This window comes from Protopterus annectens, chromosome 3.part0 (genome assembly GCF_019279795.1).
Source record: "Protopterus annectens isolate FY-2018-M chromosome 3.part0, PAN1.0, whole genome shotgun sequence".
NCBI classification, from domain to species: Eukaryota; Metazoa; Chordata; order Ceratodontiformes; family Protopteridae; genus Protopterus; species Protopterus annectens.
The window spans coordinates 155,925,515-156,069,693 of NC_056731.1; positions in this window are offsets into that span (position 1 = coordinate 155,925,515).

Below are 144,179 nucleotides of genomic sequence, written 5' to 3' on the forward strand. Positions count from 1 at the left end.
CTCCCCTTACCCCTCCTTTAGCACTGCTGCCATTAGTGACATTCAAATATACCTTGGCAGAGATCTCCAACGTGTAAGCTCTATGGTGCATGCCATAAATGCAGAACAATTTAGTAGCAGTAACTACACAGGTATGGATTTGAATCTCATCCATGGCAAGTGTTTGTGTGTGTACATATGTGTGTCTGTATCTTAAATATTCTGGCCCAATTTACAACCAGTACACATTTCAGAGCCTGACTTTAGCAGTCATGCAGATATCATCCACCTTAAAAGTACCTGTTGCCAACCCTAAACCATGTAAGGTCAGTGGTGCCTATGGTAAATACGTAACATAATGGTTTGTCAAGATTGTTAGATAGAGATTTGAACCTCACCCCTGGCAAATGTAAATGTGTATAGGGTAAAATTATTTTGGGGATCTCTCATCCAATGCCAGTATTTACAAGGGCTGGTGATGTTCCTCAGCTTAGAAGTACCTTGGGACAACATCCATCCTATAAGCTCCGTGGTATGTGCGATAAATGCGGTACACTATAGTAGCAATACATAGCTAGGTAGGGGTTTGAAGCTCAGTACTGGCAAGTGTGTGTGTGTGTGTGTGTGTGTGTGTGCGCATCTGTCATAAGTATCCTGTGTTGAGGTTGCTGTGATTGTGTAATAACAGGATCCACTGTGGGGCAGGTTTTGCTAAATTATTATATTGTGGACCTAATAGGTTCATAGGTTCATAGGTTGGTACTAGGCTATTGGACCTAGGGCCTATACAAGCCTAGCCATAACAATTCCCTGGCTATTTCTTCCCACACTATTTACTTCCCTGGACCCTTGTCTAGCAGGATGACTGACATGATCCCAGGGGTGAATTTCCTTTCTCCCATCCAATCATCAAGGTTCCTTTTGAAGAGGGCCAAAGAGGCACTCTGCTTGACATATATGAGCAGTCTATTCCAGAGTCTGGGGAGTCTCTGGGTCAGGAACCTATCCTTCCAGCATGTTTTGTTTATTGTGATGACAAGGTTTAGATCCCTGGAGTGTGTGGCTCTGAGGGATTGGGAGTTCTTTAATTGTAGCATGTCCAACAGCTCTGGGTTTGACATGGCCTTGTATGTTAGGCAGAGATCGCCTCAAAGTAAACGATATGCAACAGAGTATGGCTGGAGTTTTTTAAGGCAGTCAGCATAGGGCATCTGCTTTAGGCCTGTGATTTTTTTTTTTTTGTGAGGTATTTCTGCAGCCTTTCCAGTTGTTGCAGATGTCTTGAGAGGTACATACCAAATGGGGCATTGTATTCTATAATGGGTCTAATGAGGGATGAGTACAGTGGGACAATGACCTCCTTTTTTACTGGATGAAAAGCCCTTAGTGATGAGGTGGCCACATAGAAGGATTTCCTGACTGTTATGGCCATGTGGTTATTGAAGGTGAGACCACTGTTCACCTGTGTCCCTACGTCTCTTATCACACTTTCTTTGTTTAGTGTACTGCCACCTATGTGGTAATTCATGGGTACATGTTTTTTCCCAAAGGGGATAACTATACATTTCTTGGCATTGAGCTTAAGCCTGTGGCTTTGGCACTGAGCATCTGTTTCTGTAAGGCCCTTTTGTGGAGTATCCACATCATTTGGGGATTCAATAATGGCTCCCAGTTTGCAGTCATCTGTGAACTTTGTTAGCCAGAGTCCCTTAGTGTTGACCTGTACTTCAGAGAAGTAGATGTCATACAAGAGAGGTCCCAGGATTGAACCCTAAGATACTCCACTTGTCACTTGTCTGGAGCTGGATTTAGAGTCAGCTACTTTTACAGTATGGGTTCTGTCAGTAAGCCAGTTGGCACCCCATCAAGTGACGTAGGGATTAATGCCAATCTTAGTAAGTTTATCTTTGATTCTAGAGTGGGGAATGGGGTCAAAGGCCTTGGCGAGGTCCAGGTAGGCTGTGTGGACTGCCTTACCCTCATCCACAGCTCTGGAGACTGATTCGAAGAAGTCAATCAGGTTCAGGAGACAAGATCGGCCCTTTATGTACCCAAACTGGGTGGGGTCCAGTGTTTGAAGGTTGCCAATGTCTTTGTTTATAAGTTCCATGATAATACGTTCCATGGCCTTGCAGATCAGGCTCATCAGACTGATGGGGTGGTAGTCCCAGGATCCAAGGTGGATCCCGCCTTGTGGAGTGGGATAACTGCAGCTGTGCACCACTCAGAGGGCACAAAGCCTGAGGTGAGGGTATGATTAAACATGACACTTAGGTGAGGTGCCAGTTCATTTTGTAGTTAATGTAGTACACAGCCCAGGATGTCATCTGGTCTCATGGATGCTGTATTCTTAGCTTTGGAGAGTGCGTTTTTTACCTGTGTGGCCGTTATTACCCGAATTTGGTAATCTTCCGGTATTGAGATGGGCCATTTAGGGGGTGAGAGGGGGGTGAAGTTGGCACTGAATCGATCTGCCAGAATATTGGCAATATCCTTGGGATCAGTATATTTAATGCCATTCTGTTGTAGCTCAGAGTAGATCTAAGCATTGCCATTTAGATTCCTGACATAGTTATAGAATGCACAGACAGCGGCAGAAGGAGACCACCACGATGAAATGAAAACTTATATTTATTGTACTAAAACAAGCGCTTTCACGTGTATCCACACACTTCCTCAAGTTTTTAATAGAAGTGTCCATCAAAGAACTTAAATACACATTTCAAATCTCATTACATAAGCTGATAGGTTAGTCACTTAATCAATTAGCCAAATCAATTACATTAAATAAGACAATTAAAACAATTAAATGGCATTTCAGTTTATACTAGCAAACCAAAGCAAGCAAGAGCAAGCAGAAAGCAAGCAAAAAAGCTCAGCCCACCATTATTATATTCAATCAGAATCAAACAGATTTAAATTCAAGTTCAAAACAGTATATAAATATGTAAATATTTTCATGCCATTTATATATGATGAATGTTATCTAAAAATACTAACTAAAAATACTAACTAAAAAACCCAGTGACTGAAAAATAAATATCGAATAAATAAATAAATATCTACTAAATCTAAATTAACTTATAAAATGCTGTATACAATACATAAAGATAATGACTAAATAAAATAAAATGAAAATGTAGTGATATAATTAATAAATATATATAACTACATTAAATATCATGATAATAATAATAATAATCATTTATGTGCTGCTAAAACTGATTTAATACTAATATATTGATTAAGTCCAGGCTCAAAATGAGCTCTCATTCTTAAAATCCAGTTCAGTTCAACTGTTTCCAAATAATTCATTTTATCACCCCCTCGTTTATCATTATTTATAATCTGTAATACTCTGAACTTAAACATATGATCAGGATGTATGGCTATATGTTTAACTAGGGCATTGGTCGGATTCATTTTTCTTATATCATAGGAATGGTTGTATATCCTATCTCTTAGCCTTCTTGAGGTCATGCCTACATGAAAAGCCATACATTCTGTACATGTATCTAAATATATCAAGTTTATACTTTCACAAGAAGCATAAAAATTGGGTATAAACCTATAATCTTTGGAAGGATGAATAAATGATTGCTCACTTGTGATATATTTACACGTTACACTTATTACATGGAAAAGTACCATGTCTAAAAACTTGCCTATTCACATTACCAACCTGAGGGTTGGTTTTTTCACGACACAATAATCTTTTTAATTTTTTTCTATTTCTGTATCTAAAACTAGGGGTTTCTCCTGCTAGTTTAGAAGTCTTTGAATCTATGAGTAATATGCTCCAGTTTTTTCTAATAATATTTGTGATGTTCCTATTGTCGTTAGTATATCTAGTTGTAAAGACAATTTTGGTTTTATTATAGCCAGTCTTGGGAACATATACCATCCTGTGATGTCTATTATTCGAACTTTGAACACTATTATGGTGAACCCCTATTGAGTTCAATGCTGAAAATTTCATATCATTTACTAAAGATTTACTATAGCCCCTATCTTGGAGCAATTTATCTATATGATCTAATTGTGAATACCTGTCATCATAATTTCTACATAAATTCAAAATTCTCAAAAATTGACTTTTATCAACATTCAGAAACACAAAACGTGGATGCATACTATTAAAATGTAGCAGTGCATTCCTCCAGCAGGGCTTCCTATATAGTGTAGTAGAAATCAAGCCTTCTAAATTTTTTAAATTAGTAACATCTAAGAAATCTACCTTGGAAGATGAAATTTCCAATGTGAATCTAAGAAAATCAGTTGTTGATTCTAAGTAGGTGACTAAACCTTTCAATGTGTCCATGTCACCATCCCAAATAATAAGTACATCATCTACAAAATGCCTATATAGCAAAATACACTGGAAGAGTGCACTCTGAAATAAATAAGTATATTCCCACTGATACATAACCAAATTTGCATAAGAATTTGCACAAGGGGTGCCCATAGCGACACCCCATATTTGTGCATATACTGTATTCTAATACATAAAAATATTATTATTAAGTACTATGTCTAATAAAGTGCAAATAAGTATTTCTAGGTTATTATCAAACTTTCCCATTCTATGTAATAGCTCTCTGATGGCTTCTATTCCATATTCGTCAGGGATGGCCGTAAATAAATTTTTAACATCAAGAGATGCTAATATAAAGTGGGAAGGAAGTGTGTCTCCTTTGTTCAATTCATCCAAATCATTTAACAACTGATGAGTGTCCTTCAAAATAGTAGGAATGCTTCTGGCAAGGGGTCCCAAAATCGATTCCCAAATAATGGGAAATGTTTTCAGTAACCCATCCTTCTCCTGCTACTATGGCAGATTGATATTTTTATGAACTTTGGGAAGACACTTGATAAGAGGTGTTAAGGGAAATTCAATCAGTAAATAGTCATAAAGTTCTTTTGTAATTTGTCTACACATTAAAAGATCATATAAGTCATCATGAACTTTCCTTATGATATTAATAAGGGTACTCTGTTCAATCAACGTATATGTGTTAATATCACTTAACATATTAAGCATCATTTCATTGTATCTAATGGTGTCTAATAATACTATCCCTCCCCCTTTATCTGCTGGTTTGATGGTTAAATTGGTAGTTTTTAATAAAACAGATAAGGCATATTGTTCATTAATATCTAAGTTGTAATAAAGACATTTATGTGTAACGTTTGAAAAATATTCATAAAAATCATGTTCACAGGTTTGAACAAAACATTCCACATTGAGAGGAAAAACAGGTGTAAATAAACTTTTACGTTTATAGCAGTCTTTCGTATTAGAGTTAGTCTCAATGGTATCATTAAACAACAATTTTAATGATACAGCTCTTCCAAAAAGGCGTAAATCAGTTAGTGTCTCAGCAAGATTGCTACTTTGTGAAGGAATAAAGGAAAGACCTTTATTCAACAATGATATTTCGCTTGAATTCAAATCATGACACGATAGGTTAAATATGAGTTCATTTAGTTCCTGTTCCTTCTCCTTACCTCTGTTATCTCGCCTGAGAATTTTCTCTTTCGTCTTCCTCGACTGCCGGATCTTGCTTGTGATTTGGCACGATATTGTACTGGAAGAGGTAAAAAAACATTTTCATTTGCCCCAGGGACTGTTTTAGGTCTAGCTCCTGTTTTATTTGAGAAAACTTGATCCACTAGGGCTTGCTGTTTCGGAGGTGGAGTATCCATTACAGGGCATAGCATCTATCATCCTGCTTCCCCTGTTAACGTCATATCCGTGTTGATTTGACTCACATTTCCTTTTGTAAATGTTCTCGTGGAATTTAAAGGGATAGCATCAGATGTTGTGTGTTCATTACGAGCATTGTTGGATGGATTAGATATACGTATATGATCATTTTGCAAGCGATTGGTCTTTGGCCACATAAAAATCTGGCCGGATAAAAAATCTTGATAGTCTCTTTGAAGTTTTTTATATTTTATCTGCTGCAACTTATCACTGTAAGCTGAAATCTGCATATACATAGTATCTATTTTTTTCTCAAAAATTTCACCCTTATAACGACAGCGTAGATCTTCATGCAAAGCCTCTACCTTAGTCATCAGTTCATTTTCTATGGGTGTAAAGTAATCAATTAAGAGTTTCATGTATTGATTACTTAAATCTAAATTTAGCTGTTGCCATTTTTTTAATAGTTCGGGATGACTATCCCTGTAAGTTGGCATGCAGTGAACTCGCATACCTCAGGGTACGATATAAAAATGAAGACTAGCTTCCATGTGTATTCTCTGCCAAATGAGTCTATTTAGTTTATACAGGTAATTTTTGAGTTCTCTGAGACTATTATTGAACTCATTAAAGTGCTCTACAGTACCTGTGGTAACGGCTACAGCAGGATAATGCAGTTCCAAACTTAACAATGGATTAGCTCGTTGTTGTAAAATGTTATTCCACTTATAATTAGGACTCCGTGTTTCAGGATTGTAGTCAAGCTCTATTGCAGGTGTTTCCACCATGTGAGGGTAGTTGAAATCCAGAAAAAGCAGGAAGACAATTAATGCAAAAATAAGGATTGCTACCATCCAAAGGTCTCAACCAAAAAGATGAAACAAAGTCCACAGACAGCGACAGAAGGAGACCACCACGAAGAAATGAAAACTTATATTTATTGTACTAAAACAAGCGCTTTCATGTGTATCCACACACTTCCTCAAGTTTTTAATAGAAGTGTCCATCAAAGAACTTAAATACACATTTCAAATCTCATTACATAAGCTGATAGGTTAGTCACTTAATCAATTAGCCAAATCAATTACATTAGTTATAGAATGCCTTATGGTTGTCTTTGGAGTCTTTGACAATTTTATTTTTGTAACTAGCTTTGGAGGATTTTATGAGGGATCTCAGCTTCTTACTGAGGTTGGTAAGTGAGTTTTTTGCATCCTGGGATCTTCCTCTTTTCTGCAACAGTTTCTTCCTTTTGTTGTAAAGTTTGTTTATAGCAGGGGACCGCCAGATTTGGCTTCCTTTTTTTGGAGGAGAGCATCTTGGTTCTATTTGGGATGGCATGATTCATGCATGAGTGGATGCGCTTGTACAGTGCCTTAGTGTAGGACTCAGCAGTCAAACTTTCAGTTCCCATCTGCATGGGTGTCATGAAGTTTGTAACTTCTGACTTGAGTAGCATGAAGTTGGCTTTGGAGAAGTTTTTTATGTTGGTTTCCTTACAGGGGGGGTGGGGGTGGGATGTGGATGTTAAGGGTGATTAGCTTATGGTCTGACCTGACCAACGAGGGGGTGACCATAGGTGTGGAGCATCGATTTCTCATGTTGGTAATGACCAGGTCTAGGATATTGGAGCCCCTGGTGGGACTATGGATTAGTTGATCCAGGGCATTGGAATTTATGAATTCCAAGGACCATTGGGCAAAGGTGTTGGTACACAAGTAGTTTTCCCAGTTAATGGCAGGGTAGTTGAAATCACCCAGTATTAGGGTGTTTGGTTATATATTAATATTTTCCAGTATGTTTAGAAAGGTGTAGTGAGAATCTTGGGGCATGTTGGGGGATCTGTAGCAAGCTACAGTTTGGATTGCAGTCTTACCTAGTGTTAGTTGCACCTGGAGAATTTTAGATGCATTGTGTTGGGCAACTAACCTGGTGGTGTGAATATGGACACTCCTCCACCTTTAGTGTTTTGATCCTGGTTTGGTGGCCGAAAAGTGTGGTAAGAGTTGTAGCCTGGTATTGCAGGGGTGCTCTCTGGAACCTTGAACCAGGTCTCAGTTACTGCACAGATATCAAAGTTCTCCATTTTTAGGAGTGCCTCAAGAGAGTGCATTTTTAAGTTTAGACTTCTAGCATTGAGTAGCATTACCTTCACATTTTGCATGCTTGTACCTGTTACGGTGGTGGTTTTGTCCTTTAAATTTTGCCTAAAAAGGCACTTTAGGGGTGGCAAGAGCCTTAGCCAGTATCCTGAATCCCAGGGGCGACAGGTGCAGACCATCTCTGGCAAAACTTCATAGTCTGTCGATCATGTCGTCTCAGGCAGACAGATACTGGATCTCCTTTGAATGACACCAGAAGCTTAGCCAATTGTTGAAGTCAATCATTTTGTCCTTATATTGTGGTATAATTCTGGGCTAAGGCAGGATGCTACTCAGGGCTAGGGTCATACCTGCCTGGGCCACATGATCTGAGAGCTCTTCCATGTCTCTTTTCATGTAGTCCAGGGAGGTACGTCTCAAGTCATTCAATCCAATATGGACAATGACAGAGTCATATTTGTACTTGTTTTGGAGTGACTTGAGTGCATGAGTTATGTGGCGGATCCTGGCACCCAACAGGCAGCTCACTGTAATTTTCTCCTTGCTCAGCCTGGTGAGTGGGACATCAATGTCCTTGACTATAGAGTCACCTATGACTAAAGTGTTAGGTACGTTGTCTTGCCTTAGGGGCTGTTGCTGGGTGGCACACTAGTGTTGTGAGCTATGTGACAGTTTGGTTGTGACTGGTGTTTGCATTTCAGCTTCAGAGGTCCTTGTTGCTTGGGCAGGTTACAGTTAAGGGCCTCCACATATGTAAATTTAGTGTTTATATGTGTGGGAGTTGGTGGTGTGAGTTTAGAAGGGCTATGTGTTGCTTGAGGTGTAGTGCAGGTGTTATCCTTCTCCTCTTGACTGTCTAGCACAATCTTGGGTGGAGAGAGCTTTGCTTCCAGTTTTGCTATGTAAGTGCATCTCTCATAGGTTGTAGTGTTGGGTGGTAGGAGGAGAGGGTTGTCTGTGTACATGAGGCAATTGCTGCATTGCCCCAGTATGCCCAGATTCACCAGGTGGACAGGAGAAATCAGCAGAAGCTGACCCTTGGACATGCCTGGTTTGGTGCTTTTTTTTTGAAAAGTACAGGAGCTGTTTTCCCTTACCTTAGCAAGGTACTTTGCAATTATAGGCTGTTTAGCGCCTATGATATATCATGTATATGTCACAATGTCCACCTTACAAGGACAACAGATGTCAAACACCGGAGAGGTTCGTGTCGACAATCCATAGCCCTCCATGTGACATTATGGATTGGTGAACATATAGGCAACTTTTCTATTACTCAGAGAACACTCTCCACCAATGTCTCATACACAAACACACTTGGCTAGGCAACAACCACTATATTGGTAGTTTCCTGCATATTGCCTCACAGATAGTAACCACAGTGTGATTGCAGTGGACTACATGCCTGTTGACCACAACAGTGACACTGACATCAGAAAGTATTTTGATGTGTTACATCTCCTGACTGTGTGTTATCCAGCAAATAAAAGGACATGGCACCCTGTTCCATTCCCTCAGTAGACAAATAAATGTGTACAGTGGCCCTTTTGCTATGTTCCCAAATGGACACCTGCAACAACCGTAGAGTCTGCAAATGTAACCCACAAAGGGAATACCATGCCTTATACACATGCCCTGTGTAAACAGATGCCACTAACTCCGCTGAATTCCCGTATCATGCTGTCAATGTAGGTGCAAGCATGACCTCAGTTACATAGCCAGGTCTCACCAAATGAGGTCAGGAATGCTACATCAGAAGATAACAATCTGTCCACACAACATGCCCCAGAGATGTCAAGTACACTTCCACATGTCAAAGAACATGCGTGTGGGACATGTGCGCAACCCAGACACTGTCCATGTTATGGAATATAGATCACATACATGAGAAGCAATGCACATCACTGGCCAACCTCAATAGAAACCCAGATGAGTGGATGGTGAATACAATACCCACCCCTGGGGACCACTCCAGGGGCTACACCCCTGAATCACACTGGGGACTATTGTCATGTGGCCTGATGCCAAGGTATTCCCTTGGCCTAGCCTTGTAGAGCCTTCAGGCCCATTCACCTACTACACACCTGTAAAGCAATGCACCTATGGATCTCAGTACTGGCAAATATGTGTGTTTGTGTGTGTGTATGTGTGTGTGTGTGTGTGTGTGTGTGTGTGTGTGTGTGTGTGTGTGTATGAACAATTTTGAGGCCATTCACACTCACTACACCTCCCATTACCCTGCTTTAGCATGCCTGCTGATGTCAGTCACCTTGAAATAACCCTTTGGCCATGTTTCAGTCCAGTGTAGCAAATTAGTTAGGTAGGAGTTCTAATCCTGATCCTGCCACTTGTGATAATGTGTGTGTTTTTGTGAGAGAGTGTGCGTTTGGCTTTGTTGACACCTGATTTTGTGGACATTCATATTTACTACACTTCCCTTACCCTCCTTTAGCACTGCTGCTGATGTCACTCACCTTCACATATACCTTTGGACAGTTCTCCTATGTGTAAGCTCTGTGGCATGTGCAATAACTGTGTAACACTGTAATAGCAATACATAGTCAGCTAGAGGTTTGAAACTCAGTACTGGTAAGTGTGTGTTTGTGTGTGTGTGTCATCAGTATTCTGTCTGGGTGTTAGGGTGATTGTGTAATGACAGGATCCATTGCAGTGTGGGTTTTGCTACATCATTATATTGAGGACCTATATGTCCCAATGTCCACATTACAAGGCCAACAGTTTTCAAACACTGTAAAGATTGTTGTAGAAAATCCACAGCCATAAATGCGTACTGCCATGTGCAATTACTATGTGACAGTATAGATTAGTAAACAATATAGGCAACCGTTATAATACCCAGATACCACTCTCCACCCACGGATCAAACACAAGCATGCTTGGCTCTTACTCCCTTGCTTTCTTACTTTCTCTCTGTCTCTCTCTCTCTCTCTCTCTCTCTCTTTCCCTCTCTGGTGGATGTGGAAAAGTACATTTGTTTTGCACAGGCAGCAGCTTGACATTTGTAGGTAATGCTCATGATCAACTGATGGCCTGTGCATGAAATGGAGTCCCCCACTTGCTAATTGCATGTGGAACAGCTGTGGTATCATTCCTATAGCCAGTCACATGGAAACACTCCTATAACTAAGCACTTCATGTGGGTGTTGGCCCTTTTCCTTCACTGTAAGCAGAACTTCATGTGGGTGTCTGACAAACAACATCACAGAGGGTAGTTGGGAAATACCTCTTACAACATAAACTGTGGAGACTGGCCAACAAACAGGAGGGGATGTTCCAGACATGAGGACAGAATATAAGTATTGCTGTTCTACATTTGAAGTAATGTTGGTTTAACAGGGTTTGTGTGGATATGGCTGTTCTACATGATTTAAGGTCTGGCATAACAGTGTTATGTGGTTGAGGAAACTCTCACATGTAGGGCTATCTGCAGACTGGCCAGAGTTTTGAGTCTTAGATGTGGTGTCTTACTCACACATTTCCTATCTTTAGAAATGCAGTAGCATACTCTGATGATTGCAGTCAGTACATGGTGACAGCCATGTGAGTTACTGACTTTATATCCCTCAGAAGAAGATATGTCACAATAAACCCTGTTACACCAGGAATTTTCTCAGTTTATCACAACAATATGTCAATATTGGCCCTGTGTTTGTGCCTCTGTCCCCAAGTCTGTCACCCTTTGTCCATATGTCATACAGTAAGAGGTGCATATGTACAGCATATCATTATTTACTGACATAATTTCTGATAACAAGCCACTGATATATCAGACTGGTAGACATTTTATGTATAGTAGGTCTTTTATTTAAGGACAAAACCTGGACATTCTGTTGTAGTCTGTACATTAGTGAGGTATGTGTACTTATGATGATTGTTGACAGAGTGTCAGTATTGTGTAGCAGTGTATTGTGAATATGTTACTTGGCCTGTGTACAGACTGTGGTAGATGTCAGTGTTCTTGGTCCTGTTCTATCTGACATTGCATGCTGCTCCAGTTTCTGGTACACTATCAGCATATATGTTTGTAGGGCCAGAATGAAACATGTCCCATACCACAGTCAGGCATCAGACTACCCTGTGAATTGGGCCAGTATATGTAGGGTTAGTGTGTGAGTGACAAATATGAGGATGGTTTGGTTCACACAGTCCATATACTGTACTATTAATTAGGCTTACCATAATGTAACTGTGACTGTGTTGAGATCGGTTGTGGGTATGCACTTTCACACTGGTGTCTGTTAGTCTGTGCTGTTACATGCCTGTAGTGCCTGCTATATTTGCAAGTACATGTGTATTCCCCCATAGGAAACTTTTGTCAGTGTTGTGGCAGTCTGCCTGTAGTTTACACAGTGCTTTGTGACATGCCTAGCAGCTCAATGTATTTACCTAGTGTGATTTTATGTCCAGATATTTGTCAGATGTACTGTTGCCTGGCCACCATACATGTTGTGTATTTCTGAAAAAGCAGTGGGATGATGCGAAGATGTATGTCACTAACTAGTGGGAAGTATGTGGGCTTGGGACCTCTGCTCCTCCAGTTAATATGTGTTAGGACAGACAGGAGGGTGTGAATGCATCAACTGTGTGAGCTTATCTATCCCAGTATTTGTGTGATATCCCCATTTTCATGGCTGTAAACATCTCCTTTGTCAGGCTTGGTCCACACGTCTTGCACTAAGGAGTTCTGTGCATACCTCTGGACTGACCAGATTGTTTCAGACTGTCTACGTTTATTGGTCATATTTCTGCTGTATTCCACAGGATCATTACTGTGATTTGTGTGGTACATCACTATGATGATTTTATGGTGTCTGTCAGTAACAGATGGCGTACATGTCAGTATCAGAAGTGACTTCCTACACAACATATCTGTTGACATAACCCCTGTTACCATAGCAACATTCTACATTTATAACTGCAGTACTTACATTACATTCCCTTGCACTAAGAGGTTGTGACTTATGGTGCTGAGGTATGACTCCACTACATGCTATGGGCATATGTTATATTTATTTATTTATTTGTTTTATTTTACATTTGTTAACTGGGTTAGTCCAGCTGAGCGTTAGCTCATTTTCAGTGGAGACCCGAGGAGAAAAGCTCTGCAATCAGTATTAACATTTTACATACAGTCAGCAAGAAAATTACATTGGCAGCTAAACAATTAGAGAAATAACATTTTACAGAAAAAAGTTGGGTATAAATGTTAGAGATCAAACTGCAAAAAGCATTTACAATAAATCATACAGAAAAGCAGTAGAGTACAATGTCAGAAGTTTTACAACAAAACTTAGGTACAACGTCAATGTAGGGAAAACAGTGTTCATTATTTCAAAATAGTTAAATACAGTATAGGAATAGATGGAGTAGTAAGGTAATGTAGAGGTTAAGCAATGAGACAGAGGTAGATGAATATTAAGACAGACAGTGGAAAATAGAAGTGATGAGGGACAGAAGCTAGGGTTAGGTAGTTTCAGGGAGGATGACTACAATGGCAGGACCATTTATTTATTAGGTATTCCTGGGTGGCTAGTTTGAAATGTTTTGTTTGGTCAAGGGACCTAATTACTAGGGGTAGTTGGTTCTAAGTTGTAGTAGGGTTATAGTTATAGAGTAAACACCCTGATTTGGTTTTGGGTTTATAGATCTGTAGGAAGTCTTGGTCTGAGCTACGTAGTGTCCTGGTTAGGGAATATTTAGTTATAATTGATTGAAGGCTAGGGTAGAAAGATGGTAGATAGAGGATGGAGTGGATAATTTACAGTTGCTGTAGTAGCAGCAAATGAGGGAATTCGAGCCACTGCAATTGTATAAGAGATAGGCAATGGTGTGACTTGTAGATTTGGTTTGCAGCAAATCTGGCAACTTTATTATACGTAGTTTCTAGTCTGGTTATGAGTGTGGTGTTAAGATTTGTGTATAATTGAGAGCTATAAAGGAGGGTGGGAAGAAGAAATGCATGGGAGAGAGTTATTCTGGCTGAGTTGGTTAAGTGTCTTTTGTTTTGGTAAAGGAGTCCGAGTTTCTGGTGAGTCTTTTTGATAGAAGTAGTGATTTGGAGATCAAATTTAAGCTGATCATCTATTATGACTCCTAGCAGTTTAGTGCTAGGGTCAGCGGTAATGACGGTGCTATTGCCAGATAGGATGGAGAATGTGGTTTTGAGATTGATGAGTTTTTTTGGGAGGAAGAGTAGGAGCTTAGTATTCTTAGGGTTGAGAATTAATTTGTTGTCACAAAGCCATGTCTCTATGGTGTTGAATGATGCTTGGGCAGTAGAGTGGAGGTCAGATGGATTGTCAGCAATGGTGATGACTGTAGAATCATCAGCATATTGTACAAGTGTGGAGTTGGAACAAGAAGTGTAAAGTAGGTTGGTGAAAATATTGAAGAGCAGTGGCCCCAGTATGGATCCTTGGGGGACACCCATTGGGACACTTAGGGGGGGAGAAAGAGCAGAGTGCCATTTAACAGCTTGCTGGCAGTTAGAGAGATAGCTGGAAAACCAGGATATGGTGGGAGGAAAGAATCTTAGGTGAGAGAGTTTGTCTAGGAGGAGGGGATGGGAGACAGTGTCAAAGGCTTTGGACAGGTCGAGGAACAGACATGAGACTAGTTTTTTATTGTCATGGGCCAGTGATACAGTATTAATGAAGGATATTAGTGCAGTTGTAGTGCTGTGTTTGGGACAAAATCTATGTTGTGTGTGTGTTAGAAGGTTCTGTTGGAGAAGGTATTGCATTATTTGCTTGTGAATTAATTTCTCAAGAATCTTGAAGGGGGGACACAGTATAGCAATTGGTCTGAAGTTTGATATATCAGAAGAATTACCTCCTTTATGTATGGGTAATGTGTAGAAAGTTTTCCATATTGATGGAACATATGATTCAGAGATAGATTGGTTGATCAGGATAGATACGGGATAGGCTAGGGGTTCAGCGGCTATATGTAGGAAGTAAGAGGGTAGGTTATCAGCTGAGGGGGAGCAGGGTTTAAGTTTAGAGAGTAGAGATTTAATATATTTAGTTGAGATAGATGTAAGAGAGAAAGAGTTAGAAGTAGAAGGAGGGGGAGATGAGAAAGCAGGGTTTTTAGTATTTTTACTAGTGGGGAGGTCATTAATTAAGGTAGTTATTGAATTAATAAAATGATTGTTAAATTTGGTGGCAGTTTCTTCAAAACTTTTATTTGGGCATGGGTTGGGAGGGGAAGGGTTTCCTGGATGCAGTATATAATTGATTGAGTTCCAGAATTTTTTTAGATCAGATTTTAGGGTAGTGGGAGGGTTTGCATAGAAGTTGATCCTGCCTTTGTTGATAATTTTTTAATTTGAATTCTAAGTTCTTTGTAAGTCTGTAGGAGAGAAGGGGTCTTAGGTTTGGTCCATAATTTCCATATCTTGTCACATCTTTTCATCAAGGATCTAGCATGTTTGGTCAGCCAAGGAGCAGTGTTTGATTTGATTCTGATAGTACGGAGGGGAGTTTGGGGGATGAGGATGTTTAGAAAGGTAGAGTTGAAAGAGTGGACAGCCTCATCTAAGGGGAGTGCAGTGAGACAGGACCAGTTAATATTAGAGAGTTGGTCTATGAAAGAGTCTGGCCTAAAAGATGAGGTTTTGCGGGAGGTGATAAACCTGAAAGGACTGGTGAAATGGTGAGTGTGTCTATTTACTATGATAGGGCAGTGGTCACTAAGGGAGTTTGGTAGAGTGTGAGGGTTGTGGTAATTTTGGGGATGAGACACCAAAACCCAATCCAGGAGAGACTGTGTCAGGTGTGACTTGCTAATATGGGTAGGGGAAGTGATTAGTTGCTCAAATCCATGTAGGTTGATACAAGAGGTAGTATGGGGAGTTTGAATTGTAAGCCAATCTATGTTTACGTCTCCTAGAATGATGATTTCATTATGGATGGTCTGTGAGAGGTGGTATAGGAATGTTTTTGAGTATACTAAGATTATCACCAGGGGGGATGTCGATTGCTACAACAGTTATGGTGGTAAAGTTGTTAAGTTTAATATTGGTAAGTAGGAATTCAGCTGTAGAAAAAGTGGGTAGATGGAGGTTTGTGGTAGTTATTGAGAGGTGGTCATGGAAGAGTATGGCTACCCCTTCTCCTCTTTTCTTTTGTCTATCAAGTCATAGGAGGTTATAGCCAGGTGGAGTAATTTCACTATCTTTATTATATGGTTTCAGCCAAGTTTCAGTTAGAGTGACTATGTCAGGGGTATAGTTAGCTAATCAGGCATGGAAGTCCTGTACTTTATTTACTACACTCCTGAGGTTGATACAGCAGAAAGATACTTGTTTTTTTAAGAGGGTGAGGTTAGTAGATGTTTGTACAAGAGGATTATTATTTATGGTAGGTTGGGAGGGGCCTGAGTTAGGATGGATGTCTACTGATAGAAGTAGTGGTTTGAAGTAGAGTAAGTGTTTAAATGGGGGGACATTCTTTTTCTGCTTTGATGGTGTTGGGAAGGAGGGAGATAATTTTATTTTAGGAAGGAGAGTGACATAGTTTGGGATAGAAGGACTGGTTTGCAGAGAAGTCTAGGGTTTGGTATTAGGATGTAGAGTACTGTTTGTTGAGTAGAAGTAGGGTAGGGGTAGAAGTGTGTGATAGGATGTGAGGTGTTATAAGAACTAAAGTATAGGTATCAGGAGTAAGGATTGAGGTTTGAAAGGCATGGTTTGAAGGTAGAGTATGTGTAGAAAGTGGGAAAGTTGAGGTGTATGAAGGTACTATAAGGGAAGATGTGTGTCAGTAAGGAAGTAGTTGGGAGGAGCAGAGGAGGAGTTGGAAGGGGTCTGGTTAAGGTGGATAAGTATAAAGGAAATTATATGAGGGTGGGTGGGAATGGGGGTGGTAGAGGAGCAAAGTGAGCCCGAGCATAGTGAGGGTGAATGGAATGGGTCCTATTGAGCAGCTGCTGAATGTGAAAAGAAACTATCAGTCAGCCCTTTGCCAGATTAGCTCAGGATTTTTAAACAATACTGGAAATTATTCTGTTTAATTGCAGAAAGTTTGTTATATAGTGTTTTACTGGGGTAGTGAAACCTCAAAGTGTAGTTTGGGGAGCAGGGTCAGTATAGGACTTCAGGGTCTCAATGGTACTGTGCTCACACTGGTGACAGAGAACCTCTATTTCAGTGAGGAAATAGGGTAAATGAATTTAGATAGGCCTTAAGCTATATTTGCACTTAAAACAATGGAGTAGTTAGTCATACTTTCCTTTCAGTCTCCAGAGGTATGCTTAGCAGGAATAGGAAGGTCAGATTCCCATAGAATAACCAATAATTTGTTGAGCCTTGGTCTGGGAGTCAGAGAAAGAGTGCAGGAACAGGGGAGAGAGCTAGGGGAAACAAAAATACAGATCATTTAGTAGGGTGGTTTAGGTAGAAGGGACAGAAATTGCATTGATTCATTCACTTAGAAACCCAAATGTTAGACAGTAATTAGTATCATTTTACACCAAATAGCACGTTACATTGATAAGCAACAGGCACTAGGTTTAGCTAAGATGATAACAGTTGTCAATCAGCAAGCATTGGAGAAATAACAGCAGAAATTAATTACAAGCTGCACTGAAACATTTCACACAGAAACATGCTCCTGAGTGCTAAGCTAGCACTTTACAGACCCAGCTCTGTATCTACGTGTCAAAGGTTCAATAGGCCATTTACACTGCTGCTAAGTCAGAGGGGGAGCCCAAATTTAATATTAATCAGACCTGGCTCTGTATCTCCGTGTGTTATGCGGTAAAGAACATTAATGCAGTGTCTAAAGCAGAGCTACAACCAACACAGCATCTAACACAGAGCGTGAGCTGTTATTTAATGTTATAAAGACACTAGCTCTATATCTCTGTGATTATACAATCTAAGGAGCATTTATACTGTTTCTAGGACAGAGCGGGAGCTCTAATTGCAAGTAGGGGCTGTTTATTTTTAACTAGTGTACAGTCACTAGCTCAATTAACTCTGTGTTTTAGGCACAAATAAGCATTAACACAGCTACTAGGACAGAGCGGGAGCTCTAATTGCAAGTAGGGGCTGTTTATTTTTAACTAGTGTACAGTCACTAGCTCAATTAACTCTGTGTTTTAGGCACAAATAAGCATTAACACAGCTACTAGGACAGAGCGGGAGCTCTAATGTAACATGAGAAAGGACCTAGCTCTGTATCATCGGGTTTTATGCAATACAGACAATTGACACAGCATCTAAAACAGAGTGGGAGCTATATTTTACAGCCTAACAACCCTGTATGCACAAATAGTTCTACAGTATGACTTTAAGCAGATAAGTCACCTTATTGTAACCACAAGAGTCGGAGGAATTAATATCAAAGGACAAACAAGCTCATATAACAATAGACAGATGCAGTAGGTCTTCAGGGCTAACTAGGGAAACATGGCATAATTGTTCCGCTAACTCAATTAAGAGCTACAATGCCTCAATAATTCCTTAGTAACACTTTGCAATATACATACATACATACATACATACATACATACATACATACATAGATGTTATCAAGAGTACTACAAGTACATCAGACTCAGCTGCAATTCACGTACACTGAGCCAAGAATTGCAATCACAGTAGTTTTAACACTAAAATACTACAGAATTCACTGGATTATAAATAATAGGAAAAGCATTACAATTTTAATAGACATTGATTTGCAATATACCTGGTGAGCACAATCTCCATGTGGATGCTGTCAACGTACTGTGAGTCGAAGGGATACATAGGTGAATATTCAAAGATGGTGCCACTAGTTGCAGGAAGCCAATAATACCTAGGGCCGGATGTTATAGGTGTAGAGAGGAGAAGTTCTACACCTATTGAGCAGCTGCTAAATGTGAAAAGAAACTATCAGTCAGCCCTTTGCCAGATTAGCTCAGGATTTCTAAAAGATATTTGAAATTATTCTGTTTAATTGCAGGAAGTTAGTTATATAGTGTTTTATTGGGGTAGTGAGATCTCAGAGTGTAGTTTGAGGAGCAGGGTCAGTATAGGACGTCAGGGTCTCAATGGTACTGTTCTCACACTGGTGACAAAGAATCTCTACTTCAGTGAGGAAATAGGGTAAATTAATTTAGATAGGCCTTAAGCTATATTTGCACTTAAAACAGTGGAGTAGTTAGTCATACTTTCTTTTCAGTCTACAGAGGTACACTTAGCAGGAATAGGAAGGTCAGATTCCCATAGAATAGCCAATAATTTTTTAAGCCTTGGTCTGGGAGTCAGAGAAAGAGTGCAGAAACATATATATATATATATATATATATATATATATATATATATATATATATATATATAAACCACAAAAGGGTTCTGCTCGAGAAAAAAGGAGGTCATCATTCCTCTCCTCATCCCTCATCAGACCCATTATAGAGTACAATGCCCCATTTGGCATGTATCTCACAAGACACCTACAACAATTGGAAAGGCCACAGAAATACCTCACTAAGAGGAGTACTGCCCTCAAACAGATGCCATACGCAGACTGTCTAAAAGAACTCCAACTGTACTCTGTTGCATACCACCTACTCAGAGGCGATTACTGCTTAACATACAAAGGTATGTCAAACCCAGAGCTGTTGGACATGCTACACTTAAAGAAATCCAAATCTCTCCATACCAAATGCTCCAGTGACATAAACCTTGTCACCACAATAAACAGAACATGCTGGAGGGATAGATTCCTGTCCCAGAGACTTCCCATATTCTAGAACAAACTACCCATTCATGTCAAGCAAAGCTCCTCATTGGCCCTCTTTAAGGAGAATGTTGACGACTGGATGGGAAAGAGAAAATTCACCCCTGGGATCACTTCTGCAGCACTGCTCAACAGGGGCACAGTAAAATAATTTTCTTGGGTGGCGAAAGCCAGGGAATCTTTTTGGCTAGGCTTATATAGGCACCAGGGCTGATAGCCTAGTACCTACCTATGAACCTATGAACCTATAAGTGTGTTTGTACATGTATACATATACCTAAATATGTGTGTGTATATATATATATATATCTATATATATATATATATATATATATATATATCTATCTATCTATCTATATATATATATATATATATATATATATATATATATATATATTTATACCTATATCTATATCTATATATATAATCTATATCTATATATATATATATATATATATATATATATATATATATATATATATATATATACTTATATGTAAACATGAGTGTTGTATAGACCTTCTCAGATGTATCCCACCATATTTATCTGCTATGTGTATATTTAGATATAAAAACATGACTGATTCAACACTATTTTCAATAACAAGTAGTAAACAATTGTAACAGTCAAAGCTATTGTTCACTAATATTCAATACGTGTACTGAATGATATATGTGAACAAGCAACAGACATTTATACAACTCAGATGGCTTAGTGGTTAAGTGCTGTGACCGTAGTCTAGAGGGTCCTGGGTTTAAGACCTGCAAGGGCTGTTTATTTTATTACTAGGCAGAACAAGGACTGTTGGATACAGAGTGTTTAAGGCAGTTTTGAGCAGCTTTAAGTGGGTTTGCGTGGATTTGTGCGATGGTTAGTGGTGCTAACATATGGTTAAACGAAAAGGCACTTACACTGTGTAGGCTTTGCTTACCAGTGCGCATATGTGCTTAGCATTTACATTTAAGCAATGCTTATACCTGCTAAGCATAGCTCAGCCCTGGTAACCAGTGATCACACTCCAGTCTGATAAAATAGCAGGGCAATGACATCTTTAATAAGTGTATTTAATTCCATGTACATAGCATGCTTCTATGTGCTGTCATTACAGTAGCAAGGGGTGTGAGTATACTGTATGGGACACGTGAATATACATGGCTAGTACCACAATCTTTTCTCTTTGTATGTGTTTCATACATGGGTAGTATTCCAGGTTATATGCAGTCACACTTGCATGTATTGTATCAATACATTACTACTTTTAACAGTGCTTTTCGAAGTAAGAGTAGATTGCAGATTGTAGTACTGGAATGATACACCCCTGCATGCAGAGCTGGTCTCTGAGTACTGACTATCGTGTTCTTGGTGTGTGAGCTGTATGTTATTAAGTATTTCCTATTGGATATTGTTCTGATATGTGGATACTAACTGTAGACTACTATGTGTTTAGGACATGCCATTGAGGGCTGTTGTAATGTAATAATGGCATACCTATCAGTGTCAGATGTCTGTCTGTCAAAACATTCATCCTAATGCATAACCTGTTGGCTAGCTAATTTCTGTCTGTCTTCTGTACAGACATGCAGATGTCAGGTATCCATCTTGGCTGCTTACAGGAAATCTATGATTGACTGACACTGATATATCTGCCCAGCTTTGTTATGAATGCCACAGCTAGGAAACCCCACCCTGTATGCACCACATGCCATGGATACCTCAACCAGACTACCACAGTCAACAGAACATGCTTGGGTACAGGTCTCTAACCCAGACACTGGCCATGTTATGTAATGTATGTTGCATACATGTCAATAGGAGCACCTCACTGGCCCTATGCAAGAGAAAACCAGAGGACTGGATGTTGAACTTAACTATCACCCTGGGGATCAGTCAAGTGACTTTGGTTGATAGATGGCCTGCTGACAAATGTCAGGTGGCATGATACCAGTGTACCCACATGCCCTACTCTTCTCATCTCTCCACAGACATTAGCCTGGTACACACCTAGGAACACCTGCACCTATGGACTCCAGTACTGACAAATGTGTCAGTATGCATTACTGAGAATAGCAGTGTCTGTGTGTTTGTAAACTTGTAGTTGACAATACTCTGAGGACCTTCTCACCCATTACACCCCGCATTGCCATACTTAGAAATGGCTGCTGCTGTAATTGATGTTAAATGTACCTTGTTACACTCTTCACTGTATGGGCTACATGGAGCTTGCAGTACCAGCATAGCACTGTTCTACAAATGGTTAGATAGGTGTGGGCAAGCCTCTGAGTCCTGGCAAGTGTGTGTATGTGTGTGAGTGTGCATATTTGTAGGTGACATAATTCTGAGGCCACATTCTCCAAATACAATAAACCTTGCCATACATTATAAGGGATAGTGATGTTGCTGACATTAGAAGAGCCATGACAAACCCTCACCCTACTATCCCTGTGGCATGTGCAATAAATGCATATCCCTATAGTAGCACTGATTAGATAGACAGGGGGTTGTATTGCAGTCCTGGTCAATGTGTGATTGTGCTATGTCAGAGCATTATCATGGGTTTCAGTGAGTACCATATCCAGTGTGGGGTGTGGGTGCTTGGTATACTGTCTTTACACCATGGTACCCCCAGTACATGTCCCAAGGTCCACTGTATGAGGACCGCTATCACCATCAACCATACAGGTAACTGATTATATTATCCAGCCCAATGATGCATGTGCTGTGTGCAAAAACTCTGTAACAGAATGGACTCACTGACAAGGTAGTTAGCACTGCTAAATGTGTTTGGCAATGTGTTTATGACAGTATGTCATGCTATGTGTTGTTCATTAACACCCAGTACATCCCCCATTACCATACTGTACAAGGCCTGGAAATGTTCTTCACTTAACAGGAAACTCGGAACACACCTCACCCTAAAAGCTCTGTGGTGTGTGCAATTAAAGGCAAACACATTAGTAACAATAAGTACCTAGGTAAGGGTTCTACTCTCAGTGTTGCCAAGTAAGTGTGTGTGCATGTGAAGAGATCTACTTCAGTTTGCAGAAAATATATGCCCCAGGAGATCATTTGTCCAAGAACTAACTGGCTATAGGTAACATATCAAAGCAATCATCTTGTGAAAATACAGTCAAGCAAAACTAGTGGTGGATGTGTAAATGCCCTCTTCCTCACTGTACAGCTGTACCGTGATGCAGGAGTTGGTATATATACATTGGGTGTGGTTGTTGTTGTGGTCACAGCCACCCACATTGGGATTATTGTTGTGGGTATCCCCCCACTTACTGTGATGTTATACTGTACAGTTTATGTTAACAGGTTAAGTAGTTGTTAATCACACTGTGTGTGGTTGTACACCACCCCACACCCTCCAAAGTGAGGGGCTGTGTCACCCATACCATCACACCTATATTTACCAACTCCAGGATTGCACTACATTGGGGAAGAGGACATATACCCTGCCAGTACCATCGTAAATAACATTAAACTGGCAAATTATTATTTCCGGATGTGTTGTTTTGGCAATTTAGTCTGGGTGGAATTACATAGGCCAAAATGAGTTCACTGCAAAATGAAGTACATTCATGTGAACAGTATTCTCTGTGTATTGCATCAACACCAAAGCCTCTGTGTATGTGTGTTATTCATGGACATTTAGAGTGTGCTACCCAGTACACTTACAATTGTCCACTGTAGAAGAACTGCTGACATCAGCCACCATGCACTCACCCCTCAGACCTATCAGCCATTTGGTACATGCAGTAACTGTTATACAGGCCTGTTACCTGTGTTCAGATGTACCCGGGATATGACACAGTCAATGTGTCACCACAGTGCTACACCTCTTGTAGGACAGGACAGCAGACCAACATCCTGCTGACACATAGAAACCTAGAACACAAACAGAATACATTATGGAAACCACAATCAGTCAGTGTTAATAACAGCTATAATGCATCATGCCTGTACGGCTACACACCCTGACGTGTAAGCATCGATCATTATAGCTGAAAGCAAGTTAAACAGCATTACATTGCTAAACCTTAGGACATTCACTCTGTGCATCAGAACCATATCAGCATGTCCCTGCATTGATGGTATGGATGACAGGGATGTGGCACAGGTATCATCATATGCACAGAGTGTGTTGCGGGTTTGCATGAGGCCTAGGCTGAGCCATTTGCTTGACATCATGTGTGTGGGTTAGGGGGTTCTTTATTAAATGGTCTCTACAGATGTGGTGTGTGTAGGTATGGAGGTGCCCTAGCTGTGTTGGGGAAGTGTGCGCGTATGTATGCACACAAGTGCCATGTGGCTGCCCTATACAGGGGTTTGTTGGACACCTGATGACTGTACATGGCAGGGTGTACAGTTCACTGTCTCTGGCCATGGACATGGGAACTGTGCTTGCCAGGGGTTTCATGGCCACTACCAGGCAGAAGCCCAGATATGGAACTCTTCCCTGATGATGACAATTGTCCTCTGGATCCATGTCCCTGTTGGGACTGGCCAGGACCATGTGCATGGGGCCTGCTGTGTTGTGGTATGGACAACACCCCCTCTGCAGTGCTGGTTCTGGTACTGCCACTATGGAGAGTGGCAGTGAGTTGTTGCACATCCACATAGACCTCCACCTGTTGGTGTTGCTGACCTATGTCCACGTGGCCACCCTACTCACACCACATGCTCTACAACAGACACTACACGGTCAAGGATTCCACCATCTCACCCAACCTTCTTTCCAGAACTTCTGCAAAATCACAGTGGGTACCTGCAAGATCACGGATGTTGTCAAGTACAACAGAATAAGAAGCCCTCTGAAGCCCCAGACTCTGTCTGGTGTAATGTTCCATAAATGCCTGTGCCTCCATGACAGCCCAAAACATACATCTGGTGACACCTGCTGTGGCACTTCTACCAGGGGCATGATGGCCAGCAGCCCTCCTACGAACACCCCTGTACTTCTGCCTGTGTATGGCATCTCACCGGTCATCCGGCTATGGCTGCTGTGTACAGTCACACTTGCCATAGTCCCCACACTGTCCTGTCCCATGCCACCACCTGCCAACTGTCCCTCATCTATGGCCACTGGTGATGGGGTATGTATGGGCACTGAGTCTCTGTGTGGGGGATGGGGTTGATAAAAGTGGGATGTCAACCAATGGCACAGCTTCAGCCCCTGACAACCCTGCCTGTGCCTCACCATGCCTATCATCATTGTCAGAGTCTGTATGAACACTAACATCAGTTTGTCTGCAGGCGGGACACTGACCCACCTCACCACCTGTGAGGAGCAAACAAAAAATGTAATTTAAGACCTGTATGTTATGGTTTACCTCTACACACAAACACTTACAGGTGAGGTGGCACAAAGATATTACACAGACCTTTCATTACCCAACAGTCAACATGCATGACATATGGCACTCAATAGCATGTACTGCAGCCATACTCAATTATTGTTACCAACATTATACATCTCTTTGATGCATGAGCTGTGTTAGTAGGTGATGCCCCTTCCCCTGGAACAACTGCAACCATTTACACAGTATTGCTGCGTACCTGTAGAGCACACTGGCATGTACTGGGCGCCATACCTCACGAGTATACACACCATTGCTGAATGTGTATATGTGTGGCAGTTATGTTTGCTCTGATGCTCACAGCCCCTATGTGTTTGTCTGACACATATCGTGGATGATATGAGGACTGATGTCAATAGTTAATGCCTGACCTCTGATTTGCAAATCTCATCATCAGCAGTGCATGTATGAGCAATAAAATCAGAATACACTGACAACCTTCAAAGCTTAATGTGGATATGAGGAGTGTACACACCCTTGTTGACATGCCAACCTCTTCCATGATATGCAATGGTGCCACAATACTGCATATGTTAACATTACACACACCTGATATGTGACATATGACCTGTGCAATCCAATGCAGTATCAAGCAAATGTGTTAGTCGTGCAGATGCTGACTGAGATACATACACTATGTGGGTTGCATAAGTGTGCACACCATTAACAGAATGGTTTGTTGCAGCACCTGTTAAGTAAACTACAGCAGTCACTATTCCTAGAAGGGGTATACTATCATGGCCCATCTTCACTAGCCATTATTTGATCACTCCGCCCTAGAAATCTCCCCCACCTCTGCCGGATTGCAAGGTCAGCTCATGTGCACAGCCCTTGGAGGTCACACAATGGCTTCACTTTTGCTGTTGAGTCAGGGTTATGTCTGGGACAATTCATGACCTTGACTGCGTTCAGATACAGCTATTCTTAGTGAGCTTTGGATGTATGCTTCAGTTCACTGTTGTGTTTCAAGATGACACCCCTCCCCATCCTCAGCCTTATTGCAGTTGCTTGACAACTATGGGCCACACATGAATGTTATTTTGCAGTGTTCCAAATTCTGAATGCCATGTCTACCAGCCTAGTTCCTGCTAATGAACAGCAGACCTAAAGGTGTACACTGGCACCAGCAAGGTAAAAATGGGGATGGTGACCCTGAGGTGGAATGAGGTGTTGCATGTGTACCACATGTATCGTTATGAATACTGTCTGTACGTTTCAGCCTTGGTCTCAGTACACCATTACACATTGCAACACTTGCCTTTGGGAGACTTGATGCTATGCATATGCTACCTGTGGAGAGCCCTGGATGATGTTTCCTGTGGAACAACTCTTCTGTCTGATTACCCTAACCCATAAGCCACACCTATGCAGATTCCAGGCGATTGTCGACACAGGTACTGCACAGACAATATCTGCTCAACATTCCTGCAAGTCCCTCAGTGTTGCTGCATGTTTCTGGGTAGCCTCCATGACCAGTTTGCAACATGTGCTGTCATCTGTTTTGGATGGGCATCTGTTTGTTTTCTACATTAATGTTGTCCCATACTTCATACACACATACATAACTGTTTGCACTGTTTGCCATGGTATATGCAATGGTTTGGTAAGGCTACTTTTCCCACTCCTGAGTGCTACCTTTCAGATATGGGATCCATTTCATGGTTTGTAAGATGTGTGCAAGCCGCGGTTGCCTCTGTTGCAGGTGAGTGGGCAAATGTCATGGACATACTTCTTGTACAGCAGACCATTACTTAGTGTGACATTGAGGCCCTGTACTTGATGGAAGGTTGGTACTCAAGAAGAGTGAATGCTGTCAGTACCTCACAAGCTGCTTCCACAATATGTTATTTGGAGTGTGTGAACGCATATGCTTCCAGTTTTTGTTAAGGTATGTATTCCCCATATTTGTTTTCCTAACTTAGGATTCCATATTATACATTCATTGATCATGTTAGGATCACATTACAGGTTGTAAAAGGTGTGGAATGTGGTATTGTGATTTGCCGGTATTTAGATCAGGAACAGTTGCCATTGTAATAGTGGTGTATACACTGTTGTAGCCACTGTATAAGGGTAATGTTTCAGACATGTCCCTACTGTAGGCCATTTGTCCCACCATTATGTTCATCTCTGTCCACACATCTTGCACTGACAGGTTGTTAGGTATACTGCAAAACTCTTACATACCCTTCAGATACGCCACCATGGTGACCACTGTGATGCAGTGCGGTTAACAGCAAAAATAAGTGAACATGTACAGCATACATTATGGGTAGGTGTGTTAAATGTGTGCATGGCAAATAGCATGGCCATAACATGGCCGGTGTATTGGCAAACCTGAACAAAACAACTCCATACTCACCAGCTACAGGCTGCTTCCCCAGTTGTATACCAGAGGGACCTAAATTGTTGTGTGACAGATGTAATGTCATTAGTCACACCTGTGGCATTGGTACAGGGTGGGAGCAGCATTTCAGCACATCAACAGTACAAACCCACAATACTAGAGATTATGCACATCTGTTCATTACTACACTGCAGCAACAGACTATCTTATCTGACATATGTGTGCAGATACTTTACAGATGAAAATGGATAAGCAACAGTGGTCTACTAATGTGCCCTGGGGCCTTACCTGTATGCTCCTTGTCCATTGTGTGGGTGGCACCTAACTCTACAATGCTGTCTACGGCTTGCTGGCTTGGCTGGTGGGCGGGTGCCCCAAGGCTGGTGAGAAGCTCATCTGCATATGTCAGTGGGGGGTGGATGGTATGACCCCCACCTATGGCTAGCTGGTCCCTCTTAACTGCAGCGGCATGCTGATGGGCTTGGTGGATTAGATCTGTGCGACCTCAGAGTGAGAATATTAAAGTAGGGGGTGTGTGGGGGGCACAGCCTCCCCACATCGGGGGTGCAGGGGGGGGCTTTCCCCCCTGCATTCAAGTAGATTTTGTGGGGTTTTTTTCACACACTTTAACTAAGGTGCTTTTTCAATGCAAACGCTTTTGTTAAAGTGTGTTCGGTGGTATTGGATTCAGGCCTTTGATCTTTCGATCAAAAGTCCTAGATCCATATATATATATATATATATATATATATATATATATATATATATATATATATATATATATATGTTTACTATTGTTTATTCAAATGGAAAAACATTTTCTGTTCAAATAAATGAATGGTAATACCAAAAGTAAAAAAAAATAACTTAGACAATGTCGAACTAAATGCTTGACGCATTTGACTCGACGTTGTTGTCGAAACCACCACGTGATAGCTGTATAGGAGCTGCACTCCCCCACACCCCCAACTTATATATTCTAACTCCGAGATCGCACTACAGTGGGGATGTGGATGAATTTCCACTCCCTACTGTGCCGCGACCTCCATGCAGATAGTCGATTTCCACTTACGCAAATGCAGTTGTGCATTCTCATAAGTGGAGTCGACTATCTGGTGCAAAAGTGCTTGTGCGTACATTCTGTTTTTCGGCACATTGCAGCTGATAGAATGTTGTTCACACAAACAATAGTAAGCCATATATATATATGTGTGTGTGTGTGTGTGTGTGTGTGTGTGTGTGTGTGTGTGTGTGTGTGTGTGTGTGTATGTGTCATTATTTATTTTATTTTTATTTATTTGCATTTGTTGACTGGGATAGTCCACTGGGCTGAGTCGGCCCATTTTCAGTGGAGGCCTGGGGAGAAAAGCTCCACAGGGAATACATTACATTACATTACATTTACATATTTGTAAGGTTACATTACATTACATTACTTGTTATTATATAATATTCAGTTAAATGTATTAGGTAACATTAGTAGAATTGGAAATCATATTATTCATGCTTAAACCAGACTGACAGAGAAAAAGCCCAATTAGGTATTCATGTAAGGGACAAAAAAGGAGGGTAGGAAACATAGGTTAAGGAGGTAATTTAGGTAGGAGCATGAGAGGGACATTCCCATTTGGAGGATTGATGTATGAAGAGCTGGGTTTTGAAATTATTATGGTTTGGTATGTTGAGTAGGTGAGAGGGGAGACAGTTCCAAAGTTTGGCTATTGTGCAGGATAGTAGTAGTTGGCCTTGGGGATGGAGGGTTTGTGTACTTGTAGCAGGTTTTGGTTATCTGATCTTAGGGAGTGGGAGGGAGTGTAGGGTGTTAGTGCTGTGGCTAGGGATGGACAGTCAGAAGGTTTGAAGATGAGCTTGTGAGTAGTGGTGAGTTGCAAATATCTAAGGTAGCTGGGGAGTTCTAGCCATTTGAGGTTGAGTAGTGAGTGGCAGTGATGAGATGAACTTTTGGAGTTGGTAGCAAATTTGTTAATTTTGTGGTAGCAGGCTTCTAGTTTGGAGAGTAGGCCTTGTTGGAGATTGGTAAATAGTGGAGCACCATACATAAGAGATGGGAGGAGGAAGGTAGTTGCAAGCATTTGTCGGGTGGAGGGGCTGAGATAGCGATTGTGTCTGTAGAGGAGACCAATCTTCTGATGAGTTTTTCTGATAGGAGAGTATATGTGGGAGTCAAACTTTAGGTTTTCATCAATAATAATGCCTAGCAGTTTGGTTGAGGGAACTATTTCTATTGGAGTTTTATTGTGGTTTGTAATGCAGAACAGGTTTCTGTCTAAAGTGGAGTCTCTAGTAGGGGTAAAGATCATTAGTTTTGTTTTGGAGGCATTTAGGGCAAGGTGATTGGCTTTCATCTAAGATTCGGTTTTGGAAAAGGCAAGTTGCGTTTTTATTAGTAATTCAGAGGGGGCGGAGGCTGAGGAGATGATGGTGGAGTCGTCTGCATATTGGATGATGGAGGCTTCAGGGATGGAGAGGTGGAAGTTGTTGATAAATATGTTAAAGAGCAGAGGGCCTAGAACTGAACCTTGGGGAACCCCGGTGGGTGTGTGTAGGAAAGGAAAGGTAGATTCTTTCCACTGGATGGCTTGTTGGTGGTTGGATAGGTATCTAGTGAACCAAGCAAGGGTGGAGGGAGAGAGATGTAAGGATGGGAGCTGGGATAGAAGTAAGGAATGGGAGACGATGTTGAATGCTTTTGAAAGGTCTAAGAATAGTGATGATACATATTTGCCATTATCATGTGCTAGGTTGATAGTCTCTAGAAAGGAAAGGAGGGCAGCGATGGTACTGTGGCCGGAGCAGAAGCCATGTTGGGTGTAGAAGAGAAGTTTTTTTAGGTTTAGTTGTTGCATGATTTGTGCATGGATAGTTTTTTCTAGTATTTTTGAGAGGGGGGAGAGTATGGCTATAGGTCTGAAGTTGGTTGTGTCTATGTTTTTACCGCCTTTGTGAAGTAGAATGATGTATGCTTGGCACAAGATGGTTGGGATGTATGATTCCTGTATAGATCTGTTTATGAGAATAGATACAGGATAGGCGATGGTTTCAGCAGATTGTTTGAGGAAGGTGGGAGGTAGATTATCTGGTGCATCACCACAGGTTTTAGCTTGAGGAGGTCTTTTTATTATGTTTGTGGGGATGGGTTTGAGGGTAATTTGGGAGGAAGGAGAAGGCTTGCTGGTGGGGGAGGGGGCAGGAGGGGTGGTCAGGGAAGGAGGAGGATAGTTTTGCTATGCAATCTATGAAAAAATGGTTAAAATTAGTGGCAGTTTGTAGATCTGTGAGAATAGGGTCTGGGCATGGATTGCTTTTATTGCATGGGTGAAGGATGGTGGAAACAAAGCTCCAACATTTCTTTGGATTGGACAAGGGCATGGATTGGAGTTTATTGTAGTAGTTTTTGTGGTCTTTGGCTATTAATTTTTTTGTTTAAGTTCCATAGTTGTTTAAATTATAGGAGGGAGTTGGTTGTGTTTTATTTTTGGTATTGTTTCCATTTTTTTTGTCACGCTGATGCATGATGTTTCTAGTTTCATGGGATAGCCAGGGGTAGGGATTTGATTTGATTCTTTTGAATCTTAAGGGGGGCGGCTGTTGATTTAGGATGGTTAGGAATGTATTGTTAAAATAGGATAATGCATCATCAAGTGGGAGAGTTTTTAGGGGTGATCAGTCATTGTGCTTCAGGCATTCTGAGAATGTCTGAGGGTTGAAGGAGGATAAGTTGCGAGTTAGGATATATTGGTGATGTTTTAGTGGGGTGGAGGATATGCGGTCAATGAAAGCAGGTAGGTGGTCACTGAGAGGATCGGGTAGAAGACTGGCTTGTGAGGCAAGGTTGTGGTGGGTAGTGAGTATCCAGTCTATGATGATACCGGAGGTTCCATCTTTGTTGGGCCTGGTTGGAAGGTTTATGAGTTGGGTGAAGTTGTACAGATTGATTGAATGGGATGGGGTGTAAGTTGAGGGAAGCCCAGTTGATGTTTACACCACCAAGGATATAGGTTTCGAGTTTTATATTGGAGCTAAACCAGGATAGTATGTCTTCTGTTTTGGTATTATTGCCTGGGGGATATAGATGGAGCAGATGCATAAAGATTTACAGTTGTTAATTTTTAAATAGCCTATTAATATTTCAGTATTGGAGAAGGTAGGGATGGGGTTGGTGTATGGAGTTAGAGTATGGGTGGGTGGGTAGATAATAGCCACTCCACCACCTTTTCTCTGGGTTCTATCATTGTGAAGAATTTTGTAGCCAGGAGAAAGGATTTCATTGTCAGTGATGGAAGGTTTAAACCATGTCTCAGAGATACCTGTAATATCGGGTTGGTTGTGAGCAAGCCAGGCATGTAGGTTGGGGGTTTTATTTCTGAGGCTTTGCACATTGAAGGGGGTCAGCCAGACAGTTTTGGGTTTGAGGGGTTTGTTGGGGCTGTTTCTTAGATGTCTGGCTGAGTTAGATCCAGGGTTTGGGTGGATATAGCCTGATAGAGAGAGGGAGTTGAGGAAGAGGTGTTGGAGGTGATGTATGGGACATAGGGAAGAAGGATTGTTAAGGGGGACCCTTTTCTTTGAGGTGATGGGATGAAGGAGGAGCTGTAAAGAGAGAGAGAGGTATGTTAGCATTTATAAGGCAGGGGGGAATATGTAGAAATAGCAGGGGGCTCAGAAAGAAGCTGGATAGAGAGTGAGTGTAAGTAGGGGGGGTACAGTTAGGAAAATACAAATGTAGAAGCAATAAGCATACATACAGGTAGAAGCAGGGTAGAAAGTGAGCGTAAGTGTGGGGTACAGCTAGGAAATACAGATGCAGAGAATGCAATCAAACATTTCAGTAGTTCCCAGTCATAAATAGACCACATGCACATGATAATCATTAGGCGATTCATAAACAACTCTTTTAGTACATGTAGATGCTGCAGCAGTTAGCATTCAGCCCCAGTAGCTTGATGGGTTTGGCACTATGCGAGCTAAATATAACATTTGAAACCCAACAGTTTTACACCAGGCTACAACAAGTGCTGAAACAACATTAGTAACGGTCACTTTATTCCAAGCAGATAAGTACTTTGCGGTCTGAACCTACGTAGTAAACTAGCACTTAATTCCAAGCAAAAAGTACATAGCGTGCTTAGCCACATGCTTTCACAGGAAAATGATTCAGCCCAGATAATATTTACACTAGCTGCTGCTGCCTTTTAGTATATATGCATATCGCTAACCCGGCTATAAGGCTACACAGCTTTCCTGCACATGGCTGTTCGGTGACACAGCATAACAAGTCAGATAGATGTAGTTTAGTTTTTAAGGCTGATAATGCATTACATTCAAGCAATGGCAGCAATTTCATTCAACACATGAGCATATAACAACATAATAGGTTCATAGGTTAGTACTAGGCTGACTGCTCTTGCAAGCCATTTTAAGCCTAGCCAATTATCCCTTGCGAGACTCAAACCCTGCACCTCGTGTTTGTAAGGCAAACACCTTAACCATTAGGCCACCCTCCCAAAAACAGTTGATTTAGACATACCGGGTGCGAGACAAACAGCTTAACTGCAGGAATGGCTCAGTGGTGGTGAACACGCTAACCCCATTCACTTCCCACTTTCTAAAAGATGGCATTGCTGAGGCACCTCAGGAAAATAGGTATAGGGGAGGAAGTGCACCTGTGGGGAGGGGATAAGGAGGTGAGAGAGGGGTAGTACTGGATAAGTGGGGGGTAGAGCCAGGAAGGAGTAAGAGGTCCACACAGAGCAGCAAGAAACTCGCAGTTAGTAGGGCTCTGTAGTGGGACTGTTTTAAGCTAGAGAGAGGTAAAGTGGTGTGGGAGTTAGTCTGATTTTGACATACAGGGCAGAGTTGGGCTTTCTCCTTTTTTCAGGGTGTAATGTTTAAAGGTAACTTAGGTTTGGAAGTGAGAACAGCAAGCATGAAAGTAAGTGTTTCATTGTAGTGGGAGTCTGCTGCCACCTAGTGGTGAAATGGGGGCGGGAGACAGGGAAAATAGTTGATTTTCAGGAAAAGACTAAGAAACAAAGCAATCGGGGGGGGGTAAAGGGCTACAGTAGGCTGCTAATGTGCTCACTAAGGGCAGGGTACAATTAGTATTTAATACATTCCAAGAGCTTGGGCCAGATACATACACGCTAGATAATGCAACACTTTTGTAGGCAGTCCGAGGTAGTTGTCCTGTGCAGGGGATATTCCCATTTAATTTATGTCTGTAGAGGGGGGGAGCACCTGAGGAGTGAGACGCTAGATAATGCAATACTTTTGTAGGCAGTCCAAGATAGTTGTCCTGTGTAGGGGATATTCCCATTTAATTTATGTCTGTAGAGGGGGGGAGCACCTGAGGAGTGAGACGCTAGATAATGCAACACTTTTGTAGGCAGTCCAAGGTAGTTGTCCTGTGCAGGGGATATTCCCATTTAATTTATGCCTGTAGAGGGGGGAGCACCTGAGGAGTGAGTGGGTGCGAGACAAGCAGCCTAACTGCAGGAATGGCTCAGTGGTGGCAGACACGCTAACTCCATTCACTTCCCACTTTCTAAAAACATTAGACTGTTTAGTGCTTCCACATTGTACATTCCCTATGGTAGTCTGACTGTTCTGCATTATATGTTAGAGAAATCATCCCAACATCTTACAGTTGAGATAGCTTACTGGTAACTTTTTGTGGCTATGTTGTGCAGGGTCATGGGTTCAAAAATTGCAAGTGCTGGTTATTTTGTTGCAAGGCAGAACAGTTCAGCTGTGGGGGAAGGGATAATGGCAATAATTACAAGAGATCCCTATTTTGGGTCCCTTCACCCCCATTTACAGTGCCTTTGGTCAGATGTTTTGCAGTGAGAGGTTCAGAGTGTGGAGCCGATGTCCGAATGCACTATATATATATATATATATATATATATATATATATATGTGTGTGTGTGTGTGTGTGTGTGTGTGTATACACATACATACACATATATACAGACATAAATATAGACATGTATGTTGCATGTCTACACACACACACACACACACACACACACACACACACACACACACACACACACACACACATATCTATATACATATATATATATACTAAGTATAGTATACTAAGCAGTTCTGTAAGGAATACCTAGTCCCTTCTATCTGGTTGCCTGTAACTATATAAGCTTGAGCTATGATAGACTACAATTATTTTAATATTTTAATATTTTTCTGTATGTACCATTGGAGCTTTTCTCCCTGGGCCTCCGCTGAAAATGGACATGTATCCAGTCAGACTATCACGGTCAATAAATGTAAAATAAAATAAATAAGTAAAAATAAATAAATACATTTTCCCTATTGTTGAATGACTGTGCTGCGTGACATATTTGAGAAAACATCACACATGTCTGCAGCTCGAATGCCTTAGTGGTAACTTGCTGTGGCTATGATGTGCAGGGTCCTGGGCTCGAGACTTTCAAGGGCTGATTATTTTGTTGCTGGGCAGTACAACGGCTGTTGGATACAGAGTGATTAAGGCACTTTTAATCAGTTGTAAGCAGGTTTTCGCTGCAGTAAATAATGCTAACTTCTGGTTAAATATGCTTACAGTTAGCCTGAAAAGTGCTTAATCTGTGTAGGCATTGCTTAGCACCATGCAAACAGGCTTAATCCCACTTAGTAGTGCTTAAAAGTGCTTACTCCTGTGCTAATTTCTTTAAAAGAAAAGAAAAAAGGGGCAATAGGGAAGTGATGTAAAAGGGGGCACAAAGAGGGAAAGACAATAGGGAAAGTAGCTATGGATGTACAGGTCGGGTGTAGGGAAGGGCCATAGCTGTCTATTTCTTCTACAGCAACAGCTGTGCATATATACTGAATTTGGAGATATATTTGGACACTCAAACCCCTGAGAGAGGGGTGAGGACAACAATAATGTGTTGTGAAGCCAGTTAGACCAGATTACATGTGTCCAGTGGACATGTGTGCAAAATGGACAGCTATGTATGGGACAAACTTTTTTTGGGAACAGATTGCCCTTATTTGTTTTTATGGTGGGAGTGGGATGTTGGGGAAGGATAGTAGGTATATTTGTGGAGGTAAGTTGGGTAGGAAGACAGACAAGACAGACAAGAAAGCATACAGGAGTGGTATATGACACATATGGCGGTAAACACCTTGGACAGGGAGGGGTGTTTGGAAATTGGAAGCCCATGAGCTCCCAAATGGAAACAGTGGGACTGAGGTCCCCACCCATGGGCAGTCACCATTGCGCCTATGCGTCCGTGAAGGTGGTTGTGCTGGAGGTTGAGCAGGAGGGCCAGCCTGACCCTCTAATGGCACCACATGGCCCTCAAGCTGACATAGCAGATCTCCAAACTCCCTTCAGAGCTCGCTATGTACCAAACCCAGGACGTGACTTTGGGTGACAGTATCCTGTCAGCGCCTGCTCCCAGGGGAGGGATGAGCCCCATCCCCTGAGGTGGTTCCATCCAAAGGTGTTGCAGGATCAGTGGACGAGGAGGTCCCTAGGCAGTGCCATGACCAGATGAGGTGGGTCCGCTGGGGCAGGCCTTCCCAAACATCCTATGGTGTTGCAGTTTTAGAACATATGTAGGTTAGTAATAGTCGCCACAATCCAGGATTAGTTATAACAGCATGCATAGATATTCCCATTAACCATACCTCTCAACCTGGAAACATCAAAAATCTGGACAAAGTCCATGAAAAATAGGTACAAATCTGTACACTGATTAACATACAATTTGCATACATAATTATGCAACCCCACCCACTCCAATGGAATTGTGGGATACCACCTTTCAAACTCAAACTGAAGAACAGACAACCAAAATATGGCCACATCAGTAATTGTAACATCATATATATACTATAGCTGTGCACTATTAATCTTACAACAGTGACAATCATCTTTAGACAATGTTCACAGTGAACTTTGACTAAAGATGATTGTCACTGTTGATGTGACAACCTGACCCTATCTGCAAAAATGGGAAAAAGAGTTGTAGATGAATTGATAAATATACTAGCTGAGTTACTTCACAAATGTTGACAACAGCAAGAAAATTATCAAAATGCAGCACTCATTTTCTCACTTTATTTTATTTATTTAACATTTGTTGACTGGGCAAGTCCACTGGGTCAGAGACCCATTTTCAGTGGAGCCCCGGGGAGAAAAGCTCCACAAGTATTACAAAAGAAAGACAATATTTAAAATACAATTAAAGTTTTATAGATAAAACTGGGAGAAAAACATATTACCCTTTTTAGGAGTCTGACATTGCAACATGCCTTTCACCTTCCAGTGAAGACATTGTGGTACTGAGAAATATTGTTGTGTGTCTGTGAAATATAAACACAAAAACAGATATAAACATGATATCAAGGTATTTAGTGAGAATCTAAGAGAGAAGCGTTAGGAAACATAAATCTTTTGCAGTTTGTCTTTACCATTCTTTAGCTGTACCTGTAGATTAGATAATAAACACAACCCTTGCTTTTGACTGCTTTAACTAAAATATTAGCAAGACACCCCTGTAATGTAACTGAATATTAACAATACATTTTTATGTCACCCACAACTGGTTTTCATACCATGCCCTCAATAAACTGCAGCTCTCCCAGACCAGTTTTTCAAATATGAATGTAAATGGCAAACTATGAACAAGTGAAAAAAATTAACATTTCTACTGTAGGGTGTTGTAGATTTAACAGCAGTAGTATATATACATAATATATATATATATATATATATATATATATATATATATAGGTTTACTATCAAAATGTCGATCCTTACTCCGGCGAATGTCGTGTAATCGAAACCGGAAGTTCGAAAACGATAACATCGATCTCAAAAACAATCTGACGGTTTTAACATGGGTCGAGGTAGGTGTTCAGTGTTATTCCAAACTGCAAACATCTCCCCTACCTCGACCCATGTTAAAACCCGTTCTTAGATTGTTTTTTGTGACTCCGATGGTACTGCTTTCGACCTTCATTTTTCGATTATACGTAATTCGCCAGAGTAAGGATCGACATTTTGATAGTAAACCATATATATATATATGTATACTAGTAAAAAACAAACAGGAAACAAGTAACAAACCACGGTAACACCTCCCAAGCCAAGGAACCAAATGCTGCTTTTAACGTTCTTTATTTAAGACAACACGTTTTCGCCCCTGCTATGCAGTAAGCTTCATCAGAAAAACCGTATGGTTCTACCTCACATAAACGAAACACCAAAACACCGACAACGCAATCACCGAAACCACATAACCGACAGTACAAAAACACGAAATTCCACATGCCCGACAACGAAATAACCGACGGTACACAAACACGAAACCTCATACACTTCACACACCACAATCAACAAACAAAACACATTCCCCGTCCAAAACCACATCGCAACACAAGCACACCAAAATCCCTACAAACCCACACTAAACCTCACATACACAACTACCTACAACCCTAACCCAAACCCTAACCCTAAGGTCCGTCACTACCGACACTTACCTGGCCCGCTCCTAACCCTAACTCACTTATCCGCCCCTAACCCAAACACAATCACTACGCACACTTACCTGACCCGCTCCTAACCCTAACTCACTTATCCCCTAACCCAAACACAATCACTACCGCACACTTACCTGACCTGCTCCCTAACCCTAACTCACTTAACCCACCCCTATCCCCACAGACTGTCAATATCCACACTTACCTTACTCGCACCCTAACGTCCGTCACTACCGCATACTTACACAGCCTTTTCCCATGTCGGCATCCTCGGCGTCGGTGCTTTCATCCGTCGGGTCGGTCTTCTCCACTGTCGATCTTCTGGGTCCCGTCGCGTCGGTCTTCTCAGCTTTCGATCTTCTGGGGCTCGCGATTTCCATGTCGATGTTCCGGCATGTCGTTGAAGTGAGGTAGAACCATATATATATATATATATATATATATATATATATATATATATATATATATATATATATATATATATATATTTATATATGTATATATCTATATATATACATATATATATATATATATATATATATATATATATTATATATCTTTCTGTTTCTCCTGCTTCCTAATAATTGGCAAGTCAACTGTTTAAGGAAACCAGTCTGAAAAGTGTTTGGATGCTGTATTGAGCTATGGGTGTTAAATGTAAGTAAAAAAAAAGACTTTGTCAGTTCTAAACTGCCTTTATGCAGAAAGAGAGGAAAAAACAACAAAAAGTATCGAAAATACTTAATTTCCCTAGCTACACAACCTGCAAGAAAACAAACACAAAAGCAGCTGGCAGAGCAACAAAAGCAACGTATAAACACATCAAACTTTACAGCCCAGCATTAATAAGTTATCAACATTACTAGGTTTTGATTCGGCTGTAATATGAGCGATCGCGATAGAACTGGAACCAGCAAATCGGCACTTAAACAATTTATTCATAAGCTCAAACAGTAAGGCTGTACCTGTACTTAAATTAAACAGCCCACCAATACATTACAAATGTAATTTGCAGACACTAAGTTCTAAACTATCGGTTTCATCATGACTCCTCCAACCACATGCATTCAGTATCGGTAGCCCCCTGCAGTTAGGAAATATCTGAAGACTTTTTGCCTGCTGCAATCTTTCAATCAAAAATAAGTTATTCACCTTTCTTTACTTGAGCCTCTGCCTGTCCAGGAAGCAAATAATAATTGCAAAAAAAACTCCACCTGATGGGGCTTATTACATTTTTTTTTCTTCTTCAGGCAAACAAAAGTAGTGTTAAGTTCTGGTGCGTTGTGAGTTAGCTTTAGCATTAGCACTTAATGAACGTGTGGGTATGGGATGATTGAAAAAAAACACTTTATTAATTTTTTTTGTTTACTGTATTTGCATTTGCTAACAATCTCCATAGCAGAGTTCACATACGCTGTAGTGTACAGTATGCCTGCTAGCATCCATGCTTGGAAATGAAAAGCAGATGTGCTGAATGATGGGAAAAGTTATCAATGGTAAGTCAAGCGCACTCTTTTTTCTTGGCAAATATGCTTATGTTTTGAAACATGTTACGGAACGCAACAGCTAATAAAAGCAAAACCGACCATGCTGGATGTAAAAGATCCAAGTGCAAGTAAGATCCAGCTATGTATATAAAACAGTAGGGAAAGTTCCCTGGTGTCCCCTGACCAAATTTCTCCCAGCAGAGCCCTTAATCTTGCAAAGGAACTAACAGTTTCATAATAACCTTCAAATGACAGCCTTTAACTATACTTGCAGAGCCCTTAATGCAAAGGAACTAGCATTCAAATCAGTCTCGAGGAACTAGCATTCAGTGAGAGTCTCATAATAATCAAATGAGAGTCCTAGGAGTCTTGTAATAACAGTCTCACAGTAATATTCAAATGAGAGCCCTGAACTACACTTGCAAAGCAACAAAACTAGCTTTCTCGATACATACACATTCAAATGAGAGCCAGAGTCTCGTAGTAACAGTCTCATAGTCAGCCCTAAACATGAAGGAACTAGCAGTCTCGAATCTCGATAGATACACGCACTTGCAGAGCAAAGAAACTAGCAGTTTCAATAGATACGCTTGCACATTGCCCTTATAAGAAAAAAATCAATGCAGCGAAACTAATCTCTGTGCAGCAATAAAAGGTAAACAGTCTTTTTTTTTGCCTTACCAGGGGAAGAAAGAAGTGCTTTGCCTGTACGCACTACCACTGCCTGAATACCGGTAAAGTTAAATTAAGTAGTAATGACATTGGTTGAATACTGGTAAAGTTAAATTAAGTAGTAATGACATTGGTTGAATACCGGTAAAGTTAAATTAAGTAGTAATGACATTGGTTGAATACCGGTAAAGTTAAATTAAGTAGTAATGACATTGGTTGAATACCGGTAAAGTTAAATTAAGTGCCAGTAATGGTATTGGCTTGGCAGCCGAATTCTGGATGCTTCGTGCTGAAGTCATCGTGCATGCCCTACACGTGATCACTTCAGGAACAGTAAAAAAAAAAAACTTCAAAAGACCCTGGGAAATTTGGAAATTAAAGGGGCCACTCAGGAATTCGTGGCACCCCAATATTTTGCCCTCAAAACCGGCATTTACCGAGGAACTCGGTACAGTTGAGAGGTCTGCCATTAACCCAAAACACCAGATTTGGAACAGCTGCATAGCAAACAGAACACATGCATATATGGAATCACAGTGGCCATTTCAACAGCATGCAGGTTACATTGATAGCAACTGGCCAGCAATACTAATATTTCAACATGGAACATTAATAGAAACACATTTCAATAGTTATTGAACAATAGGACATGTGTCCCAACAGTAGGTTTGGTGTAAACATACCCATTGATTTGTGTGTTTAGATTATTGTTGCAGATATGGTGGGGGGGTGAGATGTCAATTAACAACTTATATATCCTTCCAGTACTTACAACTTTAATGATCATTGCTCTAATCATTACTCCATAAGTATTATTACAATACCCTATGATCTTGGTTTGGGCAATGGTATGTTTGTACACAGTGTATACTTCAACTGTCTTATAGCTAAATTCTTCATCTCTTACCAGGTAGACTGTGGAGGGAATGCTTGTTAACACTACCTGACTGTTTCTACACATATTCCCAGATTCCTAACTGTAATTATGCACATACCTCTCAATCTCTTAATGCAATACATCTGGACAAAACTTGACAGCATGGGGGTACAAACAGGGACATATTTTGATTATTGCTCTTTTAAACTTTTAGACAGTTGCTAGAGTAACAGGATTTGTTTTAATATACATTTTTTGAAGGATTTGAAGTATGACAGTCAAATGTATGTCATTATTTGGTGACTACAATCCTATGATCATCCCACTGATTTGCTAGGAAAAAAGAGGAGCAGGCCAAAAATATGATCCATATATCTGGACATTCTGCAAAAATCTGTACAGTTGAGAAGTATGATTTTGCATACATCTTACTAACACTCCCAGGATCCGAACCATGGCTGTGTCTGCTAAAAATACAACAAGTTCTGTTTCATCAGAGTGAGCTGTTTAGACACCAGTGTCTGTTCCTTCAATGTTTTCTTCTTAAGTCTCTCTTGGATGTACAATCTGACCTTGCAATTACAACAGTCGTATACAGACATTCCTAGAAATATTTTTATGTAGCACAGTGTGAGAAACAGTTGTTGACACAACAGTACTATTCTGATATCAGATGCTGGTGAATGCTACATGTCAGGCCATACAATACCAGAGAAAACACTACCAGTCCAGGATTTAAAACTTTATTGCCAGGCAGTTACAGTTTTCTTATCTGAAAGACCTTTGGGGGGAATGTTTGTTGACACTATCTGAGTGCTTCTACACATATTCTCAGATTCCTAGTTAATATTATGCACATACCTCTCAATATCTTAATGCACACACTCTGGACAAAGCTTGATAACATGGGGGTACAAATAGGGATATATTTTGAATATTGCTCTTATAAACGTAGAGAGTTGCTAGAGTAACAGGATTTGTTTTAATATACATTTTTCTGAAGGATTTGAGCTCTGAAAATCAAATGTATGTCACTATTTAGTGACTACAATTCTGAGATCATCCTAATGATTTGCCAGGGAGACAGAGGAACAAGCCAAAAATATGAACCAATTATCTGGACATTCTGCGAAAATCTGTACAGTTGAGAGGTATGCGATACAGCTTACTACCACTCCCGGAATTCGATGGCTGTGTGTGCTAAGAATACAACAAGTTGAGTTTCTTCAGAGTGAGCTATTTAGAAACTGCTATCAGTTTCTTTGGTGTTTTCTGTCTAAGTATCTCTTGGTTGTACAATCAGACCTTGTACTAACAGTCTTATACAGACATTCCTAGACATATTTTTTTATGTAGCACAGTGTTGGTAACAGTGGTTAACACAACATTACTATTCAGAGACTGCAAATCTAAATGCCATACAATACAAGAGTAAATACAACCAGTCCAGGATTTAGAACTTTATTGCCAGGCAGTTACAGTTTTATTAAAATATCACCTATATGGGACTATTACTGTCATATTGTCTGGTTTATTCAGTACAACCCATACACAGTTTTTCTACTGCCAGGTGACTTTCTACTACTTTATATTTATTTGGTATGACTACTACAAGCAGGATTGTTACTCACCAGCCTTGCGACACAGCCTTTTCAGCCCACTGGCATGGGCTTCCTGATTCACAGCCCGTTCAACTGCAGCTGTAGAGGGAATAGAGAAATATTTAGGCATACCTATCCATCACATACACAGGCTGGACATTAGTAAACAGTTATTGGTATGACTACTTACACACTGCTGGGACATGACCCCTCTGCCTTGCTTCTTGGACCCACTCATCCAAGAGCTCCCTCTTCCTCCTCTTCAAGTTGGCATAGTGGTGCCGGACCTGCTCACCAGTCCAAGGGATACCAGTGGCACTGGTGAAATCATGGGTGAGATGGTCCCAGGCTTCAGCTTTATATTGGGAGCCCTGGTACTGGCCCTGCAGCAGTCTCTCATCATGGTTATTTACCAGAAGTCCTACCATGACCTTGTACTCCTGTATGCTCCAGCACTGCGCCTGGAAGTGCATGCCCTTGCCAACACCTGCCATACTGCCTGCAGTGGAAAGCTGCTATCAGTTATGAGCTGTATTCCCACCTGTGGGGTTAAAATACGGCTGATTTCCCACCCTTTGCTGTGATTGGATGGTTTTGAATGTGCTGAGCTAAGCTAAGCTACGGACAAACCTGCTTAGCTAAGGTTGGCAGTGCTTAAAGGGACAGGTTCAGCACTGCTTACCAAAAGGCAAATCCACTTAGCTGGGCTATTCATTGCTTAGCAGTCATATTTGCACAATGCTTACACCTGGTAAGCAGAGCTGTGCTTTTAATTTTATAGACTATCTGCTGTATGGGATTGATTCATCATTCATTACATATTAGGAATTTGTTTACTGCCCCTGACATCCCCCAATGTGCTTTTATTACATTTGTTCATGTGTGACTATACTGTATGGGGCACTTGTGTTTATTTGGGGGTTTCACAACTGTATTAAACTGACACCTCACATCTGGACCTACTACAGTACTCTGGTTAACAAATATGTTATTTAGTAGCTAATTATAAACCAAAATGTTTATGTACTGCTTTACAAAAGTGTACGCTCTAACCACAACACTATTGCAGTACTGCTTACATTGGATGTCTCTTGATTTTTAACTTCTTGTGCTGTTTAAGCTGGATTAAGCATAACTAAACAATGGGCACACCCATGCAGCTATGCTTAAACTTTATTCCATGTCTAAAAAAAATTATTTGTTGTGTTTTTTTTTATTTGTACCTTTCAGAATATCCCTGCTAATGCTGAACTTGTTTGTTATATTAACTTTCTGCTTTGTGGGACGATTGCCCCTTTTGGCTTTGTCCACATTTCTTACTCTGATGGGTTGGGAGGTGTGTGCTATGTGCTTATGCTAAATGTGTTATTCTATCAACTTTTGTCTTGGTAGGGATGATTGTCCCTTATGGCTTTGACCAGATTTCTTATCCTGATGGATTGGGGGTGTTACGAGCATTCTCACTCATTTTAAATTGCTGAAAGGCAATTCTGGAGTGCAAGGGGCATGTGTATTGTGAGAGCTCTGCTCTCAGGCAACCCCCCCCCCTATGCATGTGCATAGAACCATGTCTATTTTGGAGCATGGTACCGCGCCTTCATACATATGCATGGCTCGCTGCCATGCTGAACAGGAATGGTCCCTGCTATCACGCTTCCTTTTTAAAACTCATTTGTCTTACTGATTGTCACTATTGAAGTAGCACCCTGACCCCATGTGCAGAAAGGTGAAAAAGAGGTTAATAATAGATGTGTTTGAAAACATGTAGCAATCACTTCACATTTTAGCTTTCTTTATGGTTCTGTATGATCATTGAATGCAGTTATTTCAGTTGGGCAAACAAGGGATTAAAAAAAAGAAAACTGCAGGTTTCCTTGTAGTCAAAGATTGATTACTTTGAAATGCATATTGCAGCAATCAGCTGAAGGAACTAACATGTCAACACGAAATGTGCTAAAACAAATCTCTAGCAATGTGTCATGTCTTCGGGGAATCCCATTTTGTAAAACCTGCTGTAGATTTCCAGGTCACAGCTCTGTCACCAGATGAAACATTCAAGGCAATGAAGTCTCTATCTACAGTGAAGCAAAACGATAGACCACCAAGACAACAGAGTCCTTAGTTAAGTTAATAAAAAGTATATAGTAAAAAGAAAAACTTCGGACTCAGCACGACAATAAAATAAAAGCAGGAATCTCTATCTACAGTGAGAGGTACCCTGCTGTAGATTTCCAGGTCACAGCTCTGTCGCCAGATGAAACATTCAAGGCAATAAACATCTCTACCTACAGTGAGACGTACATATATTTGAAATGAGAATGTAATAAACTAATTCTGAAAAATGCAACAATGATTTATAACTGACTTAATTAATTAGCTATGAATTAAAATCCTAATGTAGCCATTGCTGTTGATTATGCAAGTAATTTTTTATAAACCCACTGACTGTGATGTTAGTTGGTACAGTGACAAAGCAGCTAACATGGCTGTCTTATGGTGCATAGATTAACAGTTTAATGCTCGGTTAAGGTCCCTCCTGTGCAGTCTACATCCACGCTTTGTTCCCTGAAAGTGGATTGTTGATCACTAAATTGCCCATAGGTATGTGTGCTGTGTACTGTGTGAACATGAATGTGAGCATATGTGCATCTTGTAATTGGCTGATGCCTTCTTCAGTATAAACATCATCTCATTGCATGCGGTAACTTGTGTCAAAGTACTTTTTGGCTCCACTGAGAATGGATTCAGTGGGTAACCAAACAATGAATACATTAATATGATGCTGCCAAGGTATACTCCCATGAATGAGGAATGTTCAGCATGCTCTGATAAGTGAAGGATTTAGTGCAGAAAATCCAACATAGGCAATGTCACAACATGATGGAACTATCAGTCTCCAGATTAAAGAGCTGCAAATGGAGCAAGAGGTATCTGAGGAAGATGGACATGGGAAAGAAAAAGAGCTCTGGTATGGCGCAATATTTATACAAAGGAGAAAGCAAAAAATCAATATAGAAAAGAAGCACCAAATATGTTTAAAGAGAAATACAGGCAAAGGCACCCACGTATGAAAAATTTCAAAATATAAAAAAATAAGAAAACAAAGGGAGAAAGTAGAAAAATATGATCAATAATGGAGACATTTAAGACATAGAAACTGAAGTTATACATTACCTGTGAAGTGAAGGATTTACTACACAAAATCCAATACAGGTAATATCACAGACTAATGGAACAATAGGTCCCTAAATTAAGGAGAAACAGGTGGAGCAGGAGGCATTTGCAGACTTGCCTCATGATGATATTCTGGAGACTTCTGCGGATGAACAGTATGAAAGTTCAGTTGAAGTTGCATAGCAAGGGAAAGAACAGGAAACAGTGGCAACTCTGACACAGTCAATGTTGTGAAGTGATGGACCAACGAGTTACCATATGAAGGAGCAGCAGATGACACAGGAACATCTGAAGAGGATATGTCACAGGAAGATATTTGGAACTCTGTAGAAAGTCTGTAGGAAACTGAGAGCAAACAATGTGCTCTCAGTCTAGAAGGAAATTGTCTAAGAGAAGAGCTGCTTTATTTAATAGAGATCGATAGACATATTAAGATAAATGAAAAATAGATTACAGAAAATAAATAAGACACAAAATATTAGAAGTTTGGTAAAACAGAAGAATACAGTAATCAGGACTATTAAGATAGTTTCATGTGATATAAGAGAAGTAAATAGGATATATAACTGTGCAGCTAAATTAATAACAGATAAAGTCCTACCACAAAAAGATACAGCAATAAGGGAAAGGAAGAGTAGAAATAAAATGCTAGTAATAAGCACACTTTCATCAGTCAGGCTCAGAATAAAAACTTTACTGAATTTTAATGGACAAGCACCTCAGCAAATATATTAATATGGAGCACCAATAGAAGGCTTTTGCTGAGGCATTTGTTCATTACAATTTATTACTGCCTATTATGATTTCAACTGACCAAAGTGTGATCTGTTTCTAATATTTTGTTTTATTTTGTCATCAGTAACAGAATTAAGTGTATTTCAAAGAAATATAGTGTCACCATTGAAGCACTGTATAGAGAAATCCACAAAGCAATTAAGACACGAAGTGTCACTGTTAGAAGAATATAGAAGAGGGAACAAATAATACTTAATAAGATAGATTTGGCAAAAGCAATGCACAGTATCACAAAATATCATACATGATTGTAAGTATTAAACTATAGATGTCAGCACAGGCAGGAGAGTTTAGAGGATATGTAGATAAATATAAAGCAAATGTCCAAAATAAACAATTCATTGATCACTAAGGATGTTTTATAGAGAACTGAGAAACAAAGCAAAGTGAATATAAACATGCATTACCAAAAAGGAAGACCTAGACAAACTTTGGAGAATATTTATGAAGACTCTGTGGCATAACAAAGATGATGAATGGATAGCACAATTAAGGAAAGAGTAAGGACTTGATATGATTATAATTCTGAGCAAATGACAATGAGCATTTTCCTGCAGATTGTCTTCCCATTTAAACCAGGTCCTTATAGTTAAGCATCTGTACCATGTCTGTAGCTCCTGGAAGTTCTTGCTTACAGCTATTATGGTTTATAGAAGCTGAGTTTATTACTTGAGGTACTTGAATCTTGTACTTCATTTTATGCGTTATCATCTTTTGACTTTGCTTGCATATCTTCTCTGTTAATGCCTTTTACATAAATGGAGACTGCAAAGATGAATATCTGGACAAAAAACATAAAATAAATAAATATGTTTGAGCACTAGTCTACAAGTAATCATATTTATTAATAATCATTTATCTGCAGTCCTTGGGTTATGTTGTTTCATTTCTGAATCATACCATTAAATGTCACATGGACCATGATTGCAAATAATCCGCAACGCCTGCTCCTAGAAACAGAAATTTACACAATACATTCATTCAACTGTAATTGGTCACAGTATTTCTCTTTCACATATCTGCTTGCTCCTGGTTAATGAGTCTCATGAGACACCACGGAAGGCTGTGCTTTATTTGGAGTGGAGCTCCAGGGACTCCATTAACGACTTATACTAGCATCAGGTCATGAGGGAATAGTGCTCAGTTTTCAGTGAGTCCTGCAGTGTACTGAAATTCTTGGAAAAGTACTCAGAAACTGTAGTGTGAACTACAAAGGACTCAATGCATCTGAGTTCAGCTGCATAGTCAGCCCATCATGGACAGGTGAATTGGAATATTGCTGTTGACAAATATTACAAGGTCTTTTTTATATTAAGCAAGTGTCTCTAACTTATTGTCTAAATAACATTACCAGGTCTATGTATGCAAACCACAGCCACTGTTGAACAGTGTCATGTCTTTGAAAATGCTACAGGTGCCACTTTGGAACTTGATTTTCTTTTCTGAGGAACATTCAGTTGTACTGCATTTGTTACAGTATCACTTTAAATTGTATAAGTGTAAACTAACATCTTTAGGTCTGGATGACATTTCTTTGGTGATTAGCTGTTTCAAGTAGAAAGATTTTCTGACAACCTGAAATAATGTAACACCCATTACTTTATTTATTTGTCTCTGCAATTAGTTACCTAGTAAGTGATTTTTTTGTTTTGTTAAGAAGCAGGATTTACTTAATATTCAAATGTGCCATAACCATTTCTAAATTTAGAATTATCTAAAGAAAGCAAATCATTAGCTACCAAAAAAATGACAACCACCCTAAGAAATGAAATAACATCTTGAAACTTTAAAAAACATTACTGCCCTTTCTAAATAACATAAAGAACACTGACTCTATGAAATAAATTGCAACATACCTTCAACAATGTAGAGAAATACATTATGGAACATTTTTTCTGTTATGAAATTGGCTATAGCTTGCCCCAAAAGGCAACACTGGTAGATTTGTGCTAACAAGTATTCAGCATAGATCTGGAAAATGACACTGTATACTTACTTATTGATCGATTATCAGTCATAAATTAAAACTTTGCATAGATTGATCCAGACAATTACTCTAGCTCATTCTCTTTCTGATTATTTCTAATTTAATGTACCCATTTTAGGCAGAGTACTTATTCTTCATAGAAGGGAAATCAGTACCGTAATGAAATAATGATTATTGCAGCTACCAAAATGACAACTGCAGCAACCAAGCTGTCTCCAGTTCTAAGTTAAGAAATTAAACAAATAAAACATAACTTTATAAACTCTATTTTCCCACCTTCAAGTTGCTCAGGCCCAATAAATAATTAAGAAGCAGGTGCCTCTGGAACTTCTGCCACTACATAGGTATAACATGCCTTATCCTATCCACTATAATGAGACCGTCCTTTCTGGTAAGTAAAGCTAGCACAGGAGAATTTATTAATGTAGGGTTTGATGTAGGTACAACCTAAGCAAGAATCCACTTGAGAGTAATAGAAAAGCTACTAAATAAACAAAGTCAGACACATGCTAGAGATTCACTGTAAACATTTTGTCATATACAGAAACTCATGTATGTATACTAGATCTCAACAAAATGCCACAGAGTGAATTACAGTAGAGACAGAAAATGAAAAGTGCCATTACACATTGGTTTGTTTATCAAAATACCAAGACATTTCTTTTTAAAGCAATGTCATTGTTTAACTACAGTAATTCTTGTTTGGATAGGCGTAATGCATGTATACCTACACCTGATTTCTTCCTTGTGACCAAACCCCACCAGAGATAGGCAAACCACACATTACCTCCACACATCACATATGATTAAAATAACCAGATGGGAGCAGTAGTCAAAACAGGCTGTTTCAGTAATGATTCAAGCCATTTACATAACTAAACAATGTATGTATATTTTATTTATTTTTATTTTCTTTTTGTTTACCTGATCTGTTTGACTGGGTTAATCAAAAACCCTTTTTAGCAGAGGCCCAGGGAGAAAAGCTTCAGCACATTACAAACATTTTTAAACAGACATTCAGTAATATACATGAACAGACATTAAGTAATACACATTAACAGCTGCACATACATTTGCTAGTTAAATTATATTCATATGACATAAGAGCTAAACAGTTGCAGTACAAATAAGATCTGTGTATTAGATGCTAAGCAGTGAGCATTTGAAAAGGTGTAGCGGTGGTGGTGCTGTGGTAACGTTGTCGCCTCACAGTATGACGTTGTCCTATTCGATTCTCAGCTAAAGCGTCTTCTGTTTGGAGACATGCGTGAATGGACGTACCTTCATTGAAGGTTGTGCATCAGAGCTGGGAACTCGGTACGTAAAAATCTACTGCCAATCATTAGTGGACCGGAGTTCTGCTGTGGTGACCCCTAACTGGGAAAAGCTGAAAGATACAACAACAACAACATTAGTGGTTTTGTCAGATAGATAATAGATTGTGTGATTCAGTGAGGGAAGGAAGCAGATAGGACAGAACATTTCTATGTTATAGTTAAGAGGTGAGGGTTAAAGCACATTCAGAGATGATTATATATAGTTATGATAAGGATTATATTACAAATATAGTGGTGGAGAATGAGCAGTGTCACACAATGATGTACACAACTTGAGATGCTAGGAAAACTAATCAAGAGTGGTTGTGGGGCATATGAAGAAAAAAGTGCTATTTATCCTGGAGATGGATATATAAGTAAAGCGCAGAAACATTATGTTGTGCATTAAGATGCCTATAATTCAAAAGGCATACATAACTATATATTGGTATATGACTTACTCTATCAGTAATAATTATAAATATGGTGTGCTGTGTATATATATATATATATATATATATATATATATATATATATATATATATATATATATATATATATGCCACTATGTAAATCCAGTTAGTTTCTAATATGCTTTCCAAGATTCAAAAGGAACATTTTATACTGCAGTATAAAACACACTTTGGGTTATATTTTAAGAAAAGCTGATTACTTGTCCACTTCATGTTGAGATGAAAGCCATACCATAGAATTATAGAGTCAAAGAATCACAGAATCCCTGAAAATTCAAGGTCATTAAGTCTAGTGACCATTATGCTTTGCCAGTTGTCACCCTAGGCTGTATCTCCCCTCTCAAGGAAAGATAGGCCTGTCAAGCACAATATGAATTTATGAATACTCATCCAATTATCTTGGTCCTGTTTACAGGAAGACAGTGTATCTCACTGCCTTATTTGGAAAAGGAGTCTATTCCAGAGGTGAGAGAGATGCAGATTAATGAATCTGTCTCACTACCTTGTTTTATTGATCTGCTGAAGCAAATTATAAATCCTTTGTTCTTGTATTTGTGAGACTGTTTGATTTCTGAAGGTTCAAGAGATCTTGGACTTCTGATTCCCTGATTGTTCATAATGCAAGGCATAGGTCTCCACTGAGGAACTTTTAAGACACAGAAATGAACTACCATGCTTCTACTCTTTTGTTGTAGCTTAGGGATTTTAATGTTGTTATCATCTTTGTTAGGAATCTTTGGGGCTTTTCCAACTGGTTGATGTGCCTGGTGAGGTACATCCAAAAGTGTGAGTTGTATTCTATAACTGGTCTAATCAGTAGTAAATACAAGGTCACAGTAATATCTTTATACTTGTATGATATTCTGTTAGCAATCATCTGCACTAAGTAGAAGAATACATACATGCATATAAATATTTCAAGCATGAGCAATAATGTCCTTTTAGCCTGCCAGTTCACTAAAACAATTATTTCCATAATAAGTGTCTAGGTTGTTCTTAAAATATTTAAACTAGTGCTCGTTTTAATTAAATTGGTAGTATATTCCATACATCCACTCCACTCTTAGAGAAGCAGTTAGTACATCTCTCATTCCTATATAATCTTCTGCATAGGTTGTTCTGATGGTGCTCTGCTACTTTCTGATAATCCCAAACATTCCCAGAGGTAGTTGTCTCTAAATGCCCTATATACCCGAATAAAGTCTTCTCTTAAATTCCTGTATGAGACACTGTACATGTTCAAGTATTTTAGTCTTTCATAATAACTTAAATTTTCACATCCATGGATGCTCTTTGTATATTTCTGCCGTACTCTTTCCAGTTTACTTATGCCTGTTTTCTTATAAGGTTTCCATTTTGTTATTCCATACTCAGGTTTGGGCCTAATGTAACTAGCAAACAATGAATCTGATGTTGTTAATCTTCTTTTCATTCATCACTGATGGGTTCGGTTCCGAGCCCCTCGGAACCGTGTTGGCCTAATACCAAGCTCGCATACACCAAAAACTCTCGAGCTAAGTTGATACCCACAATACCCTTCTCCCTGCTACCTCAGATTTCATTTGCCCCATAGCCATATAGCAGCCTTTCACCGAGTACTCAAGCTAAGTGATATTTTTCTTAATACTTTCTGTGTTTTTAGATATTTATCCCTTGTTTAGTCACTTTCTAAATCTTTTCCCTTCTACTTCACTCGTTTTAGTTATTGTAACTTTACCAAACTAGCCAAAAAAGTCCGGGGACTGGAGACCCATTCTGGATCTCAGCCATTTAAACAAATCAGTTGTACAAACCAAGTTCCACATGGTCACTATTCAATCCATTCTCCCACTTTTAAGGGAGGATGTTTGGATGTGCTTGATAGACCTCTGGGATGCGTATTACCACATCAAAATGGACAAATGCTCCAGAAGTCTCCTTCACTTCCGGCTAGGAACCAATCATTACCAATTCCAAGCCCTGCCATTTGGCCTCTCGATGGCCTCCAGAGTGTTCACAAAATGTCTAGCAGTGGTGACAGCTCATCTGAGACTTCAAGGATTCCAGGTGTTTCCATATTTAGATGATTGGCTTCTTTCTGCCCCCACCAAGCATCTTCTGGCTATGGCCCTCTGATACAACCTTTCACTAGCGAAATCCCTAGGCATCACTGTACACTGGGAGAAATCCAACTTAGAACCTACCCAACAGCTGGAATTTATAGATGCAATTTTCAATACCCAATCCTGCCTGTTATCTCTGCCGGCTCACAGACTTCAGAGGTTAAGATCGCAAGTGCGTGTGCTACTCTGTCAAAAAAAGGTATCGGCAAGGGAAATTCTCCAGGCTCTGGGGTCCATGGCTGCAGCCATTCTGATAGTTCCTCTGGCAAAGTTACACATGAGACTGTTACAATGGCTTCTATTGTCCCAGTGGTTTGCAAATCATCATCCCCTAAACTCACAGGTGCTCATAACCAACTCTTGCAAGCAAGATCTCCTCTGGTGGATGAGGCCAGACTCAGAAATTGGTGTCGTCCCTTTCAGACCCCTCAATCCAACACCACTGTGACCACGGATGCGTTCCTGATAGGGTGGGGGGGCCATTTTCAGGGAAAGAGAGTCCAAGGCACATGGTCGAGCTCAGAGGCCAACCTGCATACCAATGTTCTGGAGTTACGAGCGGTGCTGTTGGCCTTGCAGGCATTACATCCACGCCTTCCATCAGGAACAATTGTGATTCAGTCAGACAATATGTCAGTAGTCGAGTACATAAACAAACAAGGAGAGACCAAATCCTACCCCCTGTGTAAAGAGGCCATGAGAATTTGGCACTGGGCGATAGCTTCTGACTGCTTTCTTATAGCAACACACATCCCAGAGAGTTCCAATGTGATTGCGGACAGGTTGAGCAGATGCATTTGCCTTCCATACGAGTGGTCTCTCAATCCCAAAGGGACGGCAGAAATTTTCAGCTGATGGGGCCAGCCCTGCTGTGACCTATTTGCCTCCCCTTCAAACAACAAATGCAGCAGCTATTTTGCCCTCTTTCCCCTGGGGGGGGAGTCCCCAATAGATGCTCTGACTCACGATTGGCCCACGGGTCTCCTCTACGCTTAAACCCCAATTCCTTTGATAACTCTATTCTTAAAGAAAGCCACTCGGTTGAGATGCAAGGTGATCCTCATTGCCCCATTCTGGCCTCACCAAGTGGGGTTCCCCTTCCTCTGGCCTCATCTGTTACAGCCTTCATGGATCCTGGACACTCATCCAGACTTAATTTCTCACACCCAAGGGTTAACTCACCCGAATCTGTCCACTCTCAAGCTGATGGCTTGGTTTTTCCACTTCCGTTAGTCACCAGGCAGGAAGCACTTTCCTTACCTGTTTACAATATCATTCTGGCCTCCCATAAACCATCCACCAGAAAACTTTACAGAGATAAATGGAAAATGTTTTCTCTTTGGTTGAAAGAACAGATGCTAGATCCCTTCTCAGCCCTGGTCTCTGTCATCCTTCAATACCTTTCTGAGTTCTTTGAAAATGGAGCATCAGCCTCTACTATACGAGTCCATTTAGCAGCAATTTCCAATTTTCATAACGGAGTACAGGGCATCCCAGTTATGTCCATTCACCTGTGCAAAACCTTTCTCAAAGGAGTGTTTCACACCAGACCTCCCATTAAGTATCCCTTAGAGACATGGAATCTCTCTCTAGTATTGCAGTCTCTCTCTCAACCCCTTTTTGAGCCTGCTGCAAAATGTGATCTCAAATTTCTCTCATGGAAATCTCTCTTTTTGGTAGCTGTCACTTCAGCTAGATGGATCTCAGAATTACAGGCCTTATGCATCATGAGGCCATACCTGATATTTCATAAAGACAGAGTATCTCTACATACTAATCCATCCTTTCTCCCCAAAGTGGTTTCTGATTTTTCTGTGAACCAATCCATCGAGCTCCCAGTGTTTTTCCAGAACTATTCCAATAAAGGAGAATACTGCCTACACTCCTTGGATGTGCATCGGCAACTACGTTTTTACCTAGACAAGACTACATCTATATGCAAGACAGACCAACTTTATATTTCCTTCTCTGGCCCAAGGATGGGATACACTGTGTCAAAAGTCACTTTATCAAAGTGGCTCAGAGACTGCATTTCCTTTTCATACTCACATACAAATGAGCCTAGACCTCACAATATCAAAGCACATTCAACTAGAGCTATAGCAACCTCTGTAGTTTTTCACTCCAGAGCCTCTATGGATGACATTTGCACAGCAGCCATTTGGGCTAAACCACACACTTTCATCAAACATTGCAAGTTGGATATGGTCTCCAGGGGAAGAGTGGCCTTCGGCTCAATGGTGCTCAGGAATGTTCTTCCATAAGGACCACCCAGGTTTTTCAGGTAGCTTGGGATTCTGTCCCATCAGTGATGAATGGAAAGAAGATTAACAACATCAGATAAAGAAGTTATGTCTCATCATAACATTCCATCTGTGTTGTCGATCTTCTTCCATTCATCACATCCCACACTCCGTCCACCACCAAAGGCTCCTGGTGGATCTTCATGGGTCCTTGTGGTGTGTCAGGGTTTTTGCACAGAAATGGCCTCTGCTTTATTTCTATATGTCTTATGTAAACTCGATCTGAGGTAACAGGGAGAAGGGCACTGTGGGTAGCAGCTTAGCTTGAGAGTTTTTGGTGTACGCGACTTTGGTATTAGGCCAACATGGTACAGAGGGGCTTGGAACCGAACCCATCAGTGATGAATGGAAGAAGATCAGCAACACAGATGAAACATTATGGTAAGACATAACTTCTTTTTTCATCATTTCTGATTTCCTAGACTTTATAAATATTTTATACAACCTATAGTTCTATAACTATCCTTAATGAAATGAATGATATGATTAGAAAAGGTCAAAGGTGAATGTACCCATATACCCAGGTCCTTAAATGGATCTACAGTTTCAATCATTGAGTGCTGTATTAAATATTCATATTTCAATCAGTCTCCCAAATCTCATATGCTTAGTTTTTGATGTATTCATCAGCATATTATTCTTTTGTGTCCAATAATCAAGTTAGTCAAGTTCTTTTGTAGGCATGCCCTATCTATAACATGTGCAATCAGTTTACCCATTTTTCAAGTTGTCTGCATACAGACTGCAGGACAAATCAGATGAAAAGCATAGGTCTGAAACATACAATCTAAACAAGTATGGGTTTAGGACAGAACCCTGTGGGACACTTTGACTGTGACCAAGAATTTCACCTGTCTAATTGCTATATAATACTTGCCTTGTCCTATTTGTAAGCCATGCAGCTATACATCTTATCAAGACTACATGAATACCTAGCTGTTCTAATTTATTGATTAGTATGTTGTGTATGACCCTATCAAATGCTGAAGTTAAGTCTGTATGAATTACATCACAGCACAATTTTTAATTTATAGCTGTTATTATGTTGTTATAGAACATCATGTTACAGGTATTTATAGATCTATTTTCAACATATGCATGCGGATATATGGTTTCAAGTCCCAGCCTTTCCAATTCTGACAATAATGTATGCAAGAAAACATTCTCCATTATTTTTACACAACATGAAAGTAAACTCATGGGTCTGTATGATTCTGGGTTTCTCCTTCTCCCCTTTCCCTTAAAGACAGGTTTCACAAGTGCATGTCTCAAATTTGGGCTAATATCCTCATATTTAAATGACCTAGTGAATAAAAGACAGTGATATTGTAAGTTCATGCCAAGGTGTTCTCAGGCCATTATTGTTGATTCCATCTCCTCCCTGTACTTTGTTTGGGACCAGTTTGGATAGTTCTTTTTCAATATAATCTAATTTGATTTCAGTGTCTGATATTACCTGGATGTTGCTAGGACACTGCATTACCCCCCCTTTGTGGAGCCAAACTGCTTTGCATTATATTTTGTAAATATATCTATAATTTGATATGTTTGAGAATAACTTTTAGAATCTGCACACAGTTTATCAGTTTGTATGTATTTACTCCTACCAAAACTTACATATCTATAAAATGGTATCCTATTATGCTCAATATTGTTATATACATTTTGTTCAAATTTTTATTGATCTTTTCTGACACTATCCCTGGGATTCATGAAGCTCGGTGCAAGGACGGCATTAGGCTTGCGCCGACCGTGTGGTGTAGAGATGGCGCAGTAGCACCATATGCATATTAATGAAGGTGCGCTGACGCCACATCCACATGCATAGGAAATGTGCGCGAGTGCATGGTGCGTGTTGAAGCGCCTCACAGAGGTGTGGACATGTTGGCTGTTTACATGCAACCTAAAATGCTGAATATTACAGCCTGCCTCCAATAGTAATCACACCTGCCAGTGTCCGTGGATACTGAAACGTATGCAAAGCATGCAAGACAGTTTTGCGAACACAAAAATAAGAAGCAAACACAAATGCACGTAGCTGAATATTGAGTCCCCATCCCTTGAACAAATGACATTTAAAACCCCGTGCCCGTGTTCTATTGTAGTGTCGATAGTTATACCAAGTGGAAGTGAAACGCATTGTGTTAGCGCACCACCAATAGCTAAGTCTAGCCAAATGGTCAGGGTTACCACATTGTGAGGGACAGTCCCCCTCTGGGCAGTTGTGTCCATACCAAAACCATTATAAATGTAAAATATTCTGTGATCGTAGGCATAATTATGTCCCACATCTTATGTAATAGTCACATACAATAGTTATTTCCGTATCTAACATACCTACATGTTACAAGAAATAGAATAAGCAAGTAAACAAAACAAAAGAAGCAGCTAAACAGCTACAACAATAAGCTTACGTTTAGGCATAAAACAAAAGTACTACCCATTGTACTGACCGTGGGTATGTGTTGGCCTGTAAAATCTGATGTGTGCCCTGAATATATCCCATCATGGCCATATGAAAAGGTGGCAACCCTACCAATGGTCAGAGCATTCACCAAAAATCTGCCCATTTGCGGTCCAAGGCGTCTTTGTCAGGATGGGACAAAGATGAGTGGGTATTACCCGGGTCTACCTACCATGTCATGAAAGATAAGTATTTGCGTGTACCTATGTGCGTGATGCACAACATGTGGAAGGTGAAAAATGCTAGGGTAGTCCTCACAACCATACAGGTACCAGAGATATGTAGTGTATGCAATGTGTTCCCTTGACCGTGCCATGGGCCATCAACCAGAGAAGGGATGGATGGAGTGTGTGGAATATGGGTGTGGGGGGACGGGTAATGTAATAATTCACAAAGGGGAGACTGTGTTGGATGCACAATAGGTGAACTGGAGGTGTAGGAGGGAGCAGTGGGTGAATCAGAAAGAAACACAAAAAACAAACATACACATCCACAATACAACCTGACAGGCCATACTGTAGAACACAATCCCACAAACATATGAATATTAAAATGTGCGATACACATGTACAGAAACGTCACCGGCACATACCCACATAATGGTCTGGACTGAACTGAGCCATCCAATTACAACACACCTGGATGCATAATTGAATACCCATCACCCCCTCTACAGCACACATCCCCCCATTAATGAACGTCCACCAAATCCAGCCATACTCGGGCTGCTAGCTTGGTGCAGCCATATTTGCACATGGTGACCACTACTCATATCTAGTAGGCAGTCTCACACTAGGCAGTGTCAGGATTGCAAACTATGTATCCCTTGCATGTAAAACCCTATCACGTTTTTGTAAATCCAAAAAGATCGAAGGTTATTGTCTTGTTCAATTTTTGGATATCCCTCATGGGATAAGTATCCTGTGTAAAGATCAGACTTGGTATCACGACACGATGTCCAGTCCTGTAGACATCTGGACACAAGTTGTATGTGCAATAGTGGTTCATGAGACTGCTCAGCCTCCAGTCGATCATGCAGAACTTACTACCCGGGATTAAACACCTGACCGTGATGCATGGCTCCCCACATGAATTATCGAGAATATATACTTTACACATTCGCATAGTGGCAGTTGGATATAGGGTGATTAAGGCACTGACGTAAGCAGGGTACCTCCTGTCCCACTTTGTGAGGGACAGTCCCTGTTTGGATAGGTGTGTCCTGACCAAAAATAATACAATGGCAAATGTCCTGTGATTGTAGGAAAAAATTATGTACCATATTTCATGTACCAGTTGCCTAAAACAGTTATTTCTGTATGTAAAATACATAAATCCTACAAGAAACAGAATAAGCAACTAAACTGCTACAAGAATAAGCTCTCATTTCAGAAAATAAGTAAAGTTCTAAACCCTGCACTGACTGTGGATATGCGTTGGCCTGAAAAATCTGGTGTGTCCTGAATATATCCCATCCTGGCCATATGAAAATGTGGTAACCCTACAAATGGTCAGAGCATTCACACAATAACTGGCCAGCCTCTTAATCCCCCCTAAAACCAGTGACCTATGGAGGAAAGGTGTTGAATTACACTGACTGAATAATGACAATAATTAAGAGTAATAGAGTCTTTTACTTCAGAAAATAAGTATTAATACATACGCTCTGAATCTGTCAACACGTTTCAAGTTAATAGTACTAATATTGTAAAAGTGTCCATGATTGTCCCTGATTTGTCCTTGCCTTGTCCCTGTTACTGTTGAAATTAGTCCCTGAGTGGCTGAGAGGTGCGTACACATATGTTCACCAACCAACTGTCACATTTGTTGCCAGTACTGTTGAATACCTGTAGTGAAGTCATATATCCTAGCTACCATCCATGCGGAATGTACCACGGATCATAGATATATATATGTGTGTGTGTATAGATATATATCCACAGTCATGAAATATATAAATATATATATATATATATATATATATATATATATATATATATATATATATTTGAAGAAAGAACGCCGTAAGAATAAAGCATACACAAGGGTTGTGAAGGGAATCTAGAGCAACTACAGTATTATATAGTGCTTACAGCGTATGTCAGATAAAGCTGGCCAAGAGTTAGCAGAGCACCGCTATTCACACCAGAGGCAGGGTTCTACCAGTGGGCATAACATCATTGAACTGCTACATCTACATTACACACAGTTGGAATGTAGTCCATGTTGGGACCACCTACACTTGTAAACCGCAAATGGTGGTAATCCATAACACCAGGAAAGGCACTTATGTGCAAATATAAATGGCGGGAGACCCTGTGAATACACAAGGTGGTACAAAATGTGTGCAGGGCCTCAAACACCCCTGAGAGGGCAATGTGTAAAGGTGTGTCATGGCTGCGATATCAGGTGGATAATGGCTATTACGCGTGGAAACTCAACACAGGTGGGGTGGAGGAACTATGGGTATGTGATTATGGATCCAGGAGTGCCAGGGTTGCTTGGGCCAGTTCCAATGGACCGCCCCATGTAGGTCAACTAGTACGTAATAGGTATATATGCATACGCACATGCAGACAACAATATGTTGAAGTACATTCTATGTAACACATACACTCCATTTATTGACATAAATAATGTGAATGTGCACAGACAAACAAAGACTGTAGCTAGAATAATAGGCTGTGCAGATGAGGAACAGGTCAAATGACACTGTATCACATCCCAATTAACATTGGTAATCCGTACATGAACATATTGCGACATCTGTCCACTGTATAACGTGCTAAATACCGATTACAAGATAACCGGAGTGAAGTGTCGGTGTCATAATGACTAAAGCAATAGTATGCTGGTGAAGCATATATAAAACCCAATATGCATATGTAAGTGTGTATAGCCGGGAAATGTATTGGTCAATGGACACACAGATGTATACATATATATATATATATATATATATATATATATATATACATATATATATATATATATATATATATATATATATATATATATATATATATATATATATATATATATATATATATATATATATACATATACATATATATATATATAGATATATATATATATATATATATATATAGATATATATGTTACTGTAGATATACACATGTACATACCTAGGTTACGTTACAGCAATTACAGGTAACATATGTTCAGACTGGGCATATGTTAGTGGGATGTCCAATAAACAAATGTCTACCTCCCACACCTCCCCAGCTAGGCCAGTGAGACATACAGACATGCAACAAAGGTAAATACACCACTGCTTTCCAGACCACCGGCAAGAAACTACCAGTGGGAGAGATCTGCAAGGTCTACATTTTAAGCATGGATCACGGGGTCCCTTGCGGGACACCAAACATTTGCCTTGTAGGCGAACCATTAATGATTGACGCGACCAGGATGTAGCTGTACACGAAACAGTACGTTGTGCAAGTCTGATAACACATGGGTTGACAAAATGTATGACATGTGTCCCGAGACTGGGAGAGTGGGCACTGTGTAGGGGTGTGTTCATACCCCAGCTGTGCTCACAGTAAGGATGAGTGCTGTAGAGGGGTGTCAGGTAGGGGAATCATGAGTATGCAATAATGGGCCTAAGTGTGCAGGTGTTGGTTGGCAGAGATGTATTAGGCCTGTCCAGTGGAAGTAATTAATATTCCTATGTTGGCATAGCAGATGCCCATACCTCCCAAACCGTAAGAGCACATGTACTGGATAGTCCGTAAACCACTGGGGGAACACATAGGGACTATATCAGTGAACTGTACCCAATTATCATGGACATCCGTGATTACGAATCAGAATCTAACAGTCCTATCTAAACCCTTCCAGAACTAGTGATATTAGGTTGACAGGTGGCAGAATACACGTAATGACTAATGACAACATGTATGAGTCATAAACAGCATGTACCTCGACAAATGTGTATGAATACATATGCTTTGGGACTGTCAATATGTCAGGTTAATAGTACCAATCATCTAAATGTGTTCCTGAGGGTGTTATGCAGTGTCCCTGATACAGTGTTCATTCTCCCCATTCGTATGTGAAGTCTGCTAGTGATGGAAAGCGCATATTCTGCCAACTACCTTAGGTAGATGATAGCATAATAGGTTGGGGTTACCACCTGTTCACCTTTGCAAGGGACACTCCCCTTTGGGCAGTTGTGTCCTGCAAATTAAATGTTATTATGGCACATGGCCTGTGATTTAGGGCAAAGAATCCATATATTGTCTGTAGTGGTTGCATAAAATGGTTATGCTGTATCGAAACACCTAGATGTTATAGGAAACAGTATTAGCAGCTATAATGCTACAAGAATAACCTTTACTTATGCAAACCGGTGAAGTAGTCTATTTTCTACTGGCTGTGGGTATGTGTTGCCTTGCCAAATCTGACATCTCTACATATAGGTCCTATAGGGCTGCCACCTTTCCAAATGGCCAAAGTGGGACCTGCTCTATAGAAATGTCAGACGTACCAGGTCAGAACATACCTACAGCTGTGCATAGTACAGAACTATACGTATTAGCACAAATAAAAGCTTAAGTCTAGTAGCAGTCCAGTTGCTTATGCTACTTCACAAAACATATAAAAGTGTCATATATACAATAACTGTTACATGCAACTATTAGAGAAACGTAGAATATAATATTGTCCTGTAATCAGGACATTTGCTATGTCTTGATTATTTTCGCATGACACATTCACCTAAGGAGGGTCTGTCCCACTCAAAGTGGGACAGGTGTTAATCCTAAAGTCTCACCACGGCCAATTTAAAAGGTGGCAAACCTACAATAGGTATGCGGTAGCATGACCAGGCAGACGGATATGGGTCCCAAAACACATTTACTTGTCTGCATTGCAGAGTATCGGTTTCTATGTATCAGCCAGATGGGAGCAGATTGTATGAGGAACATGCATACAAAATGATTAACTCACTGGACAGGCCGCCGATTCTGTACAGTCGAACACCATGCCGTCGCCTAATGGCCAGTCATACCTGATACTGTAGTAATGTAGTCCGATGTAATAGGCATCACAAGGGATCACGCCCACCCAGCGTGAGTGACACATGCAAGCACCAATGTCGGTGCATGTGCAAGTGTGGGAGCGAGCGGGTGTAAGCATGTTTGGCTACCAGTATGCGAGTATTGCACTGGTAAAGAAATGTGGAGTCTAACCAAGTGTAAGAAGCTGTAACCAGAGGTCAGCAGTGCTTAACACTGCGCAAACCCATGCACAACTGCTCCCAACTGCTTCAATGTGCCTTACTCACTCTGTATCCAATGGGCTCGTTCTGGCCGCAAACAAATGACCATCCTTTGCAAGTGTTGGTAGCAACACCCTGCACACACAGCTAATGTGAATTACCAATACACCATGGCAAATATACAGACAATAGACAGTACCACACACATACCATACAGTGCAGTCATGCAACGGTATAGCAATGTACCGGCAGATATGTCCAGACCACTGGTGTTTGCAGACATGGCCGTCTTGTGTTTACATGTTTGAGCATGCCCAGTATGACCATTCCGCATGTTGTCAACTGACATTGCCGTCATACCTTCATGTGTTTGACCATGCCCAGTATGGTCAACTGTATCACCTGTGCTATATGTCCCGGTAGTCAGTACTGTGGTGCTGTGTTGTACACTGACAGGTGGCATGCTGTGTCTGCAGGGTATCCATCGGTCATGTGGCATTGACTGTTGCTACATTTCTGTACAGTGTGGGGGGACATCCGACTATATCCACATTCCTACACAGCACCGGGAGGGGTGCACCTGACTGTTACATGTGTATGGTGGAAGGGGGCACAGCTGACACTTGTACACTTTTGCTACTACTGTACTGGTATGTCAGGTACGCCATTTCAGTGCATAGACCTGCCTATTGTGCTGGCTAGAGGTATACCAGTGTACTCAAGATCTTAGCTTTAATTTCCAACATATTAGTTTCAGATGTCCTAGCCTTCACAACCTACATCCTACTGCCTGGCCTGCTGTAGTCTGTCTGTGTGGGTCTGTGGGGGGGGGTGGTGTCATCCATTGGGCATATTCAGAGGCCATAGTACAGCATTTGTCTGTGTTGGTCTACACCTGTGCAGCTGGTTTGGACTTGTGTGAACTGTATGAACACACATGATGCTCAGCCCATTACCCACAGTGGGTTATGACACCCTGTGTACTACTGGCTACTATGGTAACCCCGGTATGTGCTACAGATGTCATGGTGCCACTATAGATGGGTACTGTCTGCTGCCTTAACATTTGGCCACAAAATTCCCTTGCATGCTCACATCCATACCATAGCTACAGGCAACAACTCATTCTAATACAACTGCCAATTGGTAGGTTGATTGACTTACCTTGAGGGTGTGCCAGACCTGAGGATGGTGCTGGAGGGCTGCCTATGTCAGATGCACACAGTGCACTTCCTATACATGGCTGAGCACAGGCAGTGTCATGTTTGGCATCCCTTTTACTGTCTGTGCCAGTCAGAGAGAGTGACATTCCCTGGGTACCTACTGTGTCAGCGCATATGCTATGCATTGCCTCTTTGCCAAGGCCAGGTCATACTGTGCATGCCTCCTTCCCCCTACTGGGTCTGGCTCAGATTGTTCCTCCTCTGAGTCACTCTGTGCCTGTACAGGCCTTGGCATTGGTGGGGGGCTGTGTGGCCCTGCCCCATGCTGTTCCTGCTGCAGCTGTTTCCACAGGATCATATTGTGCAGCATAACACATACCATAACAATTTGGGTGTATGTAGCTGGTGAATACTGCAAGGCTCCACCGGATGTGTCCAGACACCAGAACCATGACCTGAGCATCAAAAACACACACTCTATTATATGTCTTGCCTGTGCGTGTGCCTCATTATGGCATAGTTGTTCAGGTGTGTGTGCATTTCTGATGGGTGTCATCAGCCACGGCTCCAGTGGGTACCCAGCATCCCTCACTTGGTGACCGTAGGGGATGTCCATATTGGCAAAGCTGTGGTACAGCTGTGTCAGATGCCATATATCAGAATCATCATAGCTTCCAGGGCAGCCAGCACACACATTCAGTATAATGCCCTGGGCATCACATACAACCTGGCAGTTGATGGAGGGGATGCCCCTGCGGTTAATGTTGGCCCTACCCTGCTCACCGGGTGGTGCTTTGATGCATACGTGCATGCAGGCTATAGCACCCACTACCCCAGGGTAGTCTGCCATTTGGTGGAAGAGACACATATTGCTGGTCAACACCTCACGTGTGATGAGGAAATGTACGTGCTTACTGGCATGTGGTGACATGGCATCCAGGAGCTGGTGGAATACTCTGGATGCAGATGCCTGTGAGATCCCCATGATATCCCTAATTGTGCTTTGGGAGGTACCTGTGGCTAGTATACTTAGGCCTACACATACCTTGGTATCCACTGAGATGGGTTCCACTCAGCCTGTTCGATGTGTCAGGTGTGGTCAGCACAGCTCAACAATCTACTGTAGGAGGTCTCTGTCCACCCCATAGAGCTCCACTATCTCCAGCTCATGTAGCCACTGGTAGGTTACCCTGGGTCTGTACAGTGTTCTCTGTCTCTTCACTGAGGGTTGTTCGGCAGCATTCACATCCTCACCACCCTCAGCCTCCTGCACATGTTGGTCTATGTTGCCTGCTGCAGCCCTTCTCATTTCGTTGGGTTGTTTTGTAAAATTTCCCTGGTATAGAGTGTGGAAAAACCCAAGGGTATGGTGCTTGCTCACTTTATCGTAGTGTTCTGGACCAGGTTGGGCCTGTAATCTGCTGATTGTGATATTTATCACCTGTTTGCCCAGCTTGTTCACCTTAACTACTCTCCTACTGCTGTTGTCCCTCCCAATTGCACTAGGCAGGTATAGACACACCCCTAGCTTAGGCATGCTAAGCTAGGAGCAATTCCGAGACACAGAGCTCCAATGTACGTACAGTATGCCTGACACCCCCCATACTTTCACCTATATTTGAGTCCTGCACCCGGCTATCTATACACATACACTCTTGGGATCTGCATCACACCCTGTGGCTAAGTGGGATTCACTAATTTCCACCTCATTTGCATAGTATTGTCTTCTAATGCATAGTTACATGACCCATACTGAGCCTCCCCAAAAATAACCACTGCTTGCTGTTGTGCAGATCCGTACACAACTGGTTAAAAGCACCTTACTATCACTGTTTTCAATGTCCCTTGTTCTTCCCAGCAAAAAAAACAACTAGTCTCTGCACGGCTTGAACCTGGGACCCTGCACACCACAGATGATGTGCTTTACCACTAAGCCATGGCAGATATCCATGCATCTGATGTTATGATGTACAGATCATCCAGCACAGGCATTCAACAGTATAGGACATGTATTCCATCATGTAGATTTATGTGTGCTAATGTCCACATATATATATATATATATATATATATATATATATATATATATATATATATATATATATATACACACACACACACATATACATATACACACACATACATAGATATAGAATATATATCTCAACAGCAGACCACGTGACACCAAAGCATTAGACAAGAATGAAAAGGAAACCACATGTGCCTCCTGCATTATGTACTGGTGTTAATATCAAGGCAAGTGTGTTTCTGTGCGTCACATGGGTTCAGACTGTATTAAGGGTAAGATTAGGGCTACTGACATTACTCATCAGACCTATTGTCGAATGTATGTGTATGTCTTGCCAACCCAGTCTTTTGGCCGATTGTGACATTTATGGCTACTATATAGGAAAACAACACAACATGCTCCTCAAGCCTTTCTTGAGCTAGCCACTAACAGACACCAACACATAGAATACAACTGCCAAACACACACATGTCATGCCTTGGAATAGAACACCTATCTGTCTATTTTTTCACACTACAGCATTGCGCAGTTACAGAACGCGCTACCGAAATTACTGGGATGTAATATTCCCAGAGGTGTACTTCTAGGTGGGTGACATCATCAGCCATGGAAAAGTCAGCGATAGGGAGTGTGAGCAGTCTAAAAGCATTATTCTGTCTCCAGGAAGATGGAGATACACACATACACAGTTGGCATGGCTGGAATTAGAACACAGACCTAACTATCTTATCACACTACAGCATTGTGCAGTTACAGAACGCGCTACTGAGATTACTGGGATACAGAACTCCCAGAGGTGTACTTCTAGGTGGGTGACATCATCAGCAATGGAAAAGTCGGCGATAGGGATTGTATGGAGTGTGAGCAGTCTAAAAGCATTATTCTGTCCCCAGGCAGACAAAGACAAACACACACACACAGTTGGCATGGCTGGGATTAGAACACAGACCTAACTACCTTAGGACACTACAACATTATGCAGTTACAGAATGCGCTACCAAGATTACTGGGACACAGCACTCCCAGAGGTGTACTTCTAGGTGGGTGACATCATCAGCAATGGAAAAGTTGGCGATAGGGATTGTATGGAGTGTGAGCAGTCTAAAAGCACTACTCTGTCCCCAGGCAGATGGAGACACACACAGATGGCATGGCTGGGATTAGAACACAGACTTAACTACCTTATCACACTACAGCATTATGCAGTTACAGAATGCACTACCGAAATTACTGGGGCACAACACTCCCAGAGGTGTACTTCTAGGTGGGTGACATCATCAACAATGGAAAAGTCAGTGATAGGGATTGTATGGAGTGTGAGCAGTTTAAAAGCATTATTCTGTCCCTAGGCAGATGGAGACACACACACAGGTGGCATGGCTGGGATTAAAACACAAACCTAACTACCTTATCACACTACAGCATTATGCAGTTACAGAATGTGCTACCGAGATTACTAGGATACGGCACTCTCAGAGGTGTACTTCTAGGTGGGTGAAATCATCAACAATGGAAAAGATGGTGATAGGGATTGTATGGAGTGTGAGCAGTCTAAAAGCATATTTTTATCCCCAGGCAGACGGAGACAAACACATGCCAGTGGTGTGATCAGGAAAACTGCCTATCTATGGACCACTATTACAATACTACATAGATATGAGCCACGCTACAGACACTACACCTTTCAAGACTGTCAATATGATCTTCTAGGAATGCGGACATCGACATGGATGCTGGCAGTTACAATGTACATACCTGTGAACCACTGTGTTCAATGTAGGAATCCATCCTGAAGTGGGGTATGGCCATCTGTTCACTGGACGACTACTATCGCTATACAGGGTTACAATGGCCATGCCCATACACATAGAGGCACATAACCGACACAAGGTGTAACTGGGCATCTACACAACATTATACTAGGCATGCTCACACACTTAGTAGCACAGGGCTGTTTTCTATGCACTCTGATTCTAAACACGGAAGGGCACAGTGGCCATGCTATTACAGTTAGACTTGAACAACACATTGTACTGGACTCCGGTGTTGATAGTTGTCACTTTTAGTAGGAACGCTGCACTGCACATATCTGGCACCGGTCTTCTACACAACGTCTGCTGCTGTCCATCACCTTAGGTGTACCAATCTAAACCTGGCACACTAATACCACCCGTGGTGATGTCCTGCCAGGAGTGGCTACTTTGCCCATATATTGCCATTCATAGATGAATGTCCTGAGACCAGGTTAACACCCTGACACCTAGAGGACAACTGCATTGTATGTGAATGCTAAACAGTGCTAGATGTGTAGCGTTCATAATCACAACTGCCTAATGTAGATCCAACAATGGGGAATACTGACATCTGTGCAGTGATGAACACCTGGCTGAAGGCTCAGTTGTGCACAATAGCACTACCACCGTATACCTAGAATGCAGACATGTGGGCCATAACACTGGAATGGACCACTCCAGGTGGTGGTGTCCCCACGTACATGAAGGCCACTCACGTGTACTGACCAGTACACCCTCAAAAGGCATCACAGATGTGTCAGGTGCAGATCACAGTGTCAAAACCCAAATTCTAGGATGTAGCCCTCAGACATCACCATGTCCTTGGACCAGCAACACACATCCATACATGTGGTAGAACATATATTAATACAACACCATGTGAACCATGACCAGTGGACTGTACCTAGCTCTACATCAACTATGCAGACTACCCATGTACTGACACAGTTGCATCATGTGTTATGCAATGCAATGATACCACTGTTCATAACCAGGTCAGCTGTAAACATAACAAGGGGCCTTGGGTCATATACAGCAGTAACAGATGACTGTTGATGTACACCAGTAAACACCCTCATGTTTGGATACGGCATACATATACCTGCTGTGGAGATGTACATGCTACACACACACACACACACACACACACACACACACACACACACACACACACACAAAACACATATGTACATAGCATAGCTGTTGCTGTCCTTTGTGCAGACAGGTGGCTACAGCAATTACACACATGCACATGGAAGGTAGGTCCATGGCTGTTGAATGCTAACAGTACATAATGTGTGATATCAATGTTGACAGAGTTAACATTCCCATTGTACTGGTTATCCATGACAACTATCATATCATACAACAGTCCATGTGTCATGTATGTCATCACACATGTCCACCAATTGCAATGCCTACAAACATGGCTAAATGACAGGAATGTAGGACCTACACACATGTACATGTAGTGGTGTGCATTCAGCTACCATGCATGTGCAGTAGCTGATGTTTGCAGGTGATGTGTGTCTTACTACAACATGCAGTTACAATGCAGCCCCATTATTGCCAACTGTATATGGTGATATACTGACAGTACGGTAAGATGTACATCAGGTATGGACAGATGTGTGGACATAACTAAGTGGTGGGCCATCTTCGCTGATGAATGTTTGCTGAAGACAGCTCACAGGTGCGTCACAAGCTGTCCTACAATAACATGTGCAAACACTAAGCCTTGTTTCTGTTAATTGAAGGGGAAGACATACAACCTACACAGCAGTCAGGGTGTCACTTACTGTCAATCACTTGACACCTGTAACACTTAAGACCTCTCGTGTGCATATATCAGCACAGTTGCCAAAGGTAGCGTCGGTACACATTGTAATGCAGGCAATACTGCTGCATGTCTGTCATACGTATCATAAGATAGCAGGTGTTTGATTCACAGTACTGCCATGTGTATTTGCTTGTGTGCCCATATATGCCACTTATGGTGGGGAATACATCCCAGTTGTTACTCAAACTCCTGTACACTGTTGTAGAGATCTGTACATACTGCAGTGTAGAAAGCAAGACATAGGCAGGGGTGGGGTGTGTATGTGCATGACATAGGTGCATTCAATTGTGGACTCCACAGTGTGTGTTTGTATGTATGCATGGCTGTCTGGTCCATGGAGTGAGGATGTATGTTACCATAGTGAACAGATAGGATCCCTAACCCCTCCAGGTGATGCAATCTACTACCCTGTTGATGCCGTTGATCTTAGGCATTACTGACTACCTGTACATGTGTACTGTAATTAATGGTGACTACCACATAGGCAGGGGTCTTCACCTCAACACTATTAAGTGTGTGTGTGTGTGTTACAGTGTCTTTGACCCCATGAGTGTGGGTGTGTTACTGTGTGTCTGAATACATGTGTGCAAATACCTGTGTGTATGTGTGTGTGTGTGTGTGTGTGTGTGTGTGTGTGTGTGTGTGTGTGTGTGTGTGTGTGTGTGTGTGTGTGTGTAGTTGTGTGTTCTCATCCTGTAATGTGAATGTGTATTACTGCTACACAGTGAGGCCTCAAGCTATCAACTGGCCTCTACCCTTGTCATCAGCTAAACTGCTATGTAAACTCCCTGCCCCATGTAACTGTACTTGTGATGTCACCCAGTATGGATGTCACATCTCCAGCCACTGTAGCTTAGTACACAGCTCCCATGCTCCTGGATCAGTAGATGTGTAGACATCTTTGGAATGTCAGCCTTTCTAACAGTGAGGATGAAGCTACGAATAGCATGCTAGTATTGCCATACATACCTGTGAGTAGTCCACATTTACACATGGGAAACTGCAAACACTGGCACTCAATGGCAAATGCAATTAGACCTGAAGGAGGGAAGTAGGACATCATTATCAACATGCTGTTACTGTTGTTAAAAAGACACATACTGTGAACAGAAAACAATGCATTCTAAACCTGTACTACATGGTATGTCTGCTGCATGTCAACAGTACACAACTATTGTAATCTACACTTATCTCCCTATTCTGTTCACCCTGTACATCAGACCATATGAGCATGTCCCTGCACCAATGGTGTGGATGACAGGGATGTGGCACAGGCATCATCATAATGACAGGGTGATGTTTGCCAGGGGCCTAGGCTGCACCAGTGGATGACATCATGTGTGTGGGTTAGGGCCTGTGATCTAATTGGCCATGTGTGGTTGTTATGCATGTGAGTGTTGCGGTGCCCTACAGATGTTTCTGGAGTGTGCATTTATGTGTGCACACAGTTCTGCCATGTGTCTGGCCTACACAGGGGTATTATTGACAACTCCAGACTGTACAGACCAGATTTTACAGCTCAGGTGTCCAGCCATGGCCACGTGACTTGTGCCTGCCAGGGGTTGCATGGGCACTACTAGGCAGAGGTGCAGATTGGGTACTGTCCGATAACACATGTCAACTGGAACCGTGTCCCCGTTCGGACCATCCAGGGCCATGTTCACATGGCCTGCTGTGTCCTGGTGTGGACAGCACAGCACCAGCTGCATTGCTGCTGCTACCACCACTATGGGAGCGGGCATGTGAGGTAGCTTGTTCACGTAGACCTGCACCAGGTGACGTAGCTGGCCTAAGGTCATGTGCCCTGTGCCTCACTCCTACCAGATGTTCCAGCACAGACAGCTCATGCTCACGGATTGTCATGTCATGGTCAAGGATTCCAACCATGTCACCCAGTTGTCTGTCCAAAACCTCAGCAATCTGCTGTTGAGCATTTGCCAATGCCTAGATGTTGTCGTTTAAGGAATGGGTAGCAGCCCTCTGAAGCCTCTGCCCTTCCCTGTTCTGTGGTTCAGCGCATGCCTGTGCCGCCATTACAGCCTGAAACATGCATCTGGTGACACCAGCTGCTGTGCTCTGTCCTGCAGGGGCATGTCGGCCAAAGATCCTCCTACGAGCAACACTGGCCACATGCCTGTGTGGCCCATCTCCAGTCATTTGCCTGACACCATGGTGTGAATACACACCTTCCGTAGCCACCACACTTTCCTGTTCCAAGCTACCACATGCCAACTGTCCTTCCTCTATGGCCACTGGTGATGGGCGTATGTGTTGGCATGAGATCTGTGTGCAGGGATGAGGGGGATATAGGTGAAATGGCAATCAATGGCACAGATTCAGCCCCTGGCAACCCTGCCTGTGCCTCAAGCATATGTTCATCATCACTGCTAAGTCTGTGGGGACACTAACATCAGATGGACTGCAGGAGGGTAACGCACCTGCATCACCTGTTAAGGCAAAGAAAGACTCTACATTACAATACAGACACAGACACACGCACACACGCACACACGCACACACGCACACACACACACACACACACACACACACACACACACACACACACACACACACACACACACACACACACCATGCATGTGACTTGACAGAAGGCATGCAACATGCATGTGATACAGCAGACGGCATGCAGCTCAGACAATAATAGTGGTAGTTATCATACATCCCTGGGTTGCACACAACAGCATGTATGTGTCATAGCAGAAGCTATGCATTTCACACAATCATGGTAGTAAGCATGCATCCCTGAGTTACACCATGTGGACTAGCACAGGTTAACAGTACACATGGCTGATGTGTGGCATATGACCTTGACATTAACATGTAGTATGACGTAATCTGCTGATGTGAGCATTGATAGCATACATGTTTAACACAATGGTGTCACATTGCAGTGTTGTCTGTCCATCCTACAGATAAAATGCACATTTAGCAGATGTGCATGACCATTTAAGGGTATTATGAGGTGTCTATATTGCTATACAGTGTGAAGTACAAACACAGTGCCATTGCATGGAATCATAAGGCGTCTCTATTGCTATACAGTGTGAATTACAGACACAGTGCATTGCCATGACTGTGTGCATACACAATACATATATACTGTGGATTGTGACCCACATCGCTGAGGTGTATACACACTAAACCATGATGTGGAATGTGTGACACAGGTCACCAAATGCCATACAGATGACACCCCTGCACATCTGCAAACATATTTTAGCTGCCTGGATCCATGTCCACACATGGCAGACTTGTCAATACACCATGTCCCACATGACAGTTGTGTACCACACACACAAGGTGCACAGCTGACAGTGATGTCCAACAGCAGCAAGGGAAATGTACTGTATCTGTGGCCTGATGTGGTTGTCTGTGCATGTATGTGGATTCTGTACAGGTGACTACTGTCATGCTGTGACACAGTCATGATGTTCAACACATCTTATGTGGTTGAATGATGTTATGCCTCCACAAGCTGTGCATAGGCCTGTAGGATGTCCAGTGTTCCACATCTGCAATATAACCATTCAACAAAGGCTATAGTTGGACCATGTGTAGCCAATGTACAACCGGGTGTACACACAAACACATCACATCTGCTGTGTGTTGCTACATATCTCTGGACATTCTCCATGGCCATGTGTGAACATGTGTTGGCCAAACGGTTGTGATGGCCGTCTATCTCACATGTCTGTGTTGTCCCATATGACATACACCCATAGATGTCATATACTCCACTGTCCACAAGGTTATGCAGACAAAGGGTTGTATGTTTTGTATGTGGGGTATGTTTTATGGGATAGTGAGACAACGTTGCAGCCGGCCCACTACATGTCATGGACATGTCAGATGGCACATCACAATGTGTGCACTCATAGCAGGGGCATAATGCACAGTGGTGAATCCTGCGGGCTGCCCATACTCCAGCTCACTGTGTAGTACTGTTTGTGTACCCCACATGTGTAGTTCTGATGTGTAGTACATGTTCCTACACTGAACAACGCCTCCACCGTTGCATGCACAGCTGTCCACACATCTACAAATGACAGTTTCTGAGGTTTAATGTCGGTGTTTCACATAGTTTGTAAGTATTGCACATGGGTAGCCAATGTGATGGATTGCAGATGCGACCTGTATATTGTGACCAGACCATACATTATGTGAACATGTGTTAACTGGCCACATGGTGAATAGATCTGTGCATTAACATGCCTGATACTTATAACTGTCTCACTTGTAATGGCCTGCTGTCTTAGCGGAATGCCAGAGGTACCTATATAGGGGTGACACAGCAGTATGATCATTATCCACACCTGTATGACAGCTATAGGGTGCAATGTGCATATTAACACATTCGCCAGTACAATAGGATATACTATGGAGTATGCACTATAGTATGCAGCATGCATGTATACATGCTATGCATATGATGTTACATTACATATTGTACAGTGACACATGCAACTATATGGGATATAATAGTTATATGTGCAGTAGTGACTTACCAGGCAACTCCAGGCTCAGTGGTTGAGAGACACCCACCTCCACGATGTCAGCTAAGGCTTGTGGATGCTGTTCTGATGGTGTCCCCAGGTTGGCCAGTAGCTCTTCGGTACATGTGAGTGGGGGCTGGGTTGGTGGCCCACCACCTGTTGCACCTTGTTCCCTGGTGATTGCATTTGCATGCTGTTTTGCACATCTGATCAGGTCCGTGCAGTGTGTGCGCACCTGCTGGTATGTGCGGTTATGGCCACCCACATCATTAACCCTCCTACGAAGTTCCTGCCACAGGTCATCCTGCTGCTGTGCATCCTGTGGCACATGGCTAAACAGGACATCATAGTTGTCTTGAAGGTAAGGTATAAGGGCCTCATCCTCCAAGCGGGTATAGGCTGGGAGCCTTGCTCGCGGTATATCTGGAAGACATAATGATGGAGACAGGTCACAGTATCTCAGAGATGCACAGAGATGCAGCTGCACATACATGTGTATCACATTTATTACATATAAACTGTTGTCTTTGCAAATCTTCATGACACTGACACCACTGACATGTTTGTGTCACACACATGTGACACCCAGTGGGGATTGGATATTACCATATATGTGTGTCATCTGATTACATTGCTAATAATCCATGTGGATGCTGTCTTGATGTGGGCATGTCTGTTTGCCTGTACTCGTGTTCTTGCCTATCAGCACATGCCTGGATGTGTCCACATTAATGCTGTTGACCTTGATGCTGTGCATATGTCACATATAAACACATACACTGCCATAACAGACATGACCTATGACAATGCAGACATGCACATGGAAGCCTTTACATGCATGTGTTTTGCCATATACATCTACACGGCACTGTACAGCAGTACAACATCCTGCCACGTATCGCCTGTGTTGCACATGTGATACACATGGGACACTGGCTAGCCTGATGGTATTTGCAGGGATGGTTATCAACTATAGCATGTACAGCCAAGGTCATCTAGTAGTCTGTATGCCCTGGGCCATGTATGAGCCTAGGATGAAAGGTTACCTAGCTGTAGACGACAGCCGTGTTTCCAGTGCCAGGTGAAGCAGTGCCACATAACTGATCCACACGGTTAATGATACATCTACCATGCAGTCATCACACCATGTCTGACAGAGGTGAAATGTGCAGCTTTGCTGGACAGGTTTGCATAGTATGGCAGGAGTATATAACGTGTATGGCACAAGGATCTGTTCAGCATGTGGCGATCCTTGTAATAGGAAGGTGGATGTACATGACGTATGTATTTCATATCAGGATATGTACGTGTAGCATGTCCAACATCACAGTGTTGGACATGTCTTTATGCAGGGTAGGCATCATGCTACATAGTGGAGATGAAGATTGTGAAGGCTGGTGTCAGCCATCCAAACATGGCCAATACCCTTTAAAGGTGATATGTGATCCGATATTGGTCACTTGAGTGATGAGTATGGCTGTACAATGATCTCCATGTTCATGGATGGCACCCTGTCATGACTAAGGTTGCCTCTTATGACTACCTAATAGACTTGGTGATGTCACTAGCTCAGGGAGGTAAACTGCACAGCAGCATCCCTTACACACAGTGTCCATTATGTTGACCGCTGCCTAGGTGGTAGTTCATGGGTACAGGGTTATTAACCTAGCGGTGACAATGCAATAAGCAGCTGTCAGATTGTGCACATATGTCACACACCTCACCCACAAAGCTCCTTCTGTATGTTGTCCACAACACTGAGTCAGCTATTGCTCCTAGGTCATAGCCATTCACATACTTACATAGGCAGATGCCTCCTATTTGTCTGTGTGGTATGGGCTACAGTGAGGGGAAGTACAATGAATTAACCCTGATTTACTGTAGCTGGCACTGGTGTGATATGCACATATTACTCTGACACCTTTTGTAGTGTTGGTTCTGTCAACAGTCCACTGGCAGAACACTCCTGTGACATACAAGGGTACATCTAGTATACTGAGTGTACGTGGAACACAGTATGGGTGATGATATCCTATGACCTGTCACAGGTATGATATGCAGTGTGAAATCATCCGTACTGTCATCTACATCTGTACTGCTAACAACATATACATTGATTACGGTTCATGGACTTTCAGACCAGACTCAGCAGGGTAGTAGTGCAGTGCCTCCCATTATGAGTGGTATCTCCACTTTGTGGGTTGTGATAACTGTTGGTGTGCACCATTCAGTGTTTTCACAGACTGACATGATGCTATGTTTTAGATGATGTGTATGTGTAGAGCAAACTGTTTTGCCATATGTGTATGATACAACCAGGGATGTGGACAGGTCCCATGCAGCCTGAGTGCACCTTGTATCATCATAGTTATGGTTACAGGGGCTCTGTAGTGTACATGGATATGTGATTGTGTACCTGTTGGGGGGCAGTGTGTTTATGTTATCCAACACCCTATCTGTATTGCTTATTCATGCTCAGCACTTGTTCAGAACATGTAAGCACTACATGAGCTACTAATTACTATAGCACTCAGTTCTCCTCATTACCTACAGGTAAACACTGTTTGTGCTTACATTTCCTGCTTGCTTAGAGTAAAACAGCTCTTGTACACACTTTCCTCACATATCTAGTGGGAAACAGTTAAATATTCAGGCATGTCCAAGTGTCAATTCCCAGTGTTATCGCCTGTCTATATTATGAATATGGGCATCATGAGGCAATATAGAAATTGCCTCATGTACACAGTCAATGCTCCCCTCCGAACATACAACACTACAAGCTGTGGGAGGTGCACATATCTAGCCATGCTGGAGGTAAAGCTCTCTCCAACCCAGACTGAACCTGACAATCATGTGGGGATGTTAAACGTTTGCACCACACCACACTCATCACATAGTCTCACTAGATCTCCACCACCACAGGCCACACATAGTAAGACTACAACATTTGTGGAGCCTCTCAATACTACTCTGTCTAGGCAACAGAGAACTCCAAAGCAGAAACACAGGCAGCCCTCATCCCCCAACACAACAACAATTACTTATAGCCCACAGACTCAGTGTGCCCATCAACCACAGCCAATAGGGCAATATAACGTACCCAACACACTAGTCATAGGTGACTCTATAGGCGGTCACACTGATGTCCCACTCAGCAGGCTACACAAGGTGATAGTTACTGTCAGCTGCCTGTCGGGTAACAGGATCCGCAACATAACCTATGCACTCAGGTCACTCCTCAGCAGGTACAATATGACTGTGTCATTCTCCATGTTAGTGTGAATGCCCTGAGATGTACCTTCCTGGACTACATGTAAAGAGACATGGAATAGCTCTCCAATCTTGTAGCCCAGGCAGGCATCGCCCTAGCCCTGAGTAGTATTCTGCCATCATCCAGACTGATAATGCAGTACAAGGACAAAATGATTTACTTCAACAATTGGCTATGCTTCTGGTGTCATTCCAAGGGTATCCAGTATCTGTCTGCTTTGAATGACATGGTTGACAGAACACGATGCTTTGGCACAGATGGCCTGCACCTGTCGGCCCTGGGATTCCGGATAATGGCTAAGACTCTTGCTGCTCCTATAGTGCCTGTTTTAGTCATGGTTCAAATAACATAGTCACCACCATAACAGGAGCAGGCAAGCAAAACCACAGGGTTTGGCTACTCAATGCTTGACGTCTTCATCTCAAACACACTCACCCGAGGCACTCCTTGTAATGGACCACTTCGATATCTGTGCAGTGACTGGGACCTCCTTCTAGGCTCCTGAGAGCAACCCTGCACTACCAGTCTATTATTCTTATCACACCTTTCAGTCATGTAACCAGGACCGGAACACCCACAGTGGAGGTGTGTCCATATTTCCTAAGGATATCCACACCTCCAGGCTGGTTGCTTAGCACAATGCATAAGAGATTATCCAAGTGCAACTAACTCTGGCCATAACTGCTATACAAATTGTAGCTTGCTACAGATCCCCACCATACCCCATGGTTAATGGTCCTCACTTCTTGGTGTACTGGAAAGCAGGGTTCAAACAGACACACTACTGATGTGCGACTGACACTACCCCACCATTAACTGGGATACCTACTCATGTACCGGCATATTAGGCCAACGCTTTCTGGAATTCATAACCTCCAATCACCTGGATCAACCTATCCACACCACCACCAGGGCCAGCAATATCCTAGACCTGGTCATTACCAACATGTGTGACTGGTATTCCACCTGGGGTTATCTCCTCGTTGGTCAGATCTGAACGTACACTAATCACCCTTGCTATCCACATCCTGTCACCACACCTTTTACGGAAAACATAGTACAATATTTCTACAAGGCCAACTTTAGGCTTCTTATGACAGCAGTAGTAAACATCATGACACCCGTGCAGATGGACAATACAGTTACAATCGCTGTATCATACACAACTGCACTTAATTTGCACTTACACGACTGCATGGATCATGCTATCCCAAACAGAACCATGACGGTACCCACCAGAAAATGGAGGCCACTCTGGTGGTCCACTGCCATAGACATAATGTACAACAGAAGGAGGAGACTGTTGCAAATTAGAGTACAATCCCATGAGTGGAGGAGCTCCCTGGTCAGCCTCAGTAAGAATCTGAGATCCCTTATCACATCCTCCAAAGCTAGCTACGTAAACATAACCGTGACTAATTCCAAGGACTACCACAAAGCATTCTAGAGGTATGTCACTACTCTCGATGGTGATACCCACATCTGCTCTGACATACAGCAGTAAGACACGAACATTACAGAACTTTACAGAACCGATATTGGCAACATCCTGGCAGATAGGTTCAGTGCTAACTTTACACCCCTCTCACACCCTAAAGGGCCCATATCTATACAAGAACAATACAGAGTCTCTGCGATCACATTTACACAGTTCAAAGCTGCACTCTCTAAAGCCAGGAACACAGCATCCATGTGACCATACAACATCCCAGGCTGTGATTTCCACGAGCTTCAAAACGGAATGGCTCCCCACTCGGGCACCATATTCACTAATAGCCTTGCATCAGGCATTGTGGCCTCTGAATGGCACACAGCAACAGTTATCACACTTCACAAAGGTGGCGCCACAATGGACCTATTGCCCTATATGCCTGACTAGACTGTTCTGCAAGGCTATGGAGCACATCATCATGGATCGCATTCACAGAGACATTGGTGGCCTCCAAACCTTTGATCCCACCCAATTTGGATTTGTTAGGGCAAGACCATGCCTCCTAAACCTGGTGGAGTCCATTGAGACAGTTACCAAAGCAGTAGATCTGGGTAAGGAGGTCCACACACCCTACCTTGACCTCTCAAAGGCTTTCAACACCATTCCCCATTCTGGTATTGTCAACATACACATCCACCTGCACATTAACCCCTACGTCATGAGATGTTATGCAAAGTGGCTCATGGACAAAACCCACACAGTGAGGGTAGGATACCCTAGGTCCTACTGTAAATCAGTTACAATTGGCATCCCCCAGGCCTCGGTCACAGGGTCCCTCATGTTCGGTATATGCTTCTCTGAGGTACAGGCTAGCACAGGAGGACTTACCCTGAATAGGTTTGCAGACAACTGCAAACTAGGGGCCACAATTGATTCCCCAGCTGATACAGACACCCTCCATAAGGGTGTCACTGGGACAGATACCTGGTGTCAATAACATGGCCTCAAGTTGCATGCCACAAGGTGCATAGACATCCCCTTTGGATTACACCAATCACCCATGGACTATCACATAGGTTTTAGTCCCCTACATACATAAGACATAATAAGGGATCTTAGAACCCAAGTAGATAGCATTCACTCCTTTGATAACCATATTGCCAAGGTGGTGTGGTTATCCTTCTACGTGGCCCCCCCTAATCTCTAATGGGTTTGTAGCCAGAACAAAGGCATCCATTGTGCCTCTCTACTCATGACTTATGAAACACATTAAAGGGTACAACGCCCCATTTGGGATATACCTTACGAGACAACAGCAATGGCTTTAAATACCACTACATTACCACACCAAGAGGAATACTGACCTCCAAAGGATGACGTATGCAGCCCAACTACAGAAACCCCAACTGTACTCGTTTGCATACTGCATACTCAGAGGTGATCTCTGCTGAACATACAAGGCCCATGTCCAAAGCAGTATTGATGGATATGCTACACATAAGCAAAAGCCACTGAGAGCCACATGCTCTGGGATATGTACCTAAATGCAATGATGACTGGGACGTGCTGGAGGGATACATTCCTGACCCAGACACTCACCATGCTTTAGAACATGATTCCTATGTACATCAGGCAGGGACTCTCGCTAGCACTCTTCAAGAGATACCTCAATGGGTGGATGGGAGACAGACATGTACATCAGGGATCACTAAAGTGGCTCTGCTGTACAGAGGAGCAGGAAATTAATGGCTCTGCTATTCACAGGCACAGGACACTAACATAGGGAGGTGCCACAAGTGAAAACACTGTAGTTAGGCTTACAAATGGCCTTGGCCGGACAGCATAGTACCTAACTATGAACCTATGAAGCTATTACATGTCCTTTGTGCATGGATAATTGACTAGCTTTTCCATTTCAATTAGCTATCATGCTGATACACTGTCTGGTGACTAAAAGTCATATGTATCCTGTTATTGTGTATTGTACATGCCAATAGACATACCTGATGTTTGCATAACATAACAGTAATGCTATGTAAAATGTTAGACATATCTACCTACAATACTGTACATTTCACATTGTTGCCACAATATCCCACAAAGCAAATCATAATTGGACAGCAGGACCACCTTAGACATGTTATTCTCAGTTATACGCCCATAAATATGCCTACTGTTACAGTATATCAACATATACTATCCCCTGTTATGGCACATACTTGTTGGACCAACCCTGCCACTGACAGCAGCTAGAGTGGAATTGTTGTGTTCAAAGTCCTTATATAGCATCCCTTGTGGTGTATGAGGTGTTTACCTTGTGGCCCACAACAGTACACACAATTTCTACAAGCATTACTATGCTCAACAATACATCACTACATAATACATTTTCCCACTATATGCATTGCGTACACTTTAATTATTACAGAACAGGTTCTACATACACTGACATACTGAGTGTTCTACATACCTTATTAGTATCCGGAGTTGACAGTAATATAAGTCATATTCATTTTCTGTTGTAACGTTTTTCTGGTATGTACATACGATTTGAATGTATGACAAGCCATCCTTTTATACTTAGATATCAGTAACATGTGGTATCCTGCCACCACATCAGCTGTGCAGCTACTCCATTAGCCAATAACATGGCAACAGTGGGGTATAATTGAATACTTCACTTGGGCGTGGTCCCTTTGCCCTACCTTCGAGGAAGACGGCCTGGATGTGTTGTTTGTGATGAATTGCAACGGCTATATGGAGACACACAGAGATATATTAACTTCATGGCCCCCGTGGATTGTGTGTAATGGCTAGAGGATGTAGTTCTTCATGTGAGTCTAGCTGTTATATCAGCCATCTGATACAGGATTATTGCAACCAAACCCTGTAACATCGGAGTCTGTTCCATTGTACAACAGCAACAATTTCACATAGGGCCATTATAGTGTGTCTCTGACAAGGTATATTAAGGCTTCTGCAGATGTCAGTCAGTGAGTGAATGTTTGTGATGTTATTACAGTCTGTATTGCAATTGTTTTGGGTGTGGGAGAGATGTAGATGGGTGTACATAGCAGATGCAGGTGTGTAGGAACTGCATTTATACATATTCGATAGGTGTGTGAGGGCTCCTTCCCTATTTGAAGACCTATCCTTTTGTAGACTAATACTATGGTAATTGCAGGCTTATTCATTAAGCCATTGTTAATTGCTTCCTGTATTGCATGCAGGTGATGTTGGTCCTTCAATTCCTTCAGAAATACATTGGTATGTAAGGAAATGTTGCAACATGAAAGCTGTCTCGTATTTCTGTCACAGATATTTGCACTCATTGGAGTTGTGTTGGTGACTGAACCTCTTCGGCTTGGGTTGCCACCTTTTCAAATGGCCATAGTGGGACATTTGCAGGACACACATCGGATTTTAGAGGCCAGCACTTACCAACGGTCAGTACAAAGTATAGAACTTTACATATATGCCTATATAAAAGCTTATATTCTTGTAGCGGTTTACTTGCTTATCCTGTTTCTTGTTACATGTAGGTATTTTAGATACAGATGACTATTTTATGCAACAATTACATTAAATATGGAGCATGCCAAATGTCTCGAGATTGTAAGACATTAGTATTTGTACTCATTTTGGTCAGGACACTACCGCACATAGAGGGACTGCCCCTCGCAAGGTGGGACAGGTGGTAACCCTATCTTTGGCTCATGTCCATAGCACATATTTGTAATAGTGTATAGACATATACACTCTCCATATCCTTTGTTCATAACGTTCGGTTGTGGTGGAATGTGTGATTACTATGGTCCATGTTATGCACATATGTGAAGACTTCAACTGCTGTATATGGCATAGCCATGGATTCAGGAACGTACACATTTCCAATGACCACATTACCGTTCCCAGACTCCCAAACCCCAGAATACCAAACACGCATACTCGCGATAGTCAAACTCCCAGAACTAACACAATCACAGAACACATACATGCACACACAGACACACTGCTACTCATCACATCCAAACAAACCATCCTGCACTACGTATGGCCAGGTGGCCATGCCCCCATACACCCCCCATGAGGGTGGCTGCACCCCCCCCACACCACACCTACTTTAATAATCTACCTCTGAGATAGCACAAACAGACACACAAAGCAAACCCACACACACACATTACAGTCCCCCGGAAACACACACCACACTCAGAACACACACTTACACACACTACAGCAATCAGAAACACACTTACACACAGTACCTACCTGAAACACAGCACCAGAAGCACTAACTAAATGTCCCTTAACATTGTGATAATAGTACTTACGGTTCTGGTGTTCCGGTACTGTGGTCTTTCGGTCTTTAAGCCTCATGATTACGCGTGTCGGTATGTAAAGCATTCAGTATTTGGTAATATCCTATTTATATGTACCTCCATGGTTGTGTAGATGTTGTTAACCTATCTATATATTTGCATATATATATATATATATATATATATATATATATATATATATATATATATATATATATATATATATCGACATATATCTCTATCACCCTTTCTCTCTCTATATATATATATATATATATATATATATATATATATATATATATATATAGAGAGAGAGAGAGAGAGAGATAGAGAGAGAGAGAGAGAATACACCTTTCGTTGGGTACATGGCGGTGTATACTATTTCCCGAACTCCGCCCTTTTGTGTTTTAACCTGTCACAATACACACCTGCCATTGGTACATCTCAGGTAGCTTAGTGGCAGGATATTGTGAAGATTGTGTACAAGGTTGCATGTTCTACTCCTGCCAGTGGTCGTTTTACCTCTCAGAGCAGGCACTATTAGTACAAGGGTAAATAATGCACATTTCAGCAGTTCTGGACAGCTTTGCCCGTGATCTGCACGATATTCAGCAAAGGTTAGACCTGTGTTGCGCATATCCGTGTAGTCATGTTTAAACGCTACTTACCGGTGCAAAAACCCACTAACATGTACTTAAACGTGCTCTAATGACCTGCATCCACCATCCATTATTCGGTACATCAGAATTACATAACAACCCTTGCAGGTCGTGGAACGGGGACCGTGCACGAGACAGTCAGTGGCTTTACCACTGAGGCATCTGGGATATATACAAGTGTTATGGTGTTTAGTATGTAGAGTGTACTACGGCTGTTCCTCCATACTGCACACAAATGTGTAACTCAGTTGGTGTACATATGGATGATACCTATTAATGGTATGTCCAAGTGATACTTAATGGATATGCTCCAGCTATGGGAATCCATGTCACAGTGAGCCACACACTGCAATGTGCTACACCTTGCCACTACCATAACTGGAGAATGCTGGGGTGACAGATACCTGTCATGGGTACCCCCCATGCTTTGGAACTACATCCCTGATTACATTATATGGAGCCCTTCATTAACACACAAGGGAATCCTTGCAGAGTGGGTGGGGAACAGTGGTTACACCCCAGGGATCCTGCAATTGGCTCTGCTCCACAGAGGTACAGTTAGTTAATCAATGGGGTGGTGACAGCAGACACATTTTGGCTAGGCTTATGAATGGCCTCTGACAGTTAGCCATGTACCTACCGATGTACCTAGGAACCTATACATACTGTATCAACACATGCTGTTAGCTTAATTTACTGTTCAGGTATTGACTTACCTTGTGCCAATAGCAGTTGTGTGTGCAATAGTTGAGGGCTGCCTATGTAGGATGCACACAGTAGACAACCTATACATGACAATTTACATGTGGTCGTGTGTGTGTGCCATCCCTTTTACTGTGTGTGCAGGTAGAGAAGTGTGTCAGTCCATAGGGGCCTACACTGTCAGTGTATGTGCTATACGTTCCCTCTTTGCCAAGGCATGGGCATACTGGGCATGCCTCCGTCTGCCTACTGGGGCTGGCACAGGGTGTTCATGGTCTGAATCCCTCTGTGCCTGTGGTGCCCTTGGCAATTGTGGTGGGCTGTGAGGGCCTTCACCATTATGTCCCTGTTGCAGCTGTTTCCGCAGGATCATATTATGTAGCATGGCACATACTATGAAGATGTGGGTGCACGTGCCTGGAGAGTACTGCAAGGCTCCACCAAATATGTCCAAGCAACGGAACCATGATTTCAGCATCCCAAACACACGCTCTATGATGATTCTGGTTTGTGTGTGTGACTCATTATGGCATTCTTGCATGGGTGTGTGTGCATTTCTGATGGGAGTCATCATCCATGGCTTCAGTGCATAGCCAGCATCCCCCACAAGGTGGCCATATGGGATGTCCCCCCTGACAAATACCTGGTACAGCTGTGAGGCATGCCAGATGTGGGAGTCGTGGTAGCTTCCAGGGCTGCCAGCACACACATCCATGATAATGCCTTGGGCATTGCACATGACCTGGCAGTTGATGGAGTGGTATCCCTTGTGGTTTATGTAGTGCCTACCATGCTCACTGGGTGGTGACTTGATGTGTATGTGCATGCAGTTTATTGCACCCAGTACATCTGGGTAGTCTGCCACGTGGTGGAAGAGGCGCATATTGCTGGCCAACTCCTCCTGAGTTCGGGGGAAATATATATGCTCATTCTCATGTGGTAACATGGCATACAGGAACTGGTGGAGTACCCTGGATGCTGATGCCTGTGAGATCCCCATGATATCTCCAGTTGGCCTTTGAAAGGTACCTGTGGCTAGTATTCTCAAGCTTACACATACCTTAATGTCCACTGGGATTGGTTCCCCTCTGTTGCTTCTGGCTCTGAGGCGTGGCTGGCACAGCTCAATGATTTGCTGTATGACGTCCCTGTCCACCCTGTAACGCTCTACTATCTCCAGATCATCTAGCCCCTGGTAGGTTACCCTTGGTCTGAACACTCTTCTCCTCTTCCTCCGGTGCCTGAGGTGGTTGTCAGCATCATCCTCCACACCACCTTCAGTCTTCAACACATGCTGATGAATCAAAGCTATGGCAGCTCCCAACATGTACATTGTAAAAGTTCCCCATCTGTTTACACCGATGGTGCAGTGTTTGGGAATACACAAGTGTGTGTGAGGTGCCTTCACACTTTATACTATTGTGCTTTGGAAGCTGATGATGTCATAGGGTGTCTATGTACAATCCGAGATGCAGGGTATCTTACTTATGTGTTTTACCACAGGTACTGCTATTGTGGTGCCTTTGGTGTTGAATTACATTTAGCTGCCGTGGATCACCTCTTGCCCTTGCCTTAATTTTTCAAATTGATTCCCCTCCGATTGTCAGGCATGCATCCAGCAGCCTGCTTTCTTGTTTTGTACTTTCCCAGCCCAGGATTGTGTTGCAAAATGTGTTTTATAGCCGATCTACTGCAGGTTTGCTTTGCTCTGCTGTGACAGTTCTCTTTTCTTTGCAATCCAGCACCTCCCCTTTCCTGTTCTGCAGGTTGCTGCTAGCAGCCTTGTTAGCTACCATCAATGGCCCACTGTGAGTTAATAGGTGTTAATTACTCAGCTGTACTCCAATTACCCTGCTGCGGCATTTCCTTATTGTCTTCCCGTAACCTTCCTGTTTCAGCTGTAGTGCGCACCTCACACAGCCGTTTACTGGGTTTCTAGCGCATTGCATCCACGTACACATGCGCTTTTGGTCATCTTGTGTGCTCTCAGCTAAGCAATGCTATGGCTACATCCACACCCCTATCCTGCAGCTTTGCTTAGCAACAGGCAACTCACATTAGCAATGCTCCAATGTGCATACAGCTACAGAGGCACAACCCTCCTTTATGTCATGTATACCTCCAGGCCACTCCTTGGTGTTATACTGCTATGCCGTGTGGTACAGTCTTACGTCAGCAAGGCGTTTGAGATTCAGTATTACTTGCCTCATTTGCATAGCATTGACTACTAATTCATAGTTACTGTGCCGAACACTGTCACAGACCCTTAGCAACCCTTGCGCCATGGTTGTGGTGTAGCATGCATACCATTGACTATTATGGCGAAATCATGATTTGTGTTACATAGCAGTTTTATGACATCTATATATATTTTCCTTGTGTTCCCATTTTCGCACAAATGCACTATGGTTGTACTTTACGTTAGTGTGGCCATGACATTAAATGTTATTTTTTATGTGTTGTACATGTTTTTTTATGCCATTGGCTGTATATTTAGCCATTGGCATATGTTAACTTTGTAATACGTAAGTTTGGTCCACTTTCATGGCTCCGATGTTCTGTTTGAAAAAAATGTAAACCGTTTTTTTTGGTTTACATTTCTGTATGCTTACGCTACACCTGCACCACTTCATGAATCGCTATGTACCTTCATTTGCATGCTGCACTACTGCACATGGGGTGATTAGCATACATGGGCCGAGAGCTGCGCAGCTCTGGAGTACGCTGGTAGTGCACGTGGAATCGGATCGTACATGAATCACTCGACAGCCATATTTGGCATTAAAATGCCTATGCTATGCCTGCACCTGGCGCAAGCTTCATGAATCCTGGGGTATGTTTAATTTGTCTGTTCAGCTTGTTTGTTTCAGTTATAGTTCAACCTCTTTTTCATTTCTTAAATTGTCTCTCACCTTAATCAAGTATTTTGTTCTTAAGGAAATATATTCTCTGCTGTATGCTTAGATCCTGATGTTAAATGTGTTTTTGATGTTTTGCACTGAAACAATTTTAAAAACTTTGCCACATTCCTTCTGCAGTTTTTCCACTGAATGCATCATTCCAATTAGTTGCAGTTAGTGACTGTTTTACTTCCTTATAAATTGTTATTAATCTTCTGTGCATTGGTTTAGATTTCAGTTTCGCAGAGTTATCAAGAAACAATTTAAACTTTATTACTCCATAATCACTGCACAACAACAGTGATAAAACTTTGACATGAAGTACCAGTCATTTACTTAGGGACACAAAACAGTGTCTAGTATGTTCAGTTCCCTGGTAGTTGTGAAAATTTTCCTTATTAATATCTTTGAATCAATATTATTCCAGTCTGTTTCTGGTAAATGTAAATCCCCAGCCACTATTATTCTTCCTTCCTGTGTCTCATGCAAGGAATGTATGAATTCCTCTAGGTCATCAGCAGTTGACTTTGGTGGTCTATACACTCCAACAATATGTCCCAAGGTTGTCTTTATTGTTACAGATACACAGTCTATAGTACTGGTGTTATAACTGAACAGGTAATAATCACTGGTCTCATAGCAATCTTTAATCTCTATCAGAAAACTTCCACCTGAGTTTATTGATAGAATACCTGTTACAGTAAAAACATTAATACCCTGACAGAACTGGTTTCCAGTCACTGTTCTTTAACCATGTTTCACAAACAATAGCAACATCAATCATGTCAGAATGCAGCAAATTTTCCAATAAAAAACATTTTATTATGAATGTTCCTAGCATTAACAACCATCAGAGATACAACAAACATTGCTATTTGTGAACTGCTAAATTTTCAACCTGGCAAAAATCCTGTCTTGTGTTTGTAAAATATTGTAATATATTTGCTGCAAGAATTCTCTTACCTGGTTTTGAAAAGTGCACAACATCCTGCCTAAACACTTACCCCCAGAATTAATCTTGGATGCTCTACACATTTCCATGTTTTTAAAATGGGCCATTTTTCATGTAGGTACTTACCCCCAAATATCATGTCATTCATGGTGACCTGACTCTCCTTTCTGCATGTGATTTGTGAAAAATATATCTTAATACCTGTACAAGCTATGCAATCTAAGAGGACTATAAGTTCCCTGCTAACAGTCAGAGAGTCATTGAAGGTGGGATAATTTGTACCAACATGTATAAAACAGATCCATACTTCCTTACATTAAGGCATTCTAAGGCTTGTCTCACATTATGTATTTTTGTTCCTGCCAAGCGAAATACTATTCAATGTTCATTAAATGTAAGTATCAGTTCCTCTAATAACTGAAAATTGAATTACAAGTATAGTACTTATGACCAGATCTAAAAAAAACTCCAACTGCTAATTCAATAATATCTGCTCTATCATATGTTACAAAGGAATGGTCTTCATCACCATTAGTCATATCAATCCCACTTTTTTCATTGCTTATTATATTTGCAAGCATACAGTTCTAATCCGGTTGGCTTTGTACTTCCATAGCTTGAGTCATATTGTCAAATTCAGTCTTTCTCCTCTTTTTTCTTACAATAATGTTCTTTAATGCTTCCAAGTTCAGTTTTGATTTCTTCCATTTTACCTTACCCTTGCCTCTTTTTTCTACCTTTTCTTTTGGAAAAATTATACATTTTTCTGTAGACCAAAGGTCTTCTGAAAGAATAATGTTATCATTCCCTGTAATCTGTGTGTTACATAACAAATCAGTGTCCTTTTTAGTATGAATTCTATTTGCTTTACAGACATTTATCAGTGTTTTTCTTCTTATTTTTTTATTTGTTGTGAACTTCTTCTAAGTTAAATATGGCACCACTTCCAGAGTTGAATGAAAAGATCTCTTTAATGGGTTATTACAATTGAGGTCTATGGATATTTAATATTTTATTATATAGGCTTTATATGAAGAGTCTTCCCTGCATTTCTGACTGCACAGAGAACTCAAACATGTCTGTCTACATCTTCCTCAAGGTTTTCCACCCTAGATTTTTCACCCAAACATGTGCAGCTATCATGCCCCAGTTATATTTGTCTTGTGTGAGATCTTGGCACCTAAAAGACATCTCACTGGCACCCTGCCACTGCCCAGCATAGTGAATGGAAAATATATGTGTGTCACTATGGAGTCACTAACCAATAAAGCATTTTTGTTTGTGGAGTCATAAAGGAGAAATAATATGTAGTGTAGAGATTGAATTTGATTTTAGCTGAGACTTAATCCTTCTGGGTCTAGCAGGGGAAGATAAGGGTGTCTTCATAGTGTCAATATATGACCTTATATAATGTGTCAGGGTTGTGTGGATAACGTGGTTTGTTAGTGCAATATTGGCAGTCTATTTTTTATTCTGCTTCATGTTTTCTTATGATGCCTCTGCAGTGAGAAGGAGGCTTCCATATTGCTTACAATTTGCATTTCTTACTAACAGAGTTATTTGTGTTTAGTAAGAGCTCATCTGAGACCGTAAATTGTTGCTAAACTGTACTAGGATACATAATGCTATGAGGATGCCAACAGACAGGAGATAAGTAGACTGGCCTTTTATTTTTACCATTGTGAAGAGAGCTTGTAGAGTTTAAATATAGATTTATGACCTATTGACTGGTTTATCAGTTAAGGGTTATGTGCGAATGTTTATTTAGGTAAATACATGACCTGGTTGTTAATGTGACTGTGATAAGTAAGTAGTCTTGAGCTTATTTGTAGAAGCTTTGGGCAAAGTTGTGCAATGTAGCACTGGTAGGGGCTGATATCCACTACTTTTAGGTTGTTAAGCACAGCTGGCTGAATATATATGCAGCAAGAACCTATTTGCAGATAGAATTTGGGTGAGCTGGTAAAATTAGGAAAAATTACAACTGAAAGTGCCTGTATTACAGAGTGCACATTTCAACACTGCTTTGCTAAGCACAGCTCAATGCAATATATTTAAAGAAGGAAAACTATAGAACCAATGAAAAGCCACTAAAGATCAAACCAGTAGTGTTTATCTTCCCCAGAACTGCTGCAATTACACTCCTGTCAGAAGAATAACCACAGCAAGCTGTAGATGACTCACACTCCTGGCCAAAGCTGGCTGTTTGCTGTAACTTTAAAAAAGAGACTAAAAACATAACAAATGAATGTGTCATCACCAATTAATTCACATAGCAATGTGGATATCACTTTAAATACAGTGCAAACTATTAAACAAGTTCAATTAATAGCTGACACAGAAACTACCTAAAATTGAATTACACAGAAGGGTAACATTAAGTGAAGTAGAAAAAATGTACTTTCCAGTTTACTGGATGCAAAATGGAGCCAAAGCTGTACCACTGTGTTCATTTTTTAAAGTTGTGCACAGGATTGCAGCATTTGGGAGTCTTAGAATAAGAGAGCAATAGTTCATCTGGTTGTGCAGTACAAAATAGCTAGGGAAAATGAAAGAACCTATGAAAATAAGCAAACAATCTAACTAGCAGTGTTTTCATTCTCCAGAAGTGCAGTAATTGCACTCCTGACACAAGAATGACAACTGCAATATTTAGAACATACGTGGCCAAACTGCTTGTTTTAACTTTGAAAAGTGACTAAAACATAAATAAGAAATCACTTGAACTGCAGTACAGACTGCAAAACAAGTTCAACTATTTGATGTAAATTCAAATTCAGAGAAAACAGAGTAAAATGCAGAAAAGAGCAACAGCTAACACTTCAAACTGATTTAAATAACTAGGTCACTGTAAGTGCAGCAGAATAAATGTGCTTACTATGTGCAAAATGCAGTCAAAAACACTTTGGTTGTTTGTTAGCTTTTGTACAGGAGCACAGCTTCCAAAAGTTATAGAATAAGAGATCAATGACTCCACAACTGGTGCAATATAAAATAAACAGGGAAAATGAACCAAATGAAAAACTGTTAAAGCTCTAACTAATAGTGTTTATCTTTGCCAGAAATGCAGAAGTTACACTCTTGCCACAAGAATAACTACCAAAAGCTCTAGCTGTCTCACATAACTAGCCAAAACTGGCTATTTGCTCTTACTTTGAAAAGTGATTAAAACACAGCAAACAAATGCACCAACACTGATTAATTCATTTAACAGCACATATGCCACTTGAAGTGCAGTGCAAAATGAAAAGCAACTTTAATTAACATCTGTAACTTCAAATTCAAAGAAAATGCAGTAATAGTGCAAAAAAAAAAATAAAATAAAATAAACACAACTAAAACTACTCAAATTTGATTTAAGTAGCTAGCATGGCACAGAAACTTTTTCAAATCTAGTACAAACAGTAAAAGGATTCATTTAAATGCAGTAGCTTCACATATTGACTTCCATTCAGGAAAAAAACCCACAGTAAAATGTAAAAAAAAAAAGCAGAGATAATATGATTGCAATGTGTTTTAAACTTTACTTTGGGTATTTAGAGTTGCATGAGGACTACAGCTGATATTAAGTTGATCTGATCACTGCAATCAGTTTGCTTATCTTATGCAGACCAGCTATTAAAGTGTCTGTACAAACAGTCTTAGGGAAATATTTCCATTGATTTGAAACAAGTGTATAGGATGAAAGCTCATTTTTGTTTTTATAAGTCAAGTAATGTGCAAAGTTATTGCATTGGCTCAATGGGCCAAAGGGCAAAGTCCTGACTGTGACCAAAAGTGACCTGAGTTTGGAGGAACTAATGCAGTTAGAATGAGAGTCAGTGGCCAAAGTAAGCTGAACCATCCTGGGAGAGGGAGAGAGAGAGATGACAGTTCTATCGACTGCAACATTTGAGCATACAGAAGTAGGAATCCATGGCTGATAGCATCAGGTCAGGCACAAGCACCCACCTAACTGCACATGTGCTGTAGCAGGCATCGGTGCATTTACAGTTGTGTGGATGCTAGGGACTGGTATATATACTGAAGTAAAGATGCCAGTGTTTTTTGCATTATTTGAGTTATGCATACTTAGGCTGTTATGATGGTGAGGCTAGGGACTATACAAATTTCACTTATACACTGAACCACTGATGATGTGACAAAAAGGAAGGAGAAATGTGCAGGGTAGTTTTCTGGCCTGTGAGCAATTATGGCCCACCTTTAAATGCAGGTGGTCCTAGTCATAGGGTGGGGAGGTGAAACTAGACTATCAGGAAGCTGCCATGAGTGTACATCTTTTGCCCTGTGAAGCTAAAGGGAAAAGGTTCCTGTCTGAAGCAAAGAGTCTCCATGGTTGCTTGGATGAAGGCCCCCTGTTTTTTGGCTGTCATGAGGCCCATGGGAGAGAGTATAATACGTGACTGACAAAGAAGAAAGCAGTGCATAGAACACATATAGTTATATACTTATAATGCCAACCATAACATTAGTGACTTTATTTTAGTTTTCTGCATATGTGAGGTTGTTATTGCAGCTCTTAGTTCGGCTTTTGTGGAATAACTTCAGCCTGCATTTTAAAAGACTGGTCTATCCTGGAAGGATGAGAACCAAGCAGAACCAAGCTATGTATGCTTATAAAGATCATATAAGTTTTGACCTTGGTTCGAGGTACAATATATTGACAGCCTGTATCGAAACAACTAAGAATGTTTAACCAAATTATTTGAAATAGGTAGGTTTAAGTGTATTTAGACAGTAATAGATGTCATCTAGGTCAATATTTTCAAAGGGAAAGGCGTGATTCTTGAAACTGCATTGATTACCAGTCCCTCATAATAATAATTGTTATCGTATGTTACTTGATAACAGCTGCTAGTGACTCAGGTGTTCAAGAAGCATTTTGTTGAAAATAATGGATTTCAGTAATAAAACTGGATCAGTTTGTATTAGAGTAACCACATGTCATTCTTTATTCAGAAAGCCCATATTCTGGCAGTGAACTTTTATCCTACAAGAAAAAAAAAAAGAACATGAAAAATGGCAATTGCCCTAAGCTTTGAGGATGATTCATAAAAATGTATTAAGTTTCCTGTAAATGTTGCATAAAAGAACTACTGTGTATTTGAAATACCATAATGTGACAGGAAACAGCAGAAACAATGCACATTCTATAATAGTGAGCTTTCATTTTGGCAATGAAGTGTAGTCCAGTCATTTGAACTGAGTGTTGGAACTGTATGTATATGCAATATGTTGTGTCTATAAAATGTTCCTCTTTTGGACATCTGCAGAGGTAGTAACCTAGTTAGTATAGCGTTTGAATAACTCATCTCAGCATTTATTTATAAACTTGAGCAATATGCCACATTTTTCAAGTAAGAATGATTCAACAGTGGCAAATTATAATGATGCCTACAGTCCTTCAACCTTCCTTCTGCAATAATGTGTTCAATAGGAAAATTGTTTATTGTGATTGTGACTCTTTCTCTTTTAAAAAACGAGCTTTAAAACAAGCTGCCCATATGAAGTACACCTGACACAAAATAATGTGCTTTCATTTTAGAATAGCCTAGCTTCCCTAGTCAATTAATAAATATGTATATAAAAAAATTCAGATTTGCTTCAATAAGGCATACATCCGTGTATCTGAATCTCTGCTGGAATCTACAGCCTGAAACCCTGCACTTAATTTTCTTAATGCAGAAATGGAAAACATACAGTTAACTTCATTTCTTAATGTAAAATCATGTGAGACTCAATGGTTTGTATTTCATATTTTTTGTATATATATATTTCACCACTCAAAAATTAATACTAGTAATAAAAATAATAATAATAATAAGAGTAAATGTACTAAAACTAAACCACCAATAGGCAAAGCATAGCTACTTCAGTTTAATACAGTTACTAATTTCCCTTTTGCATTTGAATTAACCTATCCCATTTGGTGTTAGATTGTCCATACCTATCCCATGGTTAATAATTATATATTATCGATAGTGAGAATAATTGGTATCATACCATAGATAATTTAAGGGGACGCATTCATGGGTAAAGCATTTAGGAGTTGCCTCCATTCATTAGAAGTATAGGAAGTAAATGTTCTGTTTCTCATTCATAGATCCAAGTTGTGCTTGAATATGGACAGGGCTGAGTTTTGTTTTATGTGAACTGAGTCTGTTCCAGAACAGCGATATCCTTAGCAAGATAAACTTGTCCCTCCTAGCCATTCTGTTGATGCTGCAGAAGAGGTTTAGATCCCTAGACTGTGTATTTCTGATGTTATTGACTTGCAGATATGCAGTAAATCCATCAGTATATGCCTGATACAGTTACTTGGTAGCAGTCTGTGGGATACCAAATATAGTGACATGGCTTTGAGTCATTCGGTGTTGGACATATTCTTTAGGCCTTGTATCCTATTAGTTAGGTATCTCTGTGGGTGTTTCAGTTGTTGCATGTATCTGGACAGATACATGTCAGAGGGGGGAATTATACTCAATAAATGGCCTAATGAGGGCTGAGTAATGGAGTACAATAATTACCTAGATCTAGACACAATCCCTTTGTTTATAAGCTGTGAAATATAGAAGGACTTTCTTATGACAATGGACGCATGCTGGTCAAAAGGTACATCACTGACCACATATCCTCCCAAATCCCGAACAACTGGGTCAACTCTTATGGGGTATATTGTCAATGTGGTAGTTTCCTAGGGTAGAAGTTGTCCCAAAAGATACAATAATGCATTGTTTGGCATTAAGTTTCAGTCCATGATTTTGCACCAATTATTTATTTGGGACAAATCTTCCTATAGAATGGTTAAATTATTTGGGGGTTCAATGACTGCTCCTAACTTGTAGTCATCTACAACGTTAGTCATCCAGAGCCCTTTGGTATTGGCTTTTGCTTTAGATAAGTAGATGCCAAGCAGGACAGCTTCATGCATATCTAAAACCATGATGAAGGTTTAATACATCTCTATGTTTTATATAAACATAAATTTAAATTAAGCCTACCCTGTTAAATCAAAGAATACCCTAAAGGCTGTTAACTATTCTTTGGTTTTAACTAGTATCATGTAGGATACATGTTCTTTTTAAAGGTATACAAACTACTTTTATATGCAGAATACATTTATTCCACAATATTGACGTATGCTGTAACACAAAACTATCAGCTTTTTCCATTGACCTTAATATCTAATTTCAAGAGTAGATTTGAATAGTTTGTATTTTCAAACCAGGAACTATAGCTTAAAAATAAAAGGAATTGAAAAGTTAATAAACTGACAGCTAGACAAATGCCATCCATTAATACTCTATATGAAAAGAACTGCTCTGAACTGTATTTTAGTCTTTCATCATTATTAGGTTCTTTTCTACTGGATTAGATACTCTGTTTTATAGAAAAAGATTGCATTTAAATGTTATGATTTTTATCATTAAAGATTTATAAAGTTGGAAGATATTTATGAATATGAGTTGAAAGTAATCCAGTAGATTAAATGCATTGCTTTAAAATAATTGCTATCAGCACATTAAAAATGCTGAGATCAAAGATAGGTGCTAGGATTCAGAGAAAGAAGGCTGCAGCCACAGGTAGGCCAGTTTACACAAAAGCAAAAAAACTGATTCAGAGGCAGCTTTTGCCAAAATGAGGAAGACCCTATTACTGGCTGATTTGCATATTTTGAAGTCACTTCTTTTTATCATGTGTCAAAAAAAAAAAGAAAAAAGAAAAGCATTGCAGTGATAATGTCCTCTGTGAGTCCATGCATCAGACTGGCAAAGGCACAATAACTCTCCAATAAATTTCAAAAATCCCTAATGTTGTCCTATATAATTTTAGATTATACAATTAATCACTGTGGTGTAGTCAGTAAATAGTTTCACACTTATTACTGTTTAAAAAATGCATGTTAACCCAAACTCTGTTTTTCTATTAAATTTTAAGTGAATTAGAGGAATATTTTAAAATTGCCCCTGATTTAGGCCATTTATGCCCCCATTAAGTTTGGCTTTCTCTAGAATTCTTGAGGAATGATAGATAGAGATATGATAGCCCTCCTCCCACACTCACATACAATACATAAATTCAAACATTCATGCACATAGGTACACTCTCTCACACACACACACACACACACACACACACACACACACACACACACACACACACATATCCCTTTAACATTACAACCCTCCCAGTTGATCAGACTCATGGACACACTCACCTATACACACACACACACACACACACACACACACACACACACACACACACACACACACACACACACACACACAAGCACAGAGACATCTGACTTCTTTCATACTCCTACAGATCCATGCACACACTGTCACACACAGGCACACACTGCGGCTTCATCATTGGCATATTTTATTGACTTGAATGGGTGACTTTCATCCTTTGGCTGAGTGAAATTTCTTGGCCGACTATGGTAATTTACATAGCTGACTGATTCTCTAATTGCAATCTTGGGTATTGACTATAATTTCTATGGTATTACATCAGGATAAAATGGCTAAGCTTAAAATGACCTCCAGGTCGCTAGGCTAGTAATCTCCTATGATCCTATGATCCTATGCTAAATCATTTGGCAATGTAACTTTATAGCTGCTGCTGCCGCTGGCAATTCTGGGGGAGAACATTTGGCTTACTGTCATTAGCTGCTCCCCCAAGTTGCCTCGGTAGGATGTACCACTTCCAGCTAGACCACCCTCTCCAATGATGCTTCTGCTTGAAGAAATTCACTGTGGTAGGGTGGAATCTGAAACAAAAAGTATTACTAAGAGGGTCTGGCCACTTAGTTATGGCTTATAGCTCGAAGTACCTCTTTCTTAATTCCAACAATGTCTGTATTTACAAGTACATCTTCACTGTTTTCTTTTTAGCTATTTTTAGTTTTTGACTCTTAGTTTTGTGAGAACTAGCAAATAATATTCTTTTGAATGTTACCATAAACTTTAAAATGTGGGCTATTTATAGAGTGGCAAACATTCTGATGTATCAGGTAATTTGGAGATATACATTTATCATCTTTAAATGAAAACGTACTGCGTACACATACTAAACCTAGAGTACTTGATAATAGTTTTCACTCTTACTCACAAACACTAGTTAATCTACAATGTATGTACTGTACCTGTCTGTGTACTATATATGTATTCTACCTATGTTTCAAATTTCAGCTGTACGCCACAAATCTATTAATTACCTTTATTTTTAAATTAAAAATTTTGTTTGTTCTCTCCACTCTAACTGTTGATGCACTGCATAACACTGTAAAAATGTCTATTGTAATTTGTCTGTATACTGATCATGTCTAAATATCTAAATGTATCTGTAATTTTTCTATGTGGAGCTTTTCTCCCTGGGCCTCTGCTGAGAAAGGCCTTTTCGGCTCAGTCAGACACCCCCGGTTAACAAATGTAAAATAAATAAAATAAAATAAATAAAAACACATTCTTGTATTATAGTCATTTGCATATTTTCTTATACTAGGAATTGGGTCAGAAGAACTGTGGATTTCTGACCTGTTGAACTTTGCTGCCTACCAATTCAATTGTTTTATGGTTAGTGAAGAACTGGCTTCTATTTCATATCTGTATCAGTGTTAATGTCTTTTTTATGTTAGGACAATTTGAATGTCAGTTCACCAGACAATGCACAACCTAAAAGATCTTCATTTACAGAATGTGCCTGTCCATATAAAAGATTGCGTGACACTAATTTGCCTGAACTCATACTCCTTTAAATGAAAAGTAACAGCGTTCTCACGAAATGCACTAGCCGTTCACTTTTAACTGGTTTTGCCATTGTACCCTGCAAAGGCAGCACACAACTGTAAAGAACTGATTTGTTTAATCTTTGCACACTATTTTTTTATCGAGTCATTTGAGGCTAGTTTGACAAAATACTGCACAGCTTTAAAAACAACTCTATAAACACGTTTAATATATAGAAATAAATACATGACAAAATGGTGACAATGTTTAGCAAATCCAGAAAAATACACTGCAATTTTGTGACGTAATGATATACTTCAGTAATAAAATTCTGAAACATCTGTCAAACTTTCACCTGTACTCTGTGAGTGCCACATGACATCTTTAGAGACTACTGACAGGATATACAGGTTCATAGGAGATTACTAGGTTAACGGCTTAAGAGTCCTTACAAGCCTAGCCAATACAATCTCATTTTACCCAATATATAGTCGCAAGGGGCAGGAGGATGTCATGGATTTGTGCCTATGCCGTCAATATCTTACAGGTTACACCTGTTCATATGGGACACAGGCACTACCCCTGGTGTGAATTTGTGATTCCCAATCCATTGATCCAAACTGCATTTGAAGAGGGCCAGGAAGAAGGGCTCTGCTTACTGTGAGTAGGAAGCCTGTTCCAAAGCAGGGGCAGTCTCTGACACAAATATCTGCAGTACCTCTCCAGCATGTTTTGAGTCACTGACTAAGTTTAGAGCCCTATATCAGGTGACCCACATGCTGTTTGACCTGGAGATGTGTAGCATCTCCATTACGGCTTGATTTGTGAGTGCCTTATAGGTCAAGGCATAGGTCACCTCTTAATAGATGGTAGGAGACAGAGTAAAGGGATAGGACTTTTAGTCTCTCCATTTACAACATGTAGTTTACTCCCTGTATTTTCATTGTCAGGAACCCCAGAGGTTACTCCAGCTGTTTTATGTGCCTGGTCAAGTACATGCCAAATGGTGCATTGTACTCAATTATTGGTCTAAATATGGGTGGAGGACAGCGGGACTATAATTTTCTTGAATATGTATGGCATACTTTTACTTAGTTTTATCACATAGAATGACTTCCTTACTACTGTGAAAACATGGAGGTCAAAGTTCAGGCTACTCTCTATCTGTGTATTTAGATTTCTCACCTCCGAGTCTGCTTTTTGGGGTGTACTATTGATGTTGTAATTTGCAAAGGTATATGACTTCCCCAAGGGTATAAGAATGATTCTTTTGGATTTAGTTTTAGGCCATGGTTCTGGCATCAACCATTGGTCTGATCTAGTCTCTCCTGAAGGATATCTACATCACTGAGGGATTTAGTGATTGTCCCCAGCTTGCGATCATTGGTAGGCTTTGTCATCCAGAGGCCTTCCACATTAACCTTGACTTCAGAGAAGTATATTCTGAACAGGAGTGGTCCCAGCACTGAGCCCTGTGGCACACCACTAGTAACTGGCATCTTGCTGAATCTAGATTCACCTGCTTTAACCATGTGTCCTGTCCATGAGCCAATTGACTCTCCATCTGGTGACGTAGGGATTTATGTCCAGTATTTTTCAGTTTACTTATAATACCTGAATTGGAAATTGTTTCAAATGCCTTGGCAAGATTGAAGTAGAAGGTATATACTCGTTTACCCTCATCCATGGCCTTAGTGACTTTCTCAAAGAAATACAGAAAATTCAGTAGGTATGACCTGCCCTTGACAAAGCCAGATTGGGCTGGGTTCCATGTTTGGGGGTTTCCTGTGTCATTATTTATCAGGTCCATGATTATTCTTTTCATGGCCTTACATACAAGACTAGTCAGACTTATAGGTCTGTAATTTCCTGTGTCAGTAAATGGTACCCCTTTATGCAGAGTGATGACTGTTGCTGTACTCCAGTCTACTGGGACAGAGCCAGTCCACAGGCTGTGGTTAAATAGAGATAATAATGGGCCTGATAAATCCTGATTTAAGATGTTTAAGATTCAACCTAGTATATCATCAGGCCTCACTGAAGCCATGTCTTTAGCTTTCAAGACCACAATGACAACCTGTTCTTTGGTGATAATTGGCAATGGAGTGGTGGAGGGTATTTCTTTAGGGAGAACCGGAGGTGATGGGGAGGTGAAATTTGAGCTGAATTTGTTGGCTAGCATTTCTGCTGTATCTTCTGGCTGAGTATAGGTGATGCCATCTACACCTAATTGTTGGCTGTTTCTCTTAAGATTGTGGACATAACTGTAAAATGCTGTATTTTTACCTCAAAGTCTACTTTCAGAGACTTGTCTAGTTCCCTGAGTCACTTGTTTAAGCTAATGAGGGACTTCTTGGTCTTTTGAGCAAATTCCATCTTACATCTTGACAGGATTTTCTTTATTTTGTTGCACAAACTGTTAATAACAGCGGTCCACCAGGGTGGTTTGTTTTTGCAGTTTGACCTGGGTTTATTTTGGTCTGGTACTGCCACTTCTATGCAGTTGTTTATATGGTTGTACAGGGCTTTTGTGTATGCCTCTGCATAGGTTTCTGCATTTTCTGGATTTGGGGGAGGTTGGAAACTAGCTATGCTGTCCCTTAATATGGGATAATTTACCTTAGAGAAGTTCTTAAAGTTTTTTTGGGTTTAGATGGGGAGACTAGTTTTACCTTTATTTCAAGGGAGACCACTTTGTAATCTGATCTTACCAGTGAGGACATCACACTGAAGGAGGGGGTTGCATCATTCTCCTATTTGTCTGAGTACCAGATCTAGGATATTTGATCCCCTAGTGGGAGTAAGACTACCCATGCCAGGGCATTTGAAATCAAGCAATCTTTGGGCCTGCATGTTAGCAGTTGTGTATGCCTCTTAATTTGACAGGTAGTTAAAATCACACTTGAGTATGGTATTGGGCTGGATGCAGAGTGAGTCTAGTAACTTCCGGTATGATGTATGAGTTTCTTGGTTCTTGTTGGAGGACCTGTAGCTTGCAAGAAAATGGTAATGAAATTTCCCTTGGTTATCTGGACATGGAGTAGCTCAAACATGTCATATTGTTTGACCAGCCTTGAGGTATGCTTATTCTTTGTATTGATAGACATACCTGCCTTTTGCTCTTCCATGTTCAGTGGGTGATCAGAAGGTAGGAAAGCCATGCACTGCCAGAGTGCTTTTCATGGCTTTGAACCATGTTTCAGTAACTGCACAGACAACAGCATTCTGCAGTGTGTGGAGAGCTTCCAGGGAGTGCAGTTTCTTGTTGAGATCCTACCATTGAGCAGTAGCACTTTTAGCTTGTCCTGAGTAGCTTTTGGCATGCTGAAGGTTTGTCTGCTTGAAAATACCTTACAAAGACAGTACAGGGGTGGATAATGTTTTACTCAATATCTAAACACCTAGAGGTGACAGGTGAAGACCATCCCTGGCAAAGCAGCATGACCTGTCACCCATGTCCTCCCAGGCTGACAAGTATTGGACCTCTTTGGAATGAAACCATTAGCTAAGCCAGTTGTTAAAGTTGATCATTTTCTGCTGGTATTGTATCATTATCCTTGGAGATAGTAGAGGGCTGCTCAATGCTAGGTTCATTCCTCCCTGTGACACATATTCTGAGAGCTCAATCGTGTCTCTCTTCATATAGTCCAAGGAAGTACATCTCAGGTTATTCACGCCCACATGGACTATGACTGAGTCATACTGGTATTTAGGGGTAAGTGACCCATGTACTTGCATGATCTGGTGAATCCTGGCTCCTGGCAGGGAACTAAGTGCAACCTTTCCCTTATTCAGCCTGGCAAGAGGGACATCAGTGTGTTTCACAAGAATCTCCACCAGCAAGTCCCAGCTCAGATAGATGAAATCAGCCTCTCCTGCCACAAACATGCAGACTTTGATCCTCTTAATGTAAAATGACTGGTTTGGAGCCCAAGTGTTAAGGAACTTCAAACAGATGCCTAATACTAACTAAAAACACTAGACGCAATGTATTTCCATGCAGAATAGCAACCCTTAAAGTGTTGAAAAGCACAGTTTGAAAATTAAACATTAAAGAAGTGTAAAAAACAAAAAACCCACAATAAAAAGCAATGTAGACTTTCACAGTATAATGAAAATAAGCAATGTTTCTAGATGTTTGCATCTGTACAAACCACAGGCATAGCAAGCAGTTCTGTGCAAATGTGCTGAATTTTTACGCGCACTGGAAATACAGAAAACTGACTACTGAGCTCTCTAGCCAATGGAATGACTACACTTAGAGCCCTTTCGTTTGCTTCCCAACACATATAGACTGGGTAAGCACCTACTGCCACTAGACAAACAGTTTCAATCCTCCTAATGTAAAAGCACAGTAAAACAGTGTCTGGAATGACATTCTCAGAAACAAACTTAAACTTAAGGAAAGGTAGTAAGTAATTCAAAATAAAAGCACTGTACTTTAAACAGCTTATAAAGGTGTGATTTTTCAATAAAAGCACTTTGTACGTAGAAATGAGCTAAGACCCACTCAATTGTGTCAGATTCATAAAAGAACTAGAAACAAGGTAAGCTGATTAGTAAGTACTCTAGTCAATAAAACAACTACATATAGGAATCTCTGGTGTATTTTCCCAGCTTTTACAGACCAGACTACCACCCACTGCCACTAGATGGAAAATCCACTTCCTCATTGATATAAAACTTAGAAAAGAGCTTGCTAGAGTGAAAAAATATATACATTACTTTATGCAATTGCTAGCTAGATAATGAATTCAGAGAAAATAAATAAGCAGAACAGACAGTGATAAGCAAAATACACTTTTTTTTTTTCAAAATAAGCACAAAGAAAGGCAAATAATTCAAGATACAAACAGCAGTGCAGGTAGGGAGCAATTTACAGTAAAGGTGGACAGCTTAAAATCACCAAGCTTAAAAAGTAGATCAAGGAATGGGAAGGTAGGTGGGAAAATTAACAAACAGTGCTTATAGTTTTTGCAGGCCTTCAGTCATATCAGATAAGACAAAGACATTTAAGTATCACTCAAGAAACAAATTAACTGATGAAAAAAACGTGAAATGTGCAGCCTAGCTAATTTAAATGTCTGTCTGCCACACAGAGAAAAAACACTACTCCAAGTAGATTTCTTAAAACAGAAGACAAAAGAAAGTAGCTCTGTCAGTTTAAGTAACTCACAGACAAAAAAAAATAGATTTACTTTCCTCACTCAGCAGGGAGTCACCGACAGTGATTGTAGTATTCTGATATCTTTTGATGTATTCTGATATATGCTGATTTTTCTTTCTGATATAGAGTTTGGATATGGAATAAAGTCATAGATGTGTGGTTTGTAGAAGTAATATAATGCTTCAAGAAATCCGTTACACTAAATTAGAGAAGGAGCTCAACATTTTACAGATAAATATACTGTAAAGATCACAAGGTAGGCCACTGATATTTTTGCCTTAGTAAATTATTAAGTTTCGATAGAGACCTTCAACAGAGGCAGATTGGAGGGGATATGTGATACTGTGAATATCATCAGAGATAGAGTAGTGTCTTTTACAAGTGAAAGTATCCTGCATATAAATGGCAGTAATGCACAAAAACAGGTATTTTTGTTTTGCATTAAAGGACATCAGGGTGAACAGCAGATCATATGGAGGGTATATTCTGTCATGATTAGGAGAGGAAGGGTTGTAAACTTATTTATTTTTCACTAGTAGGTGGGCAAAACAGCAATGGTCCTTTTCTTACGATATCTAAGTTACAATAAGAATTCAAAAGGTTATTAGTTGAGTATGACTACTGAGCAAACTACAATTATTTAAAGCTTAATAACAATAGAAAAGTGAAAACTACTGTGACTCATTAAAAAAGGAAGGAAGAAGAAAATAAGTCAACACCATTTTCATTTCTGCAAATGAATGCAAACGCTCAGTTGGAATACTTTTCAACACTGAACTTCCTAACCTGTTGACTGTTTACTGGCCTTTTACACAAGGTTTTAATTCTCCTGTTTATATCACACGTCATAAAGGACCTACTGTTCTTATTGTTTTTTTCTACTTTATTGACCTCTATTGCTGTCTATATTTAAGTATATATTGTACAGTTTTAGTATGTTGTCTTTTGCCTGCTGCATCTGTCACTAGCGTACCATGTACTATGTTTGCTTAGTTTTGTTTCAACTTGCTCATAGTAATTAATTTTGGTCATGTAAATTACTCTTTTTATTCTTATTATTTGTATTATTTTTGGAGATTTTCTCCTTGGCTCTCTGCTGAAAAAGGGCTTTTTGCCCAATCAGACTAACCCAGTTAAGAAATGTCAAATAAATAAATAAATTAATTAATTAACTAACATTAGTACAGCCATAGAATATATCTTCAAGATATTTCTTTTCTAGGTATATGCAATGCTATTTTGTGAGGGAAATCACATGCAGCATCGTTATATTTATTTATTTATTTATTCATTGACATTTGTTTACTGGGGTAGTCCAAACAGAGCTAAAAAGACTAATTTTTCAGCAGAGGCCTAAGGAGGAAAAGCCCCATTACAAAAATACAATTTACAATCACTGATTTCATTTGTTGAGAGTTATAAAAGTGTAAAAGAAAGAAAGTTATATTATATAATGCTTTACTATTTAAGTTTAAAACATTACACTATGATATAATTTTGTGATAATATATTCTCATACTGAAATCACAGAATCAGAATTAGACTACATTACTAAGAAAAAATGAGTATAACATATGAGGGAAAAAAATAAAAGGAATATTCATTACAGTATATAAACTACTTAAAAACAGCTGAGGTGCAAGTTGGTCAGCTGATGGCAAAAAAGCAGTGGACTGAGTTGAGAAAGGTATCAAAATAGAAGAACAAAACAGGAAAGATAAGTGAAAAAATACTGTGGGTGAGAAAGGTGAAAAAAAAGATGTACATTAGAGACAAAAGATGGTCTCTGTAGAAAAAGAATGAACATGAAGCATGGTAGAGTGTACAGGGATGTCTTGTGGGGAAAAGCAGTGAGATAAAAAGACCAAAGTGGGAAAGGAAATACAGATATTCACACAATATGTATGACTTCTGATTGAATTGAAAAGTACTAGTTTGTGAGTTCTAATTCTTAGGATGGGTTCATCTAAGTCAGTTTAACCAGAAGATGAGCAGGAGCTTGTCCATGTACTCAGCAGGTGCTGCTTTAGGTGAATCTTAAATGAATTTAGGTTGCTGATTTGTTTCAGGGAGAGAGATTAATGGAGTTCCATTCTTTTGAAAATAATTTGAGAAAAGTGAGTTACCTGATGAGTCACAGGATTTACAAACAGCAAGCAGAGACTTTGTTCCAGATATGAGCACTCTCAATTTGAGGGGTAGGGTTAGATAACAGGTTGCAGACTTGGACATTTATATGGTTGAAGTACAAGTCTGGGGGGGTACTAGCAGTTATCTCCAGGTTAGATGTTGTGGGAACTCTAACCAGTTAAGATGTTTTAGTTATAGACAGTGGTGATTTTTTCAGCAGATAGCTGCAAATTTAGCACCTTCATTATAACATTGTTCCAGTTTGAGTATAATGCAGTTTGATGATTGATGAGTATTGGGGAGGCATATAGGATATTTAATAATTGGAAGGTTGTGGCTATTTGTTTTCTTTTTGTGTCTGTAAGATATGGGTTTGGCCCTAATTGGTATGCCAAGACGAGTTTAAATTTGTTACTTCTACTACTATTGTCTGATCTGATTAATATACAGTGATTAACTAGAAATATATGGACTGAAAATCTTCCACACAGAGAAGTTTCTTACACTGTTTTGTTTTTGGACCCACTACACTTTAGTGGGTTGTTTTGAGACTTCGGGGATACCACGGAGATTACTTGTTTTTAATCTATGACTTAGTGACAGAGCATGGGTTCACAGCAATGTATTAAAGGACTAGTTTTGAGGCTACTGAAATAAACTATTAAAGATTAAAACATTAGTAAATAAGAAAGTTCAGAAGAAATTGACCCCTTCCTTTACTGGGAAACATTTCATTTCTAATTTTGGCAGAAGCAGTACAGCTATATTCCACTTACATGAGGAATACATGTTTTAGCAAATTTTGTTTGAAGTTTTTTTTCAGTTAATTTTGTTAATTAAGTTCATAATATAGACAGTACTGAAAAATTATTTCGTCAGTATAAAATATGGCTTACTACAAAAGTTTGAGTTTGTAAATAAGATTGTGGGTGATTACATCAAGGCATTTGCATCTTTTCAAATTAGTAGGAAACAGGCTTAAATCTGTATAATAAGCAAAGGTGGATGTCAAAAGAATCATAGAACATGAATCAGAATACAGCAATTTTGCATGATCAGAAGACTGAAGGTGTGTTTGTCAGGATTCATTTAGAATGCTTTGCAAATGAATCAGCAATCATTTTCCTCATACATTGTGCTTTAGTAAGTCAGGATTTAGGTACCTATTGTCCTTCTGATAAAACCTCTAGTAAACACATGCCACTACTGGGTTATAAGACTAGCTAGACAGATAATTTCTCTTAAAGCCATGTCTCCATAATGATGCAGTCTGTATTGTACATTCAAAGTAAGGTACATGAGGCCGACTCCTCCTAAGCCCCTGTCATCAGGCAGATATTGCCATAAGTAGCTAGAAGAATGAAAGTGAAAGCTGCTGAAGCCTAATTGGTCTTCTTTAATGAATGAGGCTCAGCAGGTATGAACAATTAACTGTTTTACTTCATTTCATGCAGTACTTACTGAGAGTTTTTGCAAAAGTATGCAGCATTAAGTTGTAAAAAGGGAATAATCACCAATAGTGCCAGGTCCCGTAGGGCATCATCATCATCATCTAGAAGGTTCTCTCAAGCATATGAATTAGGATCCTTTAAACTCTACAATGGCCTGTTAGTCCAAACCATCTGCCTTTAGTAGCTCAGTGGCCAGGTAGATGAGGGCTATATCAGAGAAGAGTATTAAACGTAGGGAAAAAAAAAGAAAGAGAGTGAGTCACGTTAGAACCCATCACGTTGATTATAGTCACTGTTGGCCACTTTGGCTTTCAAGAAAAGTGTCTGCAAATTGTCAGTGGAAAAGCCGGGAGGGGAGCAAACAGTCACTTCCAGCTTGCCCATTCTGGGTGAGCTACACCCCTGAGGCATAGGCTTGCCAAGTACATGCTGCCACTCCTCTGCAAGCCCACCGGCTGGACAAAGCGTGAGGAGTTAAACTTCCTGCAGCATACCGCATTCAAACATGTTGCGGGGGGGTTAAGCTGTACCACTGAACCTCAAATCAGGCCCAATCTCTTCCACCTGACTCCCAAAATGTAATGGGAATGAAAGGGCTAATTAGGCACTCCTAGCAAGAATAACATGGGTCTAAGGTCTTTTGCTTAGCTTAGTCTAGATATGCCTGGCTCTTATACATGACATAACAAGTATGGCAACTGTGCAAAGGTAGTGAGCAGTGGAGCTATCACGCAGGCAGAGTTAAACATAAAAAAAAAGAGAGAAGTATCAATGTAGATAATTGTTTGATATTTTGAGACTCATAACTCTGAACCCCAGAATAATAAAATAAAACTAACAAAAATGTGGACTTAAATTATTTATTAAGTCCAAGGTCACCGTGTATCTGAGTTTTCCACTTTACCAAGGTATACATAAGTTAGGAGTGTGGGGACCTTACCCTCCTCACATCAAGGGTGCAGCGGGGCATGTCATCCCTTGAAAAAAATGTTTTTCACAATTGATTGTAGAGTGGATTGTGAGAATGACCAGCAGGTGAGTGCAACAGCAAAAATACTGCAGCTGTTGGCCCACAATGGCGGGGGATGGGTGAGGAGTACAGTGAAGGGAAAAATGTTAATGCCTGAATTTCATTTCTAATATACTTTCATAGTAGAATGAAATCTTGAATGTTCTTCAGTATATATATCTGTTAGCTTGCTTCCTGCCTAATATTAGCAACTGCTGACAGGGTTATAAAAGTATAAGATTTCTTCTGAGCAGAAAGTTGTACCATTGAATTCAGAACTTGTACCTAATATGGAATGCGATAAACAAGCAGTCATGAGACCTTAGCAAATTTAATGCTGTAGTGTACATTTCAGATTTGTCATTAGCAGTTTCATAATTGTAACAACAATGTTATTTTAATGAAAGAGGTATAAAGAATTAAGATTTCTGTAGGTTGAGGAGACTTGATCTTGATTTTCTAGTTTCTCACATATATGCTTTTCTGTGCAATAAAGGAGATTGTTATTATCTGCTGAACTATCTCTTGTGAAACTTATATGGTACCTTAACAGGGCTGAGACTGAAAAATGAGCCATAGAATGAAGTTAACAGTTTACCCACCAGTCTGTTACTCCAATGTCTTCTCCACTTATGACTTTTGAATGTTGACCAAAAAGATGAGATCTCCTGTACATGGAGCAGCAAAGAAATTCCTTCATAGGATAACTGGCTTCTGTCTTTGTAAATGAGTGAGGACCTTGGCAGCTAGAAGGATCTTAAACTATACTTGCTCCTCCACAAATCACTTGAGGTGCTTTGGATAGTTTCTGAATATGCCATCTGTGTACTTCCAGTGAAATATATACCAGGCATGGCCCAGTGGCGGAGGCTACATGCATTCTCCCAGGATGGGCTGAACTGTATTACTCAAGATTGGGAGGTCACCACCAAGCCACCACCAGGATAGGCTGTTAACACAGTGATGATTTGATGATGATGATGATGATGTGTGCATTTAGGAGGAGTAAAAATTTGCCTGATGCCAAAATACAGTTCTTTGACAGTTTTTTTTTTGTTATGTCAGATATGTTACCTAATATGTAAGTCTTTTACCTGCCATTCTTCAGAATGAAAAATCATTGTATTAATAGAACATGTTTAAGCAATTTTAGAGTTTATATAGAGTATATTCAAGCATATTTGACTATATAAACATTTTACCTGTAAGGTCAAAGAACTGTGAGGTGATGTAGAATGATATAAGTATTAAACACTCTTTAATAATGACCTGTTTATTTTGTTTAGCATTTTGAGTTCTGTTCCAGTCTTCATTTTAACATTTTTTTGCAGTATCTTCCTTTTTCCAATGGTATGTTGAAGGCTTGTGTACATTAAATGGTTTTCATTAACCTGTGTACTGTTTCTTTTGTCTGTCTTCTGTATATAATAGTCCTGTTATAACATGGTAAAATTGGGAGGGTGGCCTAATGGTTAAGGTGTTTGTCTTACAGACACAAGGTACAGGGTTCAAGTTTCACAAGGGATAATTGGCTAGGCTTAAAATGGCTCGCAAGGGTAGTTAGCCTAGTACGAACTTATGAACCTATAAATGGCTCTAGCCAATATTTTCTTGATATCTCCTCTTCCTTTAAATAATTTGCACATTTCAAAATGGACTCTATGTTCTTCACAGCTTTTACACTGGCATGATAAATATTCTGCATAACTTATCAGTTCATGAATCTGAAATGAATCAAGTAATGGATACATTACTCTAGTTTACTACATTTGGGAAATGGAAAGAGAAGAGTTCAGGAGCCCCAGGCCATACCTCTCGACCTCTTAGAGGAAGAAATCTGGACAAAGTCATAAATAAAGGGAGGGCAAAGATGCAAAATAGGGACAGTTTTTAAATATTGCTCTTACAAACTTAGAAAGTAGATAGAATAACAGATTTTGCATTAGCATGGATTTTCTGAAGAGTTTAAAGTCTGAAACTGAAATGTCTGTCATTATTTTCTGACTTAAGTCTTCAATTATCTGCCAATGATTTCTTAGAAAACCACAATTTTATGAAAAATGGACCAAATATATGAGGCAAAATTCTGGACATTCTGCAAAAATCCGTACAGTTGAGAAGTATGCCAGGAACCCCTGCAGAATGTTCCTTTCAAACCCTAATTTAGACCTAGAGAAGGAATCAAAGCATATATTTTTTTTTTATAAAAGTATGTACAGCAGACCAAGAAGAAACAGGGGGACCCATTGTCAGACAAGCAGAAATGGCCACAAAATGCACATTGGATGCATATAATAAACCACCCTGAACTAGAACACATGGATATTACAAGACTAGAGGGACATTAACCTCAAGAGTCTCTCAGTTCTTATTTAAGCACCACTTAGAAAACCTCATCCATTTGTAAATGTAAAATTTTCTAGTAGAAGGTTTTCTGGCCTCTTTTAACACCTACTGCTCATCCTCATAAAACGGAGTCAAGATCAAATCATCCAGGCTGTCAATTGCAGTTGTTTTAAATTATGGTGAGCCAATCACAGCTGAGACTGTGAGCAAATCCAGAGTGTAAGGAAGTCTGTGGCAATTACCCTTAGCCAATACCATTAGAAGGGATAACCAAGATTGTCTGGTCCAGGGCCAATAAGGTGTCTCTGCAATGCTATGCAGGTTGCCATTCATTACAGATTTTAAAGGCGCCCATCTAATGTTATAACAAAGAAAAAAAGGACTCTAATTTTTAAGAAATTTTGCCCAGGCATTTCTTTCAGAATCTTTAGAAGTGCCTTGTGAATCATTGAAAAAGGTGGAAACATATACATGAACATTCCTGTCCAAGGGAATGTGAATGCATCTGTATTTCAAGCATGGTTGCAAAACTGTCTGGAAGAGAATTTCTCCAGCTGTATGTTTTGAAAAGATGTGAGCAGATTTCTTTGAGGCATTCCCCACATCTGTACTAGATCCTGGAACACCACTGCCTTGATCTACCACTCATGCCAGTCTGGTTGACACAGCATTTTGATGGGATGCATGATGCCTGAAATGTCAGACAATGCTGTAAAGCCAGCTCCTAGGCCATCATTGCCTATTGTCACTGAAGGTATGACCATGTACACCCTTGTTAGTTGAGGTGCCACATCGCTGTGGTGTTGTCCATAACCACAATAAGAGGACCTAGCATCCATAGATGGTGAAGGACTTTTGAGACTTGGATCACTGACAACATTTCTGCAATATTTATGGGCTCTCATGCATCCCTGGTGCTCAAAGTGGCTTGCAGTTGCACTATCAGGACACAGGTCCCCATGCAAAGTCTGATGAATCTGGATAGATTGTAACAGAACTGGTGGGAAGAAGGGAAGACATAAGTTAATGCTCAGCTGTGCTCTCCATCTCTGTAACTCTCATCTGAAGAAGGGCAACACTGGCAACTGAGATTCCAGAGAATGTAGATGCTGGGTCCAAAATTTTTGTACTTACCACTGAATTTTCCTCATATGGAGACAGGCTACTGGTATCATGAGAATCAGGATGCCACAAGTCCTAGGATTTTTATGAAATCTCTTTCCAAGGAGGCATTCCTCCTGGAGAATTACTGAAACATAATCTGGTAGGATGGAACCTTGTCTCTAGGGAGAAAGGTCATTCTTTTGTCATTGTCAATTAAGCACCCCAGGAAGATGCGTCTTTGCAAGGGTGTCAAGCTTGACTTTGGAAGGTTCAATTTGAACCTAGCTGGAAGAGTAAAGCTGAGATCTTTTCTAGCAATTACAAACACATGGATGTAGACTTTGCATAGATCAGCAATTCAACCAAGTAATGAAAAATATGAATGTCAAGAGTCCAGCAATGAGTCACTATCAGAGCAAGAGATCTGAGAAACACTCAAGGTGCCGGGGATAGCCCAAAGGGCAAAGCAGAGAACTGATAATGCGAGCCAGACACAACAAATCTCAGATCTCTGATGAAGCAATCAACAAAGAGGACATGATATGCATCCTTAAAGTCCAGGGTCACCATTAAGCAGTGGTCTTGCAGAAGAGGAAGCACTGTCAGCAAGGTGAGCATCTTGAACTTGGGGACTTTGATAAAGGTGTTCAGAAAGATGTGTCCATCACCAGTCTGAGCAATGGTATAGTCAAAGGTTGGAAGGAGGGGCTCATCCTTTTAGGAAAAAGTGTCCTTCTTGTTAGGTTTGTCAGAGTTTTCATCCTGCCATTTCTTTGTGCTACCTTTGTTTTTGTTCAGCTGGGATTTCTGTTTGTAGGGGGACCAAAAATTATCCTGTTTATTGTGGGGGGGGGGGGACTTGGACTTATGGAACATTTTATATACCCCTTGAACTAGTTTACATATGTCATCCCAGTGTTTTGGGATCTAATGAGCTGCTGAACCAAACACAGAATCTGAAAGAAACAGAGCATTCATAATCTTATTTTTTAACTAAAGAAATGTTTTGACTGTGCAACCAAGCATACCTCCTTACCACCACTGACATCACTGCATTTCTAGACACAGTGTCAGCCCTCTTGAAAGCACTTATTAAATCATGTTTAAACACTTTAAAAACACTGTAAACAATCTCTATCATATAGTCTTACTGCCCAGCAGTTAAGGATGCAGAGAACTCTTCCAAACTATACCTATACCTCAACACAAACTACCACATATATGACTGGCAATTAAACACTTTGAAAGTTACCATGCTGGACAAAGCCAGATTCTTTCCTTGAGATTGTAGCCACTTGCCTAGCTTATCTTGAGGGACTAAGTTTGCTGTAGGCATAGACTTTTTATTGTTAAGGTTGTTAGAGACACAGAAGTGGAGTCCAAAGACAAGGGACCTGAAGGGCAGGTATGGCAGAGCACACCTTGAATTTCTTAAACACTTTTAGGCAGAGGTTCATTCAGCAAAGAAAAATTACAGGTTTTAATAAAAACGTTCTTCAATGCTGGGATTAGTGGACTGAAGCTCACCCTATCTATGGTGTCATCATCCTAAAGATCATATACCCTACTGATCTCAAGGGCAGCCAGTGATTGTTCCCAAGTGAATACATCCCTAAATCTAGATACCATTTCAGAAAAAGAAAACATCTGTTTGGCCTTCTGAACCTGCTCATCCTCAAAGAAAATGGGATGGTAATACTCTTACACTTCTGAAACCTCAGATTCTGAATCTGGGCTGATTGAATGGAGTTAGTAGCACCAATGTTACTCATAATCCAGGTTCGAACACTGTAATCAATGTCCTGAATAATGGATCTAGCCACAGCCACCAGCTCAGATGAAAGCACAGTCGGAGCTGTTGCCCTGTAATGTAGTGTGTCTTCTGTTTCTTTTTTGCATGCACTGCCCTAGTGGGACAATCCCTGGGAGAGAACTATCAACATTGGCAACATATTCTGTACCTCTGACCTCTCCTTCAACAAAAAGTTCAGTACCTGAATTTGTATGTGTCATGCTCTGTTATGGTACTACCACAACAGCAGGGGACCTGGAGGCAAAAGAAGGCAAGTGCTCCGATAGCCTGCCCAAGGCTACTGCAGAGTCAAGAATGACTTTATTTTTTGGTGCAAATGGGGTAGGTTGTGGTGGGGGACCATATCTGAGTTCATCAAGTCAGGGACCAAAAAAGTACCAGAGCAACCATTACCAAATAATGGCTGCACAGTCATCTAGCAAAAATTGAACACATTTCACTATTCTCCCTCTAAATGCCAATCTGATAGCAATTTCTGCAGGTGTCACTATTCTGAAAACTGCTCTGAATCAGAATTCCAAGCACAAAATACATGCTCAAAAGTCCCCTGATTTTGGAAAAAATGTTAGTTTCAGTCCAAATGAATGGAAATATCCTAAAAAAGTATTAGACAAGAAATACATCATAAACTTATGAATAATTCCTGTCAGAAATGTTTAACATAGTAACTGGCACAAAAAGAAATCTAAAGTCTATTTCTACAGGGATTAATATTCTAAAGAATGTGCTGAATAAAATGGCAGTAGTTTCAGTAACACAGTTTCAAGCACAAAAAACTTGCACATAACTCCCTAATTTTGTATAAAAAGGGCTGGTTTCAGTTAAAATGAATGGACATAACCTTAAAAGTAGTAAACAAGAAAAAAATTATAAACTGATGAAAAATTCCTTTCATAGGTCCATAGGTAGGTACTAGGCTATTGGCCCTAGGGCCTATATAAGCCTAGCCAAAAAGGTACCCTGACTTTTGCCATCCAAAAAAATTATTTTCCTGTGCCCCTGTCGAGCAGAGCCATAGAAGTGATCCCTGGGGTGAATTTCCTATCTCCCATCCAATCATCACAATTGTGCTACTGAGGAGCTTTGTTTGATATAGATAGGTAGTTTGTTCTAGAGTATGGAAAGCCTGTGGGACAGGAATCTCTCTCTCCAGCATGTTCTGTTTATTGTGGTGACAAGGTTTAGGTCCCTAGAGCATGTAGCTCAGAGGGATTGGGATTTCTTTAAGTGGACCATGTCCAACAGCTCTGGGTTTGACATAGCTTTGTATGTTAGGCAGAGATCGCCTCTGAGTAGGCGATATGCGACAGAGTAAAGATGGAGTTTTTTGAGACGGTCTGCATAGGGCATCTGTCTGAGGACAGTAATCCTCTTTGTGAGGTATTTCTGCGGCCTTTCTAGCTGTAGTAGATATCTTGTGAGGTACATACCAAAAGGGGCATTGCACTCTATAATGGGTCTAATGAGTGATGAGTAGAGGGGAGCAATGACCTCTTTTTTCCTGGATGAGAAACCTTTTATGATGAGGTGTGCCACGTAGAAGGATTTCCTGACTACTGTGGCAATGTGATTATCAAAGGAGAGACTACTGTCCACCTGTGTCCCAAGGTCTCTTATCACACTTTCAGTGTCAAGTAGACTACCACCTATGTGGTAGTTCATGGGTACAGAGTTTTTACCAAAAGGGATGACAATGCACTTTTTGGCATTGAGTTTGAGGCTATGGCTTTGACACCAGGCATCTGTCTCAGTGAGGCCCTTTTGTAGGATGTCCACATCATTAGGAGTTTCAATTATGGCTCCTAGTTTGCAGTCATCTGTGAACTTCGTTAGTCAGAGACCTTCTGTGTTAGCCTGTATTTCAGAAAAGTAGATACCAAACAGGAGAGGACCCAGGACTGAACCCTGTGGTACTCCACTTGTCACTGGTCTGAAGTCGGATTTAGAGTCTGCTACTTTCACAGTGTGGGTTCTGTCAGTGAGCCAGTTGACAACCCATCTTGTGACATATGGATTTATACCTAGTTTAGTGAGTTTCTCTATATTTCCAGAGTGGGGGATGGTGTAGAAAGCCTTGACGAGATCTAGATAGGCTGTGTGAACCACCGTACCCTCATCTACGGCTTTGGTGACCGCTTCAAAGAAGTCTATCAGGTTTAGGAGACATGATCTGCCTTTTACAAACCCAAACTGTGTGGGGTCCAGAGTTTGGAGATTGTCAATGTCTTTGTTTATAAGTTCCATGATGATACGTTCCATAGCCTTGCAGACCAGACTCATCAGGCTAATGGGGCGGTACCAAAGTCATGATTTAAACAAAAAGATCATTGAAAATGTTCTAATCCTGCTCAATCACCTCAAATAATCATACACCCAAAGGAAAACTGCAATATCAGCAAGTTTTACTGTCAAAACAGGAGTAAATGAAGCTTTTAATCAACATCACAGTCCTTACTGTGCTAGTCAAAGTAAAAGCAGAAGCATATACATTATTTTTAATAAGAAATAAAAACAGTCAAAGCAGCAGAATACACTATTCAAGCACTGATAGAAAATGCAGAGGGAGGAAATAAACAATCCAAATTTTTTTCTTATCTGAGCTCAGCAGCTGAACAGGTCCAGAGTAAGGAGCAGTCTTCCAAAAGGTCCTCCTATTACCATTGCACTAAAACTTAAAACTTGAAAAGATTCTGTCTGTGGGATTGTATACTGCCAAATGATTGGTCCATCAGATCCACAGACAGACAGACAGTGGGAGGGACACAGAGCTTTAGTAGTCTCACAGAAGGAGGGTGGTAGAGCACTACTACCCTAATGCCAGTAGAGCAGTGTGTTTGTTGATCATCTGAGAATTTCATACTTTAAAATGCCAGTGCTCAAAAATAACATTCAACTTTTTTATTTGTTTTCATTAGAATTCAATATACTGTTTCTCCACTGTCATTAAAGTTAATAGCATAATTTGTGGCCATTTTAAGTATGTCAACTCTGTATAATTCTAGGAAATTATATGTGTGTATAACACATTGATGTAAGGATACAGCTATTTGTAAATGAGGAGCCAAAATAGCAAAAACAGTCAGGAATAACTGCAGAACTGTCTTGGAAGTGGTCATGTCTAAAGGCAATAAAGGACATAGTTTTTTTTTTCAAATTGTTTAAAATTTTATTTTAATAAAGAAGACAATTATGTAATAGTTATTATTATTATAATGTTTAAGGTAGGTAAGAAAATCTAATAACATCCTCTTGTATAGTGATGTCATGTGACTAGATACATACAGTTTGAAGGCTTAATTTTTTTGTTTGCTTGTAGGTCTTTCCTTTTAAGTCCCAAGTTCTAACTTGATGTGGACTCAACATGATGGTTTCAAATCTTCAGGAATGCAAAGCAATGAAATTTTCAAATGTGTTTCTTGCAGGATTCCTATTCCAACTCCACAGACCCACAAACACTACGAAAAGGAGAGATTTACAAAAGAAAATGATTTATTGCTGGTGCACATTTTATAATGTGCTGGCAAAGATTCTTATGAAAAATAGTGATTGGGAGGTTTAACATCAGGTACTTTCTTTTTTTTTAACATTTGTTAACCAGGAAAGTCTGACTTGGAACGAAGCCAATTTTCAGCAGAAGCCCAGGGAGAAAGGCCAGCCTCCAGATGCATGTCTTTGTGACATCAGAGGAAACCCACACAAACACAGGGAGGACATGCAGACTCTGCACAAAAGGCACCCCAGCCAAGAATTGAACCGGAGAACCTCTTGCTGTGAGACAACAACGCTACCACTGTACCACTGCACCGTCAAAACTTGAACTTGGCAGTATAGAATCTGTTACATTTTAAACTTGATGAGGTGTATGAAAGCTGCTGTGGCAACAATATGTGAAGAAATGACAAGGCATGTCTTAAGTAAACCTACTCATTGTTATCATAGGTATTTATGAGTATCATTAGGCATAGTGATACACCAACAGCAATCCCCTTTTTTGTTAGAATCGCTGCAAGGAACCAATGGGAAATATGTTAAAGGTGGCATATTATACTTACCTTAAGAAGCCAGCGTATTACATAATATCAGAAATAAGGATACGAATGGTGAGAAACAATGCACTGATCATCATATGCCTGTACTTATCACTTAAAGTAAGTTACATTTCAGTGAGAAGCTACTGATCGAAATGTCAGTAGCCACAAAAAGCAGACAAAGATAAATTGCTATTACTATCATCATTTAGATGTTGCAGGAATGTACTCTTGTTTATGCCTGCTCTCTTTATATGGCAGGGGTGAAGCAAACCTGAACAAAACATCATGTAAAGTCCTGGGAAGTATGTTTGTGAGTAGCATTATACTGCATTACTTACAGATGAGATAGTACAACCAGATATTATTTAGAGATGATGGCTTCTGCCATCTTACCTTTAGCTTTCTTTAAATTGGATTCATTCATCTTGTCAGATCTATAGAGTAGATTCAGTTAGCATATGGAACTTATATTTTCTGAAAAATATGCTCCAAAAGAAAAGCTCAAAGTACAGACACTTTTCCTCTGGAATTATGAGAAAGGTATATAGCTCTTCATTTAAATAGTGGTATACAAGTTTAAATAATTTCAATTATGTCAGGGCCACAGGAACAGTGGTGATACCAAACAACATCACTGCATTTACACCATGAATAGTACTACCTCATCACAAAAACATAAATATTACTCTATCAGTCTCCAGCTCATTTACCTGACTAGAATGATAATCATAACAACTATTACTAGAGAAAAAGGACATATCCAACTAAAAGCTGCAGAAGTGAAATAAACATGTATTTATTCATAAAATGGATTGCAAGATTTGTTATGTAATGGCTAATTTATATATCTGGGTCCACTACCAAATTTTGAAATTTCAAAGCATCGAACCTCTGATTACCAAAGCACCAGGATTGAGGTTTTGAAATATCAAAACTTGTCAGTGGAGATTGCCATATACAGTGCAGAACGGGAATCTCGGAGTTGGTATATTTAAGTAGCAGAGGTTGTCAAGGGTGCAGGGGAGATTCCCCCCCTACAAAAAATGTGAAATTTTAAGTTTTAACATTTTGGATTTCTTTTTGTAGTTTTGATATTTCAAAACCTCGATCCTCTGAGTTTCAGTAATCAGAGGTTCGATGTTTTGAAATTTCAAAATTTGGTAGTGGACCTATATATATATATATATATATATATATATATATATATATATATATATATATATATACACGTATATATATATATATATATATATATATATATATATATATACATATATATATATATATATATATATATATATATATATATACGTGTGTATATATATATATATATATATATATATATATATATATATATAGGTTAACCATCATAATTTCGACAATGTTTTGTGCGGGTAATCACTTACTTGAAAAACATTGTCGAAATTAACGTTAGCGAACGATCACAAAAACGAATTAAAAAATGTCAACAATTCGATCTGAAACTGTTGACATTTTTTCGAACTTACCTCAACATCCAGTGGCATTCACAACACATTTAGTAAGAGGGGTAAGCCCACCTGCACCCCCGATGTGGAGGGGGCTGAGCCTCCCCCCACACACGCCGCTAATTATATATACTAACTCCGAGGATGCACTACAGTGATGGAATGGGTACATGTCCCAATCCCCACTGTAGTGCGATCTCCAATCAGAATGCCTAACTCACAAAAGTGTGAATGCACACTGGCCTTCGCTGTTTTGTGTGTTCATCATCTTTTGGTTCACTAATATGAACCGTTGAAAGCATCCTTTCACACATCTGCCATCACAGATGTACAGGTCGACAATATAATGGTAAAGCTATATATATATATATATATATATATATATATATATATATATATATATATATATACATGTGAGAGTGTGCCTGTGTGTGTATCTGTAGGATATGTGTGATATAACAACAGCTGAAGAAAAGCAATCGGGAGAACCATTGAGAAACTTTTATGACAGAGTAACAAACAGTAAATCAGATGGCTACATCAGTTCAAGGTAAACCTGATCAAGAGCAATTTCTTTTCTGCAATGTAACTACACTTGCATTCCATGGGAGGAAAACCTACATTAATAAAGTCTGTCATTTCACAGAAATTCCATTTTACATAATTTAAAGCATCGCTATTTGAGTTTACAAATCACTTAAACAATTACTGAAATGCAAGGTTATCTGTCAGCAAACAAAAGGCAATATATTCTATAATAAAAAACATGGAACAACTGGTCATTGTTCATCTAGCTTTCAGTAAATTGCTGCAGCTTCTGTGTTGCCACTGTCTAAACTTCAATACAGCATTCATTGAAGATTTACTTTGTTATAAACCAACATTGGATCAGAACTCAGTCTACTGCTTTTATTTTTTTACTGTCGTGTTATTTGATGTATAAAACAACAAAAAAATCATTGTCTAATACAAAACCAAAACATGTGATCACTTTAATTGTTGAAAGAATCCTTCCAGCTTTACATTGTTCAGAAATGTACAGCATGATATATCACATCAATTATCTGTAGGGAATGCCATTTCATCTTAAGATTTTTAAAGAGAGCAAAAGATGCAGAATACAGATTAGGAGATTTGCAAGAGTCTGTCAAAAAAGGGGTAATTGTAAAAGGAGAGATGGTTATTTAGCAAGATTCAAAGTTGAACAGTAAGATGGTGGGATAACATGTGTTGCCACACTTGAAGAATGGTAAGGTGAGGAATAAAACGATGAATCAAAGTTGAAAAAAAATTATTTTGAAGCTGACCTCATCTGAGACAGCTTTCACTACTCCACTTTCTAAATGGAAATAATGTGATATAAGATAATGAATGGAAGTGAAACTAAAAAGGGTGATGAAGGAAAACACACATTAAGGTAAAGGCAATGACAAAGATAAAAGAGAATAGAGTCCATTTCTGAGACTGGAGATATGCTGATAATGGCAGACAAAGAGAATGGCAGCAAAATGGTTGGGTAAGACGTAACAAATGGAAAACAAAAGAAGAGGAGACAACCTTGGTATGGTGGAAGATGATTCGGTCAGCCAAGAAAGTGCCTGGTCTATTGGAAAATGTAAGGACCCTAGTTTGGCTGAAAAGTAAATACAGAAATAGAATAATAGAATGAATGCCCATGAGACTGTAACTGAAAGTAAACATATACGTGTCTGTGTGTGTGTGTGTGTGTGTGTGTGTGTGTGTGTGTGTGTGTGTGTGTGTGTGTGTGTGTGTGTGTGTGTGTGGTGTGTGTGTGTGTATATATATCGAGAGAGAGAGCGAGAGGATGAGGGCACACTGGAGAGGCAGAACCTGGGATTCTAAAGAAGAGGAAGGAAAAAAAACTGGAGCCAAGTGCTAAACACAGGCTCTGGGCATCAGTAAGCTAGGGTGTGGCTCCAACTGCACATAGCAGGGTATATTTCATACTGATGTATAGGGGATATATATTTATATATACAATGACTATGTGTGTGTATGATCACAAAGTTGTCATGCTTGGTATACAGTGTTGATAATTTCCTTTCAAATGTAGTGATATGTTCTGTACTACTCAGAGAGGTGTTAGATAAGGTGACTTAATAACAAATGTATGCCATTCCCAGTCAGGCTGAACACTAATTGCCATTATGGATCATTGTAGGTGTAGAGCTCTAGATGGCTGGAGATAATTTACGGAAGGCTTTATCACTAGTAAGTAGGTAAAATAGCAATGGATATGCAGTGATTGTGCTTTAGTCAATGCTAGAGAAAGGAACTCAGGTAAGTAGAGGACAGAAATGGAGGAAGGACATTTTGGTGGTTGCAGCAAATAGAAGGGTATCACACAGACTGATGTTGATAAAGAGCAAGAGGTTGCAGTGCTGGGTCCTGCTATTTTCAACAATTATAAAACAACAGCTATCAATGAAATAAGAACTATAACTCATAAAAAAATTGAACTTTTACAATATAACAATAGTTTAAACATAAACTGGATAATAACACTATATTAATTAACAGAAGAGCTAATAATCTATAAAAGTTTATTAGAGAAAAGAAAGAAAATTAGGTACTTACATATTATCGCAACCACATTTCCAAGGGGCAGAAATTTCCAAGGTTTTCACGAAAGCATGAATGCTAACCTGAAAAGAGTTGGCAAAAGTGTGAATTACTGCTACATCACATTGTTTATTAGTCTGGAAGAGGAATAATGGCAAAATTCCTCTTCCTAGCTAGTGCCGATTCTCGACGTGACTTAATGAAGAATGCAATTCAGATGCCTGCTGCTTTGGAGTCCTGCAAAGAAGGACCTGTTTCTTTCTTACATTTTTTTCTACATATTTCCTTAGCATCTCATAAAAAAAAAAAAAACACTTTCCACAGAAGAACTATGCAGAAAAGTGTATAAAAACAAGTAATATTACAGGTAAAAACTGCTGTCTACTAAATCTCCCTACTCAAGGATGTGTTATTTTGTTCCCGGGAATCATGTATGAGGGGTGTTAAAACCTTATCTCGCTTCATGCAGACATAGTTCTGTACATCTGAAGTTGTTGACTATCAACTGGCAGTTAAACTACGAACAATGAGGACTAATTCATTGAAATATGTACGAAATGTAACAATCGCAATTCACTGTGTGGCCACATAAAGGGATTTAAAATGGGCCGGTTGTCTTCTTGTGAGCATGCCAACTTTCATGAGTTGTAACATTATGGATGACTGAGAAGCAGCAGTCGTGGATCGCTCAGGAAAGAACAATACTAGGGAGAGGAATTTTACCGTTATTCGTCTTCCTACATGAAAAACAATCTCACTGAATAGAAGTTGGCAGACGACACACCCCTTCTTAGGTTAGCAGGCATTGTTGAAAACATTACAAATTTGGGTACTTCGGAAAAGTGGTTGCGATAATACGTAAGTACCAAAAATTATATAGTGGATAAACAAACAATAAATTTGGAATCTAAAAAGGTGGGTGCTGCAAACAGTATAAATTTATTTCAAAAGTTATGCCTATAAATATTAATAATGTTAATATAATTGTATCTAACAATGTTAAATTGTGAATCTTATGGAGTGTTTTACTTGGCATTATATCAGAGCTGCCAATAATTTTATGTTGGTATATCTGTGAGACCTTTAAGGAAGCATATCTCTGAAGATGTATATGATGTATCTAAACTTAATCAAGAGAAAGTGTTAGGTTGATATGCTTCAGTTTATAAGGATTTTATAAAGTTTAAATTGTGTACAATGGAAACAGTCAATAAAAATCCTTGAGGCTGATACTGGGAAGAACTGGTGCAGTAGAAGGAACTGCTTTGGCTTTACATATGAATGTGGTAAAAAACACCATAACTTAAGGAAGCGATATATTTATATGTACTATTAAAACTGAGGGCAGAATGTTTGTGATGTATTTTGAGTGTTATAGATGTAGAGTTTTAATCTTGCAAGGTTTTTAAATTCATAGTGGTAAGTACATATATAAAACAGTGATTAAGTTTTATTGTAATGAATGGTAATGTTGTTGCACAGTACAGACGTATTACATAATGATTAATTGTGAATGATGTGATATTTGATTTTGATGATGAAGTTTTATATTGTCAGAGATGAAAAAGTTTAACTGTATTAAATTTGATTACATATAGTATTTTGACTCTGAGGACTTCTGTTTTGGTTAAACCTAATTGATCTGTTTTTATTTTCATTTTTTGGCAGTTCATAAAATGAGAGGTATATTTTTCAAGTAGCCTTGTTTGGAATTACTACCAAATATGATATCACCTCTGGAAGAAGATTCGGATTTGGAACATTTGGAACAACTTACAAAATTACAGCAACAAATTACACAAACAATGACAGTGGATAAAATCTGTAGAGTTCAATAATATTATGTTTCCTTTGGCACAGGAACTTATCTGGCATGATTTCTTGTTATAAAAACTGATATATGAATACCTGTATAAGTATTTCCTAATAAAAATACACTTAACAATAGCAATTTTAGGTATACCAAGAAATTCACATGTCAAAGACAGATCCACCATTTAGACATTGCGTGTTTGATTACTTAACCTATAGCACTTTATACAGACAATCAATTAACGCATTTTCATGATATTCAAACAGGGTTAGCAAATGAATTAGGGCATTTTTTTGACTAATGTAACTGACACTGTAAATGATGATTAAGCATTTTTAGTGAAAATAGATGTAGCAAATATATACACTGTTACACTTCACCAGGTAAGGATGCAAAGGTTCCAAGAAGTTTTGCTGGAATGTGAAAGTTTGATGATGTCAGATATTAGAAATACTAGCATATTTAGATAATTGGTTTTGAAAAATAATTATACATTTTTTTTCAATGTGAATATTACCATCAAGACACAAATGCAGCAATGGGACCACATGTTCCCCAATATTTGTCAACATGGTTATGCATTTTTGGTAAAAGGCATTTATGTTTCAATCCAAAAATATAAAATATATTTAACATTGCTATAGGTATTTGGATGGTTTCATTTTAAGGGTTAAATCAGAGAATGACTTGAGGGATTTTATTAATTACATTAATGAAAGTGCAGAATTTCTCAAATTTATATATATTTTTCCATAAATGAAATCAGTTACTTTGATGTTCTTATGAATAGGATAGGTTCACATCAACAATTTAATGAAAATAAATTTTTCTAATAGTTATTTAAATTTCCATAGTAACTGTGTATTTTTTTTCCAGAAACAAAGTCTAGTTAAAAGGTAGATGGTAAGACTGAAAGTAGAAGAAAAATTTAAAACAGAAATTAAAAAAATTAAAATAAATGTTTTCACAACATGCATATGCATCACATTTTATTAATAGCTTGGAAAAGGAAATTTGTGAAAAATGAAAAGCCAACATTTATAAATATGTTTTAGGAACTGAGTAAGAAAATATAAATTTCAAAACAAATAATACAAAGGCGTGATCTGGAGGTTTTATTTTAGTATGTAATAGTTATACTAATGAAATAAGGACTATAATTAATAAAAACATTAAACATTTACAATACAGTGACAGTTTAAAAGATACACTTGATAGTAATACTATATTAATTTACAGGTGAGCTAAAGATTTAAAAAGTTTATTCGAGAAAAGAAAGTATACCATTGATTAACAAATAATACATTTGGAATGCATAAATGTATGTGTACAGCCAGTATAAATTAATCTCAGAAGCTATGTCTTTAAATATTACTAATTTTAAAATAACTTTACCTAACAATGATAACTGTGGATCTTATAGAACGGTTTGTTTGGCAATATGTCAAAGCTCCCCAACATTTTATAATTCTAAATCTGTTGGACCTTAAAGGAAGCTTATCTATGAAAGGTTACACTTAGGAAGAGTGACTGCTCACATGAGCGAAAGCTTTTTCCTGCTGTAAAAAAAGTGAACCCAAATGAGGGAATGTTCTTCAGAATGGAGTCTCTGATAGCAGTCTTTTGGATGGGATTGCAGTACAGTGGGGTAAGGGAAATTGCTCTTACCCCACTGTTGTGCAATCTTACTGTTATTATATATAATTAGCAAGGGGTGTGGAGGTGCAGGAGGGCTTGAACCCAGGAAAAAAAATAGAAAATAAAACTTGTTCATTTTCTGTGTGTTTACTTTAAATTGATAGCTCTTTACAGGTTCTGCTTATATGAGTGCTTGACTGTTTGCTCTTTATTGAGATACTGTTCCAAACATATATATGATATGTCTAAACTTAATCAAGAGAAAGTTTTAAGTATACATGCTTTGATATGTAACAATTTTCTAACGTTTAAATTCTGTGTAATAGAAAGAGTCAATAAAAATCCAAGAGGTGGATACTAGGAAGAGCTGATGCAGTATAAGAAGCTGCATTGGCAGTTACATAAGAATGTTGCCAAACATCTAGGAAATAAAAAAGAGATTTCTTTATACCAACTATTAAATTTGCTGGTGGAAACTTTATGATACACTATTTATGTATTTTGAGTGTTACAGATGTAAAGTTTTAATATTGTAAGGGATTGAAATTCATTCAATATATATATATGGATCTAGGACAGTTGATCGAAAGACCAACTGTCCAAATCCAACCCTACCAAACACCGTTTACCGAAAAAGCAGTTTCGGTAAACGGAAGGTAAAACACGCACACACATACACAAAAACAAAAAAAAAACACACACACCATGTTTACGCAGGGGGCTTCTCCCCCCCCCCCCGAACTCCTCACACCCCCCCTACTTTTATATTCTTACTCCGAGATCACACTACAGTGGGGAAAAGGGAATATTCCCTTATCCCCACTGTAGTCCGATCTCACCCACTATCACTTCCCCCCCCGATTCCCTGTACTTTTATTTAAGTTTTGCGAAAGCACTTTTTTCATTAAAAAGTGCTTTTGCGAAACTGTGACAGCCCGTTTCACTTTCGGTGAAACAGTCTTTCGGTAGACTGTCCTAGACCCATATATATATATATATATATATATATATATATATATATACATATATCCTTTAAAATACCAAAATGCCATAATGCTGACTTACAGAACAGAGACAAAAAACACAAAACTTTACATTCCCAGTTGTTCACATCACCATAATTTTTCATTGCATAAGTAAACACTTGGCTAGCAGTACATAAAAAAGAAACTGAAGGAAATAAAACTCACTGAAGTGGAGGGCTTCACCCCCCCACTCCTCCATGTGGGGGGGGGGCTGCACCAACCATCCCCCTCCTAAATAAATATACCAAATCTGAGATCACACTGCAGTGGAAAAAAGGGGAAAGTTCACCATGTTGGCCAACTGCCTCCTTCCGCAGTGAAAAATTATGGTGATGTGAATGTTCGGCAATGTAAAGTTTTGTGGTTATCATCTCAATGTTCTGTAGGTCAACATTATGGCATTTCAGTATTTTAATGTAGACCTATATATATATATATATATATATATATATATATATATACATATATATATATAAATATATACACATTATGCATACACACACACAAGCACACACACACACACACACACACACACACACACACACACACACACACACACACACACACACACACACACATATATATATATAAACAGCTTTTTTAAGTTTTATTGCAAAGAATGATAAAATGGTTCCACCATACAGGTGCATTACTTGATTAACTGTAACTTTATATGTAGAGTTGCTGTTTGTTTGATCCATTCAGATGAAGTCTCATATTGTCAGAGACAAAAGTGTTTAACGTCATTAAATTTAGTTATATACACCATATTCACCATGAGGACTTCTGTTTTTGGTTGGTTTCAGTATGAGGACTTGGGCTTTGGTTGGATCTGTACTGCAGATGGTTTGTTTTTAGTTTCAAATTTTCAACAGTTCATGGAATGTAGTGGTATATTTGTCAAGTGGATTTGTTTGGCATTCCTACCATGACACCACCTCTTAAGGAAATCTCTGTTTCAGAACAAGCTGATTTATTCAAATTCACACACTGGATAGGAGAACTCATGAAATAACTCCAACAATTTACACAAAAATGACAGTGGATAAAAGATGTGGAATTCAGTTTCCTTTGGCACAGGAATTTTCTGGCACTGGATAACAGTTCTACAAATTCTATGAATGGAGACATTAAAGATATTAACCCACCACAGTTTTCTGCAACAGGAGTGAATATGAGCACATCAACATCATATCTACACTGAGCACCACCCCTGAATAAATGGTTTCTTGACATTTCTTCATTTTCTTTTAAAGATACATCCATTAGTGCTTTCTTTGGGTCCCAGCTGACAGAATTCTAAAAGAAGTTGCAAAGATTTTGTGACTTCCAAGTAGAAAACACATATTTTACATAGATTTTCAATCAAAAAATTGTACCTATGGGTCTTCCAATTTAAACATTTCTAAATCATGTCCAGTGGGGGACTGAACTACATTATGAATTATTAAAATTGTTTGACTGGTTTGGGTATGTCCTTATGTCTTTATTTATTAAGTGCAATAAGATGGAAATGGAGCAGCTGTCCGAAGAACTGACTGACTTAGAAAATAGTCTTAAATAGAACCTCATGTTTACAGTTACTTTAGGTCAATATACATCCAATTTGAGTGAATGGAAAAAGTTGCCAAAGATAACATCCATAGAAAAATGGGAAACTTGATTGAGACAAAAAGGATTATGGACAACAATTCTGCATACTCTTTGTTAGCTAAACAGGATGCAAATTTGGTGCACAAGGGTTTAGCCTCAAATCAACATACTTTTGACCATGACCACAGCAATACTAATTTATATTTGGATGCCCTTTGGATTTTCTTCCCTTTAAATGCTCAACCATCAGAGGACATTTACAAACAATGAGATTTAATATGGCCATAATCACCAACTGAAGAAGAGCAATGCTCACAACAGGGGAAAGAGCATGGGCAAAACTACATGAATTAATTGGGAATAATATTATTTTAAATGGTCATCAACCACAGCTTATTTCATGATGCATGAAGTGAATGGATTTAACATTTTCAATCTTAGCCCATTATACATTAATGACACATATTTTGACTTATTTATGTGGAGTTTTACATCTGTTTCTGTATAGGATCTATCCTTGTGGAATTAAAGATGTATCCAAAACCAACCACAAACTGCTTGTTGAAAAAACGAGAAGGAAGTACCGCCAATAAAGAGAATTGCAGCTAACCAGGAACCTTCACAGTTGCAATTTTCGTGAAATAGGAAGATAACACCACCAAATCGTACCAAATAGCCCTTTATTGACCTAGGTTTCGTTCATCTACGAACTTCATCAGAATACCAGGTATTCTGATGAAGTTCGTAGATGAACGAAACCTAGGTCAATAAAGGGCTATTTGGTACGATTTGGTGGTGTTATCTTCCTATTTCACGAAAATTGCAACTGTGAAGGTTCCTGGTTAGCTGCAATTCTCTTTATTGGCGGTACTTCCTTCTCGTTTTTTCAACAAGAATTAAAGATGTATGCTTGAAAACTAAATTTAAGCCTTGACATAAACAATCACGGGTAAGTAATACAACCAATGAAGGATTGAAGCTTAAATGTAAGATCAACCCTCTTTTATATCCAAGTGTACACATTTTTGAAAGGAAATATGAACATGATATTAAACAGCTTTTGTTGAAGAAAATTGCTAGATTTGGGCATAATTTGCCTTTTGGGGAATTCATTTTATTTAAAAAATTAATAAAAGTAACATCATGATAATGAGGCCTGATAAATACTGCAGCCTTTCGATCATGTACACCATATACTATGTAGAAAACATGTCCAGCTTACTGCAGAATGAAAAAACATGCATAGTTACATCAGTTGATTAAATTAACATTACTTATAAAAAGTACTGAGCTAATAAATGATTTATTGTTAGAAAAACAGATTCATTTAGACCTGTATAAGTATTAATTTGTAAAGAAACCCTTAAGATCAACAAATTTCTGCACACTAAAAATTTACAAGTCAGCAACAGATCCACCATTATACTCTATAGTAGATGCCACTGGATTGATTACTCAACTTATGGCACTTTATAAAGACAAAACCTGGAGTATTTTTAAGATATTTATATACATTTAGCAAATGATTCATGGTATTCTTTTAATAATGTTACCAACATTGTAGATGATAAGCAAACATTGTTAATGACAATGGATGAATTAAAATTATGAACAGCTTGTTAGAAAAACAGATTTCTTTACACTTGTATAAATATTAATTAGTAAAGAAACCCTTAAAACCAATAATTTTCGGTATATTAAAAATTCACAAGTCAACAACAGATCTGCCATTATGCCCTACAGTAAATGCCACTGGATTGATTATTCAACCTATGGCACTTTATATAGACAAAAAAATTGAAGCACTTGTAAGATATTTACACACATTTAGCAGATGATTCATTGTATTCTGTTAATAATTTCACCAATAATGTATATGATGAACAAGCATTGTCAGTGACAATACATGAAATTAATTTATAAATTGCTATACCTCACCATTTAGGGATGGAATAGTTTCAAGACACTTTGCTGCAATGTGAATTTTTGATGACATCAGATATTAGAAACATTATGCTATTTATGGAATTGGTTTTGAAAAAAGTAATTATATATTTCAAGTAAATATTTTCATAAAGACACATGTGTGACAATAGGAGCAACATGCACCACATTTGCCAAGATGATTATACATTTTTGGGAAAAGGTATTTCTATTTTAATCCAAGTTTATGAAATACTGAACATTACAATAGTATTTGGGTGCTTTGCTTATTATATTGGTTGGGTCAGAGAATGGGTTGAGGGATTTTATTACTTACATGAATGGAATTCCATACAGAATTAACAAGTAACAGAAAATCAACTTTTTATAATTATTTGCATATTTTTTAAAGTAACTATTTTCCAGAAACTAAGTCTAGTTAAATGGCAGATGGTAAGACTGACAAAAATGATATCAGAGTAAGGGAACTTTAAAAAAGGAATGGAAAAATGAAAAGAAATGCTTTCACAATGTGTCTACCAATCACATTTGATTAATTGAAAAGATAATTTTTGAAAATTAAAAAGCTGATCTTTATAACTTAGTTTCAGGAACTGGGTATAAAAATACAAATTTCAAACCAAATAATATAAACAGCAACATTTTTGGATGTTTTATTACATTTAATAGTTACACCTATTAATAAAACTTTGAACTCTTAAAATATGGCAACAGTTTAAAAGACACACCCAAGATAGGGGAGCCGTGTCCACTTTCTTTGAACATTAAGGTGCTCTTTTTATATTTACTTAAATATCTCATCTACTTGGTTGCATTGTAAACAGGATATTCTGTTGTCCTACCTCACAGCATTCCCCCAACACACACACACACACACACACACACACACACACACACACACACACACACACACACACACACACACACACCTAAACCTCCATGTTATGCTTGCCTATGCAATTTACATCTGTATTCAAACAGTACTCTTGGTCTGTTCCCACTCACCAGTCTGTCTCTTTCAACTTGACAAGTCATCCATGGTCATTCCTCCCTGTCTACAGTTAGAATAAGTGCATAATGTTTTGTTGCACTACCATGGAAATGTTATTACTGTGATTTTGTTTGCTTCATCAAAGGTTAGCTAGGAGCAGTTGAACTATTGTTATTTAGTTTTCATGCTGACACGTAGGTTGGAAAATAAAACATATTCATATTAGAGCACATTAGTGATAGCTGCATCAATTGTATTTTACAGGATGTTTGCTTGAGTTTTTTTAACAAGCTTTCAGTGCTCATTTATGTCCTGTATATATTTGTTGCATGAAGTTAACTGTGGTTCAGGCTAAATTTTTACTTAGTGTGAGGTTAATTTTGGGGCATTATAACAGTGATCTTTGCATTTAAACCTTTAGTTGTTTTGCGCTGCACTGCATTTGTTTACATATCTGTTGTGTGGTAGTCACATGATTCTCAGATCATTTTATTTCTATGTAGAGTTTCTAAAGTGAAACAAAATCACTTTTTCTTTTCTTTCTGCTAATTTAAATGACCCCCCCCCCCCAATCTTTATTTCTTATAGTGTTTGCTTTTCCTACCCCAGGTATTTCACTTGTTTGACAAGATTCCTGGGCCTGTCCTCACACTGTAAACAAGCATCAGTTGTGCAGTGGATTCTACCCAGACACTTTTCATAGGCACCTTAGCAAAGAAAAAGCAAGCAAAATGAGAAACTCTTAAGTACAGTGCATTGCCCACTTATCCTGCCAATTGTGCTTAGTGTCTTAGACATCTACGTTTACTTTTGTATAACTATGTTAAGGCAGCAGGTATCTCAATGGCTGCTTTTTGCTTGTATCTTCCTTTCAAAACACTCTTATCTCAATAGGTACATTCCCTTTAAGTGGTGGAATGTCATGCACTGTCTTACAATTATTAGCACTGCCTCTTTTCTCCAAGCTCTCATTTCTGAACAAATCATGCATTTGTAGCTACCTGTTTTGAGCTCACTGCTAGACACAGCCCTTGACTGGGGGAGTTGTGTACTGCTTCAGTCTCCTTCCACTCCCAATTCTCCAGCCACCCCAGAACACCCATTACATTTGTTCTGATCTCCACCCACTGTCACACCCTCAAGACATACCTCTTAAAAAGATGCCAACATCAAACCACACAGCCCTGTTATCTCACTGCTGTTATAGTCAGCACTGCAATTTTATTGGAAGTCTTAACTCCAACTTGCAACTTCCTGTACAAAAACAACATATACACATATGATCATAGGATAATAGGAGGTTACTAGGCTAATGATCCTAGGGCCCTTACAAGCCTAGCCAATGTTACCCTTATTTTTATCATCCAATCAGGAAAATGCTATTCTTTCCACAACTTGCCCTGTTCTACCTCCTTCTTCTTTCATCATCGCTTTATTCATCCCTACTACCAATAAGAAACATCTTCATAAAATACTTACACAACAAATCATAGCACTGTGTATTATCCTAAGTCATAACTTCCTCACCAGCAAACCACCAGAACCCCCCCCCCCAATAATCAGAACAAAGCTATTCCCCAGCTCAGTCTTGCCAGGATCACACTTCAATATGATTACTAAGGCTCAGAAACATTTTTCCGTCTGTCCCAAGTACACTGAAGACTTCATTCAGACTACCCTCTATATTCTTTTTACTCTTCCTTATGAGTAACATTGAACCCAGCCCAGGTCCAACAACTCCCTTTCCTGAACATCAGAACTACTCCTGTCCTGCACTGGCTTGTGCCCTCATCAATGCACATAGTATCAAAAACAAGCTAGACCACATAAGTGCATTTATTTCCCAGCACAACCCAGACATTATAGCAGTTAAAGAATCCTGGGTCAAAAAAAGACTCCATCAACTTTTCTAACCTCCTGTAAGTATGTCAATGATGTCAGACCAGGCAAACTATCAGGTGGAGGCTTTCTAATTTTGTACAGAAGTAACCTAAATGCAAAAGTCATTGTCCAAGGAATCTCCTCTTCAGACTCTGGTCCCAACTGAATTCTCCTAAATTTGGCAAACCACTACTGATTGCTACAGCCTGTCACCACCCTTCTTCTCTAAATAAATTCAAATCACTAATTGTTAACATCCTTAATAACTGTCCCAAAAATTATAACATAATCATTCTAAGTAACTTCAGTCTTAATCATCTTTATTTATTTATTTATTTATTTATTTATTGAACATTTCTTTACCAGGGACATCCGATTGGGCTAGTAGCTTGTTTTCAGCACAGCCAAGGGAGAAAAGCTCCAAGTGCAAGCATGAGTTATAATAAAGTATTCAGTGCCAAAATACATAAATCAAAATGTCAGTGGACGTGCATGAGCAGAACAAGTGATTAGATGTGTGCCTTGAGGCGTTGTTTAAACTTGGTTGTGTTGGGAGTATTAAGGATGTAATGGGGATGGAGTTCCAGGCTTTGAAAATAATGTTGGAATAAATAAATCTTTGCCTCTTTTGTATGGCAATTGTACTGTCTTAGCATACCTAGGTCTCCTTCCATTCATAAAAGAATCAACAAGACCTAACCTCAGGTCTTCCAAACACTCCACACTTGGACTGATTATTACAACGTACCAAACTCCATTGCCAACATAAGCTTTCAGCCACCATCAGTAAGTGACCATCACCCAATTGCTTTTACAACTGACAACCATTCTACAAAACTACCAACAACATTAAAAGCCTCCAGAAACTAGAGTAGCACAAATATAGAAAACTCGGAACATTTATCACAGCTCACTGCTGGAATCATATACTCACTTTACATAATCCTAGTACTGCAGCTGTAAACATAACCAGCATTGTACTCCAGCTGCAAGACAAATTCTTCTCACTTATCCACAGGCTTTATAAGCCCACCAAAACTGAATGTATGTCCACTGAACTCAAAAATCTTATAACTCTAATGGATGAACCATGGCAAAAATGGTAAAAGACTCCCACAGCTGACAACCACACCTGCTTTATAGTCTTGCATAACTTAGCCAAGAAGTCAATCAGAAGACATAAAATAAATTTTCAGGCAAAGAAACAAATTACCCTATGGCATCCCTAAACACTTTTGGAAAGAGGTTAACCAACTTACAAGAAGAAGACCTCCTCATGATGCCCTGTCTACAAACATCATTCAATGTGATACAGCAGAACTTTTTCCAGAAGATTTCCTTAAAGAATTTATCAATCTCTCATTAGTAAACTCCATAACTCCCACAGTTTATGCATTACCTCCCCCACCACCATTCATTCCCCTTTCCACTTCAAATGCATATGTCCCAAAAAAGTCTCTATGCTACTTGAAAATATTTCCACTGATACCCTTCCTGGATCTGACAACATAAACCTCTGGTTCATGTATAACTGCAGACAGCATGCATGTTTTCCGCTCACTCACATATAAAATCTATGTCTCATAAAAAACATCATGCCACAGATTTGGAAAACTGCTCTAATTAAACCCCTCTGAAAGTAAACCAACCCAAAAGATACTTTTCACCTCTGTCCAATATCCATCTTTCTAGTTCTGGACAGACTTGTTGACAGTCTTTTCCTAACTCTCCCTCTATATCCAGCATTACAATGGGCTATGCTCCCAATGTCTGCTCTTACCACTTTTTACAGGGGAGCTATTAAGAGCATCCTCACTATCAAATTCAGGGCATGGCTCGGCAACTGCATAGTTGAAGACATTAAGAAGAAATTACACAGGGTGGTGAGGGTGGCTCTAAAAGTCTTGGACACAAGCCTCTCTTCTATTCAAGAGCTTTTGTTTATAAGACTAAGAAAGAGAACATACAAAATAATAGCTGATTCGACCCATCTGGCCCACAACTGGTTCTCACAACTCACGTCATGAAGGAGGTATGGAGCTCCTGCTGTAGGACTACCAGATTCAGGAACAGTGTGTATCCTACAGCTGTGAGACTTATTAACCTGGACACAAACCATAATACCTGAAACATTGAAAGCCTCTTTTTTCATTTAATCCTGCTGCTCTGAGCAATTACTGCCAGTATTACTATTATTAACCAAACAAATAAATTTAATATTAGTGCTTTCGTTCACTTCCAAATAGATGAACTTCTTCAGACTGGTCTGAAGAAGTTCATCTATTTGGAAGTGAACAAAAGCGCTAATATTAAATTTGTTTGGTTGTTATTAGTGTAGCGTTTCCATTTCTCTCCATCTCTTTGGTGGTGGTGATTTATTATTTATCATTGGATAATGGGTATTGAGTGTGTTTTTGTAATGTGAACTACCTCTTGTTTGTCATACGTGTTGTTATTTTCTGATACCACTGTATCTATATAATTTGCACTGCATTTCTCTCGTGAGCTGACATTTGTAATTTTGTTTAGGCTGCAATTGTCTTGTCCAGAATGACATTAAAGTTTCTTTGAATTTTTGAGTCTTTACTACCTGCTGTCCTCCAAACAACATGGATTATGGCTTGGACAAAGTACTATGACACTCAATTTGCTCCCTAATCAATGACATCCTTCTAACCTCTGATCATGGCCTCCATACAGGTGCCCTATTCCTAGACCTGACAAAGGCATTTGATCTCATTGACCATTATCTTCTCCAAAACAAACTAAATGAAAATGGTGTCATTCCAGATGCTGTTGCCTTGTTTAAAAACTTCCTCACTGACAGATACCTCAAAGTGAAAATCTAGGATCCTCCCAATCAGAATCTGCACCTGTTGCCAAAGGTGTACCACCTGGAATCATACTTGCCCTCCTCCTCTTCTACACCTTCATTAACCAACTTCTTTGTGACTTCCATCATCTTCCACTCATCTTCTATGGTGATGATAAGGTCATTTACTCATCAGGTCACTCTCACACCAACGTTCAGTGCTAACTCCACTTAGACTTATATTAGCTCGTCCAATGGCTCGTAAACCAAAAACTACTTCTCAACCCTGCCAAGACCACAACTATGCTTTTTGACACATCACAGAAAATTCACCAAGCACCTAACTCTTTCACTATCTTTGAGCTACACAACCATCCCATAGAGACAACCTTCATCTTCAAATACATTGGACTATGGCTTGATCAATCACTACATGGACAAAGGGAGAGACAAAATAAACTCCTTCCTCTTCTGGGCAAAAAATCTCCCCTTTTCTATCCCAACCAGCCAGATCTTCAATATGGGCAACCCATTTTTGCTTCTGCCTCCAAGAAAGCCTGTGCCACATCCCAGGCCATCTCCAACATTGTCTGTTGATTCATTACAACTTACCTTTCTGTGAGCATCACTGTCTCACCCATGAAAAAGCAAATGTCTACCCATAAAACAAAGATCTAACCTACTTTTAGATTCCAACTCTACACTATAGCTCCCCACATTTACTCCCCTTACAGCTTGACTTCACAAAAAAAAAAAAAAAAACTCTTCATACAACCCGAGACTCTACGTACAAACAACACCAACTCACATTATCTCTAGAACTAAAATACTCAGCACTGCACATTCTTTCTCATCTTGGGCACCTTCTCTTTGGCAAGTTCTTCCCATCTGCATTAAAGAAATCAACATTTATTCTAAATTCAGACTGCAACTCAAAAAGGAAATCTTCATCCAAGCCAAATGCTCCTTCTTCGACACAGGGCATGACACCTAACCTATCTCCTTTCTGAGACTCTTCTCCTCTCTCAAGACTCATCCAGTTTAGGAACTAATTTATATATTGCACATTACACTCTGCTCAATTGTGAGAAGCCACAGTGGAGCAGCGGTAGCGTTGTTGCCTCACAGCAAGAGGTTTTCCCGTTTGATTCTCGGCTGGAGTGTGGGGAGTGCCTTCTGTGTGGAGTCCGCATGTCCTCCCTGTGGTTGGGTGGGTATTCAAAAGACATGTGTAAATGGACGTGCCTCTGTTGAAGGTTGAACGTCAAGCTGGCACCTTGGCGTTCATGAAAATCTACTGCCAATCATTAGCGGACCGGAGTTCCGCTGTGGCGACCCCTAACCAGGAAAAGCCGAAAAACAACAACACTCTGCTCGATTGTACATTGCCCTGTGCTTGTTCACTAAAATGCATATACACAGTTACTTTTTATGTAATAAGTTTGAACTACTCTGTTATTGCTTGCATTTCTATATTTTCTGTTTGTGAAATGTTTTGTATTTCACCCGTGCTGAACCTGAAATTGGTCAGTATTGATCAGTGCTCTACCCCAGTAATTAAATATAAATGAATAAATATGCTAAATAGTAACACAACATAGGTTCATAGGTTCATAGGTTCATAGGCAGGTACTAGGCTATTGGCCCTAGGGCCTATACAAGCCTAGCCAAAAAGGTACCCTGGCTTTTGCCACCCAAGAAAATTATTTTCCTGTGCCCCTGTCAAGCAGAACTACAGAAGTGATTCCGAGGGTGAATTTCCTATTACCCATCCAATCATCAAGATTTTTCTTGAATAGTGTTAATGAGGAGCTCTGTTTGACAAAGATAGGTAGCCTGTTTCAGAGTATGGGAAGTCTCTGGGACAGGAATCTATCCCTCCAGCATGTTCTGTTTATTGTGGTGACAAGGTTTAGGTCCCTAGAGTGTGTAGCTCGGTGGGATTGGGATTTCTTTAAGTGTAGCATGTCCAACAGCTCTGGGTTTGACATAGCTTTGTATGTCAGGCAGAGATTGCCTCTGAGTAGGCAATATGCTGCGGAGTAAAGCTGGAGTTTTTTGAGACGGTCTGCGTAAGGCATCTGTTTGAGGCCAGTAATCCTCTTTGTGAGGTATTTTTGCAGCCTTTCCAGTTGTTTTAGATGTCTTGTGAGGTACATAACAAAAGGGGCGTTGTACTCTATAATGGGTCTAATGAGTGATGAGTAGAGGGGAACACTGACCTCTTTTTTTCTGGATGAGAAACCTTTTGTGATTAGGTGTGCCACGTAGAAGGATTTCCTGACCACTGTGGCGATGTGATTATCAAAGGAGAGATTACTGTCCACCTGTGTCCCAAGGTCTCTTATCACACTTTCGGTGTTAAGTAGACTACCGCCTATGTGGTAGTTCATGGGTACAGAGTTTTACCAAAGGGGATGACAATGCACTTTTTGGCACTGAGCTTGAGACCATGTCTTTGACACCAGGCATCTGTCTCAGTGAGGCCTTTTTGTAGGATGTCCACATCGTTAGGAGTTTCAATTATGGCTCCTAGTTTGCAGTCATCTGGAAATTTAGTTAGCCAAAGACCTTCTGTGTTAGCCTGTATTTCAGAGAAGTAGATACCAAACAGGAGAGGACCCAGGACTGAACCCTGTGGTACTCCACTTGTCACTGGTCTGAAGTCTGATTTGGAGTCTGCTAGTTTCACTGTGTGGGTTCTGTCAGTAAGCCAGCTGGCAACCCATCTTGTGACATAGGGATTTATACCTAGTTTAGTGAGTTTATCTATAATTCCAGAGTGGGGGATGGTGTTGAATGCCTTGGTGAGATCTAGATAGGCTGTGTGAACCACTCTACCCTCATCTCTGGCTTTAGTGACTACTTCAAAGAAGTCTATCAGGTTTAGGAGACATAATCTGCCTTTTACAAACCCAAACTGTGTGGGGTCCAGAGTTTGGAGATCTCCAATGTCTTTGTTTATGAGTTCCATGATGATACGTTCCATGGCTTTGCAGACAAGGCTTGTCAGGCTAATGGGGCGGTAGTTCTCGGGGTCTGTTGTGGCCCCCCCGTTTGTGGAGTGGGATAACTGTCGCTGTGCACCATTCAATGGGCACAACGCCTGAGGTGAGGTTATGATTGAACATGGTACTTAGGTGGGGTGCCAGTTCATTCTGTAGTTCATGTAGAAGGCAGCCTGGGATGTTGTCAGGTCCCATGGATACTGTGTTCTTGGCTTTGGAGAGTGAAGTTTTTACCTGTGCAGCTGTGATTATAGGAACTTTGCATTCTTCCGGTATAAAGATGGGCACTTTAGGGGGTGAGAGGGGGGTAAAGTTAGCACTGAACCTATCTGCCAGGATGTTGGCAATGTCAGTTGGTTCTGTATATTTAGTGTCATTGTGCTGTAACTCAGAGCAGATCTGAGTGTTGCCATTGAGATTTTTGACATAGCTATAGAATGCTTTGTGGTTGTCTTTAGAATCAGTGGCAATTTTGTTTTCATAACTAGCTTTGGAGGATTTTATGAGGGATCTCAGCTTCTTACTGAGGCTAACCAGGGAGTTCCTCCAATCATGGGATTTTGCTCTTTTTTGCAACAGTTTCTTTCTTCTGTAGTAAAGTTTGTTTATGGCAGAAGACCACCAGATTGGCTTCCTTTTTTTGGAGGATAGCATCTTGGTTCTGTTAGGGATAGCAAAATCCATGCACTCGTGTAAGTGCTTATAAAGTGCATTTGTGTAGGATTCAGCAGTCATACCTCTATTGTCCATCTGCATGGGTGTCGTGAAGTTTGCCACTTCTGTCTTAAGAAGCGTGAAGTTGGCTTTGGAGAAATTTTTTATGGTTGTTTTCCTAATGGGGGTGGGAGTGGGATGTGGATGTCTAGGGTGATTAGCTTGTGGTCGGATCTGACCAATGAGGATCTGACCTCTGGTGTGGAACACCAGTCACCCATGTTGGTGATGACCAGGTCTAGGATATTGCTGCCCCTGGTGGGGGTGTGGATAAGTTGATCCAAAGCGTTGGAATTGATGATTTCCAGAAAATGTTGAGCAAAAGAGTTGGTACATGAGTAGTTTTCCTAGTTAATGGTAGGGTAGTTGAAATCAACCATTATTAGAGTGTTGGGTTGTACCTTAATATTTTCCAGTGTATCAAGAAAAGAGGAGTGGGAATCTTGGGGCATGGTGGCGGGTCTGTAGCAAGCTACAATCTGGATTGTGGTTTTTCCCAGAGTTAGTTGAACTTGGATAATCTTGGATGCATTATGCTGAGCAACTAGCTTGGAGGTGTGGATATCCTTAATGAATATGGACACACCTCCACCTTTAGTATTTTTTTTTCCGGGTTTGGTGGCCGAAAGGTGTGGTATGAATTATAGCCTCATAATGCAAGGGTGCTCTCTGGAGCTTTGAACCAGGTCTCTGTCACTGCACAGATGTCAATCTTCTCCATTTTAAGGAGTGCCTCGATTGAGTGCATTTTGAGGTTTAGACTTCTAGCATTGAGTAGCATTACCCTCAGATTTTGCTTGTTTGTACCTGTTACAGTGGTGAATTTGTCATTTGAACCTTGCCTAAAAAAGGCACTATGGGGTGGCAAGAGCCTTTGCCAGTATCTGGAATCCCAAGGGTGACAGGTACAGGCCATTTCTGACAAAGCAGCGTGGTCTGTCGATCATGTCATCCCAGGCAGACAGATACTGGATTCCCTTAGAATGACACCAGAAGCTTAGCCAATTGTTAAAGTCAATCATTTTGTCCTTGTACTGTGGTGTCATTCTGGGTAATGGCAGGATGCTACTCAGGGATAGGGTCATACCGGCCTGGGCTACAAGATCGGAGAGCTCCTCCATGTCTCTTTTCATGTAGTCCAGGGAGGTACGTCTCAGGTCATTCACACCAACATGGACAATGACAGAGTCATATTTGTACTTGTTGTGGAGTGACCTGAGTGTGTGCATTATGTGGCGGATCCTGGCACCTGACAGTAACTTTTTTCTTGTTTAGCTTGGTGAGTGGAACATTGCCTGACTATAGAGTCACCTATGACTAGAGTGTTGGGTATGTTTTGCCTTATGGGCTGTAGTTGAGTGGCAAACTGAGTATGTGGGCTATGTGTCATTTGGGTTGTGCTGGGGGGTGGAGGTTGTGTTGTTTGGTCAGATTTGTACTGAGAGCCTCCGCGAATGTAGGTGTGTGTTTTGTGGTTCTGTGTGTGTGTGTTTTGGTGGTGTAGGTTTTGAGGGACTATGTGATGAGTGTGGTGCAGTGCAAGTGTTTACCTTCTCCTCTTGACTGTCTAGGCCAGTCTTTGGTGAATAGAGCTTTGCTTCCAGTTTGGCTATATAAGTGCATCTCTCACAGGACGTAGTGCTGGGTGGTAGGAGGAGAGGTTTGTCTGTGTACATGAGGCAATTGCTAGATTGTCCCAAGATGCCCAGATTCATCAGGTAGACAGGAGAAAACACCGGGAGCTGACCTTTAGACATGCCTGAATAGGTGCTTATTTATTAAGTACTAAAAACTGTTTTCCCTCTAGACAAGTGAGGAAAGTTGAGTGCTGTAGTAATTTGTAACTTATTTAGTGCTTACAATGAGTTCTGAACAAGTGCTGAGATCAAAGAAACAGATGAGTGCTAAAACTAAAAAGCTGGCGAGTTGCAAGGGAAATTTTGAAGAACAGACTTTATGGCACCAGGAATAGTTTAACCCCAGTTAAGTGGGGGGGGGGGGCTTAGGAGCTCACAAACAGTCCTGGACACAGAAAATCCGTATCTGACCTGCCACAGGAAAGGGGGGAAGCAAGCTTAGAATTTTTTTTTCCAGTAAAGTGGAAATGGAGAAAACTGGAACAGAAGTTAATTCAATGTTAAGAATCTGAGTGGGTTGGCCTTCACAAATGTTCTCTACTAGATTGAGTGAACTAATGACACTAGACTGGGAGGAGTGTCACAGATCAAATATACAGTATGGGCGGGCAACTGCAAAGCCACCAAGTATAAGAACACAGAACACTAGGGAGGGTGGGTGGAAAAAATTACAGTTCCTAGCTGTAGCCACTAAATGAAAGTTTTAAACAGATCAAGGAGCAGACTCGAGAATGCTTTTAACTGTAACAGACAAAAATGCACAGAAAAGCTCGGATAGAGCACTCACAAACAGAAAATACAACTCTCGTTATGAAAAAGCAGTTTACAGTTAAGTAATGTTAAAACAGTATCAAACAATACATAAATGCAGTGAAACAATAAAAAAACTTTATAACAGTGCAAAAATATAGTAGATCAACTGTATAGCACAATTATAAGCATGTCAGAAGTGCAGTTCAGTGAAATAAGTGTAAGAAATAACTTAGCCTGCTCTTGGAATCTGAAGGAATTTCCACTTATGCAATGCAATCCAGAGCCTGACAATACAAGCAGAACCTTTATAAGACACAGGGTTTATATAGCAGTAAGCATGGAGGAGTTGGAAGATCAGATTACTACTCAGCCCCTGCTATTACCCAATCACTTGTACTACAGAAGGTCAGGAGGCCTTGTTACTCTCAATAATAATGAAGACAATCAGCAGAAAATGGCTGCCAGAAACACAGGAAACTCAAACAAAACTACCAGCCTAGACAACAGGCCTCTATCAAGATTATGCTACCTGAGCAGAACACAGAAACCTCACTTTAAAAGCATAGAAAGAACACCCACAAAGAGAAAATACATGTCTCAGTATGAAAAAGCAATTTACAATTTAGCAATTTAAATAAAAAAAGCAATTATAGTAATGCACACTATTACAGTTCCTAGCTGTAGCCACTAAATGAAAGTTTTAAACAGTTCAAGGAGCAGACTCGAGAATGCTTTTAACTGTAAAAGACAAAAATGCACAGAAAAGCTTGGATAGAGCACTCACAAACAGAAAATACAACTCTCAGTATGAAAAAGCAGTTTGCAGTTAAGTAATGTTAAAACAGTATAAAACAATACATAACTGCAGTGAAACAATAAAAAAGCTTTATAACAGTGCAAAAATATAGTAGATCAACTGTGTAGCACAATTATAAGTGTTTCAGAAGTGCAGTTTAGTGAAATAAGTGTAAGAAATAACTTAGCCTGCTCTTGGAATCTTAAGGAATTTTCACTTATGCAATGCAATCCAGAGCCTGACAATACAAGCAGAACCTTTATAAGACACAGGGTTTATATAGCAGTAAGCATGGAGGAGTTGGAAGATCAGATTACTACTCAGCCCCTGCTATTACCAATCACTCGTACTACAGAAGGTCAGGAGGCCTTGTTACTCTCAATAATAATGAAGACAATCAGCAGAAAATGGCTGCCAGAAACACAGGAAACTCAAACAAAACTACCAGCCTAGACAACAGGCCTCTATCAAGATTATGCTACCTGAGCAGAACACAGAAACCTCACTTTAAAAGCATAGAAAGAACACCCACAAAGAGAAAATACAAGTCTCAGTATGAAAAAGCAGTTTACAATTTAGCAATTTAAATAAAAAAGCACTTATAGTAATGCACACTATTACAGTTCCTAGCTGTAGCCATGAAATGAAAGTTCTAAACAGTTCAAGGAGCAAACTCGAGAATGCTTTTAACTGTAACAGACAAAAATGCACAGAAAAGCTCGGATAGAGCACTCACAAACAGAAAATACAACTCTCAGTATGAAAAAGCAGTTTACAGTTAAGTAATGTTTAAACAGTATAAAACAATACATAAATGCAGTGAAACAATAAAAAAGCTATATAACAGTGCAAAAATATAGTAGATCAACTGTATAGCACAATTATAAGTGTTTCAGAAGTGCAGTTCAGTGAAATAAGTGTAAGAAATAACTTAGCCTGCTCTTGGAATCTTAAGGAATTTTCACTTATGCAATGCAATCCAGAGCCTGACAATACAAGCAGAACCTTTATAAGACACAGGGTTTATATAGCAGTAAGCATGGAGGAGTTGGAAGATCAGATTACTACTCAGCCCCTGCTATTACCCAATCACTCATACTACAGAAGATCAGGAGGCCTTGTTACTCTCAATAATAATGAAGACAATCAGCAGAAAATGGCTGCCAGAAACACAGGAAACTCAAACAAAACTACCAGCCTAGACAACAGGCCTCTATCAAGATTATGCTACCTGAGCAGAACACAGAAACCTCACTTTAAAAGCATAGAAAGAACACCCACAAAGAGAAAATGCAAGTCTCAGTATGAAAAAGCAGTTTACAATTTAGCAATTTAAATAAAAAAAGCAATTACAGTACTGCACACTATTACAGTTCCTATCTGTAGCCACTAAATGAAAGTTTTAAACAGTTCAAGGAGCAGACTCGAGAATGCTTTTAACTGTAACAGACAAAAATGCACAGAAAAGCTCGGATAGAGCACTCACAAACAGAAAATACAACTCTCAATATGAAAAAGCAGTTTACAGTTAAGTAATGTCAAAACATTATAAAACAGTACATAAATGCAGTGAAACAATAAAAAAAAAGCTTTATAACAGTGCAAAAATATAGTAGGTCAACTGTATAGCACAATTATAAGCATTTCAGAAGTGCAGTTCAGTGAAATAAGTGTAAGAAATAACTTAGCCTGCTCTTGGAATCTTAAGGAATTTCCACTTATGCAATGCAATCCAGAGCCTGACAATACAAGCAGAACCTTTATATGACACACAGTTTATATAGCAGTAAGAATGGCGGAGTTGGAAGATCAGATTACTACTCAGCCCCTGCTATTATCCAATCACTCATACTACAGAAGGTCAGGAGGCATTGTTACTCTCAATAATAATGAAGACAATCAGCAGAAAATGGCTGCCAGAAACACACGAAACTCAAACAAAACTACCAGCCTAGACAACAGGCCTCTATCAAGATTATGCCACCTGAGCAGAACACAGAAATCTCACTTTAAAAGCATAAAAAGAACACCCACAAAGAGAAAATATAAGTCTCAGTATGAAAGAGCAGTTTACAATTTAGCAATTTAAATAAAAAAAGCAATTATAGTAATGCACACTATTACAGTTCCTAGCTGTAGCCACTAAATGAAAGTTTTAAACCGATCAAGGAACAGACTTGAGAATGCTTTTAACTGTAACAGACAAAAATGCACAGAAAAGCTCGGATAGAGCACTCACAAACAGAAAATACAACTCTCAGTATGAAAAAGCAGTTCACAGTTAAGTAATGTTAAAACAGTATAAAACAGTACATAAATGCAATGAAACAATAAAAAAGCTTTATAACAGTGCAAAAATATAGTAGATCAACTGTATAGCACAGTTATAAGCATTTCAGTAGTGCAGTTCAGTGAAATAAGTGTAAGAAATAACTTAGCCTGCTCTTGGAATCTTAAGGAATTTCCACTTATGCAATGCAATCCAGAGCCTGACAATACAAGCCATGTATTTACAGGAGAGCTAATAATTTTAAAAGTTTGTTAGAGAACAGGACAATATATAGTGGAGTTACAAAAAATAAATTTGAAATGTATAAATGTGGGTGCTGTAGCCAGTGTGTCTTGGCAGATATGTCTTTAAATATTTATATTTTTAAAATAATTTTACCAAACAATGATAATTGTACATATTATAGAATGGTTTACTTGGCATTATGTCAAAGCTGTCCAGCTTTTTATGTGGATAAATCTGTGAAACGTTTAATGAAGGATATCTATGAACATGTATATGATGTGTCAAAACTTAATAAAAAGAAAGTGATATGTAGACATACTTTGGTATGTAAGAATTTTACAAAGTT